This window comes from Phocoena sinus, chromosome 3, assembly GCF_008692025.1.
Source record: "Phocoena sinus isolate mPhoSin1 chromosome 3, mPhoSin1.pri, whole genome shotgun sequence".
Taxonomy (NCBI): Eukaryota; Metazoa; Chordata; class Mammalia; order Artiodactyla; family Phocoenidae; genus Phocoena; species Phocoena sinus.
Window position 1 is genome coordinate 4,868,400 of NC_045765.1, and position 130,452 is coordinate 4,998,851.

Below are 130,452 nucleotides of genomic sequence, written 5' to 3' on the forward strand. Positions count from 1 at the left end.
TGAGGAACCAGAGAGGCTTTTAAATGATTTCTCAGTTTACCAATCTCAACAGCATCCAACAATATTTGAAAATGCAGCTGTACACACACAGGAGACTATCTATAGATCATGCCTGGTGGGCAAATGAATTCATGAACCCCCAGGCACAGTGACTCAAAGTCCTTGACCTTTTGGGAGCCCTGGGTCCTGCTGACCCTGCCTTGCTTTTGGAATTCTCTGCTTCTTTGGCCTCCATGACATCACACCTTCCGAGTCGGCCTCCTCCATCTCCCTACTCTTTTTCAGGCTCCCTTGTGAACTCCTTCTCTGAAAGCCAACAATGAATGCTGAGCAGTGACTCTGGAGTCCCTCTAGCTTTCACACTTGAACCCAAGACTCTGCCGCCAGCTCCTCCCTGGAGACTGTCACCTTGGGAACCATGGGCTGTAGGGGCACAGGGTGAAGGGGCTTCCTGGGTGGACCCCTGCCCCCTAAGACTGGCCTCTGCAAAGGCGCAGCAGGCTGTGTTGCCATGATGGATGCAGGCTGTGGAATCCACAGACAGAGGGGTGAAAATGCGTTGTGGGTGGAAGGCAGGGGCTGGGAGCCCAGCTATTTCAGCTTCCACCAGGGATGAATCTCTGCGCGTGGGTTGTGGGGTGGGGGGGCGCCGAAAATACCAGAAAACAATTCTTTACTAACACGGCCAACAGGACCCCACGCAATCTGGCCGGCACCACCTGTCTTGTCTCATTTCCTTCCGCACCGCCCACTTTTCCTTATCCTCCAGCCCCAACCGTCTACGTCACATCACTCTCTTCTCAGACGCTTCTCGCTCCCTTTGCCTGGTCAACTCCTACCCACTGTTCAGAGAAGCCTTCCCCGATCACCCCGTGATTCGGGGGGAGCCCAGTGCCTCCCCACCGCTGGTCACTCCCCGCCCTCCACTCGGCTGCAACCTTGCTTGTATGAATATCTGTCTGCCCAATCCCAGGAGACCAGGTGCCCTGCAGACAAGTGCGAACAGACGTGAAAGTAACCTGGACACCATGTCCTCGCCCAAGATACTGAGTTCAATGAAGGAGAGACCTCACCCACCAGTAATGAAAGCCAGTGGTGGCGGGCTCTTTGGGCCCTGGCTGTGGTTGGTGAGGCTCCCAGACAGACTAGTTTGAGGGCTGGGCCCCACAGAGACGACCCAGGGTCTCTGAGCCAGCTTTGGGATCCCTGAGGTCCAGTCAAGATTTTTTATTTTGGAGAGGGAGACACTGTTTCTCTGCCTGGACGCTAGGCTGGGAGTCTGTGTGTGTGCAGGTGGTCACTCCCTGTCAGAGGCGCCTGGTCCCGGAGGGGAGGGGTCTAGAGAACCAACAGTTGGACTGAGTTGCCTGCTTGCTGGTGGGTCTGCTGCTGTCCTCTGCTCTCTGGGCCAGTGCGTCTGTCTGTCCACCTGTCCCTGTGTCCTTTCGCCATCAGCGAGCCCCTGTCTTTCTCACTGTATCCCTCACGCCTCTCCCCTCACCCCACTCTCCCTCGACTTTCTCTGCCTGCATTGAGACAGGCTGGGACCTGGGACCCTTTGCTGCAGTGCCTGCACCTGGACACACCTCTCTTTGAGCAACAAAATACAAGGAAGCCATATGGGACTAAAAACCGCGTGCATAAGCAGGTGGGGCAAATTATAAACAACAAGATACAAAAAGACCAAAACCCTTCACAGCACCACCAAGCGGGTGGGCCGACCGCCTGAGCCACCACTCGCGCCCGACCCCTGGACCCACACCATATAAGGAGCCAGCAAGCAAGAGAACTTGTGACTTGTTTTTTGCTCCTTCCTGCTGCAGCAGGGGCCGCCAATAAAGCCTCGCCTGAATTTTCCTCACGCCTCCTATCAATTTCTGTAGACTACGGAAGCCAAGATCCCTGGTTGGTAACACCATCAGCGCCACACCCCAGCCCCTGTGCCCGTCCTCCCCCGTCTCTCTCACCTACCTGGGGTCTGGGCCTGCCCTCACACCACCGCCGTTGGACCACAAAGCGGGATGGCGAGGTGTACCTGCTGGCACGAGGTCTCCTTCGTCAAAGAGGCACCCATCACTGTGGTGGTCTCTGGCACGGCCATCAAGTACGCCAACTACATAGCGCTTGGCTCCAAGCAGAGGAACACTCTGGCACCTGCTAGCCCACATCAGGTACCACGAGGAACGGCAGCGCGCTAACCAGGCCTTCCTCAAGGTGCCCTCCTGCGCCTGCGCACCGCCCCTTCCCCCCTCCTGCGCCTGCGCGCCACTCCTTGGCGCCGCTTCTTCCCTGCTGCGCCTGCGCACTGCTCCTTCCTTCCTGCGCCTGCGCACCATTTCTTCCCTCCCGCACAGGGCCCTCGTTCCGCTCTGCGTCTTTGGCCGGTTTCTTTAAGGCTTCCTGAATTCATGGGTTTGAATCTCAGCTCCACCACTACCCGCGTGTTCTTGCTCAAATCACTTAGCTTCACTCATCAACATGTGTACATTAAATTCGTGTGATTATTTTTGTGGAAAAAAAAAAACCTACTTAGGGGCTTCCCTGGTGGCACAGTGGTTGAGAGTCCGCCTGCCGATTCAGGGGACACGAGTTCGTGCCCCGGTGCGGGAGGATCCCACATGCCGCGGAGTGGCTGGGCCCGTGGGCCATGGCCGCTGAGCCTGTGCGTCTGGAGCCTGTGCTCTGCCGCGGGAGAGGCCGCAGCGGTGACAGGGCTGCATACCGCAAAAAAAAACCAACCAACCAAACAAACAAAAAAACAGGGCTTCCCTGGTGGCGCAGTGGTTGAGGGTCCGCCTGACGATGCAGGGGACACAGGTTCGTGCACCGGTCCGGGAGGATCCCGCGTGCCGCGGAGCGGCTAGGCCCGTGGGCCGTAGCCGCCTAGCCTGCGCGTCCGGAGCCTGTGCTCCGCAGCGGGAGAGGCCACAACAGTAAGAGGCCCGTGTACCGCAAAAAAAAAAACAAAACAAAAAAACCCTACTTAGCATCACTGTGCCTCAGTTTCCCCATCTGTAAAATGGAGTATTATATAGATAGATATAAATAATATTAAAATTTTTAAATTTATATGTGAACAGATCCATTTTATAGTTTAAATTTAAAATGTATTTCTTATACTGGCATTTTCACATAAATATATTAAAATGTATAATAGCACCTAGCACAAAGATTTGCTACAAGGATTCCGTGAGTTTACGCATAGCAAATAGATCCTGGACTTCCCTGGTGGCTCAGTGGTTAAGAATCCGCCTGCCAATGCAGGGGACGCGGGTTCGATCCCTGGTCTGGGAGGATCCCACATGCTGCGGAGTAACTAAGCTCGTGTGCCGCAACTACTGGGCCCACGTGCCGCAACTACTGAAGCCCCCACGCCTAGAGCCCGTGCTCCACAACAAGAGAAGCCACCACAGTGAGAAGCCTGCGCACCGCAACGAAGAGTAGCCCTCGCTCGCCACAACCAGAGAAAGCCCACACGCAGCAACAAAGACCCAATGCAGCCAAAAATTAAAAACAAAAAAGACAAAAGACTCAGGAAGTCTTTCTTAAAATATAAATTAAAAAAAATATATATATATATAAATTAATTAATTTTAAAAAAATAGCTCCTGGCACACTAAGCATTGCATTAGCATTAATTATTCTTCTTACAGTGGCTGTTATTAACTATGTCTCTTCTCCAGCGAGTCTCATCCATGGCCAGGTTGTTCTTGATCACCCTGACTCCCCAAACTCACCACCCAGACTCACTCTCTATCACACACCCTTTTAAAATTTTCTGCCCGGCCCTACTGGCCCCCTGCTACCATGGTTGTATCATTTATTTGTTTAGTTGGTCAATTCCATGAGGGCGAGGGGCTAGACTGCCGTGTTCCACGTGGGCCCCAGGATCTAGGATAGCACTGGCCCCTCAGGTGTGTGTTCAATGAATAAATGCCCATTTTCCAGATTCGGACAGGGCATAAGAGACTTCCAGGGGCTTGTCCAGTCAACATAATAAAGTATCCAGTGAGTACACAGTGATCCAGAGAAAACTGAAACATGAAGGGGGTGGACTAGTCAGGGCTGGGGTTTGAAATTTTAACATATGGTGGCCAAGGAGAACCTCTATGAGAGAGAAATTTCAAGAAAGACTTAAATGAGGTGGGGGAGGGTGCTACATATCTGGTGGAAGGTGCTCTAGGCAGAGGTAATGGGGCTGTGTTAGGGCCCTGGGGCAGGAACGTGGCTGGCAAGTTGGAGGAACAGAGAGGAGACCACTCTGGCTGGAGCAAAGTGAGGGGGTGGGGGGAGTGGGAGAAGGTGAGGGCAGGAAGGGGACACGGCCTCGTGGGCTGTGGGGGCAGGTGAGGGGAGGACCTGGGGCTTTTACCCCAAGGGAGCCCTGGAGGGCTGTGGGCAGCCCAGAACCGAACCTGACTCAGGTGCTCACAGGCGCCCTTTGGTGGCTTCAGGGAAAACAGACCGGGTGGAAACAGAGTTGAGGTTGAGATGAAGATGCTTTGGACCTGGATGGTAGTGGGGGAGGGGATGAGAAGCGGTCAGATTCTGGAGGCAGAGCCTTGACGGATTGGGTATCTGAGAGAATGAAAGGTGCGGAGGATGGCCGAGATTTCTGGCCTTTGCAACTTGCAGGATGGAGCTGCCGTTAACTGAGATTGTGGAAGGCTGGGGTAGGGGATGACATCAGGAATTCTGTTGGGGCCGTGTTGAGTTTGAGATGCCTGTTAGACGGGGACACAAGGAGTGGGCAGTTGTAGCCGAGAGTCTGGAGTGGAGGGGAGAGGCCCCACCTGGATCAGAGGGCCTCACCTGGTTCTGCCAAGATGAATGAATGGTGCGCCATCTTGAATTTTCAAGTCAGTCCAGACAACAGCACAAGTAATCACGTGTGCAGGCATAGCTGAAGCTACGAGGATATTCACCCTGACATTTTATCTAATAAAAGTGGAGGGAAGAAAACAACCCACCTAAGTATCAAGCAATAAGAGGGATCATGGAACGGTGATCGAGCGGCACAGGGCTCCCTGATGGACATGCTGCGGCAGGTGAAGCCCACCATGTTCTACGGCATCCCCTGGGTTTGGGACAGATTGCCGGATGACCTGAAGACCAGCCAGCTGGCCTTGACCCCGTTCCAGAGGAAGACTGACCAGTGTGCCATGGGGCTGGGGCTCAGGGTCAACAAGAGTCGGCTGTCCAGGGAAGGCTGGGGCACAGGTACCCACCGAGGTGCCCGCTCGAGGTGCCGGCAATGGGAGTCCAGGGAGATGGCAGGTGGATCTGCATGTGGCCCTCCTGGCCCGTAGGAGGCAACGGGGGTGGGGACCCAACCCCCCAGGGTCGAGGCGAGAGTGACACGTGACCTGAGAGGGGGAGCCCCCGGCCTGGGGAGCTGGGTTTGGGGGTTGCTGGTGGATGCAGGGGCGGCTTGGGAGCTCCCTGACCCCTCAGCCCCAGACAACAGTGCCCTATCAACGTGCACACGCCGTCGCCCTCTGCCGGCAGCTCAAGAGCCTGTCCAGCGGGCTGTCAGATGTCGTCTATGACAGAGACCCTGTGGTCATGGAGTTCACTGGGCAGGCAGGGCATTGACACTGTGAACGTGGAAGTCACCTCAGTGCCAAGATCCTCAAGTGGACCATCCTCAAGCAGGGTGAGCGGGTCCGGGCAGGGTCGCTGTGCCCAAGGCCCTGGGGTGCTTCTTAAAATGCCATCTCCCCAGCGGGCACCCCCCGCATCTGCGTTTTAAACCGGTGCCTCTGGGGAGTCTGACACACAGGGGAGGCTGCGTCCACGACAGGATGGAAGTTCTCCTGGCATCCTGGGATAGGCCTATTGCACCCCTGTTCTCGGGGCTCCCCAATCGAGGCCTCCCGCCATTCCGATGCCACTTGGCCCTCTGTATCCTTAGAGCAGACTCGGCTGCTGACCCCTCGTCCTGTGGTGATGGGGGCTCCTGTTAGGGGTGGAGGGAAGGTCCCACCTGGAACTTGATGCCTTTACAGGGGTGACCATGAAACTGAGGAGGGCTGTGGTGCCCAAGGAAGCCTAGCTGAAACGGAAAGATTTTACAGGGAATATGACAAAGACTAGGGGCCTGGAGAGCACTGTGGGCTCCTTTCCTCAAGGAAGTGACTGCCAACACCCCCCCATCCCCTGCCCACCCGTCTCTCCTGTTTGATGATAGAGGAGCCGCCTTCTAGAGGGAAGGGAACTGCTCACAGCGAGGGAGCCGGTTTGAACTAAGATGCCCCTCTCTGGGGAAGCGTTTTAAATGTAGGAGAATAATAACCTTGGTTTCACTAGAGCAGTTCTTCTTACCTGGGTGATTCTGCCCCTCCTAGCCCCAGCCCAGGAGACACTTGGCAACATCTGGAAACATCTGTGGTTGTCACAGCTAGGCAGGCAGGTGCTCCTGGCAACTGGTGGATGGGGGGGCCAGGGATGATGCTCAACACCCCACAGTGCCCAGGATGGCCCCTCCCCAGGAAGGACTGCCCGGCCCAGAAACGTCCATAGTGCTGGGGTGGGTGAGGAGTTTCACGCTGAGGGCTCCGAAAGAGACAAAAACGGACGTGATAAAGCTCATGGGTGTCTTTACTTTGAAAAATACAGTTACTCTTTCAGTGAGATGTTGAGGGGTTGCTGCACCCCTTTTGAGAGATGGTACGGGAACACCTCCTAGTGTTCACGGTCACCCTGAGGTCCATCTGCGGAAGGGATCGACCAGCTCCCGTTTATACAGCGAGGGGGCCTGGCTGGCTTCAGGGGTTCACACACTGGACTTGTGGCTCAAAGGGTACATACTAAATGCCACCCTGCACCCGACCCATAGAAAAGAGGTAAGAATTAACTGGTAGGCGTGATTGTGCCACACAGCAGGGCCTCTGGCTCAGATAGGGGAATGGGGGGAGGAGGGGGGGCACAGCTGAAAGCAAGGCTCAGAGGGAGGATGATGAGGCCGTCACAGCCCAGGACACACTCAAGGGAACCCTCCTTCAATAGTCGTGTTTACAAACTCCCCTGGTGGTGCAGTGGTTGGGAGTCCTCCTGCCAATGCAGGGCACACGGGTTCGAGCCCTGGTCCGGGAAGATTCCCACATGCTGCGGAGCAACTAAGTCCGTGCGCCACAAGTACTGAGCCTGCATTCTAGAGCCCACAAGCCACAACTACTGAGCCCGTGCACCACAACTACTGAAACCCATGCGCCTAGAGCCCGTGCTCCGCAACAAGAGAAGCCACCGCAATGAGAAGCCCGCGCACCACAAGAGTAGCCCCCGCTCGCCGCAACTAGAGAAAAGCCCGTGCACAGCAACGAAGACCCAACGCAGCCCAAAATAAATAAATAAAAATTTTAAAAACCAAAAAAAAAAGAGTCGTGTTTACAAACAAGGAACATGAAGTGTCCAGAGAGGCCAACATCAGGAGACAAGAGGCTGACACAGAAGAACTGACACCCAGGGAAACAGAGCTATTTCCTTGGAGGGGGACTAGGAAATCACATCCAAGAGATAAGCTAGGGGAGCTGGTTAGAGCAGTTTGCAGTCTGACGGGTAAAGGACTTGGGGGCCGTCACTTCTGTGCTCACAACAAGAATGCTGAAAAACTGAGAACTGATGACACTTCTTGGGTCCGTCAGTGAGTTGAGGTCACAGAGCAAACCCCTACCCTAAAAACAGGAGAGGGGTGGATACACAGACACTCCGCTTACCTGGGGCAGAAACCACTGCCGGAGCCAGTGTCCGGTGGGGTGTGGAGCTGACTCACTGCTGGAGAGTGAGCGTGGATGAGCTTGAGGGGTAAGAACGCCTGGAGACCCAGGCTTGGGGCGGGGGGACACACATTTCAAGAGCCCCCCAGGTTCTCACAGTGAAGATCTGAGAGAACAAGTAAAAATAAAATCAACTCTGGTGCTTCCTGCAGAAGAAGGGGGAAAGTAACTGTTTTGAAACACATCTCAGAGCACTCTGTTCTCCTTAACAAAGGCCTGCCCTCAAGGGAAACTATCTTAGCAGGGCCTGACCAAAGTGGGTTTTACCAGCGTTTAATTGACCTGGGGGAAGGGAAACACCCATCTCCAGGCCTCTCTAGGCTTCCTCTTCACCTAAGGATACCAAAGGAAACAAAAGAAAAAGCTGAGAAGCACTTGTGAAGGTCACGGTCCAAGGGCACAAGCTCCCTAAAAGGTGGAGGCCACAGAAGGCTTCCCCTGTCACACATTTTACCACCACACCAATAGGCCTCCTGTATAATAGGGTTTTACAGATAAAAAGGACTGCAAGGCTCAGACCCTGTTTTAAATACCAAGAGTCACTAGGGAAACCCAGGGTTTCAGGATAGACAAAAACAAGAACACCTCCAGCTTCAGCAAACAGTGAATGCAGCCTAACTCCTGGCCAGAGGAACATAAACCCTCACCCCAAAGGCCTGTTCAGCTCAGTTCCTTTTCTCCAGTATACTGGGTCTAGCTTTCAACAAAAAAAATTACAGAACATTCTAAAAGGCAAAAAACACAGTCTGGAGAGACAGGGCAAGGGTCAGAACCACACTCCAAGGCAGCGGAGATTTTGAATTTATCAGATTGTGAACCTAAAACAACTACGATTAATATGACTGACGCGCTACAGCTAAGGCCCTACTGGACATCATGCAAGAACAGATGAGTCATGTGAACAGGGAGATGGAAACTCTAAGAGAAAATCAAAAGGAAAGGCTAGAAATCAAGAACTTCCCTGGTGGCTTCCCTGGTGGCACAGTGGTTAAGAATCCACCTGCCAATGCAGGGGACATGGGTTTGAGCCCTGGTCCGGGAAGACCCCCCACATGCCGCAGAGTAGTTAAGTCCGTGCACAACTACTGAGCCTGCACTCTAGAGCCCCCTAGCCACAACTACTGAGCTCGTGCGCTACAACTACTGACGCCCACGTACCTAGAGCCCGAGCTCCACAACAAGAGAAGCCACCGCAATGAGAAGCCCACGCACTGCAACGAAGAGTAGCCCCCGCTCACCGCAACTAGAGAAAGCCATGCGCAGCCACGAAGACCCAGTGCAGCCCCCCAAAATAAATAATTACTTTTTTAAAAAACCAGAAAATTAAAAAAAAAAAAAAGAAATCAAGAACTATAATAGCAACGAAGAATGCCTTTGAGGGTCTCATTAGTAGACTGAACCAGCTGAGGAAATAATCAGGGACCTTAAAGATATGTTAATAGAAACTTCCCAAACTGGAAAGCGAAGAGGAAGAAAAAAAAAGGAAAAGAGAAGGAAAGAAAGGAAAGAAGGGAGGGAGGGAGAGAGGAAGGGAGGGAGGAAAAGGATATCCAAGAGCTGTAGCACAATTGCAAAACGTGTAACATATGCATAATGGGAGTTGGTTAGAGATCTGAAAGGTGAATAATCCTGGAGGTTCAAATCTATGTCATAGGAGGTCCAGAGAGGGAGAAGAGAAAAAGGGAGGAGCAACATCTGAAGACACAATGGTTGAGAGTTCTCTAGGAGTCCACCAGATGCTACCCAGGATATGTTTTTTTTTTTTTTAATTAGAATTAAAAACAATATTAATGTGAAACTTCAGAAAACGATAAAGAAAAACATTTTACAACATAAGCTAATTAGGTTATATGGAAAACAAACATGCAAGAATATCTGGGAAATTTCTTTAAAAGTATTGAGGGCTTCCCTGGTGGCACAGTGGTTGAGAGTCCGCCTGCCGATGTAGGGGACACGGGTTTGTGCCCTGGTCCGGGAAGATCCCACATGCCGCGGAGCGGCTGGGCCCACGAGCCACGGCTGCTGAGCCTGCGTGTCCGGAGCCTGTGCTCCGTGACGGGAGAGGCCGGCGTACCGCAAAAAAAAAAGAATATTGATGAAGGGGAACTAGACCTACCAGATATTATATAAATTACAAAGCAGCAGTAACTAAAAGCTCAGTGATGGGGCATAAATAGATATGCAGAAGAGAGAAGTCAGGGACAGACAGAAATATATGCAGGAGATGAGTAACGCATCAGTGGGGCCCTAGCTCACGGCAAACTGGAAGGTGAGAAAGAAAAAAGGAGAGAGGGAATAAATCATGAGAGAACTTTAAAAAAAATAGAAAAATCATCCTAGACAAGAAGTAACAACCTCTAAAGCCACTGAAAGGAAAGACTCCAGCGCGGTGGGGAATGCCATAAACAAAACCTGCAGGCAAACTGGGGGGAACAGGGCTTCCCTGGGGGCGCAGTGGTTGAGAGACTGCCTGCCAATGCAGGGGACGCGGGTTCAAGCCCTGGTCTGGGAAGATCCCACATGCCGCGGAGCAACTAGACTGGTGAGCCACAACTACTGAGCCTGCGCGTCTGGGGCTTGTGCTCCGCAACGAGAGAGGCCGCGACAGTGAGGCCCGCGCACCGCACCGTGAAGAAGAGTAGCCCTCGCTTGCCACAACTAGAGAAAGTCCTCGCACAGAAAGGAGGACTCAACACAGCCAAAAAAAAAAAATCAGAAAAAAAAAAAAACTGGGGGGAACAGAATACATTGCAAAGTCCTACATTTCATATTCCATAAGGAGCTCCTAAAAATACACACAGACACACAAGCACACAGACATAAATACCAAGAAACTTGGTAGAAAATAGGCAAGTCCACTGCCAAAGCTGTTAATCATAGATGCTATCACACACCTGCACGTGTATAGTTATGTGTGGTCACGGAATTAAACGAGGGAAAATGGTCTAAATGCCCAGCAGCAGGACTAGTTATGTAAACTACTGTGCGTTTACACAACATGCTAATTTGGAATGAACTCTAAGATATATTAAAAGGATGCATGTATGCTACCACTTGTAAAGGAACTATGTCTTCTTCATGCACAGATGGCTCTCAAGAGCTGTATAAGAAAGTGGAGAAGGAAAAGAAGTAGGAATGAGATTCATTGCTTACTGCACATGTGCCCTTGAAAACTTTGAACTTGTGCTTGCATCACCCAAATATACATTTAGAATTTGAAAAAAAAAAAAAAGATTTGAAAAAAATTCAAGGCAAAACATTGAAAAGGGCAGAGATGTCACATCGATAGAAGAAACAAATCACTAAGATATACGAAACTGTTTCCAACTAAAAGACAAAATCTTAAAGACACCAGAGATGAAAGTCACACGATACCCACAGGGGCAACAATGAGACTGAATGGCTGACTTCTCCACAGAAACAATGGAAGCCAAAAGACGATGGAGCAGCACGTGGAAAGTGGGGACAGACCATACCCGCCAATCTACAATTCTATACCTAATGCAAATATCCTTACAGAATAAAGATGAAATGAAGATGTTTATAGATGAGCAAAAGCTGAGGGAATTCATTGTTGCACTAAATGCAATGCTAGTGAGATTTTTTCAGGCTTAAGGAAAATGGTTCCAGATATTAACACAGAAAGAAAGAAGGGGACCCCAAGGGGTCAGTATATGGATAAATACAAAGAAAGATTGACTGTAAGCAACAAAATGAACACATACCTGGTCTTGAGTCTCAGGGAACGCGCCTACTAGCTGTATTGTTGTAGGTGGGCCAACGCTTGCAGGCTGTTTCTTCATCTGTCCGTGGGGATTCTGACAGCAGTCCCCACCCTCATCGAGAGTTTGTGTAATCTGTGAGATAACTCTCAGCCCAGCGCCTGGCTCGTAGCAAGCCCTATTGTATTTTTACACGTAAGTCGTCCTTTACTGTGTTATGGGGGTCTGGGAGCGGTGGGAACCACTCTAGACCCTCTTTCACTCTGTGTCCCTAATTTAGGAGCTCAGATGAGAAACTGTCCCCAAAGGCCTGCAGAATCTCTGGTAGGAAAGACAGGGCAGGGAGGCCATAGCCTTGATGCTGGAAATGGAAATTCTGGCTACTGACTAGAAGAAAGAAGAAATGCTCCCGAGTACCCTGGTGTGGCCGGCTGTCTCCCCAAGTGGCTGCCAACCGACAGAAGTGATTTTAATTAGCTGCTGTGGGCAGAGGGTATTGGCCTGCAATGCCGACCACTCAGGAATGGAACTTCTGCTCCGTTGGTGGGACTGGAGCCCACAGAGTGGACAGGGCTGCTCAGATAGGGCCTGGGAGAGCCATCTCCTTGGGGTTCACTCAGCTTTGCCACACCAAGTCCAGAGCAAAACCCACCACAGACAAACTGGCAGACAAGCACCCTGGCCCCTGGCAAAAGATGTCTCACATTTTCTGTCTGGCTATCATCCATCTACCCACCTATCCATCCATCCATCTACCTGCCCATCCACCCTTCCATCCACCCTCCCCCCACCATCATCCACTCACTCATCCACCCACCCATTCGTCCACATTGTGAAGTTAGGCTTGCTTTTCAACCCAAAACTTGCTGCCTGCGTGCAAGGAAAGAACACACCATCAGAAGCAGGACCAGACACTTAGTCCTCCGCCATCTCGCGCCTCTTGGGTTTCTGGTGGTGCCGACTCTCTTCCTCCGGGATGCCAGCCTCGCTCACATTCCCTGTCCCCACTCCTCATGCCCAACAGGCTCGGTTCCAGCCCTCTCTCCTCTTCCTGGTCATCGATCTGGAAGCACTGGGACGGGGAGAGGAGACGAGGAACCCCGTGGTGCTTTGTGGCTCCACCCACCAACTCCACAGTGGGGAGGAAGCAAGCAGATGCATGAAGCTCTACACAGAACTCTGCTTTCCCATCTGACTTTATTTCACTTTTTTTTCTATAAAACTCCTCCATAATTTCACAATTTAACAAAAAGTTTAAAATCCAGGACAGAAACAATCCTGTAACTTATTACAAACACAATTCTCCTTTATTCCTCTTATCCAGGAGTTGGTCTCGGGCCGATGAGTGTCCTAGTTCCTAGTTAGACACATTCTTTGTAAAAACCCTTGTGGGTAAGAAAGGTATTCGATACCTTTTGCTTTCAGGCGTCGGTTTACATTTTCTTCAGGAGAGAGCAAAACACCGGGGTTTGCACTGGGGTCAGGGGGCTTAACACTAAACACACGGCAATCACAAAGTGCCGGCCCCTTCCTATGGAAGCGTCCCCAGAGCCCTGGTGGGCCCAGCTGCCGGGCAGCTGGGGGTGGGGTGGGGGGAGCAGCTGGGAATGCCATGGTCGGGGCCCTGGCTGCCTGGCACGTCCATCAGGTGGTCACAGGGCCAGCACTGGGGCCTTCTGGCCAGAGGAGGTAACAGAAATGGGTTGGTGCTTCCAAAGGCCCTGGCAACAGCAGGCAGGGCCAGATGCTGCCGCTGCTACTGCAAAGGGCAGGCCCGAGAGCCCGGCCTTCCTCTAGCTGCCTCAGGGGCAGAGCCTGGCTCCTGAGCTGAGGGCCGCCCGAGTCACAGAGCCAGGAGGGGATCCTCCGGAAGGAGAAAGACTGGGGCCCTTGGGCTGAGGCTCCCACCCGCGACCCCCAGCGGCCTCTGTGCAGAGGGCCAGGCAGCTGCTGCTCTCGGGCCAGTCCTTTCTGTCCAATGTCTTAGAGTTTCCAGAGAAGAGAGGTGCCCCACTTCGGAGTATTGTTGGCCTGCCTGGAGAAGGGGACGGTGGCAGCACGGAGCCCGCCACACAGGCCTGCCCTCTTCCTAATACCTCAAGGCAGTGGGGTTGGGAGAGAATCAGAGCAGATGGCGAGGAGTCACGGCAGTCTCCTCTGAAAGTTCTCGGGCCTTCCCCGAGTCCTGGGATCTCACCAGGAAGGCTGGCATTCGGGGAAGCCTTGGAGGAGGGGCTCCCGAGGGAGTGTTTGGGGTCTGCCTGACAGACAGACAGAATCGGAGCAGTGACAATGGTCAGGGGACCACAGGGAAGGGGAGCGTGGCACGCCCCACGTGGGAATTCACAAACTGGGGGGAGGAGGGACCGTCCGACAGTGGGTGGGAGAGAAGTGAGCCTGGCTCCAGCCCTGGCCTCCTCTCCTGAAGCCAGTGGGGACCAGAGGAGCCTTGAGTCGAGGTCCCCAGCCCTCAGGAGCCCACCACAAGGTGGGCTGACTCCGTGAGGGCGTTCTGGCCGGGAGGGAGGAGCTGGCTTGGCCCTTGGAGAGTTTCAGGCGTGCGAGGAGTTGGGTCTCCAGCCCTGGACCGGCGTGAATCGCAGGGGTGGAAGGGCCTGTCGCCGGCCGGGGCCCAGGCACGAGGGGCTGGTTCTGAGTCCTGACGCTCCTCAAAAAACTCCACAAACTATCCCGTCTTATTTGGCAAAAGCTCATTTTTTCCAAAGTTCGAAGACTCGGTCAACAGAAGGAAGAGGATCCTATGGAAGGAGGAAGAGGACGAGCCCCAGGACACCGACCCAGTCTCAGCCCGCGGCTGGCTGGGGGCCGGGAGGGCGGCTCCTGGAGACGGCGGCCCGCAGTGTTCACCGCCCCGGGAGCGGCAGGAGGCGTCCTCCCTGCACCTGGAGAGGGTGAGCTGGCGCTCCAGCCCGGCCTTCAGCCCGACACCAAGGGCAGCGGCGACATCGCAACCTACAAGTCCCGCCTTACACCCCCCACCCCCACGTGCACTGCTGCCCTAGAAATGCACACCCGGGAACCGCTCGGTACCTACAGTGCAGACATATATATATAATAGAGAGAGAACTATACAGCACGGAGTCCCAGCACAGTGAGAGCCGACACAGGACCGTGTCTGGCTGACGCGGAGGACGAGCCGGGCCCGTCCTGGTGCGGCAGGAGCCCTCTGAGGTCCTGGGGCGCGGCGGGGTGTTCCGAACCGTTGCGGGAGGCCGGAGGCAGTGCCCCAGCCTCTCAGAGGGGCCCGGGCAGTGAAGCTGTGCCACACGCCCCACCGAGGAGCGAGGCCCCTACTGCAGGGCACGTCTCTTCCCCCTCGGGAGTACACAAGCCACTTTCCAAGGGGGGCCCAGGTGACGGCCCCAGGGTGTCGGGGAGCAGCAGCGCCGGCCTGGGCCCCTCGGCCCCGGGGCTCCTGACGAGGAAAGTGCAGCTGGCCGTGTGGGCCGAGGACAGGGCGGTCACTAAGGCAGTGCTGCGGGCGGGCAAGTTGAGAGAGGAGGGAAAGCGGGGCCCAGACGTGGCCTCCCAGGACCCCGGGGACGCGGCCCGGCACCCGGCCCAGGGTCATGTGGCCACCGCCTCCAGGTAGCTCTGCAGCTTGCGCACGGTGGTCTCATCCAGGGAGAAGAGGTCGAAGTCGAAGGTGGTGTTGGTGACGTTGAAGTGGCCGGTCTCCTCGATCAGGTTCACGATCTGGAGGGTGGTGGCAGGTGGCTTCAGTGTACGGGGCGCTAGGCTGGCGTGGACCCCGCCCCCCACCAGGCCCTCGAGGAGAATGGAGAGTGATTCCCTGGGGCTGCCTAACGGGGTCAGGAGCCCACGGGCCTCAGGGGCACCCCACCCGGGACTCCTCTGAGATGCTTTGCCTTCCGGGGGCCGCGGGGTGGGTGGCCGCATCCAGTACCTGCTGCAGCACGTTGCGCTCCCGCAGCGCCATCAGCCTCCGGTGCAGCTCCACCAACTCGTCAGTGTAGGCCTGGGGGACAGAGAGGCGCTCAGCGCGCGGCCCAGCGGAGCCCTGCGACCACACCCACGTCAGCTCCAGGCTGGCGCTCCCCGCCCAGCGCTGTCGTAGGCCCTCCCCACTCCCCCAGCCCCCACCTTGTCACAGCCCCCCCCCACCCCGCCCCAGCCCCGCCTTGTCGTAGGCTCCTCCCCACTCCAGCCCCGCCTGGTCACAGGCCCCGCCCCACTCCAGCCCCCACCTTGTCATAGCCCCCCCACCCCGCCCCAGCCCCGCCTTGTCATAGGCTCCTCCCCACTCCAGCCCCGCCTTATCACAGGCCCCTCCCCATCCCAGCCCCCACCTTATCGTAGGCCCCTCCCCACTCCAGCCCCCGCCTTGTCACAGGCCCCTCCCCACTGCAGCCCCCACCCTTGTCGTAGGCCCCCCCACCCCCCAGCCCCCACCTTGTCGTAGGCACCCCTCTTGAGGATCTTCTCGGGCTTGCTGCAGGGCTCCGGGCTCCGGCGGCCTGACGTCTGCAGGGTGACCCCAGGTCTGTGTGAGCGCCAGCCCACACCCCCCTCCCCAGCCCCCAGGGCCACCGCCTTCCCAGGCCCCAGGCCTGCTTGTCCTCCCTCCTCTGGCCCTGGACCCAACTCTAAGGGCAGCCCCTCCTGGGCAGCTGACGATCTCTGGGGCCTGGGGGTGAAATGACCTTCCTCTGCGCCCACCACCCTGAGCCTCAGACGCTTGGAGAAACCCCAGGCCCAACCCTCAGCCGGCCTCTAGGACGTTACCTTGCTGTTGGGTGGGGGCGGCTTCTTGGGTGGAGGGGGCTCCCGACTGGGTAGGCAGGAGTCGGCACTGTTGTCGCTCTCGCTGTCACTGAAGCTCAACCTGAACGCAGACACGACACCCTGTCAGGCCACCCTGTGCTCAGGGGAGGGGGCCCCACCCTGCAAACAATGCTCTGGGGCTCTGGGACGGACTCGGCCCCTCCCTGGGGCCAGGCCAGCGCCCGGCGCTCCCCCTACAGCTCAGGAGACCCCCTCAGCCAGCTCTAGGCGGTCACTGCCGGCTTAAAAGGAAAGGAAAGAAAGACTGCATCTGAGCTGCCTTCAAAGAGCAAAGAACCCAGAGACGAGCACGCTGGCTCTGAGAGGCTCTGGGATCCCGGCGGGGCTCGCTGCTCACTGCAGGCTCAGAATGCCGGCGCGGTGCGGCACCCTGCAGGACAGTCCCTGCCAGCGGCAGCCTGAGCCCAACGCCCCGGGAGGGAGGGACACAGGTGCCAGCGTGGTGACATCAGACGCCCGCCCCTTGCTGGGCTGGGCCCAGACCCCGAGTCCGCTGAGCCCACCCCACAGTCCTGGGGCCAAGGCTGGCACTTGCGCTGGGCTGGAGGCTGAGAACGCACAGCCATCCCTGAGGTGGGCTCGCTCCCAAGGCCTGGGGGTGTCCAAAGGAGGGGCCTCGGCTTACCCACTCTGGGGGAAGGCCACACGTCATCTTCCCTGGGCCAGTGCACCTGGGGAAGGGGGAAGGGACCCCTGGCCCGAGCCCGAGAGCAGAGGAACCAGCCCCCACTGCCCCATATGCCTGGGACCAAGGCTGGTCCTCGGGCTGCTGGGCACCGCCTCGCCCCCCTTCTTGGGTGGTGATGGACTCCTCTCCCTGAGCGTCCTGCCCCTCCCTGCCAGGCAGCCACATCCTCCAGCGAGGGGAGGAAGGATGCCCCCTGAGGCCCCCAGGCCCACCTCAATGCCTAGGCAGGGCACCGCCCGGTGGGCTCAGAGGCTCCCTTTGCCTCACCCCGGGGAGCCCCCGTCCTGGCCCACCTACTGGAGGCCCCACGATTACAGCAGGGCCAGGCAGAGCTGCCCCGGTGCGCCCACGCCCACTCCTCCCCTCTGGCCCAGGCACCTGGAGTCCCTTCCTGCGTTCGTCTTGCCAGCAGCCTCCTCGCCTGACGAAGAGTCGTCCTCGTCAGATTCCTCAGACTGCAGGTCCTCCACCATGGAGCGCAGGGGTCCTGGTGAGGGCCGCGAGGAAGGGATGGAGGGAGGGAGGGGGAGAGAAGGGGGTTCAGGGCTCCACGTGCACCCCAGAGTCCCCTCCACCCCCAGGGCCACATGGAGCTCCTTGACGCCACGACCTCCAAAACACACCCAGGCAAACCCACCTCGGAGGTTCCTCTGGCCAGGTGGGGCCTGCCGCCTATCTCCAAGCACTGCGCCTGTGGCCACCCCCTCCTTAAGAGACTCCTGGCTCCCCCCACCCCTACCTTCCTGGCCCTCCTCACAGGCCTCTGGCCCCTGGCCCAAGACAGGACCGCAGGGCCCCTCCATTGCAAAGGGAAGGAGCAGCCCTCCTCTGCTCCGGCTGCTGGGATCAGAGCTCTGCCTGCAGGCAGGATGAACCAGTCCTGGCTGAGAAGGGCGAGGCGGCCCGCAGCATGGGCCACAGAACACCAGCCCCCCAGCCTGCGCCCCTCCTCAGGCCTGCCCAGCCCCGTGGCAGGCCCCTCCACTGCTCCCGGCCCACCGTCCTCCCCTTTCTCCAGAGACACTCGGTTCCAGTCCCCTACAGACGGCATCTTGGTTTATATTCCTGTTACCAAGGCAACAGAGGGACACAAAGCCCTCAATTACCTTGGTCATGTGATCCCGTGCACGGCAGGTTTCCCCCTCCCTTCCCCGTAGATAAGAACCGTTGGAGAGACTGTGGGCTTGGAGCACCCCATCCCCCAGCCCCCTCAGGACTGCGTGTCTTTATGTCAGGCCCCCGGACTATGCTCGCCTCCCCCAGCTCTCCCCCACCCTCCAAAAGGGACTGCAGGCCGTGGAGGAAATTCTCAATCCGACCCACCAGAAGAGGTGCTTCCAGTGCGAGGGTGGGCAGGGGTCGAGGGGCCAGGGCGCCCTATCCACTCTGGGGCAGGAAATGGGTCTGGTGCCGCCTCCCAACAAGTACCCCAGGCGGCCTGCAGGGAAAAGGCAGCACTGCAGGCTGCGGGGGCCTGGGCCGAGTGCTGGCCAGGCATGCGGCAGGAGCGGGGTGCTTGGCTGGGTGGCTGAGGCAGAGGAAGGGACCCTGCGCTGGCCAAGTGAGCCTCCATCTGGGAGGAACTGGAGAGGAGGCTTCCGGCAAGGGCAGAGCCCAAGTCACAACAGGGCCCTCCGCTGCAGACCCACAAAGCACAGCTCAAAGCCCTGTCGCACAGATGGGGCAAAGCTGAGGGCCCAGGCGACGGACAGCTGGCGGTCGGGTCATCTGTGCCAGTTTTGCTTTTAGCACCGGACCCCTGAGCGTCCACACACCTGTGGACACGGATCTCTGGGGCCCGGTCCAGGCAAACAGCGTATCCTGAAGTGAAACCCTGGGCAAGCTCAGCCCAGGCCCCAGCCTCCCTACCCTCCCTCGCGCCCTGCCCTCGGGCTTTTCTGGCCCTCAGGGTGTGCTGAAACTCGGGCACGAGCAAGCCCGCATTGGGAGATTCCCTGTGAACCCCTGGGCTCCATACCAGACCCGAGATTCCCTGTGAACCCCTGGGCTCCATACCAGACCCGAGATTCCCTGTGAACCCCTGGGCTCCATACCAGACCCGAGATTCCCTGTGAACCTGGGCTCCATACCAGACCCAGTGCCCCACTGGCCTCCGGAAAGGTCGGGGGCTGCTCCCAGAGCAGTGAGCCTTTCCACCAGAAACCAGCCCCACGCGTCCCCACCCCGGCTCTCTCCTTTCCCAGCACGCACCTTGACTGTGGTTCTGAGATGGCTCAAAATCCGAATCTGAACTGGAGTCGGAGCTGGAGCTGGAGTTGGATGGGCTCGACTGGGCGGACTTCACCCCACGGCAGGGCAGGCGGGGGGCAGCAGGGAGAGAGGACAACAGTCATCTTTCAGTCCAAAGAAAAGGAGCCCTCCGGTGGCAGGGACAGCCAGGCAGGACGCCCCAGATACGCACTCCAAAGGCCGCCAAGGCGCCAGGCCCCGGCACCCGAGACCCTGACCCCATCCCACCACCTCCCCCAGCCCCAGGATGCCGCCAGTGTGCCGCCAGTGTGCATTCAAAATGCAACCAATGACCTTTCTTTTCCCACTGAGGGACGGTAAATCTCCAGCCACGCCTGGTGCTCCCACCTGCCCGCGCAGGAGGACGGGGCCGAGGCCAGCTCTCGCCGCAGGGGGATTGGAGGCGGGCGGGGGGCAGGCGACTGTGGCTGCTCTCACTCGTGGGCCCTACCCTCCTCCGGCGAGAGCACAGCTGGCTGGTGTGCGCTGCGGCCAACAGCTGGAAGGTCCGAACAGGAAAGGTGGGTGCGTCCTCATCCTGCCCCTCATTTCCTCAGTCTGTCCCGAGGCTGAGTAGCGACAACAAGCTGTCTCCCTGTCACTGGGTGCCCCTGAGGTGATGATGAGTGAGTGTGTGGGCAAGTGACAAGCACTTGAGGACACAGTGGACTCACAGCTGGCCCCACTGCACCCAGAGCCGGTCACATCCCCCTTCTCCTCTTCCTTTAGCCCCGACTTGGCCACCAGGGGGCAGTAAAAGCCCAAACTAGGAGCCCAGGCCCTAGGATACTAAGGCGTAAGTAGCATGGGGCAGCACCTCCCACTTGAGAGGCCTGCGTGGGGAAGGGGTTGAGCCAGAACTGGGTGGCGTCTGCTCTGGGCCCTCAGGAGAAACCAACAGGCTGGCACAGGTATGCGCAGCAGAGTGATAAGCCCAGCGCCGGGGGCTGGGCCAGGCTGGGCTCCAGTGGGCACTCCATGGCTCAGAAAGCCTGCCAGCCCAGGGCGCCCAGACGCCGTCCAGCCTCCTGTCCTCGGGGACTGTCTGGGGGAGCTGAGCAGCCTGAGCACCTGGAAGGGGCCAGGAGACAGGCGGAGACACCCAGCAGTGTCTCCTCAATCCTGGCACGTGCCACAGGAGAGGAGACCCCAGGAGAGGAGCCCCTCCCCCTGGCCCGTGGGCTGAGGGCAGCCCCAGCTCCCGGAAGGAGACCCGGGAAGGCTCAGGTCTCTCCTCAGCAGACTCAGAGAAGGATCCCACTGCCTGGGCACAGAATGCTTCCTAGCTGAAGAGCTGAGGGCTCCCTACTCTGGGGTCCGCCACCGCCCAGCCCGACCCACTCCGGGCCCTCCCAGCACGCCCCTGCCAACGTCCCCGACTTGCTACCTTCACACGGGCCAGTGGTGTGCCCCGAGAAACCCTCCCCGGGAAACCAGCCTAGACTGGCATCACCCACTGTCCACTGGGTGGGTACCAGTCAGACCAGTGTGTGACCCTCCCCACCCCCAAAAACGGGCCTGGAGCCACACGGTTCCCCCGGCATGCATATCCCTGAGTTCTTATTCTGGCTTGGAGGTCCTGGCTTCTGACCTTGGCTTTCTCACCAACTGGCCAAGGCAGCCTGTGGTTTTAAGACTCAGTTTCCCCATCTGTAAAAGAGCTGCCCTGAAGGCTTCTGCTAAGCACACGGAGGTCGATGCCAATTGCACTTCCGACCTCTGGGGCAGGGAATTCGGACAGAGCTCCGGGGCAGGGAAGACCTGGCTGGGAGGCCACCAGCACGCAGGCTCGGGCCAACAGGCTCAGGAAGGTCCAGGGCAGGGCAGCACCTGCTCTGTCTTGACGGCCCAGGCCAGGCGGGCTTCTCAGCCACACTCGTCCCCTTTCCTTCCACATGAATCCAAGAGGCGGGGTGTGGAGGGGAGGGTGGAATCTGGAAGTGGTGTCAGCCCCAAGAGCCTAATGGTTCCTGGGGGTCAGAAAAGCCCTCAAGGGGCTGCCGACGTGTCCTGGGGCTCAGGCCACACGGGGCGTCCGGAAGGAGGGTGGAGGGCCTGCTGTGCTCCCAGTGCTCCAGGGCCTGTGACTGAAAGGGACTGAGTGTCAGGAACCCCACAGCCAAGGAGACCCCAGAGGAGCAGCCAGAGGAGAGCCAGAGGAGCTGGGGGGCTTGGCCCAGGACTCAGACGAGGAGCTGCCTGGCCCCTCTGAGGGCCGACGGGGAGGAGGAGACTTGGGCTCCACGCAGCGGTCAGAGCTTTCCGGCAGTGGCGCCCACTCGGCCTCCAGCGTGGGACGGCCGGAGACAGGCAAGGGCAGCTGGGGAGGCCCGGGTCTGGAAGGCCGTCTCGCCCCCTTCGCCATGGCCACCTGTGCCTCGCCAGGTCCCAGGGTCAGGACATGTGAGTCACTGTCCAGCAGCCCTAGAGATCCCCCGGGCATGCTGACGGCCCAGACTCGCCGTTCAGAAGTCTCTCAGCGTGCTGGATGCGCCTCTTCAGCCAGGAGAAAGCCCTGGGCTTCCTTGAGCAATTCTAGCCTCAGGGCCGCGGTGGCCAAGGCCACAGACACTGGACACCCAGCCAGCCCCACCCCACCGCACGGAGCAGGCGGAGGTAGCTGCCCACAGTGGCACGGGTGCTCACAACAATCACAGCAGGACGTCAGGATGGACACCCGCGGCCAGGGCGCCAACATTCAGCCAGGGAGGCAGGGCTCAGGGAGGCCTCCACCTCTTCCCTACACAGGGGCACCAGCCTTGGGCACAGGAAGGTCTCTCTGGAAGCACCTGAGGCGGACAGGAGGGAAGCGCACCAGACCAGAGCTCCGGGTCTGAGCAGACGGGAGAGAAAGATGCTAGATGGGGTGCTATGAAGCACCCAAAGAACCTCTGGCAACCGAGAGGTGGCTGGGAGGGCCCTGGACTCCCAGGAGTCTCCAAGTAAGAGAGACGTTCCGGGGTCCTGCCATCCTCAGGTTCATTGGCAGACAGTCTCCCGGGCGCAAGAAGCGCTGGGCATGTGACATCACCAGCCCTGTGTGTGTCCCTAATTGTGGGGATGCACTGTTACCCATGAGCCAAACTGTCACCCCCAGCCACCTCCAACGAGGTGCCCCTGGAAGCCGCACGCTCACGACATCGGTGCTACTGACACAAACCACCTCTGGCTTCACCTCTGGGAACCATCTGCAAAGTCCCAGTGGCTCTCTGAGCAGCAATGCTGGAGACAAAGCTTCTGCCTTTGAGAGTGAATAAGAGTCTGGGAACTACAAAAGGCCACTGAGGGCTTCCCTGGTGGCGCAGTGGTTAAGAAGCCGCCTGCCAAATGCAGGGGACACGGGTTCGAGCCCTGGTCCGGGAAGATCCCACACGCCGCGGAGCAGCTAAGCCCGTGGGCCACAACTACTGAGTCTGTGCTCTAGAGGCTTCGAGCCACAGCTACTGAAGCCCGCGTGCCTGGAGCCCGTGCTCCAGAACAAGAGAAGCCGCCGCAATGAGAAGCCCGCGCACAGCAACGAAGACCCAATGCAGCCGTAAATAATTAATTTTTTAAAAAAGGCCACTGAGGGCTGGGGCTGGTGATACAGGTGAGGGGGTCAATCGCTCACTCATCCATCCGTCCATCCAACTATGTATCCATCCATCCATCCCTCCAAGTCCCTGTTCGCTGAGTACCAGAGGCCAAACAGCATGCGGAAATGACGTGGCCCTCCAAGGCCCAGAGAGGTCTGGCTACCCAGAGTCAACAATCTGGCCCCTAGCTCCTCTGTGACTCAAGCCGTCTCTGATGGTGACATTCAGAGCTGCATGGAAATGCTGCTGCAGGAAAAACCCAGAACCTCTGGCTCCCGGACCCAGAGAGTGGGATGAAAACACACAGGGACACCACATCACGAGTGGAGGGAGGGGGTGCCCTGGCTGACCGAGCCTGCGGCAGCCGGGTAAAGACTCCATGGTGAGACACAATCGCCCACCCTGACCCCAAAGCGGCCAGTGAGACTCCGGCCCACACAGGGGGCAACCCGAGAAGAGCTGTGAACGCAGATACCAGTATAACGCTGAACTGGGACCCTTCATCCCAAGCACCGTCCACACAGATCTCTCGCGAGGCGGTTTCGTCACCCCCAACGTAAGGGGAAACTGAGATCTGGCAAGGCACAGAGGCTGCCCAAAGCTACATGGAGCAAGTGGGCGCCCAGCCTCCTTGTAACCTCTGGGCGGCTCAGAGCCCGCAGAGAGAGGACGAGGGTGGGGTGTGGGAAGGGGAGAAGGGCGGGGGAAGGAGCCACCTCACCTCAGTCTTGAAGGAGGCCTCGTCCTCCGAGTTGGACTCCTCCGCCTCCGGAGGCTTTTTGATCTCCCTGGGCTCGTTCTCAGGCTTGACCTTCTCCGCTTTGGCACCGCCCTTGTCCTTGGCCGGTTTTTTGTCCGAGAAAGAGGAAGATGAGGTGCGGGGTGAGGTGCTCGGGGCGCTCCTGGACCCCTTGGAGCTGCTCTTCTTCTGCTTTTTGGCGCTGGGCTTGGGTGAGTCGGCGGCGGCCGGCCGCTTGCTGGAAGACTTGGGCGGGGGCGGCGGCGGGGGCCCGCCTTTGGGGGACATGCTCTCCAGTTTGGTCTCCTTAAGGGCCATCTTGGGCTCCTTGAATGCGGCCTTGGGCGGCGGGGCCTTGTCCTCCTTGGGCGGCCGGCCCTCGCCCAGCTTCCGCGCGGCGTCCTTGGTGCTCCTGGCCTGCTCGCGCTCCAGCTCCTTGCAGGCGCCCCTGCTCTCTGAGTCCTTGCGTGGCCGCTCCCGGTGCTCCTTGGTCGTCTTGTGGGCCTTGCAGGCCTTGCCGCTCTCCCTGCTGGCGTCCTGCAATGCCGGGCAGGAGGGGGACACGGTCAAATGGCATCTCGGGGCCGCCCTGCTCCGCCTCCCACGACCCCTACAAAGTATAATCCACCTGATTCAGACTCAGCTAGAGAAAATCTTCCATAAAGCGAAAAAGTAAGGCAGCAGGTGAGAGTTTTAAATGGAGCTGTCCCTTTAAACTACTAGGAAGTGTCAGCAGGTCCCAGGCGGCTGCAGGCTAAGACTCCCCTGAGGGATTCAAGAAGAGTACACGGTGAGTCAGATACAGACAGGCAAGCCACACGGACCCACTCCCGCTCCAGCGCCTTGCAGCTTCCCGCGGGGCTGCTGCGGCGCGGGGGCTGGGGGCGCCAGCAGGCGGGGCCTCTCCTCTGTCCCCACCAGAGCCAGGTGCTTCCCCAGGTCGCCCCCACCCTGCCTGGAAGGCCCGGCTCCGGCCCGGCCTGGCCTGGCCCCAACGCGCACCAGCACCGCAGCTCTTTGATCGCCCTTTAATCTCCACATTCAGCATTAACTGAGTGCCTGCCAGGTTCCCAGGCACTGCGCATGACTAACGGCTCCTAGACGTATCCCGAAACCCAAGCCGCCTGGGCAGCTTTTCTAAACCATGTGCAATGCCTCAACCTCCGCCTCGGAAACCGAGGGTTGAGGGTGGAGCCTGGACTTTGGCGTTGATGAGCCAGGTCAGGGGGGCTCCCACCGGCAACAGAGGCAGTGAGCGGCCCTGCACCGGGCCACCGGGAAGGCGGGCTGGTGGCCTCCAAGCCTGCACGCCTGCGCTCCCTCTAAGCAGGAGCAAGACCACCTACCTCACCAGGCGACAGTGCAGGGCGGGCAGGGCGGGCAGGGCGGACAGGGCGGACAGCGAGTGCACAGTCACCCCGCCCCCAGGCAGGAGCCCCGTCTGACACCTTGGCGGGCCTGCTCCTCGCCAACACCGCGTACACCGCATCACCACCTCGCCGCACAGCCAGGGCTGCGGGACAGGTGCCCGCTGCCGTCCGCTGCCAGGATTCTGCCCCCAACTCTGTGGGACAGGTGCACGGCTGGGCACCACCAGCAGCTAGACCACAGGGGCCCACCTGGGCGGGGCCCCCAAAGCAGCCTCCCTCTACCAGCTCACCCCAAGTGCTGAAGGGACGGGCGAGCCAGGTGAACACCCAGCAGCTGGGCTTCTGCTTCCTGCGCTCACAGTCTCCAAGGGTCCAGCGACAGAAGCCTCCCAGCAAAGAGCCACAGGGAAAGACGGCACAGCCTAGAACCACCTCTGACCTACTGGAGTCCCCGTTTTCTTGCGGATCCACTACCCACACCAGTGCCAAAGGTTCAGGGCCAGCCCCACCTGGCCATGGGCTCCTGCCACCTCCCTGGAGAGAAGTCGGCCCTGTGCCCTGGCCCCGGCCATCACGTCACCACGGCAGCGGGAAGGGGTGCTCACACCACGAGCACCCCTTTAGAAGCCTGTGCAAAGGGGCACCCCTGGGGGGCTGCTGTGTGGAATGGGGCCGGTCTCTGGGGGCTCCACTCTCCAGCAAGCTGTTCCCCCAAGGAGGGAGGCAAGAAGCAGAGACCTCCCACACCATCCTGGCCTCTTCCTGCAGCGTCCATGAGCCCGCCTGGGCCGCACAGTCCCAGCCCCGAGAGGTGGAGCGGAGCACCCCTGATGGGCACGACTGCCGACGGCCCCCTGCCCGGGTCGGCAGAGCCTCCCCGCTGTCCAGGGCCTGCCCAACTAGCAGGGGCCTCGGAGCGGCGGCTCTTCACCTGGAGCTCTGTACGGGCACCCAAGAGCACAGGCCCTCTGAAGTCACACACTAAGTCTGTAGCATAATGTAGACATTCCTGGGGCAAAGCTCCACTGCAGTCATGTTCTCAAAGCTGTCGAGGACCCAAAATGATTAAGAACCAAGTGTTAGAGAAAAGCCCACCAGGCCGACTGGCTGACATCAGACAAGGAGAGGCAGGGCGCCCTGAAGCTATAGGCGCACAAGTCCAGGGGGCGGCGGGACCAAAGGGAACAGCCACCTGCACAGTGAGCCTTCAGGGGGTCCCGGTCCTCTCCTAGGAGGCTCCACTTCCTGCCTGCCAAGCTACCCTCCAGGGGTCTGTGGGAAGAAACAGAACCACAGGGACCAATCCACCTGGGGCTGCAACAGCCAGACTCTCCAGCGGCCCCCAGGCCCTACAAGGACCACGCCCCTCCCTCCTGGCCCTTCTGCCTGGAGCATGCGGTCCAGCCAGTCAGCCTCTGCAGGTCCAGGCAGTGGAGAATCCGTCTGGGGGAAAGAGCCAGTGCTTCCTCAGCTGGAAGAAGAGGCAGGACTGTGACAATGGGCAGAGGGGGTCTGTCAGAGAGCCATCAGCAGAAACCTTCGCAGGGACCCCCTATGTCACAGCGTTCAGGGGCTGCAGAAAGATGCTGGACCGGGAGGGGTGAAGACGAAGGACCCTACCTGCAGGCCTCCCAAGCCTCGCAGATACACCCACTGGCTTGGGGGGGGGGCGGTCCCAGGGGTTTCAAAGACCTCAGCAAGAGATGCCACCAGTAACCCCAGCAGACGTGGCTCTGTCGGCCACTGGAGTGTCCTCACCACCTGGGAGGGGGCACTTCTTAGGTGACTTGCAAGCAACAGGTACAGAAGAGATGGCAGTTCCCACTCTTCCTATTTTGCACCGACTTCCGAAAAACCGTGGGTGGCTCGGAGAAGCTGCCAAGATGGCTAGCAAGAATTTTTCTTCAAGTCCTGTGAGGTTCAGGGAGAGACCCAGGAGTCCTGTGAGGGGAAGACCCTGGAGCCACACTCCGTACTTGAAGACTCTGGCCTCACGCGTCCAGAGGGCTTAAGTCAGACAGATCTGAGGATTTCAGAGACCTAGTGGCCTTGTGGAAAGTGCCAGAAAGACCTTGCCTGGCTGACGTGGCCCTCCTCCAAGGCTGCTGATGAGCATAAGGCTGTAAGACGGCCCAAGAGTTCAACCTGTCCACCTCGGCCAGGCCCCCGACACCCGACAGGGAGTGAAGCAAGAAGACTGCCAGGATGAGAAAGGATACACTTGCGGGGTTGGTGGCGGACGACCAGCAGCTGCCCTGAGAGCCAGGCAGAGCTTGGCCTCGGGGACACAGCTGTGTAGGTGGCTGCAGCGTGGGACGCGTGCCCACAAGCTTCCAGGTCCACTGCAGGACCAGCCCGAGGGCTCTGGAGGCCACTCCGGGACAGCTGAGAGAGAGAGGTGTCGGGAGGGCAGAGTGCCACCTGCCTGGCTGGCCGAGAGAAGACGAGGAAACGTTTCTTCTTGAGGCGAAACAGCTGGCTCCGCCACATGGTTCCACCCGGCCCTTCCCCCAGGCGAGCTCTCTCTGCCCAGAGCTGCTGCCAAAGAAGGAAGTAGAGCCTGGAGCAGCCGCGGGAGGGAGTGCCAGCCCCTACGGATGGGGAGTGCCAGTTACGCCCAGGAGGCAGCGGTGGACATGCTCTGTCCACGGCCCCCAGCCACGCCAGCCTCTTGGGGTTCTGTCCGAGTGGCCCTAGGCCCTCAGATTCGGTGGACGGGAGAACGGGGCAGGCTCTCTGGCCTCAAGAGGAACGGGGGAAGAACCTGCGATCATCTGGCTGTCTGAGCGGTGCAGGAGGGCAAGCCTCCTGACGAAGGGGCAGAGCAGCCGGGCGGAGCACAGAGATGTGCTCCAAGAGAGGATGCCAAGGGAGCGAGTCCAGGGACGGAAGGTCCAGCTCTGCGGAGGGGCGCCCTGAGCCCAGGCCCCGCCACTGGGCCCCAGCGCTCCCACATGACTGGGCCTTCCGCCTCACTAACCTTGGAGCCGTGGGACGGTTTGGTCTTCTTGGGGTCAGAGAAGGCAGAGAGTGGAATTGTGGGTAACATGGGGTAGTCGGGGCTGGGCCTGGACACCGTTTCTGCTCCTTCGGGCATTACCATCACCTAGTGATAAAGAAGAGACAGATGTTATCAACGAGCAAGGAGGCAGGCTGGAAATTCGATCGGCAAGAGGAAGCCGGCCTGCGGAGCTTCCCTCCGGGAGGGGCCGAGTGCCAAGCGCTGGAGCCAAGCGGGGCCGGGCAGAGAGCGAAGAGAAGCCGGGTCCCAGGATGGCTGGGCGCGGTGGGCCGGGCCGGCCGAGAAGACGCGGAGCTGTGGCCAAAGCTGCCCCACACGCGGCGGTGTAGACAGACCAGAAGCGCGGTTGGCATGGGCGGGAAGCCGGCCGGACACCCAGAGCAGGCAGCTGCGGCGGAGGGAGCAACCTCTGCAGGATGTGTGTGCCCGATGTCCTCCTCCACCGTGAGGTGGGCGGGGTGGACAGACAGGGAGAGTGCGGCCAGGCCAGAGGAGAGCTGCGTGGGGTGGGCGCGGGGGGGAGGGCCCAAAGGAGGGAGGGTCCAGGGTCCTGCTAGGAGGTGCACAGGGAAACACCTGCCCGGCTCCAGCCAGGCTCCCGAGGCCCCGGCTGAAGGGGGAGAAGGTGGCGGGCAAGTCCTCGAAATACTGACACCGCAAATTGACCCTAGTAGCAGTCAGCGCTCAGAGGGAGCCTTCCAGACGCTGATGAGACAGAACAAAAGAATAAAGCGCACACACACAAAAGAAGAAAGCATTTAGCTTGGTAGGACAGGCCCCATGAATAACCCTGAGAGCCTGGGATTCCCCGAGGAACCAGCGTTTCATCTGGGGGGGCCAAGGTCACGCCTGGCTGCGGGGACGACGGGTTGAAAGGAGGGCGGTAGAGCCCCTCGCTCCCCAAGCCCTGCAGCGGAGCCCGAGGCGGTGCTGCTCACGGGAGCCTGTCCGACCACCACGCTCTGAACCAGACACCCAGAAGCCGCCTGCCCCACCAGGCCCGGGATCACGCTGTTGGCGACCCGCACACTCCAGGCCACAGGGAAGCAACGGAGAGCGCAGCCCAGGAGAACGGCGGGGCCACAGGATGCCTTAGTGCGTCCACCCACAGACCTTTTCCTTCTACTTTCGCTGCAACTTCTCTCCCTTCAAATGAAGGTCCCCAACCAACCCTATCCCAGGACAACGTGTGGAGGCCTCCCGTGTCGCTGCCTGTCTGTGACAGCCCTTTGGGGCACATGGCTCCACGGGAACCCGTCTCACCCCTGGCCTCTGAAGGAGCCTCTACCTCTGCGCAGCTCAACTGCCGACGGGGCAAAGGATGAGACACAAGCTGAGGGGCCGGGCAACCGCCTGGCACAGCGGGAAGCAGCTCAGGTCACCGCTGATGGTGTCTGAGCCTCACGCGAGGAGCGACAGGGCTCAGGCAACCCCGGGAGAAGGGGCCCGCACAGAAAGCAGTCCTCGTGGGCTCACCGACGGCCCGCTCCTCCTGCGCTGGCCTCCTGCGCTTCCAGCGCCGACATCAACGTCGATGCAGGCAGGCTCCGGGCCCATCCGCCACGGGATGGCAAAGGCGGCGCCACTGGGACCCAGAGCCCCAGAATGGCAAACAGGGACCAGGACTCAGGGCTCGGGAGCCACCGTCCCATAAAGGTCTCGGGCAGCTCCTGGGACCAGAAAGCACTGCCCTGCCATCAGCCTGGGGCGTGAAGCCCGCAGCCCCAAAGGGCGAGAAAGTTCCTGACCAGCCAACCGGCTCTCCAGGCAGCCCCAAAGGGCCAGAACAGCAGCCAGCAGAGACCACAGGGTGGCAGCTCGCGGGCCTCCCTTCCTCCCTCCCAAATTGCAGGCTGTGCCTGCCCTCCCCACCTCCCTCCCCCGCCCCTGCGCACCTCCTCCTCCCTGCCCTCCAGTTTTACGTGTTTAGATGATGCTCACTGAACCTACATCTCCTCAGAGCAAAGAAAACATCTTTTTTTAAAATTTCAAAACGTTTTAGTTTTTAAAAAATAAAATAAATGACTATAAATGATAAAACCAGTTTTCCCATGTGACTCTAAAGGTTAAAAAAAAAAAACTTTACGTGGGGAGCCAAAGTCTCGGTGCCTGGGTCCTGGGACTCTGAGAGGCCCGTGGACACTCTGTGTGTCTGTCTCCCAAAGAGAGGTGACCGTGAAAGCTTTGGGGGAACACCTGGGAACACCTCGGGAAATACTTTGGAAAATATCTGGCAGCGAAAATAAGGTAGAGAAGCAGAGCTGGGGGAGGACCGCTGAACCCAGCAAACTCAGGGCCAACATCTGTGTAAGCTGACTCTGCACCTCCCGGCTCTGTGACTGGACTCCGTCAGCCATCATGTGCTAGATTAGAATCGCACACTAATCTTTTACTAGGAATACAGCATAACTTAATCACGTATTCTGCGATGAATACGTGATTGCTTTCATATTTTTAAAAAAGTTTATAGAAAGACCCAACTGAATTAAGTGAACAGGAAAGGACTGCTCCCCAGAGCCAAAGAAACCCAAGCCAAACGCCCTGCACGCACTGGGGAGGTGCGCCTGCCTCGACGACACACACGTGCGCACACACAGGCTCTCGCGCCCCCAGCCCGACTCCTCCATCCCAGGCTCGGGATGTCCGTGTGCTCAGCCCACCGCCCTCGGCGCAGTCCAGTCCTCCTCCACGACCGAGCACCCGACCCAGCTCTCCAAAGGCCTTGCCACGTGCAGGGGGATCACTGGCCACACAACTTGCTACGGAGACCTAAGTTCTGAGAGCCTGTGTCACCAGGACAAAACCGCCAGGAGCGCGCATCAGCAGGGAGCCTCTACAGAGCCGGGGCTGCTCCCCCCACCCCCCATGACACGCCCCCGCGAGGCCTTGCTGATCTGGTTAAAACTGGCTCCGGCTCCAAGCTGACAGATTGGCCTCGCGCCCATTCCTGCCCCCTCCCCCCACCCCGCCCCACCTCCATGGAGGACGATGCTAATTACCCACAGCCAACAAGAAGCTACAGGGTAACTAGAGACTAGTTAGTCCCTCGCAGCAGACAGCACCCTAGCGCAGACTCGGGACGCCTGGGTCCCATCCAAAGCTGCTGGGCGCCACCCGTGCAACCTGCCCCTCTGGGTCCTGGGTGCCCAACCACACGCTGGAGAGCCCCGGGGGGCCCCCAGCACCAGGGCCACCCAGCACTGGGGGCCATGTTGGGGCATGTGGAGCGGCACACTCACCCCGCCGGCCATCAGCAGCTTGTACCGGAACTCCACGGTGGGGTTGTTGAAGGTGAGCTTCTCACAGCGCAGGTGGTTGACGGGTGGGTTGCCCTCCAGGTTCAGGAACAGGTCGTAGGTGAAGCAAACCTTCCTTGGCTCCTCCTTAAACAGAGAAAACAAGGAAGTCCACTCAGGGGGCTGGGCAGGAGGCTGCAGGGCAGCCACGGACCAGGCGGAGGCACTCCTTGCCGCCGGGCCTGCCCCCCTCTCCCTTTGGACCCTCATCTGCTTCTCTGTGTGTGTGTGCCTCCCCATCGCTCCGCTCATGCAAAAGAAATCAACTTACTGTTTGCGAAGCGGCAAAGCAGGCACCACAACAGAAATAAAGACCATCAGGATGATATTCTCAGCGGGTTAATGAAGCAGTCCTGCCGATGGTATGCGCAGCCCCGCACACCCCTCAGTGCTCGGCCCACGGACGGGGAAGACGACGCTCCAAGACACACAGCTGCTCAGCGACAATGCTGAGACCGGACCCCAGGCTCTAGGACCAGGATCCTGCAGCCTCAACCCCCGGCCCCTTTCCTGGAAGGGAAATTTCTCCAAAGACATACAGGCGGCCAATAAGCCCACGAAAAGATGCTCAACACCATTAACCACTAGGGAAATACAAATCAAAACCACAAAATACTGCCTCACACCCACTAGGATGGCAATTATTTTAAAAAAGGAAAATAACAAGCCTTGGCAAGGATGTGGAGAAACCAGAATCCTGGTGCTCTGCTAGCAGGAAGGTAAAATGGTGGTCCCTCTGGAAAAGTGTATGAAAGTTCCTCAAAATGTTGAATACAGAGTAACTGCATGACCCACATATCTCCCCTAGATGTATACCCAAAAGAAATGAAAATACACATTCACATAAAAACTTGTACACCTGGGCTTCCCTGGTGGCGCAGTGGTTGAGAGTCCGCCTGCCGATGCAGGGGACACGGGTTCGTGCCCTGGTCCGGGAAGATCCCACGTGCCGCGGAGCGGCTGGGTCCGTGAGCCACGGCTGCTCGGCCTGCGCGTCCGGAGCCTGTGCTCCACAACGGGAGGGGCCGCAACAGTGAGAGGCCCGCGTACCGCAAAAAAAAAACAAAACCAAAAAACCCAAAAAACTTGTACGCCTATATCCACAGCAGCATCACTCACAATAGTCAAAAAGCAGAAACAAACCCAAGTGTCCATCAACAGGTGAATGGATAAACACATTGTGGTCCATCCATATAACAGAATGGTATCCAGCCACTAAAAGGAATGAAGCACTGACACATGTTACCACGTGGATGAACCTCAAAAACACGATGCTCAGTGAGAGAAGCCAGACACAAAAGGCCATGCAGTGTGTGATTCCACTTACACGAAGCGTCCAGAACAGGCATATCCAGAGACAGAGTGGCTTCATGGTTGCCAGGGGCTGGGGGAGGGGAATGTGGAAACTAACTGCAAATAGGGATGAAGTTTCCTTCTGGAATGATGAGACCGTCCTGGGAACTAGAAAGCTGTGATGACTGCACGACACTGTGAACACGCTAAAACCACCAAATTCATGTGCTTTAAAAAGGGTGAATTTCCTGGTATGTGAATTACACCCCAATTTTTTAAAGTGCTATCCGTGGGAGAGAGAAAACTAGGAGTACAGGGAGCCAGTGGCGGTCTCTCAGCAGTGCACAGGAGGTGAGGAAGGAGGGCAGGTCCGGCAGGGCTCAGGAAGGAGGGGCAGGGCAGCTGAGCCCTCTCGCTGGCACTTCCCGGGCTGGCTTCTCTTTGCCCCTTCCTCCTGCGGTGGTGCACCAGGGCCCCGGCCGCCCCGCCATCCCTGGGCAGATGGTGCGTGGTGAGCTGGTGATGCAGCGAGCGGCAGCCTGGCTGGCCACACGCCCGCTTCTGAACAAAGGGGACAGGAGTGAGGTCCTGCAGTTGCACTTGGACGACTCTGTCCCCCCATCCAGGCCACAAAGGTAGAAGGTGCATCTGTCACGCGATGGAGCCGCAGACCCTACCCTCCAGGAGCTGTCAGGCCTTCTCAAGCCAACCTGACGCCACCGACATCGACCCGGCCCCTCCCCTGGCCCCTGGCCCCAGGAAGAATAGGTTTCTACCCCGCCCATCTGCACGAGACTTGGAAATCAGTCCCCTTGTCCAAGGTGGACAGTGACCTAGTTTGAGGCGATGAGATAAGGGAGGTCAGCCTAGGGAGGGCTTTCCTTTCCAAATCAAAAAAGTGCAAGAAAGTCTCAGCATTTCTCTTCTTCCTGACTTAACTGTGAGACGGCACACGGTACACCTGCAGGCCAGCGTCAGCCATGGCACAAGCGTGGAGGGAAGCCGAGAGCACCCCAGGCAGGCAGCCCTAGTGCCACAGAGCTGCTGCCTCCCACTTCTTGTTAAGGAAGAGAAAGCAGCCCCTGGTAACCACTGTTACACCCCTACATGCAGCCAGTGCCCCTCCTCTGTGTCCACCCATATGGAGGCATTTGTCACACTGGGTGTGTGTCCCCACCAAGCTGGGAACCCCTGGAGGCAGCAGCTGTGGGGACTCCTGTCCTGCACCCCCTTCCCTGGGTGCTGGCCGCCCTGGGGAGGCGCTCCATATTCGCCAAAAGAATGAAATGTGACCACTGCTGGAGAGGGGCCTGACCCAACAGTGGGGGTGGGGAGGGGGCCAGGAAGGGCCCATGGAGGCTGTGACAGGCTTGGAGAACAGCTAGAGGGTGCAGAGAAGCGCCACAGGCCACAGTGTCCTCTCTGGGACCCCGAGAGCCCACGTGGCTGCAGCTGGAGGGGAGGGTGGACAGCAGTGGCAGCAGGGGACCCAGAGAGAAGGGCCTTGGCCGCCACTGAGAGGGTGAGCCTCATCCTGGGGGCAGAGGGCTCTATGGGGGTTGAGGCTGGGGAAGAGAGAGCACAGATTCATGTGCTGGGGAATAAACAGCCTCTGGCCAGCAGAATGTCTGTCGAGACTGGGAGCAGGGCCTGAAACTGGCAAACAAAGGAGGCGGGTGGAAGCAAGCATTTGTCCCGCTTTCCCACTAGGTAAACACACAGACGATAAGAGGGGTAAATGGCACAAACGTATCCCGGCTACTACATGAAGAAGGAACAAGATTACCACCCATCTGTGACTCCTGACAGGTCGGTCACCCAGGCGCTGTCTGTTAACCCTGCCAACGTCACCAGCACGGACCCCCTTCCCGGGAAGACCTCACCTCCAGATTCAAGTGCACATTGTCAGGGAAGACACAGATCAGGAGACTGCGCTAAATGCAGACACCACGGGGACGAAAGCAGCAACAAGGCAGACGGTACCAAACTCTACGGGACAAATGACACAGCTTCTCCAACAAATAAAGTGCAAAGAAACCAAAAAAGAAAAAGAAAAAGAAAAAGAAGGTAGAAGAATCTATAGATTCAAAGAGACTTAGGAGACATCCCCCTGAATCACAATGTGCGGGTCCGGCCAAGATCCTGATTCAGACAGGAAAGACCTTTAGGCTGGGGATTAAAAAATTGATAATTTGCAGGCGTGACACTGGTACTGTTACACTACTAGAAAGCAGCCCTGGGACTTCCTTGGTGGCGCAGTGGTTAAGAATCCACCTGCCAATGCAGGGGATATGGGTTCAAGCCCTGGTCCAGGAAGATCCCACATGCCACTGAGCAGCTAAGCCCGTGTGCTGCAACTACTGAGCCTGCGCTCTAGAGCCCGCAAGCCACAACTACTGAGCCCGCGAGCCACAACTACTGAAGCCCGTCCGCCTAGAGCCCGCACTCTGCAACAAGAGAAGCCACCGCAATGAAGAGCAGCCCCCGCTCACGGCAACTAGAGAAAGCCCATGCGCAGCAACGAAGACCCAACGTAGCCAAAAGTAAATTAATTGATTTTTTTAAAAAAAGAAAGAAAAAAATATGAAGCAGGCCTTATCTTTTAGAGCCACAGTCTGAAGCGCTGACACGTGAAATAATGATGCCTGGGATCTGCTCCAAGATGACGCAGGCAGGAGGCAGCAGGCCACAGACAGCTCCCAGGGGCCCATCCCATCAGCCCGTCCACTCCTGCAGGTGCTTCCAACTTTCCCCAGTCGCCTTCCGAGTGGATATAGGGCAGTGAGGCTACAGGCTAGGAGGAGGAACTCAGCTGAGGGCACCTGTGTGTCAGCAAGGGGAGGTCAGCAGACAGCTGGCTGTCCCCCTTGCAGGGCACAGGGTCAGGCTGGGCCTGGGGCTTGTCTCTCCCTGCACAAGGCCTGCCCTCCTGAGCCTCGGCTTCCTTACCTGTAAAGGTGGGAGGATGAGCTACAGCCACAGGGCTCAGCTCTGTGCCATCAAGAAACGGAAACCACTGTTTTCACCAGGAAGAAGCAGAGGCTTGACGAGGGCACGTGGAGATGCAGCCCATACATGGGACCCCCGCTGCCAAACTTGGGTGCCCGAGGCTCAGAACCAGGACTTCCTCTTGCCTCTGCCCTCTCTGGGTGACACCCCCTCGCCCGCCCCCCCCCCCAACCAGCCGCAGCCTGGTGGTGCAGCTGCAAGGCTGGTCCAGCCACTCCCCCAGTCCCTGGCCCCTCAGCCAGCCCCTCCTCGTCTCCTCTGGACCACTCGCTGCCCCTACCACCCAGCTGCTTCTGCTGCGGCCTCCTCTCAACCCATGGAGTTTGAACCGGCTCCTGGCTCATCCCCAACCCACTCCTTTAAAGCCCGCCAATGGCTTCCCTCCGAGGGCCTCCTCTGACCGTCATCCCCAATCACAGCCCTTGTCACGGTCCACAGGATGCATGTCTGTTTTCTGTCCACCACGCTTCTGGACAAAGGGACCCCTTCTGTTCCTATGGGGCAGCGCTGAGCAAGCACCCATGTCTGCTGAATGGGCCCACGTACTCGTCTGTCCTACAGAAACTTCACGGGTGCCCGCCATGTGCCCACAGCACAACCAGGGCTGAGGAGGGTCTCCAGTGTCCTGAAGCCCTCAGGGCAGCAGCGATGCTGACATGACGCCCACTGCTCTGTAATGTAACTCCGTGGAGTGTCCCTGAGGCCAGGCACTCTTCCAAGCACAGGTGCTCTTACTGTCCCCATTTCACAGATGAATAAACTGAACCAGAGGCAGAGCACACGCCCGGTGCCAAGAGGCCGGTCAGCAGGGAGCCAGGATGCCCTCCAGGCAGTCAGTATCCTCTGGAACCCCTGGCTCTTGGAGCATTTCTCACACCCACACAAACCAAACAGGGCAACGCGCTGGCCCGAGACAGCGCCCAGGAGGAGCTCTCTGGGATGCCCAGGTGAGCGGTGAGGAGCAGAACCAGGGAGTGGCATGTGGGCTGGGCAGGGGCCTCCCCCAGCACCCAGCATGTGCCCCAGCGCACACTGATGATCAGAGCTCCCTCGGGACAAGACCTGGGGCCTGACAGGCTTAGGAACTTCCAAGAGGGTGGCGGACCACGTCCTGCCCAGCCCCCAGGAAACCAGCCTCCTGAGAAAGCCAAGAGGCAGGCAGCACCACGGCACCCCAAGAGCCAGCAGCACACTAGGTGAGGGGTGGCCAAGTTCAAGGTGTGCAGGGTAGCAATCCCAAGAGTAACTAACGTCCTTAGTCATTCCAGCGGGAGCCCTGGACCCTCGGGATACCGAGGCCGGCCTCAGGGGTTCTCAGGCCAGGCCCTGGGCCACTGGCCACAGGCCAGCATCCCTCTCTAGCCTCAGCAAACTAAGATGCGGAGGAACTGGCCAAACTGGTGTCAGCGCCCAAAGCCGGCAGCACACACATCTGTCCACTGCATAGGGAGTGCGGGCCACGCGGCCCGTCCAGACCAGCAGCCCCCAGCCCTGGGCCAGCTGACTGAAGCTCTGCATTGGGCCCCGTCCACCACCTCAGAACCCACCCCCAGGGCCATCTCCAGGGCCCCCCTCTGCTGCAGCTGGCAGGGCTGGCCCAGAGGACCTCCAGGTCAAATGGAAGGTTCCCGCAGCCTCACTAGCCGAGGAGGACCCCTGGTTCCTGAGGACCCTGGGGCTGTTTCCTCTACCCTCCCTGGTCCCTCGGGCCTGTTCGACGTTCCCTGTGAGAGGCCCCGGGGTTCGCATATGCTGAGCTTAAAGGACAACCAGGTAAACCTGAATCTGACCGTGGCTCTAGACCTAACTGGCAGTTTACAGGGCTGTAGTCAGCAATACCCCTATGGGACCACAATACAGCATCTGAAAGTGCTTTGCAAGGGAGAGAAAGGGAGAGAGATGGAGAGAAAAAGATTTAAAGACGCTTAAGAGACACAGCAATTAGTAGCAATGTACTGACTTTATTTGAATCCTGATGTGAACAAATTATTTAAAATATATATACGTGAGACAGGGAAACTCTGATATTATTGGATATTTGACAATATTAAAGAATTACTGATTTATTAATTTCTAGATTTGATAATACTGTTTTAGGTTTGTTTGTTTTGTTTTGTTTTTAAAGAGTCTTATCTTTTTTTTTTTTTGCAGTATGCGGGCCTCTCACTGTTGTGGCCTCTCCCGTTGCGGAGCACAGGCTCTGGACGTGCAGGCTCAGCGGCCATGGCTCACGGGCCCAGCCGCTCTGCGGCATGTGGGATCTTCCCAGACCGGGGCACGAACCCGTGTACCCTGCATCGGCAGGCAGACTCTCAACCACTGCGCCACCAGGGAAGCCCAAGAGTCTTATCTTTTATAGACACGGGCTGAAACATTTACAGAGTAGAAAAAAATAGGATGCCTAGCACCTGATTCAAGACATGCTGGGTTATATAGCAGAAACTAACACACAATGATGCTCCAATAAAGATGTTAAAAAGAAAGAAAAAAGAAAAAAAAAAGACATGCTAGGAGCAGAGATGAGAACAGCACCGCCTGCAGGTGAGTAAGTGCTGAAGCTGGGTGGTGGGCACTATGTGGTGGTTTGCTCTGCTGCCCTCTCTACTTCTGCATCTGTTTCTTGGTTTTCTATATTTAAAAGTTTAAATATACACGCCTAGCACCCCCAGCCTTCCCCACAGCTCCGCATTCGAGCATCTTACTGACTACCTACGTGGGCTGCCTGTATCCTGGTACTGGGGACAAGGGTGCAGGCAGGCCCGCGGCCACCCTCCCACTGTCCCCAAGATCCTCCGTGGCCGCAGGTTTACGTCTCCCCCATCCCCCCGCCCCTGCTGCCGCCCTGCCGCCAGCAGCCCCGCCAGCCCTCCCTGGGGTCAGGCGCCAGGTGGCAGGTTTTACTCAGCGCCTTATTTCATCCTGCAAAAGCTCTGAGAGTTAGTCACTGCTCTCACCGCCCCTCGGGCAAGGAAACTGAGGTTTTGCGGCATTTAATCAACTGCCAACACCACACGGAACCAATAAAGGCCGGACACCAGGTTGGCACACCACAGCCTCGGGTGTGTGCAGACCCCGCGCTTCTGTGCACTCAGCTCCTCCGGCCTGGCCCGCGGGTCCCCAGCCCAGGCCGACCAGAACCGGGCTTCCAGGCGGCAGGAGAGAATCACAGAACGCCCGGGAGAGACAGCGAGGGAAGCAACGCCTGAAATCCCACTGCCAGGATCGAGCCTACCCACCTAGTAAACAAGTGTTCAGGGAGGGCCACTGAGGCAGCCCGCAGGAGTGACGGTGGCCCTTAGCCGGGGAGGGCAGGTCCATGATGGCTGGTCTAAGCTGAGGGGCTCGCTAAGCAGACAGTGCGAAGAACTCAGCAGAGCTGTGGGTACCAGCACAGCAGGGTCCACAGATATTCAGTTTGAAATTGCATCTCTCTCTCTCTCTCTCTCTCTCCCTCCCCCTCCCCCCGACTCACTCAAACACATACACACAGAAGATGATGTTGTTTCTGGAAGGTGACTTACAGTGGTGACAGTGGCCACTTCAAGGAAACAGGCTGGAGAGGAGACCCGGATTCCTCGCAGCCTCCACATATCACCTTTGCAGTTAGAAGTACGAGAAAAACTTTTTAAAAGCATTAAGGAAAGCAGTGCAATGTGGGCTGAAAACCGTGGGCTTTGGGGTCTTGAGACCTCCCGGGTGTCACACCGCTGCCTTGCTGTGTGGCACTGGACCCGCCACTCCACCTCTCTGAGCCTCGGTGAGAGAAGGAAATCAACCCCCAGGGTTCTGGGTGCACAAGGGAAGGCAGGAGGAGCGGCTGTGACTAGCTGGCAGCACACCATGGGCAGCAGCTGTCGGGCGGCCCAGGAGGCCAGGAGGCCGCCCCGCGGGTGACCTCGGTGCCTGCCAGGGCTGGCTGCACGGGGCACGGTCACTGCAGTGCTGCGGGAGACAGCCAGAGAGGCAAACCACCGAGATGCCAGTCAGGATGGCCCAGCTGGAGGTCAGGGGTGCCAGGGACATTCTCTTTCCTTGAAAATGTACCTCTGACATCTGAACATAATGGTGCATGCCCACTGAGGGAGGCTCAGACAGAACACAGTGACCCAGGGGGCAGACTCCGGAGCCCGCTGGCTCCTGCACTTGCTGGGGACATCGAGCAGGTGACATCATGCAGGTGACACCACCAGTTCCTGCTCCAGCTTCCTCACCTGTGAAATGAAGTAACAGACCCCAGAAACGCTGGTCATCATTCCACAAGGACGTGGACAAGCTCCAAGCCCCGCTGCCCGTGGAGGAAAGCAAGAGCAAACCCACAAATCCAGGACAGGGGGAAAGCCCACTGCTCTAGAGCAAAGCCTCACTCACACACGGAATGTAAAACCCACGGGGGAACGGCTGGAGACACACACACCACCACTCACCCCTGAAGAGCAAGGACGCTGGGGGACGGAGACATGGAAAGGGAAGAGTTTCGCTTTTTTTTTTGCTCTGCATGCTTCAGTGTTGTCTGAATTTTGGGTAACCTATATTCTGAATATATCAGTGTATTGATAATCAATTAGAAATTAAAACAAGATAGCAGAAAGGCAAAGACTACAATTTAAAGAGCTTTGTATGGAAACAAATACTTTTATGCTTAAAGTTAGCTTCTATTATCTGGAGCCCTAACAATGGTTAAGCCCCAAGCGAACACCAAAAAGGGTGAGAAAGGAGCCAGCAATACGAACTCACACGTAAAATGGCAATCTGACAAGGAAACCTGGAGCAAAACAGACAAAAAAGAAGAAAGGGTGAGGCGTCCTGGGACGAGCCCACGAGTGCTTGGAGCCCAAGGGGACCCAGGCTTCGCTGGTCTCCTCCCTGGACCTCACTGCCCCCCATCTAGGACCGCCCCCATCCCCAGTGCTGTCAAGACAAAGCGACACAAGAGCCAGGTATGCAAAAACGCAGATCAGTTCTCAACCTGGGACTGAGGCTGCCTGAGCCGAAGCTCCATCCAAGAGAGCACCCGGGCTGATGTGGAAAAGCCCCATCCCACTGCCTGCACCCCCCTCACTTTGGGGGGTGACAGTGCAAACGGCTCGGTTACACAAGTGGGTCAGGCCGCACCTCTTCTCTCACTCATTCGCTCTTTCAAGGCATGCCTCTCCGGGGCTCCACACCCACCCTCTAGGAAATGCAGATGCTTCTGGGGTCCCACACGGAGGAGCAGAGGGATGCTACAGAGAAAGATGAACCGAGGCACAGCTGGCCGGCATCCACGCGGCCTGTCACAACTTGGCAGCCCCTGACCTCTTCCCTGGTCTCCTCTCACCTTGTCCCCTCTGTCCTGGCTCCTCGGGGATCCACCAGTGGGGCCGACCCCTCTGTTGCTTCGACCAGCAACTGTCCCCGGTGCAGAGCAGCCGAGGGCTGCCCGCCCCCTGAACCCAGCAAGGCCCCAGAGAGCCTGGGAGCCGAGGGGTGTGCGGGGCTGGTGGTCCCACCGGGGGCGAGGGCCTAATCACTCAAGACCCACTCTCGCCCGCCGTCTCAACCCACACTGAGGGCAAGTGGGGAAAGCCCAACCAGCCACCACCAGCAAGCCAGGCACCCAGAGCCGCTTCTGCCCAGGGGGGCTGAGGACGTGGGGGCCAAAGCACCACCCACAACATGTCGCTGGTTCTGCCACGCTGCCCACGCTGTCGTCCCCCCAGCACAAGTCAGCGGGAACGTCAAAGACGAGGCCTCTGAGGGCTTCCGGCTCAGAAGCCGGCCTCGCTGTTTCAACTTACTTTAAAACAAACAAACAAAAAATCCTTTCTGAATAAACCACGCAAAATTCCTAATAAAACGTACCAAGACGCCCTTTCTGTGACTTCAGCTAACGGCATCTGAGAAAAGTCACGTTAAGTCAGTGATGGTGAGCGCTCAGTGTCCAACAAGAGCTTGCTGGGGGCGGGGTAGAGGGCAGGGAGGATGTCCAATATTAGCAGAAGCCACCAGAGTAAACTTCTTCACGTTCTCCATTTCTGAAAATCGGGTTGTGTCCTGAAGTCAGCAGGCACCCATGATGTGTTCTCTTTCTCCTCCCGAAGTGTGTCATTAAGCGGACGGTACATCTCACAATGAAGGGGGGCAGAGACCAGAGGAAACGGGACCAAGGTCAGCTTCGGGGAAGTTTTCACAGCCCAAATGGCCCAGCTGAGGGCTCCACACCCATGTGTGCCCAGGCCAGCGTTCACTCCCTAACAGATGTCCACAGGTCACAAGCGAGGGCTGCCGGCCCGACGTGGGATACGACAGAGCAGGTGTCTCCGAACTCAGATGACCTCTCATCCCCACCCTGCCACTGACCCTCTTCTCTCCTCTTGGTCTCACCAATCGCTCCAAGCCAGAAACTCAGGACTAAGGGGCAACCAGCTTTAATTTGAAAAAGAAAAAAATGAGATCAGCTCGTCCACACCTGCTCCCACCCGAGACCAAGCCCCCAAGCCCCCCTTCACGTGGATACTTCAGGGCCCCTGAGCCCTAGACACCGACCCTACTTCCCCAGGACACGGACAAGTACTTCCCGCTTGTCAGCCACTGAGTTATTCCCAGGAAGGCCTGGGCCAGGTCTGCCCAGTCATGTGACCGTGCTGCCACCAGACAACCTGGGACAGGCCCGGGAGAGGCGCCTCACCACGGAGTCTGAGGCCAAGGCCGAAAGATCTCGCGAGCAAAGAGGCAGATGGACCCAGAGGGGTCAGAGGGATCGACCCCTCGCTGAGGGTCTAGAGCACACCCACCTGCCGCGCACGGGCCTGAGGGGTCTTTTACACAGCAAGCGTGACCGCATCACACACAACCGGGCTGATCTCTCCAATGCTCCCCAATGCTCTCGCCCCTCCCACCCCGGCCTGCCTTTGAACCCGCGTGGCCCCAACCCTCACCAGGAAGAGTGTCTTCCCATCTGCTGTGTCCCGCGGACTCCCACCCACCCGAAGGCTCTGAGTAAGCCTGGCTTCCTAAGGGAAACCTTTCTCGGCACCTCCCCCCCGCCCCCTTCTAAGTGGGTCCCTGCGACGCACTGGCAGCACTGAGGACTGATGCTGACCTCGCTGCCCTCATCCCTGCTTGTCCAGCACCTCTTGCGCTGTCGGTCTGGGCGCTCCACCAGACGTGGGACCGGATCCACTTTGGTCCTCATTGTGTCCTAGACTCGGTAAATATCTGCTGCTTGAATAAATCAATGAAACTGCAGCAAAAACAAAACAAAAACACCCCCAAAACAGGAGAAAAGCAATTCCCCCTCCTCACTGTAAATAAATAAACTTTTCTAAAAACCCTCAACTGCAAAGAATAAATGACAATGGCATCGCCTTCTAGATACCATCCTCCTACAGGCAATTTCCTTCTGCCTCTTTAAACAGCTGTTTCCGAACACGCTGCCAGTGGGTGGGCTGCAAAACTCATGGGTTTTTAGATTCCCTTCGCCAGACCCAAAAAGCACAAGCCATTAAAGAAAAAACAATGATAAACTGGGCTATCAAAACGTAAAACTTTTGCTGGGCCAAAGATACTGTTAAAGAGAATGAAAAGACAAACCATAGGCTTGGAGAAAATATTTATAAATCATGTACCGCATGAAGAACTTGTATCCAGAGTATATAAAGAACTATTCAAACTCAACAATAAGAAAAAAACTAACCCAATTAAAAAAAAAAAAAAAGACAAAAATTCTGAACACTCACTTCACTTCTCCAAAGAAAATATATGAGTTGCAAATAAATACATGACAAGATGCTTAAGTGTCATCAGCCATCAGGGAAATGCAAATCAGAATCTAATGAGACACTACTTCACGCCCACCAGGATGGCTGTAATCAGAGAGACAGCAAGTGTGGGCCGGGATGTGGGGACATTGGAATCTCGGACGTTGTCGGTGGGAAGGTAAAATGGGGCAGCTGCTATGCCACACAGTCTGGCAGCCACTCAGAAAGTTAAACACAGCATTACCGAAAGACCCAGCGATGCCATTCTTAGGTATATGCCCAAGAGAAATGAAAACATATAGGCTCAGAAAAACTTGTTCACAAAACAGCTAATAGGTGGAAACACCCCAAACGCCCATCAGCCGATGAATGGATACACAAAAGGTGATCCACTCTGAATGGAATATACTCAGCCATAAGAAGGAATGAAGCACTGACACATGCTACAACATGGATGAACCTTGAAAACATTACACTAAATAAAAGAAGCCAGTCACAAAAGGCCACAGAGTGTGTGATTTTATTTATGTGAAACATCCAGAACAGGCAAATCCACAGAGACAGAGTGGATTAGTGGTTGCCAGGGGCTGGGGGAGGCGGGAATGGGGAGTGACTGCTAATGGGGACGGGGTTTCTTTTGGGGTGATGGAAATGTTCTGGAATTAGTGGTGATGGTTGCACTGTATGTTTTTAGCTCTGAATATGCTAAAAACCAATGAAATGTACACGTCAAATGGATGAATTATATTGTATATAAATTATATCTCAATAAAGCTACTGAAGAGAGCTACCACTGTCTGCCCATTAGAAAGGCAAAATGGGGGACTTCCCTGGCGGTCCAGTGGTTAGGACTTTGCCTTCTAATGCAGGGGGTGTGGGTTTGATCCTGGTCAGGGAGCTAAGATCCCACACGCCTCCCGGCCAAAAAACCAAAACATAAAAAAGAAGCAATATCATAACAAATTCAATGAAGACTTAAAAAAAAAAAAAAAGGCAACAGAGTTTATCAAGTGCTGGCAAGAACACAGGGCAGCAAGACCCTCCTCCACTGCTGGTGAGGGTGCCAAGTGGTAGCCACTTCAGATGGCAGTGGGCAGTTTCTCATAAAGTCCAACCTACCGGTACAGTGTCACCCGGCAACCCCCCTCCTGGGTATTTACCCAAGGGGACTGAAAACTTACATCCACACAAAAACCTGTCTGCAAACGTTTAGGGCAACTTTCTTCATAATCACCAAAAACTGGAAACAACCCAGATGTCCTTCAACCAGCAAATGGATAAACAAATGCGGCATTATCCACACAACAACGAGGAATGAACTATTCATGCATGTGACGACACGGATGAATCTTAAGTGCATCTCACCAAGTGAAAGAAACCAGACACAAAGGGCTACATATTGTAGGAGTCTATTTATGTGACATTCTGGAAAAGGCAAAACTCTAAGGATGGAAAACAGATGAGTGTTTTTGAGGGACTGAGGGTGGGGGGAGGAGCTGACTTCAAAGGGACAGCGGGAGGGGGTCTGGGGAGGAGCGAAGGGTTCTGTGTGGTGACACTGTGGTGGATGCATGACTCTATCATGTCAAAACCCAGAATGAACTTCACTGAAGACAAACTAAAATGGTGATAATAATAATAACCAGATGAGTGGGGAAAGGGAACCCCAGACAGAGCGCAGACAATGACTAATGAATCTAACTGTATACACACGAATGACACAACCACACCAGCAACGATGGAGGAAAGGAGCTGCAACAAAGAACTTTTCACTGGATCCTGGAAGGCTGAAGACAAAAACTGCATGCAGACACCGTTACTTTACTTCTCACAGGAATATGGCTTAGAGATTCTGAAACTACTTTCCAGATACACTAAGGTTAAACAAATGAGCAAGTATATTGCAGGTAAGGAGAGCCAGGTGTCTCCCTGCAGAGAAAGAAGTTAAAATCAGCAAGGGTGGGGGTGAGGGGTGTTCGAGTGAACTTGGTGGCGCTGGACTGGAGGTGGAGGCAGAGGCACGAACTGATGCTTACTTTTGTGTTTACATATACAGACAGCATCGGGATGAGCACAGGCGGGCGGTTAGTGTACATGCATACACTTCTCAGATCTGCCCTCTGAGGGGCCTAAAAGCAGTGACGCCCCAGGAGCAACGAACACGCTTTGCTCCCAGATCTTGGTTTTTAAACATCCTTCTCTAATAAAAGGGACCAAGGCTCCTTGGATAAAAGGGCTGATTCTAGGGCTGGTGCAGGGGAAAAAACCAAGATAAGCTTGGAGCACCTTGTGGTGCCAGAAAGCGAGGAAGCACCCCAAAAAGCACAGGAACATGATGCAAAGGCCCAGGGGCCAACCTGAGGGAGTCCCCACCCACCAGAGTGAGAACAATTTGAACCACCAAACAAATGACGATAGGCCTGGATTATAACCCCCCCCAAACCCCACAAAGATTCATGAATCCATACTGATATAAATAAAGGGCTGAATAAATAAATAAACGCAGAAGGGACAACTACCTTACAGAACAATTCCAGCTAATAAATGTAGAAGGAATGAGTGAAATGGAAATCACCAGAGATGGATGCCAAAACTAGTGGATGAAGCTTGAAAAAGAAACAAGTGATCTGCATAGTTTCAAAGCATCTCCCCCAAATAGATATTAGTTACTGTGGTGTATTTAACTCTGCCCACCAGGATGTGGAGCTTAATTTTTCTGCCCTTGAGTGAGGGCTGGCCATAAGCGACTGGCTTCTAACAGTATGGAAAGGGACAGATAGTAATTTCACAGGAGAGACTGGCAGATGCCCCTTAACCAGATCAAGGTAACAACCCGAGTAATAAGTCAAGTTAGTATCAGGTCCACCCTACTATGAGGTAATGATGGGGGTGGGGCACGGTGGGGTTGGGTAGGGTGGGCTCCTCACCTCTGTGGTCTTCTTACCAAAACCTACAACCCCAGCCTAATCATGAAAAAAAAAAACCAAGTTGGGGAGCATTCTTCAAAACGCCTAGCTAGTATAATTCAAAAACATCAAGGTCATGAAAGATAAGACTAAGAAATTGTCACAGATGGAAGGAGGCAAAAAAGGAGACACAACCACTAAATGCAAGGTAGGGTCCTGGATGGATTCCAGAACAGAAATGGGGAAATCCAAATGAAGCCTAGTAACAGGAAGTACTGCACTAACGTTAATGTCTTTGTTTTGATCACTCACGGTGGTCATGTAAGATGTTAACACGAGGGGCAGCTGGATGTGGGGTATAGAGGAACTGTCTGTATGATCTTTGCAACTCTTCTGTGTTTCTAAAGTTATTTCAGAATTAAAAGTTAAAAAAAAATTCGTGACGATGAGCCAGTCCTTTCTGGTTGGGTTACTCAAGACACCTTTATGCACACTTGGAGCAACTTGGGTTTGCAAAGCGACCTCTTTTGACTGTGACCGTTATGGAACCTAAAGACATATCAAGTCCTTCCAATAAAATCTTGTGTCCAAACTGAGATGTGCAGTAAGTGTAAGGCCAAATTTCAAAGACTTAGTATTTTTTAAAAGGAATATAAAACAGCTTGCTAATATTAAAATACTGACTACACATGTTGAAATGCTAATATTTTGGATATATTGGGTTAAATAAGTTACAGTACTAAAATTAATTTCACCTGTTTCTTGTAACCTTTTTTAACGTGGCCACTAAAAAGTTTCGAGTTACATACGTGGCTTACATATTTCTACTGGACAGCCAGGGCACAAGATATAATTCACTTGTTGGAACAAGAAGGGCTTCAAGGACCTCAGGACACTTCTGGGACAACGAACAGATATCAAGGGAGCATTTCAGCAAGACCCTGTTCATTCAGTTGGTCCTAGGATACTTTACTCATCCTGGACACGCTGTCTTGTCCAGGCATACTCTCTCAGGCCACAACCAACACCCCAGATCATTTTCCAAAGGAACAACTTAGCCACAGCTCGTAGGGTTTTCTGGGTCACATGTGATCAGAGGGTGACCATCTGGATCCCCCTGGACGAGCTCAAGCTCCCAACCCAGAGAAGTTCACATCACACATTCATTCTGCCCAGCAAATTCTGTCAGCATCTAAAAACGAGCACCAATCCAGGATTCCCAAAGAACTCTTACAACTCAACAACCAAAAAAACTACCCAACTCAAAACTGGGCAAAGGGCACGAACAGACATGTCTTCAAAGACGATATACAAATGGCCAAAAAGCACATGAAAAGATGCTCGGCATCGTTAGGCACTAGGGAAATGCAAATCAAAACCACAATGAGATGCACTTCACACCCACTAGAGATTGTGTGAGGGTTATAGGAGCTATTTGTAAAATGCCTAACACAGCCCCTGGCCTATTATCATTCAATACTTTTCTCCCAAGTATAAAATTATCTGAGGTGTAACAATATTATAAGTAATATTGCTCAATAGTTATTATATCTCCATAACTGTAGAAGAAGCAGCATATGACCAAATTCAACACTCGTATGTGATAAAAACGCTCAACAAACTAGAAATAGAAGCCACAGATGAAAAGCCCACAGCAAACATCACACTCAACAGTGAAAGACTGAAAGCTTTCCTCTAAGATCAGGAACAAGGCAAGGATGCCCGCTTTCACCACTTTTATACAACACCTAGGAAGTAACAGCCAGAGCATTAGGCAAGAAAAAGAAAAAAAAAAGGAAGAAAAGAATAGAGGCATACAAATTGGAAAGGAGGAAGTAAAATTACCTCTTATTGAAGATGACATAATCTTACACATAGAAAATCCTAGATTACACACACAGACACAAAACTGTTAGAACTAATAAATTAGCAAAGTTACAAGATACAAAATCAACACACACAAAAAAATCAGCTGCAGTTCTATACACTAACAACGAACAATGTGAAAAGGAAATTAAGAAAACAATTCCACCTACAACAGCATCAAAAAGAATAAAATACCTAGAGATTAACCAAGGAAGTAAAGATTTGTACAATGAAACTATAAAACATTGCCGAAAGATATTAGACATAAATGAAAAAATATTCCATGCTCATGAATTCAGAAGACTTCATATTGTTAAAATGTCAAACTCCCTAAAGTAATCTAGGGATTCAATGCAATCCCGATCAAAATACCACTAACAGGGCTTCCCTGGTGGCGCAGTGGTTGAGAGTCCGCCTGCCGATGCAGGGGACACGGGTTTGTGCCCCGGTCCAGGAAGATCCCACATGCCGCGGAGTGGCTGGGCCCGTAAGCCATGGCCGCTGAGCCTGCGCGTCCAGAGCCTGTGCTCCGCAACAGGAGAGGCCCGCGTACCGCAAAAAAAAAAAAAAAAAAAAAAATACCATTGATATTTTTTTTTTGCAGAAGTATAAAAATTTACCCTAAAATTCATATGGAACTTCAAGGGACCTCAAATAGCCAAAAAAAAATCTTTAAAAATAAGAATAAACTTGGAAAACTCACACTTCCTGACTTCAAAATTTACTACAAAATAGGGAGCCCAGAAATAAACCCACACATTTATGGTCAATTAATCTATGACAAAGGAGGCAAGCATATACAATGGAGAGAAGACAGTCTCTTCAATTAAGTGATGCTGGGAAAACTGGAGAGCTACATGTGAAAGAATGAAATTAGAACATTCTGTAACACCACATACAAAAATAAACTCAAAATGGATTAAAGACCTAAATGTAAGACTGTAAACCATAAAACTCCTAGAGGAAAACAGGCTGAACACTCTTTAACATAAATTGTAGCAATATTTTTTTGATGTCTCCCGAAGCAAAGGAAATAATAGCAAAACTAAACAAATGGGACCTAATTAAACTTAAAAGCTATTGCACAACGAAGGAAGCCACTGACAAAGACAATCTACTGAATGGGAGAAGATGTTCGCAAATGATATGACTGATAAGGGGTTAATAGCCAAAATACATAAATAGCTCATACCACTCAACATCAGAAAAACAAACAACTCAATTAAAAAATGGGCAGAAGACCTGAGTGGACATTTTTCCAAAGGGTACATGCAGACGGCCAACAGGCACAGGAAAAGGTGCTCAACAACATTAATCATCAGAGAAACGCAAATTAAAACCACAATGAGGGCTTCCCTGGTGGCGCAGTGGTTGAGAATCCGCCTGCTAATGCAGGGGACACGGGTTCGAGCCCTGGTCCGGGAAGATCCCACATGCCGTGGAGCAACTAGGCCCGTGAGCCACAACTACTGAGCCTGCGCGTCTGGAGCCTGTGCTCCACAACAAGAGAGGCTGCGATAGTGAGAGGCCCGCGCACCGCGATGAAGACTGGCCCCCGCTTGCCACAACTAGAGAAAGCCCTCGCACAGAAATGAAGACGCACCACAGCAAAATTAATTCATTAATAAACTCCTACCCACAACATCTTAAAAAAAAAAAAACCACAATGAGATAGCACCTCACCCATCAGAATGGCTATCATCAAAAAGAACACAAATAGGGCTTCCCTGGTGGCGCAGTGGTTGAGAGTCCGCCTGCCGATGCAGGGGACATGGGTTCGTGCCCCGGTCCAGGAAGATCCCACATGCCGTGGAGCGGCTGGGCCCGTGAGCCATGGCCGCTGAGCCTGCGCGTCCAGAGCCTGTGCTCCGCAACGGGAGAGGCCACAACAGTGAGAGGCCCGCATACCGCAAAAAAAAAAAAAAAGAACACAAATAACAAATGTTGGCAACAATGTGAAGAAAAGGGAACACTTGTGCACTGTTGGTGGGAATGTAACTTGGTACAGCTGCTGTGGAAAACAGAATGGAGGTTTCCTAAAAAACTAAAAATAGAACTTCCATATGACCCAGCAATTCCACTCCTGGGTACTGAAAAAAATAAAAATAAAAACACTAATTTGAAAAGATACGGCAGCAGTATTTACAACTGCCAAGATACGGAAGCAACCTAAGTGTCCATCAACAGACGAATGGATAAAGAGGATGTGGTATACACACACACACACACACACACACACACACACACACACACACACACCATGGAATACTACTCAACCATAAAAAAGAATAAAATTTTGCCATTTGCAACAACATGGATGGACTTGGAGGGTATTATGCTAAATGAAATAAGACAAACACTGTATGATACTACTCATATGTGGAATCTGAAAAATAAAACAAACTAGTGAATATAACAAAAAGGAAACAGACTCACAGATATAGAGAACAAACTAGTGGTTACCAGTAAGGAGAGTGAAGAGGGGAGGGGCAAGATAGGGGTGGGGGTTAAGAGGTACAAAACAAGCTATGAAGATACATTATACAACACAGGAAAAACAGCCAATACTTTTATAATAACTATAAATGGAGTGTAACCTTTAAAAATTGTGAATCATTATGTTGTACACTTGTAACTTATTTAATATTGTACATCAACTATACTTCAATTAAAAAAAATTTTTTTTAAACACTACAAAGCTATGGTAATTGAAATAGTGTGGTACTGGGCATAAAGACAGATATACGGACCAATGAAATAGACTAGAAAGCCCAGAAATAAACCCTCATATATGTGGTCAAATGATTTTCAACAGGGCATCAAGACCATTCAACGGGAAAATAACAGTCTTCTCAACAAATGGTGTTAGGAAAACTGGATATCCACGTCCAAAAGAATGAAGTTCAACCCTTACCTAACACTGTATCTGAAAATTCATTCAATATGGACCAAACACCTAAATGTAAGAGCCAAAGCTATAAAATTCTTAAAAGAAAACATAGGGCAAAAGCTTCACAATACTGGATTTGATAATGATTTCTTGGATATGACACCAAAGGTACAGGCAAGAAAAGGAGAAATAGACAAACTGGACTTCATGAAAATTAAAAACGTTTATTCATCAAAGTACATGACCAACAGAGTGAAAAGGCAACCTACAGAAAGGAAGAAAATACTTACAAATCATATATGTGATAATGGATTATTACCCAAAATATATAGAGAACTCATAAAACTCAACAACAAAACAAAACCAAACAACCAATTCAAAAATAGGCAAAGGACTCAAATAGATATCTTTCCAAAGAAGATATACAAATGCCCAATAAGCCCACGAAAAGATGCTCAACATCACTAATCATTAGAAGCAGCAAATCAAAACCACAATGAAGGAATCCCTGGGCGGTCCAGTTGTTAGGACGTGCTGCATTCATGGCCGAGGGCCTGGGTTCAGTCCCTGGTCGGGGAACTAAGATCCCACGAGCCGTGCAGTGTGGCCAACAACAACAACCACCACAAGGAGATACCACCTCACACATTACTACTGATGCTATCAAAAAAAAAAAAAAAAAGAGAGAGAGAAAGCAACAAGTGTTGACAAGGATGTGGAGAAACTGGAACCCTTCTGCACTGTTGGTGAGAATGTAAAATGGTACAGCTGCTGTGGAAAACAGCATGGTGGTTCCTCAAAATATTAAAATAGATTTACTATATCTATAATCCAGCAATTCTACTTCTGGGTATGTATCCAAAAGAACTGAAAGCCCACAACACTGTAAATCAACTATACTTCAATAAAAAAAGTAAAAGAATTGAAAGCATGGTCTCAAAGAGATATCTGTATACTCATGTTCACAGCAGCATTATTCCCAGTAGCTAAACCACAGAAGCAACCCAAGTGTCCAAGATAGATGAATGGATAAGCAAAATGTGGTATATCCATACAATGGAATATCGTTCAGCCTTAAAAAGGAATGAAACAATGACACACACTACAATGTGGATGAACCCTGAAAACGTTGTGAATACAAAGGACAAATATTGTATGATTTCACTCACGTGAAGTACCCATAATAGGCAAATTCACAGAGACAGAAAGTAGAATAGAGGACTGAGGGTAGGAGAGGTTATTATTTAATTGGCACAGTTTCATTTGGAATGATCAAAAAGTTCTGGAAACAGCAGTGATGGCTGCACAGCACTCTGCATATTCTTTTTTTTTTTTTTTTTTTTACTTTTTTGGTGAATTTTTTATTGTGATAAAATATATGTAACATAATACTTAACATTTTAACCATTTTCAAGTGTACAATTCAGTGGCATTAAGTATATTCACGATGTTGTGCACCCACTGTCACTATCCATTTCCAGAAATTTCTCATCGTCCAAAACGAAAACTCTGTACTCATTAAACATAACTCCCCCAGTCCCTGGTAACCACTATCCTACTTTCTGTCTCTGTGAATTTGCCTGTTCTAGATACTTTATACAAGTGGAAGAACATAATATTTGGCCTTTTGTGTCTGGCTTATTTCACATCGTGTGTATTCTTAATGCCACTGAATTATACATCTAAAAATGGCTGAAATGATAAATATTATGTTACAGACACAGATACACCACGAGCCACACATGACAAAATCAAGCTGAGCTACATCACAATCAAGCACTTCTGCTCTTTGCAGGACACTAAGAGACTGAGAGACTGAAAAGACAAGCCATAGATGAAGAAAATATCTGCAAAAGGAAGGTTTGATAAAGGACTGATATCCGCAATATCACTATTATACAATCAATATATTATACACTCTATCACAGTTATACACTCAATAGTAACAAAATAGACATCCCAATTTTTAAAAATGGTCAGACACTTTGAACAGACACCTCATCAAAGAAGTTAAAGGCAAATAAGCTATGAAAATACGCTCAATGCCATAAATCATTAGGGAAAAGTCCAGAACCAGATGGTTTCACTGGTAAACGCTACCAAACATTCTAAGAATTAACAATTCTACTCAAACTTTTCCAAAAATAGAAGAGGAAGGAACACTGCCTAAGACATTCTATGAAGTCAGAATTATTACCCTGATACCACAGCCAGACAAAAATACCACAAGAAAACTACTGATCAATATTCCTTGTGAATATAAAATTCTCAAAAAAATACTAGCAAACCGAATCCAACAGCACATTAAAAAAGATTATACACGTAACCAAGTGGAAACTTATCCCAGGAATGCAGGAATGGTTCAATCATTGTAATATACCACATTAATAAAATAAAGGAAAAAAACCCACATGATTATCTCAACAGAGGCAGAAAATGTTTGAAAAAATGTTATGCCCTTTCATGAAAACACTCAGTAAACCAGGAATAAAAGGGGACTTCCTTAACCTGATAGAGGGCATTTATGAAAAAAACCACTGCTAACATCATACTCAGTGGTAAAAGACTGAACATTTTCCCTCAAAGATCAGGAACAAACTAAGAAAGACCACTTTCATCATTACTGTTCAACACTGTATTGAAGTCCTAGCCAGATCACTGAGGCAAGAAAAAGAAAAAAGGATCCAAACTGAGAAGAAAAAAGTAAAACTATCTCCATTTGCAGGTATCTTTTATGTAGAAAATCCCAAAGAAGTCACAAAAAATTACTAAAGATAATAAACAGATTCAGTAAAGTTGCAGGATACAAGATCAACACACACAAAAATCAGTTATGTTTCTATATACCAGCAATGAACATTCCAAAAGGAAATTAAGGAAACAATTCCATTTACAATAGCATGCAACAGAGTAAAATATCTAGGAATAAATTTAACCAAGAAAGTAAAATACTTGTACACTGCAAAGTACAAAATGTTTCTGAAAGAAATTAAAGAAGACCTAATCAAACGGAAAGACATCCGTGTTCTTGGATTGGAAGACTTCAATATTGTTACGATGGTAATGTCTCCAAAGTATTTACAGATTCAATGCAATCTGTATCAAAATTTCAGTGGCCTTTTTTGCAAAAATGGAAAAGCCAAGTGTCAAATTCATATGTAATCCCAAGAGGCCCACAAAAACCAAAACCATATTAAAAAAAACAAGCAAAAACCCCCAAAGTTGGAGGACCCACATATCCTGATTTCAAAACTTTCTACAAAACTACAGTAATCAAAACAGTATGGTACTAGTATAAGGACAGACATAAAGACCAATGGAATAGAGAGTCCAGAAATAAAACCAACCATACATGGCCAATTGATATTCAACAAGGATGCTAAAGCCATTCCACAGGGGAAAACAATCTCTTCAACAAATGGTGCGGGGACAACGGAACGATCACATGCAGAAGAATGAAGTTAGACCCTACCTCATCCCACACACAAAAATTAACTCAAAATGGGTCAACTATCTAAATGTAAGAACTAAAACTATAAAACTAGTACAGGGAAACATAGGGGTAAATCTTCATGACCTCAGATTTGGCAATGGAGTCTGAGATTTGACACCAAAAGTGTAACAGAAGAAGAAAAGTAGATAACTTGAGCTTCATAAAAATTAAAAACTTCTGTGTATCAAAGAACATTATCAGAATGTGATAAAAACCCAAAGAATGGCAGAAAACATTGGCAGATCACACATGCGGTAAGAGTTTAATACCCAGAATATATTAAAAACTCTTACAACAATTAAAAAAATAAATATTAAAAAAAATGGGCGAAAGATGTATACAGCCATTTCTCCAAAGATACATATATGGCCAACAGCAGGTGAGATGTTCAACACCACTGTCATTAAGGAAATGCAAATCAAAACCTCAACGTGATACCACTTCACACCCACTTCGATGGCTACCACAAAACAAAAACAGAAAATAACAAGCACTGTTGAGGATGGGGAGAAATAGGAACTCTCCTACATTGCTGGTGGGAATATGTAGAGAAGAGTTTGCCAGGTCCTCAAAAGAGTAAAACACAGGATTACCACATGACCCAGCAATTCCACTTCTAGGCATACGCTCCACAGAACTGGAGACTGGAACGCAAACATGTACGCGTCCACGCACGTCCACAGCAGCATGAGTCACAGCCGCGAGCAGGCGGAAACAGCCCAGACGTCTACAAACAGATGAGTGGATAAACAAACTGTGGCAGAGTGGATCTTCAATATTCGTGCGTTCCCCGTTTCTGTATTTAGCTACTCACTAAAATTACCTATAAACCCAAAATCAGTCCTCATGGCTTTCATGTCCACTTGCAGACAGGCACCGCGTGGTGAGAAAGCAGCTGGCTGCAGGCTCATCCCCGGCTGCTGTGAAACAAGCTGCACTCGGCCTTCCTGTGCAGTTCTCACACTGAACGAGTGGCCTTTTCACCACGTATGTAGTGCCATTTTTACCACATTTTTGTGCTTCTGCCATCTGAAATGGCCCCACGCACAGTGCTGAAGTGCTGTCTAGGGTTCCCAAGCCCAGGACGGCTGTGATGTGCCTTACAGAGAAAATATGTCTGCTGGACAAGCTTGGTTCAGGCATGAATGATGGTGCTTGGGCTGTGAGTTCAATGTTAATGAATCAACAGTGTACAGTAAATAAGGAGGTTTCAAACAGAAGCACTCAGGAAACAAGGTTATGCATCCACCAGTTGACAAAACTGTGACCAGAGGCTCGCAGGAACTTAACCCTTTAGGCCCCCTGTAGCAACCGTTCAGTTTTCACTAACTCAATGTTCCTGGTGACCTTACGGAGAGCATAGCTATTTTGAGTAACGAGAATCGATTGTATATACGTGTGTATCTCCATACCGTGGAATATTTCATTCAGCCATAAAAAGGAATGAAGTACTGGCACATGCTACAACTTGAATGAACCTTGAAAACACTATGCTAAGTGAAAGAAGCCACTCACAAAAAGACACATGTTGTCTGATTCGTTTTGTATGAAATACCCAGAATAGGCAAATCCATAGCCGGAAAGCAGATTAGAGGCTCCCAGAGGATGAGGGTCGGGGGGACGCATTAAATGCCACTGAACTGTGCACTGTAAAACGCTTAACTGCACGTTACGTGAATTTCACCTCAATAAAAATTTTATTTTACAATTGTGGCATCATAGAAAGATATTTGGCATTTGTCCTCAGTTCCCGGTCTTGGAATTTCCTGAGTGACGGGGTGACAGGAGCGTCTTTTGTTCTAACGAGGCGGCTCTTGCTGGGTCCCTAGATGGTTTCAGGATGGGACTGGTCCCCAGAAAGACCAAGTCTTGATTAGAAGCTCATCCCCCCTCCCAGCCTCTCCAAGCTCCGGGGAGGGGGAGGGCTGGAGATTGAGTCAGTCAGCAGTGGCCAATGACTGACTCATGCCTGCACAACGAAGCCTCCATAAAACCCCTAAACATGGGGTTTGGAGACCTCAGGGAGGGCAGGTGAGCGTGGAGGTGCCAGGAGGGCGGTGCATGGAAGGAGAGGCCCCAGAAGCCCACTCCTGCCCACACCGGGCCCTCTGCCTCTCTCCCACCTGGCTGTTCCTGAATTACATCCCATACACTAAACCGGAAACAGGGAGTAAAATGCTGATCGGACTTTTGTGAGCTGTTCCAGCAAATTCCAGAACCTGAGGGGGTTGTGGGGACCCCCGATGGATAGCTGATCCATCAGAAGTACAGGAGGCGCAGCGCAGACCTGTGGCTGTCATCTGAACTGGGGACAGCCCTGTGGGGCTGACCCCTGACCTGCAGGTCTGCGCTAATTCAAGTGGCTAGTGTCAGAAGCGAACTGAACTGCTGGGCACTCCAGTGGTGCCTGGAGAATCAGAGCCGGAGGAGAGGTGCTGGGAAGGACACCGTGCATTTGGAGTCAGAAGCATGTGAGTTAAAACCGCTCAACAGATGTCCTCGGTGGCGCAGTGGCTAAAGACTCCGCGCTCCCAATGCAGGGGGCCCGGTTTCCACCCCTGGTCAGGGAATTAGGTCCCACGTGCCGCAACTAAGAGCCCATGTGCGGCAACTAAAGATCCCACATGCCACAACTAAGACCCAGTGCAGCCACATAAATAAATATTTTAAAAGTATTAAAAAAAAGAAGACACAGAAATTACTTTTATTAAGTCAGACAGACCCACCCCCCACACTGCTTCTTTTTTTCGCTTGGGGGAAAGGAGGGCTTTATCTGTAAAAGAACATCCTGCCAACAGGTCAAACGGAACGTGGCCTCAGATAAGTTTTAGCGCCAAACACCACGTAACACAGAATTTCTCCAGCTAGTGCCACTGAGGCTAGAACGCCTCACGCTCACACGAGAAAACATCCCGCGTCTGAGAAAGTGTCCTTTCTGCTCTGGGTGCAGATCCCCCCACTGTCCGGAGAGGCCACATGTCATCCTGGGGCCTGAAGGCCTCAGAGGCCGCCTACTCCACTCACCCTGCTCACCCAGGCGGACCCAGCAGTGACATCAACAACACACGTGGATGAAGCCCTTACTCTGTGCTGGGTACCTACCGGGCCACACGCTAGCTTCCATCACTCCGAATCTTCCCAACAGCCTGAGCAGCAGACACAATTAGGAACCCATCTCGCGGACAGAGAAACTGGGGCCAAGAGAAGTGGGCTGTCCACAGTTGCCCCACCTCTTCTTAGCAGGACAAAGACTAGCTCACCTTACTGACAGCTGGACAGTAAGGCAGGGCTGAAAGCCAACGGCAGCCCTTGCCTATGGCAGGGGGGAAAAGTCACCAGCAGACGCTCTCACGATGTCCCTGGTTCACATGCATCCCATGCCTACAGAAGCTGCTTTTGCCATGAACCGGCACTCACTTTTCCACACACGTCCCTCAACAGGGACCCACATTTAGACAACAGCTGTACCATACGATACATAAAACAATACTGTCCCTGTCACCCAGAAGCAAGTAAACAACAGAATTCATGAGGAGCTGTCATCCCGGGTCACGCCTGTCTCGGGTATTGAAGCAATGGGTGCGCATGTGTGAACACACGCTCTGCTGGTCCAAACCCCAGCTCCGCCAATCATGGTGCAGCCCTGCCCACACAACTGGGCATCCAGGCGCCCCTTCATCCAGACTGGAGAGATCACCATCCTCTGGGGCCGGTCCGGGTACTAAGTAATAAGCACCGCTCAGCAGAGCACCTGGCACAGCACACGCACCCCACAGGACCTGTGACAGGACCTGCACCCCTTCCCGCGATGGGCCTTGCAGTGCAGGGCTGCCCGCTACAGCCCTGAGGGCAACGCCCCCACCAGGAACAGAGGATTCTAGTAACAGGACGCAAGGCACAGGAGAGCACCCAGCACTTATCCTGAGAAAGGGCTCACGGGGCCATGCCGGACCCAGCACCCAACCCTGCAGATACCAAGGCACCCGCAGCTCAGCGCTCCCTCCCAATGGACTCACTCTGTCTCCCCAACCACCCAGAGGGGCTACAATCAGCATCCCGTTTGCACAGCCTCCCCACGGGGGGCCCCAGGACTCACCCCAGCACTGGCACCCCGCCCCACATGGACGCCCCCTTCTCCACGCTCCCGGGGCAGCAGGAGGCCTCCCTGAGCATGGTCCCTAAGCTGCAGGGCGCCAGCCCCCTCAGGGTGCACCCACAGGTGTCCCACCCGTGCGGACAGGCTGGGCTCTCCTCTCAACAGTGGCCAGACACCGGGACTCTCAGGCCTCGACGCCCAGAGAGCCTCGGGATGACCCACAGGCCCCGCCGCCAAATCCCGCTGAGCCGCACCCGCTGAGATGTCCCTTGGTGCTCAGGGGGCCGCGGGTGCCCACCTGAGCTCCACCCCAGAGGCCTCTGACGCCACGGGCTCTCAGAACAAGGGGCTCGTTAAGTGAGTGGTGGCACCCTCGGGCCCCCCAGGGGGATGTCCTTCCTGAAAGATGGCACAGCCGCCCACAGCCAGTCTAGCTGGACTTGTGGAGAAGCAGCAGCCAGCCGGCCACCTTGGAGCCATCGAAGGTCACTGCTGGCCGCTTGGTGGCACCTGTGAGGATCAGCAGAGGCACGCTGCCAGGGAGGCAACTGTTAAATGTTGGTTACTGGGCTTAAAAAAAAAAAAAGCTATGGCCTGAATGTGTCCCCCGCCAATTTCCTATGCTGACTCCCGCCCCCGACATGATGGTGCTGGGAGGGGCTTAAGTCACGAGAATGGAGCCCTCGGGAATGGGATTAACACTTCCAGAAAGAGCCCCTAGGCCCCTCACCGCTTCCACCCTGTGAAGGCACAGCGAGAAGCCTGTGACCCAGAGGACGGAGGACAGCCCTCACCTGACCACGGTGGCACCCGATCCCAGACTTCCAGCCATCAGGACGCTGAGCAAACAATTTCTGTTGTTTATGAGCCGTCCAGTCTGTAGTATTTTGTTACAGCAGCCTGAACGGTCTATGACTATTTCTATTTTTTTCATTGTAAAGGTTTAGAAAATACATATGGAGAGAAATAATACAAAACCCCGCTGTGATCCTGCCACCCAGATTACCTCTGTTAACATCTTTCACGTATATAATTCCTTTTTTCTATAAATGACACACATATAACTTGCTTTCCTCACTCAACAACATTAAAAGCTCTTTCCCCCAAGGTCATCAAAGATTCTGTTCAGAAGATGCATAAGTGCATCCAACCAACAGCCCACTGTCAGACGTCTAATAACTTCCAGTTCTTCACCCCTCCTCCCGCGAGGTGACAACCCCTCTAGCACGTGGCGGCTGAGCCGGGGACCCTGCCACTTTCAGGATGACTTATGGCGACGTGCCCCAGTACTCCCCCACCTGCTGCTGCAACGTGCCCCGCCCCCCAGCCCTGCCACCATGGGAGGGATGCGCGCGACGCTCCGCCCGCGGGCGCCCAACATGCAGTCTCTGCTACACATGCCAACATCCACCCTGTCACCCGGCGCTGCCGGTCCCACTGGCCCTTGTGTGAGCTGTGCATCCTCCTTACCGCTACCCGGGCTCCTACCTTGTTCTTGAAGTACACCTCGATGGGCATGATGAAGCCTGCGTAACCCGACTCCTCCACTTTGTAGGGGGGCTCCTTGCACACTGAAAAGAAAGGGAAAACCGCTGTCAGTGCTAGGAGGCCAGCTCCCCCAGCGTGGGAAACCCCAGGCCCTGTTCCATGTCAAAGGGGTCAAGAGGAAGAGAAGCAGCGGAGCAGGAGAAAGGTGACCCCGTGGCGCCAGGGTGGGAGAGCGCTGGGGAAGGGGCACGAGACCAGCTACGGCAGCGCAGCCAGCACCGGCCACGGGCCACACAGGTTCAACCGACTGAGGGCAGCACAGCAGTGTGGCTCAGCGAGGCGCTGGGCCAGGGGGCCCCTGGTCTCCCAGCAGGGCAGGCACTCTGCTGTGGCCTCCTCCTGCCATCGCCCACTCAAACATGGACACTGAGGCCCCGCTTGGGGCCAGGGACACGGACGCCAGGAGATGGAGATGGAGATGGCCCGGTCCCAGCGGGGGCTCGCCTGGGTTCCACCTCAGCACCTAAGCAAAGCATTCCCAGGTGACGAGTGATGAGAGAGGGAGGGAGGGGGAGAAAGAAACTAAGAAGAACAGTAAAATAGAGGTAAAACAATCTCCCGCAGTCTCACCCTCCAGGATGAACTGTCAATGTTTTGACAGGTATGCTGTCATTATGCAAGTAACGTGACAACACTGTTCTCCTGCATGTAAGAAAAAAAATCAGAACTGTACAGATCAAATCCCCCTTGTCCTCCACCCCTCCCTCTCCTGAGGCAACCAGACCGGGAGATAGGAAAAAATCCTGCCAACGATTAAAACCTTTACACACGTATGTCTGTACTGTAATTCTTAAGGGGGCCAGAAATTGCCGGAAAACAGTGCATTGGAACATAATGAAACATGACTTTTTAGGGCTTCCCTGGTGGCGCAGTGGTTGAGAGTCTGCCTGCCAATGCAGGGGACACGGGTTCGAGCCCTGGTCTGGGAAGATCCCACATGCAGCGTAGCAACTGGGCCCGTGAGCCACAGCTACTGAGCCTGCGTGTCTGGAGCTTGTGCTCCGCAACAAGAGAGGCCGCAACAGTGAGAGGCCCACGCACCGCGATGAAGAGTGGCCCCGCTTGGCGCAACTAGAGAAAGCTCTCGCGCAGAAACAAAGACCTAACACAGCCAAAAATAAATAAATTAATTAATTTTAAAAAAGAAACATGACTTTTTAAAAATTAAAACCTTTTAAGATTTTTCTTAAAAAAAATAATTTAAAATATCATATACCTCAAATATCTCACGTGTCTCATCCATCTGCGCAAACAAAACTGGTGAGGGGGTGGGTTTAGAGTAACTGGGGACCCTCAAGGCCAGGGCTGGCTGGACAGCCTTGCACAGGACCCCGCTCTGCAAACCATAGGGGCGGGGCTCCAGCGAGCTGCGCGGACTGGCGGGTAAGCCAGCCCCAGGGGCTCCCCCTGCCCCTGCGCCAGCCACCTGCCCTCCAAGCCCGGCTCCCGCTCCCCCCACGTCCCCCAGGAGGGCTCAGCCTGCGCTTCAGGCTCCAGTCCCCACAGCCCGGGGCTTGAGGCGTGCTCACCTGGACGGACTTCCCTGCCAGGGGCGAGCGGGGCCGTCCCGACCGGGCCGTAGGACCCACCGCCCCCGCAGCATAGCCTCCCGTGGGGGCAGCAGTAGCCCGGCTGCCTCGGCTGAGCGCCCTGAGCACTGTCACCTGACCTCGGGGCCTGCACAGAGTCATTACTGCTACCAAACGCTGCACTCGCTCATTCATGCATTCACTCCACCACTATCCGCGCCTGACAAGTGTCAGGTGCCCGGCTGACGCCAGAGGCCAAGGGGACACCTCTGGTCCCCAGGAGTAAGCTCTGTCACCTTCAGTCTGACGGTCAGCCCACCTGGAAGTAAGGAGTGCCCCTGCCTGCAGGCTGGGTCAATGGGCGGTGGCCCAGGCAGCCCGGGGACACTGTGGGGTCGACCTCGGCCCCAAATCCCTATTTGAGCCAGCTCCTACTCTGCTGCTCCTCGGAGAGCCTCCTGGCGGTGCTGGCTGGGCATGCCCGAAGCAGCCCGCCCCAAGACACCTCCTCGTTCCCTCTGAAGCCCGCGGCTCCCGGCGTCGTGCAGGTCAGGGCCCCAGCTGTCCACCGCTTCCCCCGAGGACGCCTCAGCCCCTCCTGCCCCTACAGCTCGCCCGCCACCAAGCGCTGTGAAGGCCACCTCCAAACATCTCTGGGCTGCACCCCGCTGCCTGGCGCCCTGAGCCTCCGCTCCAGCCCCTCACCAGCCGGCCTGCCTCAGGCTTGCTCCCAGGCCTCTTCTGAAGGGGTCGCGGGAAGGACCCCTCTGAGTCACAGATCTGTGTCCCCTGACGGCTCCTCACTGCCCTCAGGACCAACTTCCAGCCACTCCGGGGGGCCTGCACGGGGCTCCATGCCCTCCAGGCTCATCTCTCACCAGCCCTGCCACGCTGCCCCTCTCAGATCACAGACCACTTCCTCCAGGACCCCTTCACTGAGCAGCAGCCCCCGTCCCCCATCAAGTTCCAGGCTGCGGTTCCCTCCTCCGGCCCCGAGCGTCCTGTATCACTGGGTCTCAGCACTCCTTGTGCTTACTGTCTCCACCTTCCTCAATCCTACACGAGCTCCAGTTCATGCAGTGTGACACCCCCAGAGCCAGCACCATGGCCAGGCCTTTTGGAAACATTCACTATGTATCTGTCAAATACTGCTGAGCGGGCCACATGTCACACCTCTGTCAGGTCATCTACTGAAGTGAGAGGCCTGTCCAGGGACAGGAAGAAATGTGGGCAGGGAGGCCAGGTCACGGCCCGCCTCTCCCCGAGTCTCTCGATCCTGTCTGAGCAGACTGAGGGGGGGTTTCTCCACCTGCATGAACCCTGCCCACCTAGTGCCCAAGCCCCCCACCGTGAGCGTCCTGCAGTCTGCCTCGTGTGCCCCGGCCTCGCACAGGGCCGGGCCCTGCTTGCTTGCTGAATTAACCTGCATCCAGGAAGGAAAGAGGAAGCAGAGAGGAAGGGCGGCCTGTTCTTGCTGCACAATCCCCCAGCAGAGGAGGGAGGGACCGGGGACCTGCCTGCACCCTCCACCCCAATATCCATCTCCCCCCACCCACTCCCAGTCTGAATCCCCTCAGCCATGAAGGCCCGAGTCAGGGCCCCCTCCCGCAGGGACAGCCCTGGCTTCCCTCGGCCTCTGACCCCCAGGTCACTTACTTCCACTCATGTCACCTCTGACCTTCATCTCTCTACCAGACGACAAACCCCTTCAGGGAAGGGACCCTGCTTTGCATTTCTCAGGCTCTCTAAAGGCCTCTCGGAGGACGGGCACTCCCAGGCTGAAAACCACCTTATCCGTTCAGAAACGGGGCACAGGGGCCAGAGTACAGGCTTCCAGACGTGGGAGACCGAGCAGACGCCACCGGCCTGCCTGCCGTCCCACCTGAGGGCCCATGGCAAGCAAAGTGAGGCCAGGAGGAAACCAAATAATGCCGGGAGAGTAACGGGGAGGGAGGCGATGTGAGCAGTCAAGAACTTTCTGGAAGGCAGAAAGTGGGTGAGAGCATGCCGGGCAAGCAAACAGGAAGAGGAAGCTGCAGCCAGGGACATGGCACAGGCGCTGCAGGGGGGGCCTGAGCCCCGGGAGGCCTGGGCTAGGGCATCCGCAGGTGCAGTGGGGGGCGAGGGTGGGGAGCGGGTGGCTAGGGGTTTTTTCTTGGGGTGATGAAAACGTTCTGGAATGAGAGAGGTGATGGTTGAGCCACTGTATGAACACAATAGACACGAGGATCGTACACATTAAGGGTGAATTTTATCATGTCTGACTCATACCTCAGTAAAGCAGTTATTAAAAAAAAAAAAAAGCCAAACAGAGCGGCTGTGACTGGAACAACAGCCCTGGGTATCCCTCCTGCGACCTTCCCCCACCCCACCCCCTGAGTCAGGCCCTTCTCATTCAGGAAATTGGGGGACCCACGTCCCTAACCAGAAACCGCTGGTAAAGCGAACGCATCCTGCCCTGAACAGAGCACTCGGTAAGAGTTCCCACCTGGAGGAAAGAGGCCAAAGAAACAGGAATACTTTGGGGACCACAAGAGAACTTGGGAAAAGGAAAACAAAAACAAAAACAAAAACCTAGAGTCAATGCCCTCAGATGCAAGACTTGCTCAACAAATGAAAACAAAATACTTTTAAAAAGGAAAATTAGAGAGTAAGAAAGGGCTCTTAGACCTTAGTACAAATATAGTACTTACAATTTTTTAATTCAACAGAAAGACCAGAAAATAAAGTCGATGGAATCTCCCAGAATGTAGAGCAAAAAGACATTTTTTTTAAAGGGTGAAAGGTGCAAAAACAACTCAGCAGATTAAACAAATGTCAACAGCAGCTAATATTCATAAAGCACCTACGGTATGCCAGGCAGTATTCTCAGCACTTTACACATTTAACTCATTTAATCCTCGCAACAACACCGCGAGGCAGCTGCAGTTGTTCCCATTTTACAGATGAAAAGACTTAAACATAGAGAAGTTATGTAATAAGCATCCTAGAATGCGAAAAAAGAAATTAAATAGGTGGAAAGAAATTGTCAAAGAAATAGAAGCTAAAATGAAGGACACCAGGACTTCCATGGTGGCCCAGTGGTTAAGACTCCATGCTCCCAACGCAGGGGGCCAAGTTCAATCCCTGGTCAGGGAACTAGATCCCACATGCCACAGCTAAAAGAGCTCACATGCAGCAACAAAGATCCCTCACACAGCAACGAAGATCCAGCACAGCCAAATAAATAAACAAATATTTTTAAAAATAATAATAATAAATAAAATAAAATGAAGGACACCACATGTCCAACATGATGAACAAACACACAACCAAAAAAGACCCCGGAAACAATGTCATAAAAACCATCTTAAGTCCTTCTAAAGACAAAACAAAAAACTAAAAAACAGGTCATCTGCAACAGAACAAGAACCCAATAGCACCAGACTTCTCAGAAGACAAAGAAGCGACACTTCCAAAGCTCTAAGTGACAGTAATTCTCCAACTAGAACGTTACACCCAACTAGACTACTATTCAAGTGTGGGAACAGAACAAGGGCACTTCAAATACACTAGGAGTCAAGGAGTTTATTCCCCACACACCTTTCTTTGGAAATTGCTTCAGTAATTAATCTCCTGGGAAACTTCTTGAGAAATTATTCTAGTAAAACAGGAAAATAAACCAAAACATAAGGGTATTAGGTAAATCCCCCCAGGAGAAAAGTAAAGGAAAGTCCCAGCGTGATGGCTAAAGAGGAGCCAGTTCTGATTAGAGGAGGAAGAGACCAGAATGAAATATCTGGAAGGGGAAAAAACTCCACTGAATAAATGAAATGCTGGGGAGGATGGAAAAAAGGCAAAGCACCTTTGATGAAAAAGACACAATGCAAGGATGGGAAGAGAATCAAAGGGCCAAATATGAAGCACAGTAAACGGGGCCAAATTTTAACCAAGGATGATAAAAAGAGCCCATCTGACCTTGACATGAGCTTGAGCGTTCTCCTTGGAGTGGCCCAGAGTTCAGAGAGGATCCCGACCAGCCCGACAATGGAGAGAGTCACTACGGTCAGTGCCCTTTGCCAGCTACCAACTTCTAGACTTAATCTCTAATCCTGGAGTGGAGCAACCTTAACGAAGTCAAGTGTAGCTCCCAGAGGGAGGGGTGTAAGGTTCAAGGAAGACGGGGTGCTCCTGCCCTTCTCTTCCTAAATGGAAAGTCAGGAGACCTTGGCCAAAGTTGACAGCGTCGAAGAATGCATTCGTTCTCTCAACGAATACTTAGTAAGCACCTAAGTATTACTTAGGATACAGCAGCAAACTATATGGCCAGACACAAACCCCTCAATTGTAGGGGATGAAAGGGGGAGAAGCTTAGGAGAAAGTCTAACCCTTCACGCTAGTAAGTTAATAAACAAATGTGAAAAATCTAGAGATAAGAAGCAAATTTGCTTTTACTGCTTTAAGGTGTTAAGAAAGGACACGACCCAGAAAGGCCTAGAAATGTTGCCCCTGGGGTGATACCACCACTGATGAGTTGGGAGGTGGGAACATCCCATCTGGCACATCTCTGCTGGGTCTGTTACGGGTGCATATTTTGGTGTAAAAGATACTTTTTAAGCACATAAAGTATAATTTCAGAGGCTGGAGCCCTATAAGAAATTCACTGGCTGCTTCACCTGATCTGTTTTTCACTGACCACTAAGCAAATGGCGAGTGAGCATTTACCATTCGATACACGTGACGCAGGTGCCCTCTGTGTACAGGCCGCACAGACTTTGCAAACATGCACGATTCACCTACTGAAACTCTGCCTGCAAAACGACACTTCAAAAGAGTGCGCTTCACTCAAAACCCATGCTTCAGACATCGGGAGCTCAGAGAATGTGCCGCTTCCTCGTGACCACAAACAGGTGACTGGGCCTCTCAGGACCTCAGTTTCCACATCTAGATATGGGAGGGGATCCTGGGGGGCTCCCTGCATCGCACAGCACAGAGCGAGGGCAGGACAAACGTAGGCCGCTCTGAGTGTTACTTCTAGCGGCTGCTTGGTTAAGGACCGGAGGGGAGGAAGATGAAACCAGCAGCTGAAAGGTGGATAGGAGTCACCATCTGAGGCCCCTCCCTGAGAGAAAGGGAGGGACGGGAGAGGGCGGTGGTGAAGGAACCGCAGGGGCAGCTATCTGGGAAAGCAGGCACCTGGGCCAGGAGGGGGCAGCCCGGCTTCTGCTCTTCGTCCGGGCACAGCGACCACGGGCTCCCCTCGAATGAACAGGCGTGACCAAGCGCCAAGAAAAACGGGCATATCCAGCCCACAGAGCACAGACCCCTGCTTTAAAGCACAGGCAGCTTACCTGGCCCCCTGAGCTTGCTTCCCCATCTGTAAAAGAGGGTTGCGGGGTGAACGAAAAGAGCTTGTGAGCAGGACGTGCCTGATAAGTGGCATGTATTACTACTATTATCATTAGCAGGTGCTTTACAGATACCTGCTGTTGCCAGGAACCAGATGGGCTCTCTCCAAAAGGCTCAGAGACGGAAAAAGGAAAAAGGGAGAGAAGCTGAAGACTCAGGAAAGGAGAAACGAAGGAAAAGGAACAGCGGAAAGCTGATGGAAGAATCCAGAAGAAAAAGAATCTCGACCTACTTCTGAACCAGGAGTTTCTACTCCTGTAACACACGTCACTTCCCCACTGGACAGTAAGACACTTGCCGGTCCAGGCCCAGGCCCCCAGCAGGTCCCAGAATGGGCTCCTGCTTCCACCCGAGGCTCCATGCCGTCACAGCATGACCCCCGGCCCCCTGGCCCGCCTACTGCGGGTAGAGGGGGCAGCAGCCCAGCAACGGCTCTCCCAGCCCTGAAGCCCTTTCCGAGCACAGAGTCCTTTGTTCCTTTATCAACGCATCCATTCGAGAACTATTTTCAAGACCCCTGTGACGGGCTGGGCTTCACATGGGGACCGAATGGTGAAAACAGGAGACAGGGCCTGGCCCCCACAGAGCTCCCAACATCGCCTCCAACTTCGCTCCAAATTCCCCAGGAAGTGGTCTCTGATTGGGCGCCCTGGGTGAGTTCCCGGCTCTCCACCCCGTGAGACAGCCGGGCCGCATGTCACCCTGTACTTCGCAGATGGCCGGGCGCTCTGAGGGGTGAAGCCAGGGAGGAGGCAGCGGCGAAACGCAAGCCTTTTCTGCTTTTGCCCCACATACCACGGGCTCCCTAAAGGGCATCTCTCCTCCAACGTGGGCCCAGTAAGCAGCTTCCTGCTTACTCACCAGGGGGTGTAAGTCGCCCTTCCCACCCTCAACCAAGGGCTACATTCTCTGGAAGCTTCTCAGAGCCTGAGTCTAAGTGATGACACAAGATGTTGTCACCACCTCCGCTGGGTTTTCCCTACAGCCAACTCCGCGGCCGAGGGAGAAGCAGAAGGGATGGTGGAGGCCCTGTGTGGAGGGCGAGCTCTCGCCTCGGGCTGCGGGGTACAGGCCACCTGCTCCCCAGGGAGAGGGCAGGCGGCCAGGGTGGGGACACTCACCACGCTTGGGCTTGGGGAAGCTGTCGTGCAGCCGGAAGACCACCTTCTCCACGAAGTGCTGGATCTCACACTGCTCAGGGCCGCGGACAAACACCATCCAGTCATGCGTGAAGCCCTCCGTGGTGGGCTTCTTGCGTAGCTGGGCACGATGTCCCAGCTCTAACTTGACCTGGACAGTGCACTGCAGGGAGAGAGAGGCAGGCACAGGGTCAACGCAGAGCCCAGGGCAGGGTGCTGCAGGCCGTGCCCTCCCCCGGCCCCCCGCGGCCTACAGAGCTCGTAAGTGAAGGGAGTCCGCGAAGGGGCAGCGCGTCCACAGGAGCAGGAGCCTGCACGTGCTCAGGTGGGCGGGGCCCCGACGGCTGTGCATGCCTTCGCTCCCCAGGAGGCCCACGGGGCCCCCCGGCGCCTCCTCCCCACCCTGCCCCAGGGCCTTGGCACCTGTGGTTCCCACTGCCTCGGATGCGCTCCCCCAGGCCTCCCCACGGCTGGCTCCATCCTGTCACCGAGGTCTCGGCTTGACTGTCACCTCCTCAGAGAAGCCCTCCCTGACCACCCAACCTGAAAGCACCCACCACCACCCCATGGCTCTTTATTGACACAGTCTTCTCAGCAGTCTCCATGATCAGACATCATCTTGCTAGCAGTCTGCCTACTCTCCTCTTGCACTGGCTCACTGCAAATGGCTCCCTGCCCGGAGTAGCAACCCTCACCAAGATCTCCTGGAAAACAGCGGCGTGACCCGTGGTGCCACTGCAGTCGCCCCTCAGTACCCATGCGGGATCGCTTCCAGGACCCGAGGATACCAAAATCCACGGATGCTCAAGTCCCTTAGGTAAAAAGGCTTAGCACTTACATGTAACCTACGGATATCCTCCTGCATACTTTAAATCATCTATAATACCTCGTACAACGTAAATGCTAGGTAAATAGTTGTAACTACATGTAAGTACTATGTAAATAGTTGCTGGGGCACAGCAAATTCAAGGGTTGCTTACTGGCACTTTCGGGAATCGTTTTCCCGAATATTTTCGATCCACAACTGATTGAATGGGCGGATGCAGAACCCACGGATCCAGAGGGCAGACTGTACCTCGTTCTACGAATGAGGCGACCAAGGCTCCAAGAGTGAGCTGTTGAGTGGCACACACGAGGCGGCTGAGTTGTAGGGAGATTCAAGCCCAGGTGTGTGTGTGTCACCCAAAGGCCACTCCCTTGGCCAGTGTGCCATCCTGCCATCCTTGATTAAAGCATTTTCATTCTCCATCATCCCACAGAGTGCCTCCTGGAAAACAGAGGCCCCTGGGGTCACCCGAGTCACCTGCACAAACGCTGGCTTTGTTTTCAAAGCAGAACAGCGGTTCACAGTGAGAATGGGGGGCAAGTGTGAAGTCAGCTGGGGACAGGTGCAGGTGGGCCCGCGGACTCGGGCTGCCCTCCTCACACACATGTTGACCACTCGCCTGAGACAGGAAGCAGCTCGTGCCGGCCCCCCGCCACACACACACAGGCTAAGCAGGCAGCCCCAACTCTTCGTAGAACTTGCACCAGCGAGGCCAGCTGAAGCCGCCGACAGGGACGCACTGTACACATCCGCTCTGGCCTGTTAAAACCCTCTCTGGCCTTCACAGAGATACAGCCTGACACCTAGTATCAAAATCAAGAACGTTACAAAGAAAGCAGAGGCCAAGTGGACACTTGCTCCTAAGTATTGAGATAACGAGGGACAAGCGGGCCAGCGGCCTGCATCCCACGCATCCGGAAGGAAACTCCCCTGTCGGGCTCAACAGCCCAGGCCCAGACCAGAAACCTCCCTCTGCACTCTCTTTCTCACCACTGGACCCCCAGGCACCCCTGGGGCCACAGTCCCTCCAGGACCTGCCTCTTCTTTGGGTTCCAAAACCCTGTTCAGACCCACCACCGGCATACTCCCCACTCTTCCACCCCTCGCTGCTCGGTCACTGCCGAGCAGTGGCCCGCCGCTCTCGGTCAGAATCGAGTCCGCAGGCCTCAGCATACCTCCCATCTCGCACCTGTGCTTCCTGAAGTCTGGGGTATTCCTCGTTTACCATGCTTTCACCCAAGATCAGAGAGTATGTCGCAGAGCCGTGCAAGTTTCCCGCGCTGCAGTCCCCTGTACGTGCACACACACATGCTCGTGCACAAAGAAGCTGCTGCTAAGTTCTGGCCAGGCCTTAGAGGCTGAGAACCGAGGAAGCACAGGAAAACGCACACACCCTGCATCCCAACTCAGTCAGACACCAGCCATCCCCAAACATACTGGGAACGTCCACTCCCATCCACCTCTGCTCCTTCCGGCCCACAGCCGGGGGCGCCCTAACTCACTTCTCTCTGATTGGAATGCCACTTGTCCCTTAAGCCCTGGCTCAAGTGCTACTCTCTCCAGAGCCCCTTCTGATAGATCCACACCGGAAACCAACCAGACCCTGGTCTCCACAGCAGTCTGTGTACAACCAACTCCGCTGTGCCACTCCATCCCGACCCTGCTCCTGACTGTTCACTGCTGTCTCCCCCAGGGCCACATCCCACCCGTCCTTTTAACCTCTATCCTGGAATCACGCTGCACGAGGCATCAACACTGGATTAAACCAGAGAGGCTTCCTAGATCAGTGAGCTCTAAGTGGTACGTTCGTTCCAAGAGGGAAGGGCCAAGGTGACAGATAAGGACAGGGTGGCCCTGACGCATGGACTGGCAGGAGGCAGTGGGTACTTAGTGAGACAACTGTAAAAACAGGGCAGGAGCCCCCCACCCCGCCGGCACAGGACAGTCCCCGTGGGGCTGCTTGGGAAAAGAGCAGAGAGCCCCGGGACCGGTCCCCTCGGGGGAGGGGTGGGGATCTGGATGGAGCATTTAGATTCCACACTAGAGAAATGACAGCCAACTGTACGCAGGTGACGGATTGGAGGAAACAGCATCTAAGTGATAAAGCACCCCAGCAACTGTGTACACTGTCTGGGCTGAAGGCAAAAAGGACAGACAGACCAACAACAACAAGCCTGCTGGGAGGCAACCAGAGGGAGTGGCTGGAAAAGGAGCCTGAAACAGGAGAACTGGGAGGACCCAAGGGCGGATGCAGAAGGAGAGACAGGCGACCAGGCAGCTGGGTGGCTGTGATGATGCCCATGGAGCCCGGGTGGGTGGAGCGAGGGTGGGGGGGTGGGGACATTTGGGGGGAAATACCCCCCTGACAGCTGGAGAAAAGGCCTGGACGTCTGGATAAACAAGTCATGCTCGAATCGACCACAAGCTTCTATCCGCAGAACGCTGCTTATGGACAAGGCTCAAGATAAACAACACCCAACAATATTTACATGATCCCAAATAGGCCATAATCGCCCCATACACTTACGGGTGTGTAACAAACTCTGCCTTTCTCTCTGACCTGTTTTCACACTGAGGAGTCGGGAGACAATCCCTGGATTATGGGAAACCAGATTCACATAATCACAATGACAACAGGACACTGTTGAATGGCTTCTGGTATCAATACTTTCGAGTTAACTCCTAGGTGATGAGATGCCCCCTCAGATTCTGCTGTTCACCAATCCGGAGATTAACAACCCTGCTCCAACCCCAGCTGCCTTCCCGGCATTTCTCATCACGTGGGGTTCCTACCCAGGGCACATGAGCAAGCCCGGCAGAGCAGTGATTGTGAAAGAAGGGAAGACCACAGTTCTATCCGAGGGGGAAAATGGAAGCGCCAAAAAGACGCTCCAGAGGCCAAAGTAAACAGGAAGGTTCTGAAGCGCGATGGGTAATCTTTGCAGCCGGCGGGCCGTGCCCAAAGCTCCGCCCAGGCGGCATCTCTGCCTCAGGGGCCAGCGCCAGCTCAGTCCCGACACCCCCAGACCCCAGGTGCCAATGACTGCATACGCCAGTGCACACAGGAGAAGTCTCCCCTGAATGCTGGAATCTTCTAAGAAGTAAAGATGGTGGAATATCACAGATTTGGGGACACTATATTAGAAAAGAAATCATTGATTCGGTAGGACACTCAAGCTACACCGAAGCGGAGGCAAGTAAAGCTGAGCCCTGGCCAACTACTCCAACTCGGCGAGTCACGGTAATTCCACCTCCGACAATTCCACCTCTGCAGGCTCTGCCCCCTCCTTCCTTACTCCACCTGGACTCCTTCCCCGTCCAGCAGAACTGGAGAACTGAAGCAGATCAGTCAGCTGCTTCTCCAGGAAGGTTGCCTGCTGGAGAGGCTCGCTGTTGACTGGATTAATAAGCCCGAGCTGGACTTCCCTGGTGGCGCAGTGGTTAAGAATCCGCCTGCCAATGCAGGGGACACGGGTTCAAGCCCTGGTCCAGGAGGATCCCACATGCCACGGAGCAACTAAGCCCGTGCGCCACAACTACTGAGCCTGGGCTCTAGAGCCCGAGAGCCACAACTACCGAGCCCATGTGCCACAACTATTGAAGCCCATGCACCTATAGCCCGTGCTCCGCAACGAGAGAAGCCACCGCAATGAGAAGCCCACACACCGAAACGAAGAGTAGCCCCCCTGCTCACTGCAACTAGAGAAAGCCCGTGTGCAACAATGAAGACCCAATGCAGCCAAAAAAAAAAAATGAAAAAAGAAAAACTAATAAATTAAAAAAAATAAAATAAAATAAAATTTTAAAAAAAGCCCGCGCTGCCTGGAGTGACGTCCCTCACCTGCCCCGCAGCTGCTGGGAGGCCCCTCGCAAAGCCTCCAGAGGGAGGGCCCGGCCTTGGTCACTGCCACGTCCCAGCATCTTGAGGGCCACTTCGCCACCCACTGCCCCCACAAAAGCCCAGAACAAAGGGGCACTTTCCAGGCTGCTCCAGAAAGGGTTAACTATTCTACCTCTGGGAAATCGTCCCTAAGACCTGAGATGAGATGGAGTGGCACGAGGGCTCCCAGGGCCATCTAGGGACAGTTAAGCTTGGGCTGAGGGCCTCCGCTGGGCACTGCCCTCGCTCCAGGCCAACTGGCGGCGGGCACTTGGAACCCAAGGGCCAGAATCCTAAGTCCTGCGAGCCAGGCAAACGGATCAGCCAGCACAGACCCCTGCAGGTGTGGAAGGGGAGGCCCCACCCAGCAGAGACAGAGCCAGCCTGGTGTCAACAGCCCTGCCGGCCTCACAGCCCTCGCTTCCCAGGATCCTTCCCACATCCCTCGAACCCTGCCCTCAGCCCGGCCCCAGGAGACAGGTCTTCAACAAGTGTATCTGTAAGATTTCCCCGGATCTTCTGGTGGGAATTCTCTTTACCAGATGCCCCCCCCCGTCCCCCCACCCCGGGAATTCCCACTTTACCAAGTGGCCTAATTAGGCCTGGAGTCTGGCTACTGCAGCTAATTCCCTCAGATGCGCAATCCCCTCCCCTCCCAGGAGGAGGAAGCACCCAGGGGTCTTTTCCCTGATCAGCCTGGGACGATTTTGCCAAGTCTGATGACACCCAGCAGGGTCACTGGCAACGTGGTCCACACACCCACAAAGGGGGACAGGGGCTGGGCCCACAGAGCGGCAGCCACACAAGCCCGAAGTAAGCGCTCTTCACAGAACTTTCTCCCTCTAGACCCAGCGGGGGGCTCCCGGGAGCAGCCACTGAATCAGAGCACAAGACAGGGAGAGGACGGCCGTCCCTCTGAGACAATCCTCTCAAGTGGAGACTGCCTGCCCGGAGGCTGGGACCTCTCAGGACAGCCGCAGGAGGCCCTGGCCCTCTGACGGCTGGCCCACGGGGGCTGGTGGCTGCCCCTACACTCTCTTAGGGCTCCATCCGGCCTCAATTCTCTGACCCAGGGCACCAGGTTAATGACAAAGGGACAAGAAGGGGCTCAATGAATGTGCCTCTGGAAACTCTCTAAGGTAAGTGTGCAGACCGTGAGGGCGTGCAGATACACCCACAATCTTTAGGGCTGTCAGGCTGCTGGGAAGCCTCACCCCTACCAGCCCACCAGGGAGGCCTGGGACAGGATATGCATTAAATATGTAGGAAACGCACACAGACATGTAGATGATGCGTCGGCCATCCCCAGAGTTCTCCAGAGAGCAGTCTTGGGAGATTTGGAACACGAACAAGCCCAATAAAGGCATCTGTCACCAGGCCAGGTGGGCCTGGTGACAAAGGCAGTGATTCCTAGTCACTTTTATTTAACCAACAGTTGGCGAAGCTAAGTGCAAATCTTCGCATTACAAACTACGAGGGACCCAAAGGGGAGCAGAACTCTGGTCCCCGCTCTCAAGCACTTTACAACATGCTTCACAACTTTAAAACCTGGCATCGACCTGCTGTGACAGCTTCAGAGCCAGGTGGGGGAGGACCCCATCACCCTCTCATTAGCACTCTGCACAGTCCTGAGGTTCTCTATGCAAGGTCTGGGGGAAGAGCGAGCGCTCCCCAAGCATCCCACCAGGCCTCGACTCCTTGCAGGGCTGTCCTGGGCCTGCGTTTGCACATCCGTGAAATGGGCCTTCCCCGTGAGAAACAAACCTCCCTTCTGCAACAGCAGAGTATGGTCACAGGCAGCTGTTCTCAAATCCAAAGTTTGGAGATGAAGAGTCAGCGTCAGTTCAACCATGTGGCTCAGCGGGTCGGCTGCCCACCTCGCAGCCAGGCCCAATGCTTTTGTGAAGGGAGGACTCCCTGGTCCTTCGGGGAACAGGACTCCCCAGATGCTGATACCACTTCTAGCTCCCTAGGCAACCCCCCGCCCCCTGAGGCTCCCTTCCCAGCCTCCTTTCCATCTTTTCAGCAGCTGCTCAGTCTGTAACCACGCCCATTCCTTCCCCACCACCCTTGGAGATAAATCACATGGCTCCCAGCCATGACCCCTGCGTGAGCAAAGACCTGCCCCCCAAAAATACATCACCACGTCCCCCCTAAAAAAAATACAAATCCCGCAGACGACAGACGTGTAAGTACAGGCTACGGGTCAAGGGATCAAACAGGTGGGGGTGTGGTCAAGGCAAAGGGTACCAGAATGACATTTTCCCGGGAGCCAGAGCCAAATGCAGAATCCCCCTTCTCAGCTGGTGGGCCTGGAAGTTCTAGAGAACACAACAGGAAGGTCAAGAGAACCAAAGTCTCCCAGAGCAAGCGGGCCTGGGCGAGCGGGGGAAGCCCCATTGTTTCCCATCATACTGAGGCATTCACAGGTTTGGGGCATCATGGGGGAGACAGAGAAGGCTGACTCTGCTGGATTCACAGCGTTTCCCCCGCCCCTCCTCTCCTGCCTCTCCAGGGGCTGCTGCCCCCTAAGGAAGGGACAGAGCTCCTGGGCCTCTCCCAAATTTGCATGAGAACACAGCCAGGGATGAAGAGTCAGACGCTTGGGTGGCTCAAGCTTTCCTCTGGGACCGGTTTCACTTGTCAAAACGTGTGCAAGGATCCAGACCAGCGCTGTCGAGTGGAACCTTCTGCCCTGATGGAAAGGTCGCCTCTTCGTGCTACCCAATGAGGTGGCCGGCACCTCAGGAGTGGTGGTTCCCGGGCACTTAAAATGTGGGTGGTGCAACTGAGGAACTGACTTTTTCGTTCCCGTACTTTTAAGTTTAAATAGCCACCAAGTGCTAGCTGCTGCCGCGCTGGGCAGTGGCGAGGTACCTCTCTTTGGCCCAGGGTGCTCGCCTGCTCCCTGCACCCCCAGCAGGACGGCTGTCTCCCTCTGTCACCGACCCAGAACGCCGCCGCTTCTCACCGCTCCGCTCATACAGATGACAGCCACCCAACCAGCCAGGGCGCCACATATCACAAGGGGAATGGACACAGCTGGGCCTGAGATGTTTCCCCGGGGGGCCCGGCGGGTGGGGTGAGGGGCGGGAGCCATGCTCTACGCCCACAGGGTGCCCAGCAAGACTTCCCCAGGGGCCAGCTTCCTTGAAAGTGGACAATGAAGGTTTATTTTGTTGTGTTTCTTAACTCAATACAAATCAGAGGCAACGAGCTCTGCCCCTTCAAGGGAAATGAACTCACACCACTGCAGAAATCCCCCATTCAGCTGTCATGAACTATTCCCTACTTCTCAAGAAAGAGGTACAACACCAAGGCTGAAAGGAAATCGCAGTGAGAGGGTGCCCCCAAGCACAGGCCTCAGTGATCCTGGGCCACCAGGTGGCTGGGATGGGCAGGGGGGGAGGTCTCCCAACCCCCAACCCTGAAACCCCACGGCCACACAGCACCTTACGAGCCAGAGCTGCCTGAGTGGCACCGGCAGCCAGGGATGCCCCAACGTGCCCTAACAGCGGGGATTTCAGCTGCCAGCCCCACTTGCCCCCACACTGCCTCTCCTGGCTTCGAGCCCCTGGAAGGCAGGGGCAGCAGGGGAGGGTGAAGAAATAAATGATCCTATGACGGAGGTCGCAATGGTCCAGGGCTTGGGGAGGGGTAAGGGGCTTGGGTACTGAAGAGGAGAACAGCCTTGGGTTCGCCAGGACTGGCTCAGGGTTTCCAGATAGAAGGGAAAGGGGCCGTGGGGAGAGTTTAGGGAGGCTGGGGAACACCCTAGGTTTGCAGCAAGGCTCTCGGTGGCGGCTCCAAGATGCTGGGGAAGGCAGGGAAAATGGGGTGTGCTAGGGGGAGAGGGTAGTGGGTCAAAGTCACGGCATCAGACTAGGGGATGCTGGGAGGAAGTGGGCGACCCTGAACGTAAGGAGAGAGACACACGGGTTCAGGAGAGACTGCAGGTCTCTGCAGGGAGGACGACTATGGTTACAGGAACCAGAGAGAGGAGACCTGGACTGGGGGACAACGTGGGGAAGCGTAAATCAGAGTCACAGGGGCAAAGAGGGCCCGAACTGAGGGGAGTGAGGCATCTGGTGTCTGAAGGGCGTAGAGGCTCCACGTCCGAGCAGAAATGGTCCCTGGACCTGGTCAAAGAGGGTTTGAAGGTGAAGAGACAGACCCTTGGGGCCCTGTGGTCCAAGGGAGAGTGATCAGGGCCTGAAAGCAGAGGGGGCTGAGCAGCAGAGTGGGTCCAAGGCATCTGAAGAGGAAAGCCCAGGTCCAAAACAGGGGACCACTCAATGCAGGCCTGGGTCCTGGTGGGAAAAGACCCGGGACCCTATCAGGGTTTGAGGAGGAACAGATGCTCAGGCTGAGGCAAGGGCAGGACCAGAGGGGAGAGAGGTCAGCGTGGGCCTGGGTTCGAGGAAGGAGGAGGCTGCAGACCAAGGCCCCAGGAGTTGTGGGGAACTCAAACCCCAGCAAAGGTTTAATGCCGGGAGTTTGAGAGGATTCAGGGCCAAGGGGCCAGAGGAGGCAGGAGACACCGACTGGCCCTGGATTCAGACAGGAAAGGGGGTACAGGCCGGATCAGAGCAATCTAAGGGGCCCCCGGGGGGGGGGGCTGCGGGGACTCAGGACTGTGCCGGGATCCCGAGAGATGTCCCAGGGGGCGCTGGGTCGGACTGGGGTCACAAGGGGCGTCCCAGGGGGATGTGGGCCAGGCCGGGGTCCCGAGGAGCGTCCCAGAGCGTTCTGGGCTGAAGTGGAGATCACGGGGGATGTCTCACGGGGATCTGGGCCAGACCGGGGTTCCGAGGGGCTTCCCAGGGGACTCTGAGCAGCGGGGGACCAGGGTTCCCAGGGGGGTCCGCGGCGCTCTGACCCGGCGGGGGTGGCGGATGGGGGATGGGCGCCCCCGCCCCACATAAAGGCCTGGGGAGCTGCGGGCGCGCACAAAGCTGGGCGGGCGGGCGCCGAGCGGGGGCGGGGAGGCCGGGACCGAGGAGGGTCGGGCCCGGCCGGGCGGGCGGGTAAGGGAGGGAGGGAGGGAAGGAGGGAGGGGGCCGGGCGGGCGGCGCGGGCCGCGCTGCAGCGGCGCGGCCGCTCCTCACCTGATTATCCATGGCTGGCTCCCCGCCCCGCCCCCGGGCCCCGCGTCGCTCGCCGCCGCCGCCGCCGCTCAGCGCCGCCGCGCCGCCCTCATTGTCTGTCAGGCGCCGCCGCCGCCTCTCCCGGCCGCCCGCCCGCCCGCCAGCCCCGCGGAACCGGAAACCACCGCCAACCCGGGTCGCGCACCGACTGCGGGCCCCCGCCGCCGACTCGGGCCCGCTGCCCGGACTGACAGCTGCCCAGGCCAGTCGACGACGCGGACGGCAACTTGTGGGGCGGGACTTCCGGCCTGGCGGGGGCCTGCCGGGCTGCGGTCGGAGGGACGAAGACCGCAGCCAATGGGAGGCCCGGACTGGAGGGGCGGGAGGAGGGAGGGAGGGAGGCGCGAGGCGAGCCCCGCAGAGGGGAGCGCGAGGTGTGCGCCGCACGTGGAGGGGGGCGGGGGCGGAGGCGGGACGGGAGCGCCGCGCCTGCGCACTGTGGCCCCAGGGGGCACTGCCCAGTGACCGGAGCTTCCCGGGTCTGAGCCTCCCCCGGGCCCCTACCTCCCCGGTAGGGAGGAATCCCCAGGGACACTTTTGTTTCCTGGCCACGTGTTGCTGCTGTGTGATGGAATGAGACCTGGGCTCTGGAACTGAAGATTAATTTTCCAATCCTGGAACTGTATCATGGTCAACTCCCTTCTTACCCTGAATCTCAGTTTGCATCTGTAGAATGGGGACCATCACGGTGTGATGCTAGTACGTGGTAATCTGAATGATGCAAATCTAAAATCTGCTGCATTGACATAACCGAGAAGTTCTCATTTTATCCACGAGATTTATCATGCTAATCCCTCCAAAAACCGTTTTTTAATTTACCCATGATAATATACCGCGACTTGTAAACTGTTTATATCAAATGTAAACATATGGCCCCATCTTTTTCAGGATCCTGTAAGCCACTTGTCTCTTGGACCTTAGGACTTCTACCTACGATGTGCAGTTATTTTAAATCCCTTCTTATAAATAGAAATCAGGGTTTTTTGTTTGTTTGGCTATTTTCCCCCCTCCACTTCTCATTTAAGTGTCAGGCAAGTATTCATTAGGTGGTGTGGCCTGTGCTTTGCGCTGAAGAACAGCGCCGGAAAAATCAGTTATTTTGGGATAGAAGTAAGTCCAAACAAAAACTCTGAAGAGGGCCAGATCACTGTCATAATACATAGTAACACCGTGCTTTTTAATCTAGGGCAGGGCGAGCTGGTTCGTGGTGGGAGAGGGGAGGGTGGAGGTCATGCTGAGAAAATATGCAACAACTTATTTTTTTTTTAGATAGTCTTCATAATTATACCTAATCATCATCTATTTTGTTTATTTATTTATTGTTTTTGTTTTGTTTTGTTTTTCTGTGGCCGCGCCGTGGCATGTGGGATCTTAGTTCTCCAAGCCCATGCTGCCGGCAGTGGAAGCACGGAGTCTTAACCACTGCTCCGCCAGGGAAGTCCCAGCAGCAACTTTAATGTGGGTACAACTTTAACTTTTTTTTTTTTTTTTAATCCTGTAACTGGATGTAAGTGGATCAGTGGTTCTAAGCGGTCCTTGAACCAGGAGGTTCAGCATCTCTGGGAACTTTGTTACAAATGCAATTTCTGGTTTCTCTTGATTTATGGAATCAGAAACTGGGTGTGTGGCCAGCTGGGGGTGGGGTAGTGCAGAAATTTGTCTCTGAAGGAAGCAGGCAGTGAAGAACCTTTAAGCTACAGTTGTTGCAAAGAAAAGCTTCAGGAACTCAGCCTCCTCCCTCTTACTCATCTGGAAACTATCCTTAGATTAGATTCTGAATTGTTGGGGGTTTTCAAAACTACCTCCCTGGAGCTCTGACTAGATCAGGTATAACTTTTTGAGCATTAGAAAGGATAATGGGGAAACACCCCAAGTGCCCATCAATGAATGAACAGACAAACAAAATGTGGTCTGTCCATACAATGGAATATTATTCAGCCTCAAAAAGTAAGGAAATTCTGACATGTGCTACAACATGGATGAGCCTTAAGGACACTGCGCACATTGAAATAAGCCAGACACAAAAGGACAAATATTGTCTGATTCCACTCACATGAGGTCCCTAGAGGAGTCAAATTCATAGAGACAGAAACTAGATGGTGGGGGCCAGGGGCTGGGGGAGGGGGATGGGGAGTCAGTGTTTCATGGGGACAGAGTTTCAGTTTGCGAAGATGAGAAAGTTCTGGAGACGGATGGTGGGGATGGTTGCCCAATAATAAGAATGTACTTAATACCACAAAACTGTGCACTTAAAAACGGTTACAATGGCAAATGTTATGTTGTATATGTTTTTACCACGATAAAAAAAGGACCATTTAACTCTGTGAACATACAAATATACATGAGTCCATAGTGGTATTAAAACAACAAAGCACATTTGTCACCTTCGAAGGTGACAATTGTATGAACTCCTCACTTACCAAGCCTTTACAGCATGAAACCAGCTCCAGCTGATGAGGGAAGAAAGCCCTTTTTGCAGAAAAATGCCAACAAATAATGCTAAAAGGATGACAGAAAAATCACTGTTTTGAAGCCCCTAATGAACTAATCATCACAGACAAGAGTCGTCAATGGATGCTAAAACGATTAACTGAAAGGTTCACGGGAGACTGGATAGTATCAGGTCCTCCAATGATCTCCTCATAGATTGCCTGCTAGATGCAAAGAGGGAAAAAATAACTTTCCAATGGAAGCATCATACCGTTGCCACCTTTGTTCAGTGACTTTTAGCAGCAGGGCAGTGGGACAAGCAGATGACAAGTTCCTACTAGGTGCAATGGTAAATACACAGCACCAAAAAAGTGTTCATCCCCCAAACGTTTAACTTGAATCACACCTCTAGTTCCAGTTTACAGAAGAAACACAAAGGATAGAGGCACATGGCAGATGACGCCATGAGAAGCAATCAGACAAGTCCAGAAGGCATGACTCTCAGCAGCCTGGCTTTCTGGAGTCAACAGGATGGGAGGAAAGAAATGAGGACCGCCCAGAGTTCAAAGAGATGGTGTCACACCAAATGCAATGTTGGGTACTTCATTGGATCTTGGCTTTGAACAAACCAGCTGTGTCAACTGGGGACATTTGAACTTGAATTATATTGCATTATGTTTAAACTTGTATTTTGTTAGGTGTGATCATGGAATTATGGTTGTGTAGGAAAATGGCCTTAATTTTTAAAGCTGCATAGGGGTGAAATGCCCCCAGGCTAATCGCCTTTAAAATACATTAATTTAAAAACTAGACAGTGCAAATATGGCAAATGTTAAGAATTGTTCAATCTAAATGATGGGCATATGGGATTTCATTAAACTGGTCTCTATACTTTTCTGCATGTGGGACATTTCTATAATAAAAAGTAAAAATGTTAAAAATGCATCCTTTGGGCTTCCCTGGTGGCGCAGTTGTTGAGAGTCCGCCTGCCGATGCAGGGGACACAGGTTCATGCCCCGGTTTGGGAAGATCCCACATGCCGCGGAGCGGCTAGGCCCATGAGCTGTGGTCCCTGAGCCTGCACGTCCGGAGCCTGTGCTCCGCAACGGGAGAGGCCACAACAGTGAGAGTCCTGCGTACCACAAAAAAAAAAAAAAAAAAAATGCATCCTTTGCCTAAAATTGAACCACTCTTTTCCTTCCTCTGGAGGTAAACAGCGGGCTGCTCCATTTTGTCATTAGCATGGCCATGTCCTAGCCAACACCTGCTGTACACAAACTCCAGAGGATGAATTTTAAACTCATTTCATCTTGACAATTGTAAGAGGTAGGTGTCGTTGCCCCCATTTCACAGGTGAGGAAACTGAGGCCCAGAGGAGGTGAGTTACCCAAAGTCCCATGCTGAGTATATGGCAGAGCCAGGGACCCACCGAGAGTCCAGAGCTACATATCTGCCGCCCTGTGTCTTACCTTAGTGCCTACTAGCAGCCTCCCCCACAAGAGCATCTGTACACGTTTGCTGAATAAGGATATCAGGGAAGACTTCCTGGTGGTGGTGGTTGGGGGGGGAGGAGATTGAAACTGAGACTTGAATTGCATGGAAGGTGAATTCTGATTTCTTTCGGAGGAATGAAGAATGTTTAGATAGTAAGTCAGAAGGTGGCACTGTGCACAGTATTGCTCTGTTTGTCATTTGCTATATAACAAATCACCCTAAACTGAGTGACTTAGAACAACACTAATCATTTATTGTCGGGACCCAGTTGTTGGACCTTCAGAGATTCTGGTTTCATTAGTCTGGAGTAAGACAGGGCCACCTCCCCCTCCCCCCGTTTTTAAGTTCAGCTGGGGATTCTCATGTGCAGACTGGGTTGAGAATCACTGAGCTGAAGTTAATAACACTTTTTGTTGTTATTGTATCTAGTTTTGTGGTTATTTTTGATCCCTGGCAAATGACTTCTGTAAGTGACACAATGTTTCCTATTGACTTCAGTAAGAGCACAGGGAGTGGATTTAAGGACTTGGCAGAAACAGCTTCTCTGTGCTCCTCACGATGTGAGCTTACTGAGGCCGAAGAATCTCTCCAACACAGCCCACTCACCACACCAGCAGGTTGGTGCCAGCTATTGGTTCTCCATGTGGGCTCCTCCACAGGGTGGCTTGGGCTTCCTCACAGCATGGTGGCTGGGTTCCAAGAGTGAGTGTCCCAAGAAAATCAGGAGATAGCTGCATTGCCTTGGATGAACTAGCTTCAGAAGTCACATGGAGTCACTTCCACCATAGACTAAGCCCACCCACATTCAAGGGCTCCTTCACAGAGGAGCATAAAGGTCACATTGTAAGAAGAACATGTGGAATGGGAGATGTGGTTGCAGCCATTCTGGAAAATATACCGTCTTCCACAGTTATTAACTCCAATATCTGAAGACCAGGTCCTGGGTAATTATAGATGATAATGATAAACTTTATTTAATTTGCTGTTAAATAAAGTAAAGCCCAAAGTCTGTATAAATATCTACAAGGTCACAGATGAGGGGGACAGGGAGGCACAGACCTCCCCTATCTCCCCATTGCTCACTCTGCTCCCTATACCCTGAACACACTGCCTGGTGCATAGTAGCTGCTCAAAAAAAATGTCTGTTGCGTGACATGAAATAATAGTGAATCACATCGTGAGAAGGTTAGTTCCTGATGATTTCTCTTCTAGTTTTTCTAATTCCTTCAAGAAGAAAGTCTTGGCTTGGTGTTCACAACTCTTAAATTCCTCTCTGGCACCCTCTTATCTTCCTAATGGCAAGAGAACAGACCAAGGGTTCAGACCCTGGGACAGGTGACTTACCTGGTACAGGGCCCTGCCTGTTCATTGATGTCTCTCGAGGAGCTTCAAAAAATACCAGTGCCCGAGGCCCACCTTCAGAGATACTGGTTTCATCAGTCTGGAGTATAGACTTTAAATTGGGGTATAGTTGACTTACAATATTATATTAGTTTCAGATGTACAACATAGTGATTCAATATTTTTATAGATTATACTTCATATAAGGTTATGACAAAACATTGGCTATATTCTCTGTGCTATACGTCACATCCTTGTAACTTTTTTTTTATACCTAGTAGTTTGTACCCCTTTATCCCCTTCACCCATTTTGGCCCTCCCACCAGCCCTCTTCCCTCTGGTAACCACTAGTTTGTTATCTGTACCTCCACCCTGCCCCTGACATTTCTTTAAAATCATCTGGGTAAACAACACGGTCCTACTATATGGCACAGGAGACTATATTCAACATCCTGTTATAAACCACCGTGGAAAAGAACTTTTAAAAGAATGTATATATATATATATATATATATATATATATATATAAATGAATCACTTTGCTGTACAGCAGAAATTAACACAACATTGCAAATCAACTATAATTCGATAAAAATTTTTAAAAAATCAGCTGGGGATTCTCATGTGCAGACTGGGTTAAGAATCACTGAGCTGCAGTTAATGGGACTTCCCTGGTGGCGCAGTGGTTAAGAATCCACCTGCCAATGCAGGGGACACAGGTTTGATCCCTGGTCCAGGAAGATCCCACATGCTGTGGAGCAACTAAGGCCATGTGCCACAACTACTGAGCCCACGTGCTGCAACTACTGAAGCCCGCGTGCCTAGAGCCTGTGCTCGGCAACAAGAGAAGCCACCGCAACGAGAAGCCCGGGCACCGCAAGGAAGAGTAGCCCCCGCTGGCCGCAACTAGAGAAAAAGCCCACGTGCAGCAAGGAAGACCCAACTCAGCCAAAAAAAAAAAAAAAAAAAAAAGGATCACTGAGCTGCAGTTAATCACACTTTTTGTTGTTACTGTATCTAGTTTTATGGTTATTTTTGATCTATGACAAATGACTTCTGGAAGTGACCCAATGTTTCCTGTTTAAATACATCAGTGTGAGCAAAGGGAGTAGATCTTAAGAAACAAAAAGCACATAGTAATCTGAGCATTTGGCAGAATGCATGATTGATACATGTTATCAGGCACAAGTCCCACAGCTAGAAAGTAACATTTTGGACCTGGGGAGCCTAGCTTCCAGTCTGTAACTGAACTGCTATATTAGGTTTCTATCGCCCTCTAGTGGTCCAGTTTATTTGCACCCAAAGGGAGGACTTCGTATTGATTCCCCTACCTTTCACCTTGTAGGTGGTTCAGCCCTCGGAGACTTTTTTTGGAACCCTCTTTCTGGCCTTCAGCACGTTTCCTGTACCTTCCCGTTTCCTGCCAGCCACACATGTACACACAGCCACTCATAGCAGTATCGAATAAGACCAAGCTGGAGCAGAGCCTAGTGGGGTGTTGGAGACCTACCCCAGATTAACTTCAACTCAGAGCAGAGCTTGAATGTCACACTGAGACACTTGTCTCTTATCCCATAGGCAGTGGGGAGCCATGCATGGTTTTGGAGCAGACCAAAACTATGTGCAACAAGGCATTTCCCCAGAAAAGGGCACTACACTGGACATTTGCAATTTTCTCCCTCCTAGCATCATTCTCCCTTATTTTTTTTTTTGCGGTACGCGGGCCTCTCACTCTTGTGGCCTCTCCCGTTGCGGAGCACAGGCTCCGGACGCACAGGCTCAGCGGCCATGGCTCACGGGCCCAGCCGCTCCGCGGCATGTGGGATCCTCCCGGACCGGGGCACGAACCCGTGTCCCCTGCATCGGCAGGCGGACTCTCAACCACTGCGCCACCAGGGAAGCCCCCATTCTCCCTTTTTTATTTTCTGGCAACAGTCCCTGATCTGAGGGCTCCCTCCAGTATGAGCCTGTAAGTCACCTTTGTGTGAATTTTTAAATGGCAGCCCTTCTGGGAGGATGCCAACTCATGACAGGCACAAAGCTTAAGAGAGGACTTCGACCCCCACTTGCTCCCTCTTCCCCCCAATCAGACTCACAGTCAGAGTGAGGCTCCCCACCCTCCACAGAGGAAGCACATGCCCAAGTCTGGCCACTCCAAGGGCTGCATCCTTCTCGCTACCGGGATCGGTGGAGGCGGGTGCGAGAGGACACGATCTAACACCAGCCAAGAGTGACTCCGGGAGCTTTCTTAAATTTTAATTGAGGTAAAATTCACAAAACGTAAAACTAACCATGAACCGTATTAAAGCGCATGATTCAGGGGCATCTAGAACCTTCCCAGTGTTGTGTAACCATCACTTCTATCTAGTTTTCCAAGACCTATTCTTCACCCCAAAAGGAAACCCTATACCCGTTAGTAGTCACTCCCCATTCCCTCCTCTCAGCCCCTAGCAACCACTAATCTGCTTTTGCCCTCCCTTATGGATTTGCCTGTTCCAGACATTTCATATAAGTGAAATCATAGAATATGTGCCCTTAGTGTCTGGATTTTCACTGAGTGTAATATTTTCAAGCTTCATCCATATTGTATCATGTGTCAGAGCGTCATTCCTTTTTAAGGAGGAATAATATTCCATTGTATGAATGCACCACTTTTGTTTATCCATCGATGGACATTTAGGTTGTTTCCACCTGTTGGTTCTTATCGATTGTGCTGCTATGAACATTTCTGTATGCATACTTGTTTGAATACCTGTTTTCAATTCTTTGAGGTATATGTCTAGGAGTGGAACTGACGGATCACATGGTGATTCTATGTTTAACTTGTTAAGGAACCAGTAAACTCTTTTCCACCACAGCGGTACCATTTCACATTCCTACCAGCAAATCACAAGGGTTCCCATTTCTCCATGTTTTCATCAGCACTTATCTACGGCCTTTAAAAAATATTATGGCCAACTTAGTGGGTGTGAAGTGATATTTGTGGTTTTGATTTGCATTTCCCTAATGATTAATGATGTTGAGCATCTTTTCATGTGCTCTTGGAGCTTTAGTGTATACTTTTCTACTTGGAAGGCTAGAAGCCTAGTGGCAGCCACCTCCTACCCATGAGGCAGACCAGAGGGATGGAGGGAACCTGGCCCTGGTGACATCATTTGAATCCTAGATCCAGCCACACCAGCAGCAGGCTAACTTCAAAGGTATATATGCTGATTATCCTTTTGTCATTCCAGCCACCTAGAGTTGAACATTTTGTCCTTTGCCACCCAGAGTCCTCCATGATGGAGACTGGGACTTGCCAAGGTCCCATGGTTAGTTAGAATTACACACTGGATGAGTACCTAGACCTCCTTCCTACCTGCCCACTGCCTCCATGCCCCAAGAGGAGGCTGTAAGGAGGAGTCAGCAAGGAGGAGTCAGCAGGGGCCAGGAGTCAGAAGCTGGGGACAAATCATGGCCATGTATTTACGGATAGAGGCAAGAGGATTAGGAAGCAGATGCTTTTCTATCCGCCTGCCCCCAGAAGAGTTTGAATTGAGATTCTTCACTATCAGAGTGTCAGATGCCCTTTAGAGAATATCATGGAGGCACAGCTGCTCTCCCCACCAGAAACACCAGGACACAACATTTTGCAGACAATTCACAAGTCTGTAGAAATTCCCACCATCTCCACCCCCTCCTCCCACCACAATCCATCCTGAGGCCATAGGTGAAGAAATTCTGGTTTCTAGAACAAGAAAGTCAGAAAGACCCAGAAGCAGGAGACCTGAGATCCAAATACAGTCTTTCTTCTGACTCACTGTGGAGCAAGGAATCTGGGGGAAGGACAGTCCTGGCTCAAGTCCAGGCTGTGGGGGCCTGGGCAAGTTGCTTGCCCTCTCTGAGCCACATCTATAAAATGAGACTATTCTTGTCTATCTGGGGGGGAGGGGGTCGAGGGTTATTAGGTTCAATGCTGTGTGTCATGGACATGTAAATACGAGGGGCCCCTCTCCTTCCAATGTCCCCATCTCTCCAGCAGGCCAGATGGTCTTGCTTCTTCTCCTTTTGGAGTGATGCAGTCCAGGGGCTTAGATAACATGCCCAGAAACCCATCTTCTGCAGAGAACGTCAAGTGGTTCATGGAAACGAAATCCATCCCGGCCCCCCAGGTTAAGAACCTCTTACTCTGAACTCTCTCTCATTTACTAAGCTCCAACAGCAGCTTCCTTTCTGTTGTTCCACTTCATTCCCACCCCAAAAGTTTCACACCTGCCATTCCCTCTGCCCAGAATGGTCTTGCCCGGTTCTTGGAATGGCTGGTTTCCTTGTTATTGAGGGCTCAGCTGGAAAGCGCGCTCCCCACTGATCATCCATTTGAAATGGGCGCTCCCCACCCCATGGTCTTGAGAACATCACCATGCTTTATCTTTTCTGCAGCACCCATCAGTGCCTTGGTCATGTGTCTTTTTATTTATCTAATGTTGTCTCCTCATTAGGGGAGGGACTTTGCATGTCTTTGTTGTCATATATCCCCAAGGACTGGTGTCAAACATATAGTAGGAACTCAGTATATATTTGTTGAAGAGATGAATGGCTGACTGAATGAATGAATGAATGAACAGGTGGGAAAACAGATGAATGGAGGGATGACTGAATGATTTGGATGGATAAATGAATAAATAGATGGCTAAATATGGATGGATGGATGAATGGATGGATAAATAATTAAACAAATGGTGAGACAGAAGGATAAATGAAAATAAATGGATGGCTAAATATAGATGGAGGGAGGGATAGTTAACAGCTGGATACATGGATGGGTGGAAGGACAATGAGTAATGGATGATGGAAGGATGAAAAATATATGGATGGATGGATGGGTGGATAAGTGGACGAGTAGATGGATGCGTGGATGGTTCAATGAATGGATGATACATTAATGAATAAGCAGTAGATAAGAAAGATGGAGAACAGATAAAAGGATGGACAAATGAAGGAATAAATTAGTGGATGAGTAAATTAAAGGATAGCTAGATGGATAGTTCAATGGACAGTTCAAAAGATGGATGGATGGATAAATGGATGGATAAATTACAGAATGAGTAGATGGATGGATGTTTGCCAGACTCCATGCTAAGCACTTTATATGTTATCTTGTTTTATCTACACAGAAATCCCAGGAAGGAAGGAATGTTTTACAGACATGGTCCTTGAACCTCAGAGGCAGGAAAAAAATCGCTTACCCCGGATAATACAAGTAGGAGATGGTGGAGCAGAATTCGAACTTACATCTGCCTGACTCCAAGCCCTGGGCTCTTAACCGCCATGGAAATCACCCTCCCCTTCTCCCCTCGCTTTGAGAGCCAGTACCGGCCACTGCAGCTCCCGTACTGATGCCCGTGCCCCAACAGTACCCAAATCACCCAGTCCCGGCCTCCAAGTTGCTCCATGGGAGCCGGTGTGAGCCTGTGTGAGTATCTGTGAGGTCTCTGCACGCATGTGTGAGTGTAGAATGAGGTGACTGGAAAACATGTCCCTTCTCTGGGATGCCCCCCAAGTACCAGTGACATTGCACAGCCAAAGACAGGTCCAAAGAGTCTCATAGCGACCGCCACTCTTTATAAGGTGCCCGGGGACCAAGCCCCAGCCTGAGGTCATTCCCAGTGGCTGCCACAGAATCACAGCACCAGGTCATCCAGCCTGGTCACGTGACAACAGTGAACCAGGAAGAGGAAGTGAAAGAGAACAGGGGCAGGTTGTGGAGGGGAGCTCTGCCAGGCAGCCGCCCAGGGTCATCAGACTACAGCACAGAGAGGTTGTGAAGTCCATCCCCTGCCTCAGGATGGGGCCACGGAGGGCCAGGAGGATGGGGAAATGGAGCTGGAGGGTGGAACTGCGAGTGTCTCTCAGTCTCCCCATTCAGGTTTCTGTCCTCAGGACGCAGGTAGCTGGGTGGTCAAGAAGCTGGCGGACCTCAGCAGCTCTTGTTGTCATCACTGATCTCCACGTAGGGCAGCCCCATGGGCCAAGTGTCCCGAGGCCAGTAGCAGACTTTGAGAGTTTTGTCCGGCATCTCATACGTGGCATCCACCATGGCCATGATGACGATGCCATAGGGGAAGGTGATGCTGATGAGTACATGCCTATGTGACAGGGTGATGACGGGACAAGATGCCCCTGCAGCCAGCTTGACGCCCCCATCCCCACCTCTCCCTACCTCTCATGGATCCTGACCATCCCAAAGGACCTCCTGGACCTGATCTCCTGACTACACCGTCCCCCAACACACACAGACATACATACACACACACATCCCAGTATCTGTGCCTCCCCACCCTGCCCCCAGGCTCCTGCTCCAAGCTCTGGCATCTGAGAGTTTCTGCTTCTAAGGCCCAAGACCACAGGGCAAATGCTTACCAGATGCTGTGCAGGTAGGAGAAATTAATCCACTGCCAGAAACTGCAGAGCCAGCGGTCACTGATCCAGCTAGTAAACGCAAAAGCCCATAAAACCATGGTGACCTCAATTAGATGCCGAAGCTCCTTATTACTGGTCCTAGGGAGGGAAGGAGGGAGATCAGAGCCTGACTCAGCTAGCAGGGCCCAAAGGAGCCGATGGGAAACTCCTCCATCCAAGGAGATGAGGCTGGGAGGAGGGAAGGATCAAGGGGGCAAGCGGGGAGAGGGCCAGATCTGTGCTAACACTTGCTGAGCACTTACAAGACGCCGGGTCCTCACAACAATGCTATTATTCCCATTTTGTAGATGAGAATACTGAGGCACGCGAGATTAAGTATGTCCCAGCCCCACTCCAGGGTTACACAGCTAGTAAGTGGGGTCTGATTCAGGTTTATCAGAATGCAGAACCCGTAACCAACAAGGCTTTCCGTGTTCGTGTCTTGGGGTGTAAGTGTGTGTGCCCCTGTGGGTCGGTGCATGAGAATTTATGTCTATGTGGCTATGAGAATATATGTCTGTGTGTGGGAGGGTGTATTCTCTGAGGCCATGTCTCAGGACAACTCAAGATTAGAATCTGTGTTTCCCAAACAGCAGAGCTAACCCACTGTCCCTTAGGAAACAGTTTATCAGGGATTAATGGGGCAGTAACTCCTTTATGGGTAAAAGCACAAGCCCTGCCCGCTAGCCTAAAATGGGACAGTTTGAACGCCAAAAATAATAATAATAAGAAGAAGAATTGGTGAAATCTAAGGAATTCCCCAGCGGTGCAGTGGTTAGGGCTCTGCGCTTCCACTTCAGGGGGCACAGGTTCGATCCCTGGTCAGGGAACTAAGATTCTGCATGCTGGGCAGTGTGGCCAAAAAAAAAAAGAAAAAAGAAAAAAAACATTAAAATTAGTGAACTCTGAATAAAGTCTGTGATCTAGTTAACAGTATTGTCCCATTGTCAATTTCCTCCTTTTTGAGGCTGGACTGTGGATACATCCGATGCTGCCATTGGGGGAGCAGGGGGGGATCTGGGTAAAGGGTACACAGGACTCTGTACTATTTTTGCAACTTGCTCTGAGCCTGTAATTATTTCAAAATAAAAAGTTAAAAATATAGGATAGTGACTGCAATGGATTGAAACACTTCAGAGATATAAACACCCATGAGTTCATAATAATACTTAAAGAAAAAACCACTTCATTGGTCCTTACTAGAGATGGCTAAGGCACCAACTCATTGCTCTAGAAATTGATTTTTAAAAGGGAAAGAATCAGTGCCCTATCCTGTCTTTCCTGTCCAAACTGTATTTCAAGGTTGATGAGCAAAAGTCCTTCTATCTGGATGGATGAACTCCAGATAATCAATGCAGAAGGAATAACAGAATCTGAAAATCACCCTTTTGCACCCTCTAATGAGATCACGGATGGAGACGGCATGAAACAGCTGCTGGAATCATTAGGGGAAAGGTCAGTAGAAAACTTTACAATGAAGGGTCTGGATGACAACATCCGAATCTACTGACCAATCTTAATGGCACTAAATGTGGGACAACCATTCATCATGGGGTCTTCATTGGCTGGAACAAGCAGCACCCAGTGCCACACATGAAATGAAAAAATTAAATGTAAATCTAGATCTATTAATTTTCAGGAAATACAAAAATAAAGAAAGAAGGAAGAAAGAAAGAAAAAGAAAGAAAGAAAAAGAAAGAAAGAAAAAGAAAGGAAGGAAGGAAGGAAGAAAGAAAGAAACCACAGCAATCAGTCAGCCAAATCCATAATGCAGGATGTTGTACAGGACAAACGATCGATCGAGTTTCTGTTATCAAATCAGAGGCGTGAAGAAAGTGGGGGGGGAGGGAGGGAGGGAGGGAGGGAGTGCTATGGAATAAAGAAGGTCTGAGAGACTGTGTTTGCCTTCTGATTTAAACAAGACCAGGTGTAAGAAGATGTCTTTGGGAAACTGGGGAAAGTTCAGTGAAAAATGGGTATTAGATGCTATTTTAAGGAAGGATCTATTCGTCCCTCTAGATCCTTCCCTGCCTTTCTCCACTCTGCCCTGTGCCTCAGGGGGCAGCAGGGGCAGGGGAGCTAAGCTATGTGGACCTCGAAATAAATATTCCAACAGTATCCTCCATCCACCCTTCGGTTCCCTACTGGGGCTCCCCATTGGCCAACCCAACTGGAAACCATTGGGCAACCCAACTGGAAGCCCAAGGACAAGGGAGCCCCTGGATTTGGTCCACACAACCTCCCTGTGGGATTGGCTCGGGCTGGCTACAACCAACAACTGGAGGCCACAGCTCTTGCCAAGGAGACCCCCCTCTGCTAGCTCTCTCCTTCCAGATTCTTGCAATCACTCCCTCCCATCACTCCCCATCCCAGGTCTCCCGATGATCATAGAATCCCGCCGTTATTAACACAGAGCTTCTAAATGATCCCTAGTGATTTTCCTACAGTCTGCCCTCTCCTTTGTAAGGAAACGTTTTATTCAACTCTCCTCAAATGGCCCCATTTGAGAGTCCCCTCTCTAGCCTGCTAAGACCTAGTATGGGCTAAAGATAATAATTCTTTATCAGGTGAGTGAAACCCTGAACAATGAATGGTTGACATTATACGAAATCTGGGGGGAACACAGAACGCAGGTCGGCAAAATGCTAATGTTTGCTGGGGCTGGTTAGTGGGCACACGGAGATTTGTGATACAATGCTCTCCACTTGTATGTGTGTTTGGGGGTTTTCAGAATAAAAGGGACAAACTCTGCAGTCAGAGACAACCTTAGGTTCAAATCCCGGTCCTGCCCCTATTTGGTGAATGATCTTGGGGAAGGGACATCACCTCTTTAACACAGTGAGGTGTTGTGGGTTTTTTTGGCGGGGGTGGAGGGCGTGGTTCTTGGAAGGGAAAGGGGAGCCCCCTCCCCGGGCACCTGCAGCCACCACCCACTTTTTATATTCCTGGGCCACGATGTAGACGATGTGCAGGGCAATGCAGTTGAGGGCGTACGCGTTGATCATGGGCGTCAGGAAGGACAGGAAGGTACTGACCACGGTGGCGGTGATGACCAGGCAGATGTACTGGGGCCTGGGGAGAGAAGGGCTCAGCCGTCGGGGGTGGTTGGGGGGTGTTCCTGTGGGGTTTAGGCAGAGCAATAGGGTGCTCTTGTCGCAAAGATGGATGAGAAAAGGGAAGCTCAGAAAATGGTCTTAAGACTCCGAGGTGGGCTCAGTAAAAGGTCTCAGGGGTCCCAGGAGGATCACATGAAATTTCCCAGGGAACCCAGGTGGGCACAGGCAGGGTCCAAAGGGGGTCCCGGGGTAGGGGATGGGTAGGATGACGAGGCGGTCTCAGGGAAGCTCAAGGGGGCTTAGTCAGGTCAGAAGAGGGTTCCAGAGCCCAGGTGAGTTCAGGCAAGGGATTCAGGTGAGCCGGGTGGGATTAAGGAAGGAACTACAGGGGTCCCAGTGGCTATTAGGAGAGGGGTCCTGGAAGGCTCAAGTGGGTCACACAGGGTCAGGAGAGAGATTCAGATGGGTCTTGAGGTCAAAAAAAGGGGCCCAGGAGGATCCAATGAAAGATTCCGGGGAACCCAGATGACAGGCTCAGGGAAGAGGTCTGTGGGCCCCAGGTAAGCTTAGGCATGGGGTTCTGGGACCCCACAGTGGGTTCAGACAGGGTCTGGAGAAGGTCCCAGCTATCCAGGTGGGATCAGAGGAAGAATTCCAAATAAAGAGTAGGATAAGGGGAGGACTTCCAGGGGTCGCAAGTGCACTCAGAAGAGGGGTCCCTGGAAGTCCAGTTAGATCAGGCAGGGTCAGGAAAAAAGTCCTGGGGTGTTGAGGGGAAGGATTCTAAACACCCCAAGAGGGCCTGGGCAGGGGACCCAGAGGATAGGTGGGCTCCAGCAAGATCGACAGAGGACCGGCCCTCGCCCCACCTGTTCTCCCCTAGGAAGGCAGGGAAGTAGCAGCGGGGCATCCATATGCCGTAGCCACTGGCCAGCAGCCACAGAATAGCGATCTCATCCAGCATCTGGCCCAGGAAGCTGAGTGTCATGTGAAAGTACATAGAGAACAGACCTGGAGCGAAAGACAAAGGCAGGTGGTCAAGGGAATTTTCCCTTCCCGCCCCCACTACCGTATTGTCCCACCCCACCCCCCCACCTACCTATGACTGTGAAGAGGATGAAGGTGACATAAATGTAGCGGGAACGTTTCTGGACATATGGGTGCATCAGAAACATCATGAGAGGCCCAAAGATGAAGAAGGTGACATTGCTGAACTGGAGAAGGAAGGGGGAAATACGGGGAGGGGGTTGTCAGACAGAGGACGAGGAGGGGGGCTGCCCTTAGTCATTACCCAGTCGGTCCCCTATCACCTTTCAGGCAGTTGATCAACCCAGGGTCTATCCATCTTTCAGCTGAACTTAACAGCCAACCAGTCATCAGTAGATCCATAACTCCATCCATTATTCTATGGGTTCATTCATTCATTCAATGCCTGTGGCAAAGTCTATCTACTAACTTTCCACATTTTCCTCTTGGCAATAGTGTTCCCCAAGTTTGAGCTGGGCGTCCAACTGCTCAGCGAAAGACTACATATCCCAGCCTTCCTTGCAGCTCTCTGTGGCCTTGGGACCTGGTCTAGTCAATGGGATAGGAATGTAAATGAACCTATTGCTTCCAGGTCAGTCCTTAAGAAGCAGCTTAAGGCTTGCACTCTACCTCTTGTGGACTGAAATGCAAACTTGGTGGTCATGAGTTGGCCTTGGCCTTGTAGACAAGGAAAGACAATGCAATACCCTAGTGACTCGCTTCTAAAAACAGCAGGAAGCAGAAGTGGTGGGGCATGACCTCTGAGGTTGCGTCAAAAAAAGTACAGTGGCTTCCACCTGATAGTCGCTATCTCAGAGCACGAGACATTGGAGCTCTAGCCACCATGCAAGAAGACGGGGTACCCTTAAAGCTGCCATGCTGGAGAGACCATGTGGAGAGACCACAGAGGGATCGAGAGAGATGCTGGAGGAGCCCCAGCTATTCCAGTCCCCAGAAGTTTGACTCTTCCCAGTCCAGCTACCACACACAGAAGTGAATGAACCTGATTCCAGTCCCCTTCCCCCCTTCAAGTCACACCAACAGTTGCCACGTGGAACATAGATGAGCTGTCCCTGCCAAACCCTATCCAGATTACTGATTCATGAGCAAAAATAAATAAATAAATAAGTGGTCATTGTTTCAAGCCACTAAACTTTAGGGTGATTTGTTATGCAACATTAGCTAGCTGAGACAAAGAGGAAATATTACTGTGGGCTGGGGTAGGAGAGGAGAAAGGTGCATGGAGGCCAGCTGGTACCGCACAGCTATGCCTTGTCCAGAACCCCATGATTGCACAGCTATGTTGTCTGTGGATTAGTGATTTGCGTCCTTATAATTAGACATTCGCAATGTTCTGGGGCCCAGGCAAGGTTTATTATTCCCAGAATCTGTTCTCATCCTCAAAACAACCCTGCCAGTTAGGTCGTGTATCACCACGCCACAGAAGAAGATACTGATTGTCAGAGTGGTCAAATGGTCCAGCCCAGGTCACCCAGCCAGTAACTGGAGAATCCAGGATTTGAAGCGAGATCCCACGTGAGTTTCTTGAGACAAGAATCAGAGTGCTGTTTATCACAGAGGCGGAAACTGCTTCACAGACCTCAATCGATGTTTGATAATAACACATGATTCAGATAACTCACAATGACCGCTAAGAATATGGTAGTTATGGCAGACAGCGGGAATTGAGCGCTCAACAACCATCCTCCCTTCTTCCTCCTTAACCAGACTGATTTGGTTCAGTATTAGGAAGACCTTTCCTTCTTGGGAGGCAAAGGGGAATAACAATGGGCACGAGCTAATCTGATTCTCTCCTTCTTCTACATAACAAGGCCACCAAGCTAAAGACTACACTTCCCAGATTCCCTTGCAGCTCCACACAGCCGTGTGACTGAGTTCTGGCCAGTAAGACATGGGCACAAGACATAAGTACAGCTTCTAGGTTGTCTTCCTAAAGGGAAGGGGTGTGCCTTCCCCTTAATCCCTTTCTACTGGGATGCAGATGTGGTGGGATAGCTTCTTGAGCCACACAGATGACAGCAATGGCCTAGAGATGGGAAAACAACCATATAGAAGGAGCCTGGATCTCTGGTACCCCAAAGCTCTCACACCAGCCCTGGGGAGCTTATGATTGGATGTTATGTAAGAGAGAAACAAATTTCTATCTTCATTAAACCATTATTATTTTGGGTCTCTGCTACAGCAGCTGGACTTATGTCTTAACTTATAGATACTCCCTTTCTTCCTTGTTCAATAAACCAGAATTTTGTTCAGGTATCAGGAAGGCATGGCTTTTAGGGAGGCAGGATTTAGCCCCAGGGCATAGATCATCCCTATTGCTAAGGATTGGTTAAGGAATGAAACATGGTGGAAGATCTGATGAGGGGCTTCTGGGAAAGTTCTCTTTACTGAAATCAGACTGAGTGAACAGGCCTTTGGAGATTGTTCTGATGTTTCAGCTGTGGCAGCCATTTTGCAACCATGAGGAAACAAGGTTGACAGGAAAAACAAATACTTGAGGACAGTGGTCTCAAACATTTTGGTTTCAAGGACTTCTTATATTCTGAAATATTACTGAGGACCCTGAAGAGCTTTTGCCTGTGTGAGTTACATCTATCAAGATTTACCTTATTAGAAATTAAAACCCCAAAACTTTCAAGACACGTGACTACACAAGCCCACATTCGTGTGGCCATCAGATAGATGATGTCATCACACGTCATGCAGCCTCTGGAAGGTTCCATTGTACCCTCGTGAGAGAATCAGAGTGGGAAAAGGCAAATAATACCTTAATATTATTATGAAAATAATTTTGACCTTGAGGAAACCCTGAAAGGGTCTCAAGGACACCAAGCAGGGTGGCTCTTGGACAATATTTTGAGGACCACTTCTCCAGGGATAGCAGAGAAGAAAGATGGGAAGAACCAAGTAGCCTGATGATGTTGGGCTCTGAGTTAATCTATTCTGGAACCATCTACCCCCAACTTCCATTAAAAAAAAAAAAAAGATACTGTCCTTTCTATTTAAGCTGTTTTAGTTGGGTGTTTTATTTGAAACCAAAGCATTCCAATGAACGACCTTTGGGATCCAAGTGGTGTGGGATTGGATACATGTTCCCTTGCTCATTAACTGTGGAGCCTTGAGAAGGTAACTTCAATCCCTTAACCTGCCATCTCTGCATTTCTGACATATGCATAACACCACCTGCCTTTTCATGCTGTTGACCCAAAGGTCCCCAAACCTCACTGGACTCATAAATACAATTAAGGTCACAAGAACATTTGCACCAGAATTTCAACGGCTCAAAGTCCCCAACTGCTGATGCAGGACTTCGATGCCCCTCAAAGTCTCCCCCAGGTATGTTGGGGTCACAGTGAGTATCTCACATGGGCTCAGAAACAGGTGTTCTCATGGCCTCAATCCACCTGCCAATTTGAGGTCAACCAGCTTGCTCACTCAATGACACCCTTCCCTCCCCCAAAAAATCTTCCCCTTGTAAAGGTCTCCTAAATTGTCTGCATTCCATCTTAGAAAGTGAAGAAACAGCACCCTCTTAACTAGGATGCTCTGTTATTTTTTAGAACCCCAGTATTAACGATGCTGACTCAAAAATACAGGGCACAGTGGTGGGTGTGGGGAAAATCATTCACCTGATACAATGTCAGCATCTACTAGCCTAGGTCCTGGGCACCTGTACAGGTTCCCAAGACAGGAGGCCTCCTGATTCCAGGAAAGTCCACAGCTCTCCTGGGGCAATGGGAGAACCAGCTCAAAGGTCATAGTTTGAGAACCCAGCCTTGGCAAACTGGTTCCCCAGCCCATGGTCCCACCTATGTCCTTGTTTTCCATGCCAAGTTCTCTGGTGTTTGTCAATGGACAGAGTCAAACACATCTCCAGGAGGATCACCCAGTTCACAGTGGCTACCCCAGAACACAGAACACCCCCGACCTGCCCTGTCTGTATCACGAGACCCTACCCCACCGGAATAGACACCTATCCCAAAGCAGGATATCAGACTTTTCTTTGGGGAATTTGAAACTTGGAGCAGACACAAAGCCTGGGAGTCACCATAATTGTGTTGCACCGTTGGCAACTGTCTAAAGAGGCCCTGGGATATTGTCATGATGTTTAAAATATGGCAACCATCTTGCCACCCACGAGAAGACAAGGGTGAGGGAAAAAAAGCAAATACTCGAGGGTAGTGTTTGCCCTTCTTCTGAATCCTGCACACCTACCCTGGGTCGCAGCCTTCCCAAAACAACTCATCTTTCCATTTTCTAAGGTATCCCACAATCTTTCCAATGCCTTCTTTCTCCCCCTCCGCCCCCCTTTGGTTTGTTTCTTTGTTTTAGTTTTTGCTTAAGCTACCATTCTATTGCCTGAATCCAACAAACCCATCAGCACTGGTAATATTAGCTAGGGTTCTTTGGTAGCAAGCAACAGAAAATGATTCTGGTGAACTTACACTATAAATATAAATGTGTGTGTGTGTGTGTGTGTGTGTGTGTGTGTGTGTTTACTTATTTAATTAACCAAATCATTCATTCATTCGTTCGTTCATTCATTCATTCATTCATTTATTATAGGGAGCTCATTAATCAAAGGAATTGCAGAGGACAAGGAAAACCAGAAACCGGAACAGCTTTGACCCTCTAATGGACAATCTCTTCAGGGGGCAATTTGGGGTATGAATGAAAACAACTGTGTCCAGTCCTTCTGTCCAAGCCCAAGCTTCAAATTCTGGAGAGTGTAGCCTGGGCCACATCCCATCCTTGGCCAGAGGAGGGGGACCACCTTGATTGACCATCCCACCGAGGCCATAACCAGGTGGTTGATGAAGGGAAAATGGGGCCATGGATACTGAATGGGCAAAACCCCAAACAAATCTGATGTTCCCTCTGTCTTCAACCAAACGGCAGCCCTTGGGCAAATCAGGCATGCCCTGAAGATGCTGAGCCATCCAGCCTCCCAAACTGTTAAGCCTCCACTTAAAACACGTCCGTGACTCTCATCTATAAAATCCAGATTCTTAAGCTTGGCTTATAAACTCCCTCCATAACTCACCTTTCTCCACCTTCAACTTTATAATCTGGGTGGAAGGAATAACTTAGTTCTGAATGAGCCATACTTTAACCTCCAGGAGTTCACACATACTGTTCCCACTACCTGGAACACTCTCATTCCCCCTTACCCCTCTTCGCCAGGCCAATTACTCCGCCTTTAACCTGGGCATCACTTTCTCCCTAAAGCCTTCCTAATCCCCCAAGGCAGGGTCAGGTGGCCTTCCTTTGTGGCCCTGTGCCATCCCACTTTCCTGACACTTGTCTGGCTGGAACCATCTGGCTCTCCCGCTAAACCTGGCTTTGAGAATGGGGACTGTGGCTTCCCCCTTCCCCATTATAACCTCAGGAACCAGAATATAGTAGGTGCTCAATAAATCCTGTTGGCTGGATCTCAAAATAATTCAGGTGGATCACCTGTCACACACATGAAAACACTTGGCAGAGGGTCTTGCATCTAGAAACTTCTGAATAGAAGGTGCTACAACTGTCACTTTCCAATCTATTGACAGCCTGATCTTACGGATTGTTCTTAATCCTAGCACACCCCCTCAAGGTCCAACTTTCTAGTTCTTGTTTGGCAATGGGGAGCTTGAGTCTCAGAGAGGTGGAGTGATTTCTCTGAGGTTGCACAGCTCTGGGGGACTCCGAAGTTTGCTTTGACCCCCTGCTTTGAAAGATTGGGTGGTGAAGATGAAGAGGGGGCTCCCCTGCTTCCTGGCTGTGTGATCTGGTGTCTGTGGGTCCCCCTTTCCTGCACCAGTGAAGTAGGAGAGGATCATCAATGCTACCATGAAGGTTGTTGCGGGGAGGGGGATGCATGAGGCCAGGCATTGAAAAGCTACTTCGCCAGGGACATGGTTTGGGCTCAAGAAATAGCAAAGGCTGCTGCTGCTCTTGTTACTGTTCAAGGAGATAATAATAACAGGCTTGTGGTTGGTATCAATGCTCCATGCTAAGTGGCCTGCAGGATGAAGACGGGTGTTCTCAATAACGTCCCTGAGTGTGCAGAATGAGGACAGAGCAACGGGCAACGCCTATAACTAATGGGCTCCGAATGCCGCCGCGGTTTGTGATAGAATCAGAGACCACCCTGACGCCAGCGTCTCCCTCTCTGCCCTCCGGGGCTGGGCCCCCGCGTTTCCCAACCACCGGCCCTACCCAGACTCAGAGAGGCAGGCAAGGTACCCGCCCGAGATCGTGGCCAGTCCTGAGCTCTGGACACAGGTGAGCTGGATTCCTTGGGTCCCAGTCCCAGCAGGTGCCTTCACTTTCATTCATTCATTCATTCATTCATTTGCTCAACAATCATTCCTTCAGTACCTACTACGTACTCAAGGACCTTACCAGTGCCTGAAAACAAAGTCACTGCCTTTACGGTGTATCCAGTCAGAGTTTGGGGGATGCTCTATGCTTCAGTTTCCTCCTCTATAAAACGGAGGCCCTATCTCCGAGCGCCACGGTGAGGATTCGAGAACTGAGTGCCACGGGACCAGGGGGGTCGGCAGTTTTGTTCACTGCTACAAACCCCAGGTGTCTAGGACAGTGCCTGGCACACAGTAGGTGCTCAGTGAATTTTTGTAGCGAATAATGCATGCAAAGAATACGTGTCAATAATGCACATATGTGTCTGATGCATGTGCTGTGTACCATGGGGTGACTATTATTCTAGAATGCTTTGATGTTTTGATCACCCGTACCCAGCAGGACGTCTGGTAAGTGGATGTGGCTGGATCCTTAGGACCGGAAGGAGGAAAAGGGGGAGAGATGGAGGGAAGGTGGGGAGAAGGAGGAAGGAAGGAAGGAAGGAAGGAAGGAAGGAAGGAAGGAAGGAAGGAAGGAAGGAAGGGGATTGACCTGAGTAGACGCCTCACCTCAGTCTTTTTCACTGCTTACTGCTTTATCATCTCTGCCCTCCCCACCGGACTGTGACTTCCAAGAAGACAGGAAACACCTGTTTTTTCCCCGGCTGTGTCCCCAAAGTCTATCATGCTGGGCACCCAGTAGGCTGGCATGCACTCAAGAAAAATATGTTGACTCAGTCAAATCAAGAAACACGGCCGAGGACCCCCGTATGCAACCATCATTGCTAATTCCAGAACATTTTCATCACCCCAAAAGGAAACCCTGTACCCATTAGCAATCACTCTCCCTTCCCTTCCCCCAGCCCTTGGAAACCATGAATCCACTCTCGGTCTCTGTGGATTTGCCTGTTCTGGATGTTTCGTATCAACAGAATGGCATACTGTGTGGTCTTTCGGGTCTGGTTTCTCTCACTGAGATTCATGTTTTCAAAGTTCATCCATGTTGTAGCATGTGTCAGTGCTTGACTCCTTTTTAGGGCTGAATCACATTCCATTGTGTGGATGGAGCACACTGTGTTTATCCATTCATCCACTGATGGACATTAGGGATGTCCAGTAGCTGTATCATCCTCTCCATGGTCCTATGAGTCAAAAATTACTAGCACCTCACAGAAATCCCCTTTTTGCATAGGTACTCAGTAAATATTTGCTGAATAAAAGGAATGAATGGGGACTTCCCTGGTGGCGCAGTGGTTAAGAATCTGCCTGCCAATGCAGGGGACACGGGTTCGAGCCCTAGTCTGGGAAGATCCCACACGTCGCAAAGCAGCTAAGCCCGTGCGCCACAACTACTGAGCCTGCGCTCTAGAGCACGCAAGCCACAACTACTGAAGCCCGCGCGCCTAGAGCCCGCGCTCCGCAACAAGAGAAGTCACTGCAATGAGAAGCCCGTGCACTGCAACGAAGAGTAGCCCCCGCTCGCCACAACTAGAGAAAGCCTGAGCGCAGCAATGAAGACCCAATGCAGCCAAAAGTTAATTAATTTTTTTTTTAAAAAGGAATGAATGAATGAGTTTTTCTTCCCTAGCGTGTACCACCCCCTGGCATCCTATACTCTTGACTCCTGTTTATTGCCTGTCTCCTCCATCCCCCAGGACACCAGCCCCACGAGAGCAGGCATTTTTGTCTGCTTTGATCACCACTGCGTCCCCAGAGCTGAAACAGTGACTGGCTGCACCAATTCCCAATGAATGAAGAGTGAAATAAAGGGGTCATTTCAATCTGACCCCTGTGTCAGCCCCGGGAGGCCATCAGGTTGCAGATCAGCGATGCCTGTTTTTCCGAAGGAGAAGAGAGGCCCAGAGGGACCTATCGAGTCTGGGTCTGGGATGTATCATGAACATGGTCACCAGTTTCAATGCGCGCAATTATTCAATTAATCGCATCTCTCCTCCCTGAGGGCAGGAACCATGCCCTCCTCGGTTCTGCGGGACCTGGCATACAAGAGGTGCCCTGTAATTAGTTGCTGTGAGTTTTGAGGAGGAGAAAGGCAGAAGAGGCAGGTGTGGTTTAGAGCTCATGGGACCTGCTGGTCACAGCCAGGCGCTCAGAGAGGGGCGGGCCTCCCGCCTGGGTCACACAGCATCCAGGGAAGACAGAGACTGGAGTTACCAGCACACTGCAGAGGCCAACAGCGCCAAGGCTATCGGAAAAGAAGGTGGGGATGCTGTCGGAGGTGTGCACTGCAGCCTACACCCTCCCCGCTCTCATCTCCCTGTCTCTTTGATACCCACCCACCCCCAGACTCCCCCTACTCATCCCCACTCCTATGCCTTTCCTATGCAGTTCCCCACGCCAGGCATACCATCCCTTTGTTCTGAATCTGAGCATCTGAGAGGGAGTTTTCTAGAGAGGATGAGATGCGGAGCTTCTGAAGCTTTGGCAGGATCCCAGGGAAGGACTTCAGCAGCACAGCTGCCTCTGGGAGCCTGGGGCGGGGGGGCCTTGAAACATCTCCCCACACCACTTGAAACTCTCCTAAGTTGTCAGCAGCCCAGAAGGAGGCCACACCTGGAGGCCACCAGGCCAAAGCAAACAGGTGCCAACTAGAGCGGCCCACACCTTGACTTCTCCCCCTGCCTCACCTGCCCCAGCCCCTCCCACACCCCCGACCTCTGTTCCTGTTGGATCGCCCTTCCTGGCTCTCGGTTAGACTGTGACACGCAGCCAGGTGTTCCAGCTGCCCCCAGATCATCAACTCCCCCATGCTCCGAAGTCAGCCATGGCTCCCGCGTGCCCTCACGATGCAGCACGCGCTCTTTTGCCCTGCTTTCCTGATTTAGCCCCTGGAAACCTCATTAGCACTTTTTCTCTCCTTCGTTTCCTCCCCCTCAGGCAGGCAGCCTGGGTGTTGGCTTGAAGCTAACAGTTCTTTTCTCTCACCTCAAGACCTTTGCATATGCTGTTTCCTTTGCCCCATATACCTTAGAGAACATTTACTCATTCCTTAAGCATCAAGGTTCCCTCCCCATTCAACAAACAGAGGCGTCACGCTCCACCCCATGGTTCCTCACCATCCCACATCTGCCCCCTGTTTTTCTCCCTTTGCCACGAGCTAACTGTGGGGGTGTCCATTTCTAATTCTGAACCACCAGCCCAACAACCCGGGGGCACTGAGCCTCTCTGGGACCCCAGCATCACCCAGCACAGGTTGGTTTACAGCACTTTTGTTGAATGAATGAGTCCGTCAGTGAATACAGGATAAATTTCAAACACTCCAACTCAGCATTGAAAACTTCATCTTTATCTCTCCCCGTATTTTAGCCACAGAGACATACTTTCCCAAACTGGTTTACTTCCAGGACTTAGCACACCCTTTTCTTCTCTTCTGCTCTCTTTCCCAGACTCCTGCCCTACTTGGCGAGGTCCTATTCATCCTTCAAAAGCCAACGCCTAGGTGCCCTCCTCTAAGAAGCCAAGTCCTCCAGTGCGTCCTTCGTCTGTACCCTGACCGTGTGCTGGGCTGGGCTCTACTTCCTCCAACCCCAGGCTCAGAGCTCCTTGCACGTAGATCAACGAGAAAGCAAAAGATTCTTCAGAGAACACTCTTTTCCAATTATGAGCTGTGATTCCTAAGTGGATCATGACAAAATCCATGTGAACAGATTTAAAATTTTTTTCTGCTATATATGTGGTCTTTCATTGACATACCTAGACCAAAAGCATGCTTTTAAAAGCCTGCCTAGAGCTTCCCTGGTGGCGCAGTGGTTAAGAATCCGCCTGCCAATGCAGGGGACACGGGTTTGAGCCCTGGTCCGGGAAGATCCCACATGCCGCGGAGCAACTAAGCCCGTGCACCGCAACTACTGAGCCCGTACTGAGCCTAGAGCCCGTGCTCTGCAACAAGATAAGCCCCCACAATGAGAAGCCCAAGCACTGCAATGAAGAGGAGTCCCCGCTTGCTACAACTAGAGAAAGCCCGCGCACAGCAACAAAGACCCAATACAGCCAAAAATAAATAAATAAAATAAAATTAAAAAATTAAAACTAAAAATTTAAAAGCTGCCTAGTAGTTTGACATCTATTCAAGCCCTACAAAGATTAGTGAAAATGTTATAGCTTTTGTGTGGTCCATGTGCTAAGGATGATGTTTCCAATTTTAAAAGGGACTTCCCGGGCTTCCCTGGTGGCGCAGTGGTTGAGAGTCCGCCTGCCGATGCAGGGGACACGGGTTCGTGCCCCGGGTCCGGGAAGATCCCACATGCCGCGGAGCGGCTGGGCCCGTGAGCCATGGCTGCTGAGCCTGTGCTCCGCAACGGGAGAGGCGACAGCAGTGAGAGGCCCGCATACCGCAAAAAAATAAAATAAAGTAAAGAAATAAAAGGGACTTCCCTGGTGGTCCAGTGGTTAGGATTCGGCGCTTTCACTGCCAGGGCCCGGGTTCGATCCCTGGTGGGGAAACTAAGATCCCACAATCCCTGAGGCGCAGGAAAAAAAAAAAAAAAAAAAAAAAAAAAAGGTTGAAGGAGGATGTCACGGAGGGGAATTTTGCATGAGAGCGCACGGATGCAGAAGCAGCCCGCATCTGAGCCAGCCCTCTCTCCGTGCCTTCTGCGGGGTGGGCTGGACAGGGAACTTTCTGGACTACGGAACGCAGAGGGGAGGAGTCCAGAACCCCACACCCTCTTCTCAGCCTCCAGGCACCAGCACATTCAACCCTCTCCCATTTTATAGGGAAGGCCACCGAGGACCAGAAAGGGTCGGTATCTCTGGCTCAGGAGAAGCAAAAGCTGAGGCGACCTCAGGGACCCCTTGAATCTCAAACTCTTGCCTCCCAGCTCTGGGAAGTGGTGAGGTCAAAGGTAACAGAGTCAGAGCAACCTGACACTGAGCTCCCCTCCCCGCAAAAAACACCTCTCCGGATATGCCAAGTTCAAATCCCACCTCTAAGTACCACAGTTACCCTGGGCATATCCTTCAATCTCCCTGAATGCCTGTTTCTTAATCTGGAAAATGGGATTAACTAACTCTATATACTATACATGCTGCCTAATTCCCAATGTCATGGTGAAGATTAAATGAGGTTTTTTCAGGCAAAATGTTTTGGGCAATGCCTGGCACGCAGTAAGTGCTCGGTAAAGGCCATTATTTGCGTGAATTCATGTTCACCATTTATTGAGCACGTACTATGTGCAGGGCACAGAGCAAAGGGCATTGTCTCATTATCTACCAATCTGGGAGCTCCAGGAAGGCAAGCCCACTGCCTTATTCACCACGGTGTCCCCAGCACCCCGCACAGGATAACTGTACGTGTCTCTGGTCGCTTGCATCTTTCAAGCTTCGGTTAAATGCCATTGCCGTTGAGGCATCCAAGAGTTTTGAGCCCTTCCAGTGTGGTCCTGACAGCAGGGGCTGGGTGAAGGATGACCAGCCATCCTATTTTGCCTGGAACTGCAGGGTCTCCTGGGACCCGGGACTTATGGTGCTAAAACCAGGACAGTCCCAGCATACTGGGATGAGTTGGTCACCCTGGGCTGGGGATACAGCTGAGAACAAGGCAGACACAGCCATCTCCTCCAGGAAGCCCTCCCTGATCCACCCCTCCACCAATGGCTCAGGAGCTGCCTCTAGGCTTCCCAGAAGCTGCCTGTGCGCCTCCCATTACAGCACCATCATCCTGGGTTGTGGACACCTGGAGTCGCACCTGTATCCTCTGCTCTGGGAGGGCAGAGGCAGCTCTTTTCCAGGTTACGGCTGCATTTCCAAAACCTACCACAGAGCCTCACGCCTAATAAAGACAGTCTAATGAATGAAAGCCAGAAGGCAGGCCTTGCCTAACAGATGAGCAAACTGAGGCTGAGAGAGGCGGCTGCTCGGGTAGGATTTCCCAGAGGGGAGGTGGAGCAGCTGGGGTTTGAACCCCTGTTTGCTGAGACTCTGTCCCACCAGAGGCTCCCGCCCGGCCCTCACCGTGTTGTAGAACTCGGCCACCAGCTCCCAGTGCTGGAAGTTGCTCTCACACCAGTCCACCTCCGAGCTCTGGTAGGCGAAGATGCTGGGCATCCCGACGCAGTGCCTGCCATCCGCTGGCTGCGTCTGGCAGAGAGGAGCACGGGAGCCTAGAGAGGGCCGGGCCCAGCCAAGGCGGGGAAGACACGGTGGGGTGCCCCACAGCAGGCAGAGAGGAAAAACCTGCTGGACGGCTCCCTGGTGGCACCAGGACAGCCTGTCCGGTGTGGTGGCGGCCAGCCGCTGCCCTGGGCATAAGCAGAGGGGTTGGCACTGTCCAGGCAGGGCAGGGGTGAGTGGGGAGGGGGCCTCCCTTCCCTGCCCCCCTAGGAGTGGGAGTCAGGGGGACTGTTTTTTGGAACAGTAATTTAAAATAATGGTGATGGGGACCTCCCTGGTGGTCCAGTGGTTAAGACTCCACTCTCCCAATGCAGGGGGCCCGGGTTCCATCCCTGGTCAGGGAACTAGATCCCACATACCTGCTGCAACTAAGACCTGGAGCAGTCAAATAAATAAATAAATATTTTTAAAAAAGAAAGTAATGGTGGTGATGATCCCACTGGGATGAGTACTTTGCCACCCCCACTTTGTAGATGGGCACACTGAGGCAGAGAGCAAAGTCATTTGCACAGAGCATGCAAGGTGGTGACAACAAGATGTGAAAACAGGCAGGCTCCAGACTCCTAGCTTCTTTTTTTTTTTAATTTATTTTTTCTTTTCTTTTTCTTTTTCTTTTTTTTTGACCGCACTGTGCGGTTTGCAGGATCTCAGTTCCCCGACCAGGGATTGAACCCGGGCCACCGTAGTGAAAACGCCAAGTCTTAACCACTGGACTGCCAGGGAATTCCCCAGACTCCAAGCTTCTAACCATTAGGTTTTACTACCTCGACATCGCCAAAGCTCCACGCTGCTGCTTCCCAGATTAGGGCCAACAGCTGGACACCTGCCCCAACAGACTCCGCTCAGCTCCCTTGGAATCCTTGGTGATAGAAACTCCTTTGGGGGCTTCAGTCTTCCTGTCTGTGCTATGGAAGGCTAGGCCGGATTGAAGCCATTTCTCTTGGGTGGACAAGACCTCATACACCTAGAGTGTCCCAGCTTCTACCAAAGCATCCCTGAGGGGAGGAATCTGTGGAGTTCTGGGCCTGGGGTCCCCAGTCCTGGCTTCCCAGGGCTGTGGAAAGCTCCGGTTTGAGAGTCAGACAGGCCTGAGTTTGAATTCTGAGTTCCTCCTGTTCCTAAGCTGTGTGGCCTTGGGCAAGTGAATGCCTCTCTGAGCCTCAGCTTTCTCACCTGTAAGATGGGAATAATAATAGTACCTCCCTCTTAGGCCTACTGTGAAGATTTAATGAGCTGATACAGCATCTCCCTAGGAAGAAAACTTTTGGTGATGGTGGCCCTGCATTGAGAATCACTGAACTGTGTGGCGAGAAATCTACTTACTCCCTTTTCAGTTCTCAATAGTTCCAGGAGAGGGGCTCAGTTGGTGCTAATACATGTTTATGCCTCAACGTTTAATCCCTTTGTTTGTTAAAAAGCCCTTCAGCAGGCAACAGTATCCAGCTAGACTGTCTTGATATTATTTACACGGTATTTATTTATTTCACTTTTTAAAATAAATTTATTTCTTTCTTTTTGGCTGTGTTGGGTCTTCATTGCTGAGCGCGGGCTTTAAGAATTAAAAATGGTTAACGTGGTACATTTCATGTTATGTATGTTTTACCACAGTTTTTTAAAGTAATTAATTTAGCTTTTTAAAGGGGGTGTTATTTGACAAAATATCTTACGTAAATAAGAGTTTCGGTGGGGGGGTGGATATAGGAAAACCCCGAGGGTCCTCTGTAAATTCGAAACTTGGGAACTATTGAGGTTGTGTAGGCTGAGGTCTCAGCCCAGAGTTGGCACTGAATGAAAAGAGGCTATTAAACCATCGTCATGATATCATCTACAGCAGCGGTCCCCGACCTTTTTGGCACCAGGAACCAGTTTCGTGCAAGACAATTTTTCCATGGAAGGGGACGGGGGGATGGTTCAGTCTTTAATGCGAGCGATGGGGAGCACGGCCTGGGGGTTGGGGATCCCTGATCTACAAGGTGTAAAATGCTTCCACGTTCACACTCTTCCAGGTACGCACGCAGAGAGCCGCCTTCGAGATCCTCTGGAGGGTTGAGAAAGACGTCACGTTTAGAGGTGACAGAAGTTTCCAGAGCCTGAATTAAAAGCTCGACCTGGCTCTCTACTCCCCTAGATCAACAAAAATCCCACCTGTAGCCATAGCCCTGGCCCCAAACTCCTTCCCCAGGTGGACCAGGAGAGCAAACACACACCACTGGGACATCCCCGGTGGCACAGTGGCTAAGACTCCGGGCTCCCAATGCAGGGGGCCCGGGTTCAATCCCTGGTCAGGGAACTAGATCTCACATGACGCAAGGCAGCTAAAGATCCCATGTGCTGCAACTAAGACCTGGAACGGCCAAATAAAAAAATAAATATTAAAACACACACACCCACACCCACACACACACCGCCACCGCTGCCACCCCAGCCTCTCCCAGCCCAGCTGGAAGCAGACAGCCTCCTGTGTCCCTCCCTAGTCAAATCTGGGCGAGGACACAGCCATCAGGATCTGGCTCTCCTGGATCTTGCTTAAGGGTTTAGCAGCCGGAAGCAAGGTGGTAACAGGTGCCCACGCCCACTGCAGCCTGGAGTTTGGGAAATCACCCTGTACTGCACACGCGCACAGGGGCAACAGGACGGTGAGACAGGTGTGTGGGTGCTGAGGGGGTGGTGCTTGCCCTCTACCAGCGAGCAGGTATGAAGGGCCAGAGCTTGGGTGGAGGGGTGATGCGTCTCCATGGCCGCTGCAACAAATTAGCACAAACAGTGGCTTGAGACTACACGCATTTACTATCGTACGGTTCTGGAGATCAGGAGTTCAGAAGGCGTCCTATGGGGCAAACACCCAGGTGTGGGCAGGGCTGGCTCCTTCTGGAGGCTCCAGGGAAGAATCCACATCCTGGCTTTCTCTGGCTTCTAGGGGCTGCCTGCATTCCTTGGCTCAGGGCCCCTTCCTCCATCTTCAAAGTGCATCATCCAGGACTTCCCTGGTGGCGCAGTGGTTAAGAACCCACCTGCCAATGCAGGGGACACGGGTTCGAGCCCTGGTCCGGGAAGATGCCACATCCCCGGAGTAACTAAGCTTGTGCACCACAACTACTGAGCCTGCGTTCTAGAGCCCGCGAGCCACAACTACTGAGCCCGCGTGCCACAACTACCGAAGCCTGTGCGCCTAGAGCCCGTGCTCCACAACAAGAGAAGCCACCACAATGAGAAGCCCATGTGCAGCAACAAAGACCCATCGCAGACAAAAAAAAAAAAAAAAAAGGAAAAAGAAAAGAAAACCAAAATGCGTCATCCCTTCTTTTGATGCCATAATCTTACCCCTTTTCTCTGATCTGGAGCTTCTTATAAAGACCCTTGTGATGGGGACGTCCCTGATGGTCCAGTGGCTAAGACTCCGTGCTCCCAATGCAGGGGGGCTGGCTTCGATCCCTGGTTAGGGAACTAGATCCTGCATGCCGCAATTAAAACCTGGTGCACCAGATAAATAAATAAATATATATTAAAATTTTAAAAAGACCCTTGTGATGACACTGGGTCCACGAGGACAATGCGAGACAATCTCCTCCTCTCAAGATCCTCAATTCAATGACACCTTTGCCATGGAAGGTGACATATTCCCAAGTTTTGGTAACAAGGATGTGGACATTTGGAGGGAACCAATCATCTACTCACAGAAGAGGGTGAGCGGGCTGGGGGCTGGGGCTGAACTAAATTGAGGTTGAGATAGACACGAGGATGGAATTGGGGATAAGAATGGATACAGGGTTGGGAACTGGCCTGGGGATCAGGTTGGGGTGGAGGGTGGAGGCTGAGTTGGGATTGGAGATGAGGTTAAAGACAGCATTGGAAATGGAAGGCGTTGCGGATGAAAATGGGGACGGGGACATGGACAGCGTTGGGGGTGAGTTGGAGAACAACATTGGGATGGGTTCGGGGATGAGGATGGACTTGACAGCACGGTGGGGGATGGGAATGGGGACCTCACCTCATCGGAATTGAAGCAGTGGATGGGACTCTGTCCATGACGGACACGGGCATCTCACCCCAGATCAGTTCCCATGGGGCTTGAAAGGGTGGGAGGTAGATGCCAGTGGGGTGGTGAGGAGGTTGACAAAGAGCTGCCAAGAGAAAATGAAACTCGCTGATAATCTTACAGTCCAGAGATAACTGCTGTTAATACTGGGTTAGGGTTAGGGTTTTCGGCTTAAACAATCATTCGTATTATTATTATTTTTACAAAGATTTGGGTGCCGTTGTATGTCGTTCCTAATTTTTTCACTTAAAATGCCATTAACAGCCTTCCATATCTTGAAGCCTTCTTCACTATAATTCTTTTAAGTTTTATTCCTACTTTTAACTATGGGAAAATACACAGAACATAACGCTTGCCATCTTAACCATTTTTAAGTGCACAGCTCAGTGGCATTAAGTACTTTCACATTGTTGGACAACCATCCCCACCCTCCATCTCCAGGACTCTATATCTTGTAAAAATGAAACTCTGTCCCCCTCCCCCAGCCCCTGGCCCCCACCATCTACTTCCTGTCTGCATGAATTGTATTCCTTTAGGACCTCCTATAAGTGGAATCATTTAGTACTTGTCTTGTTTTTTGGTGTCTGGCTTATTTCACCGAGCATCGTGCTGCCATTAGAATTCACGTTAGCTGTTCCTCTTTACTTTCCAAGATGTGGCTACTAGAAAATTTTTAGTTGCACTTGTAGGTCACATAAGATTTCTACCGGACAGTGCTGGGCTAATGTTTATGAGCAGTTCTAACCACTGTGCTAAGCGTTATCTCATTTCATTGTCTCAGATACCCCAGGAGCTCCACGGGTGGAACTAAACCTGGGTCTCCAGAGTAACTGTTCTGGGACTTCCCTGGTGGCACAGTGGTTAAGACTCCGAGCTCCCGACGCAGGGGGCCCAGGTTCGATCCCTGGCCAGGGAACTAGATCCCACATGCATGCCACAAACTAAGAGTTCGCATGCCACAACCAAGGAGCCCACGAGCCACAAGGAAGACCCAGCGCAACCAAATTTAAAAAAAAAAAAAGGAAAAACAAAAAAAAGTAACTGTTCTTAGGGAATTCCCTGGTGGTCCAGTGATTAGGACTTGGTGTTTCCACTGCCAGGATCCAGGTTTGATCCCTGGTCAGGGAACTAAGATCCAGCAAGCTGCATGGCGTGGAGAAAAAACGAAACAAAACAAAGTAACTGTTCTTAATCACCAAGGTCGCTGCCCCTCAAATGGGTGATGTGCCTTCCCACTTCACAGATGAGAGAACGGAGGCTCTCAAAGGTTCAAGTGACCTGCCCCAGAGTCACACACAAGGAGAAGACAATGTCCCCAAAGTGTGGGACATGCACCCCTTTATGGCCTTAAAGAACATTGGATCCCATTATGAGAAAGTTAGTATTTTTTGGGGGGGGCCTCACCATGTGGCATGCAGGATCTTAGTTCCCTGACAAGGGATCAAACCCACGCCCCCTGAAATGTAAGCATGCAGCCTTAACCACCGGACCACCAGGAAAGTCCCAAGACAGTATCTTTTGATGTCTCTTTCTGGCTGATTCAGCCAATGAGAAAAGCTCGGTTGAATGCTAGTGTGTCTTCAGGGCCTCTCTAACAGTTCTTGGTCTCCCCTTGTGGGCTAGAAATTTAATATCACCTTTTGGCTTCTCCATATTGATTTTTTAAAACAGCGTGATTGACAGCCACTGTGGAGAACAGTATGGAGGTTCCTGAAAAACTTAAAATAGAACCACCATATGATCCTGCAATCCACTCCTGGGCATATATCTGGAGGGAACTTCAATTCGAAAAGATGCATGCACCCCAATGTTCACTGCAGCACTATTTACAATAGCCAGGGTATGGAATCAACCTAAATGTCCACCAACAGAGGAATGGATAAAGAAGATGTGGTATATAGATATACAATGGAATATTACTCAGCCATAAAAAAGAATGAGGGACTTCCCTGGTGGTCCAGTGGTAAAGAATCTACCTTCCAATGCAGGGGACATGGATTCAATCCCTGGTCGGGGAACTAAGATCCCATGTGCCACGTGGCAACTAAGCCCACATGCCACAACCACTGAGCTTGCGTGTCTCAACTAGAGAGCCCTAGTGCCGCAAACCATAGAGCCCGTGCACTCTGGAGCCCACGCACCACAACTAGTGAAGAGAAAACCTGCACACCACAACTAGAGAGAAGCCCGAATGCCACAACAAAGAGCCCGTGTGCCACAACGAAAAGATCCCTTGTGCCTCAATGAGGATCCCGTGTGCTTGCAACTAAGACCAGACACAACCAAAATAAATAAATAAAATAATTTTTTAAAGTATGAAATAATGCCATTTACAGCAACAGGGATGGACCTAGAGATTATCACAAGTGAAGTAAGCCAGACAAAGACAAATACTATATGATATTGCTTATATGTGGAATCTAGAAAACATACTTACGGTTACCAAAGGGGAAAGGGGAGAGGGATAAACTAGGAGCTTAGGATTAACAGATACACACTACTATATATAAAATACTTAAACAACAAGACCTACTGTATAGCACAGGGAGCTACACTCAATATTTTATAATAACCTGTAAGGGAAAAGAATATACATATATATACATATATCTGAATCACTGTGCTGTACATCTGAAACTAACACATTTTATTATTTTTTTCTTTTTAAAAATAAATTTAGTTATTTTCGGCTGCGTTGGGTCTTCGCTGCTGCGCGCGGACTTTCTCTAGTTGCAGCGAGAGGGGGCTACTCTTCGTTGCGGTGCGTGGGCTTCTCATTGTGGTGGCTTCCCTTGTTGCAGAGCACAGGCTCTAGGCGCTCGGGCTTCAGTAGTTGTGGCACATGGGCTTAGCAGCTGTGGCTCACGGGCTCTAGAGCGCAGGCTCAGTAGTTGTGGAGCACTGGCTTAGTTGCTCCACGGCACCTGGGATCTTCCTGGACCAGGACTCGAACCTGTGTCCCCTGCATTGGCAGGCGGATTCTTAATCACTGCACCACCAGGGGAGTCCCAAGCATTTATTTTTGTTTTGTTTTGTGGTTCTTCATTTAATAATTAGGTTTTTAAAATATATATATATGGCACATACAAAGCTTGACCAAGAGCTCACAATCATGAAAATTGAAATCAGTGCAATTTAAAGTTCTAAGATATATTTTAACAGTACAGTTTTTTAAAAAAGAAAAGCAACTTACTATTAAAAATTTTAAAATACAAGAAAATATGAGGACCCTAACTACGCAGATATATCCTCAGTATTATTAGCATTTTGGCCTTTAATTTCCCTTTCTTGAGATGTGTGTGTGTGTGTGTGTGTGTGTGTGTGTGCATATACACTAGTATAAGCTTTCAGAGTTGCTTTCTACTTGCTTACTTTTCTAGCTTTCCATTTAGGGGAGCAATGTAAAATTGCCTCCTGAAATAAATGTATGTAATTACCTTTTTGAAAAGTGAGTTCATTTAAAGATGATGTTTAAATAAATCATGGTTACAGGTGCAGAGGGGCAAAAATTTAAAGTCTGAAAATGCCCAAGGCCATGAAGGACATGACTGGGCAATTGGTGAACTTTGAATACGGACTGTTGATTAGATAATACTATTATATCTGTAGAAATTTTCTGAATTTGATAAATGAATCGGTATGTAAGAGAGTGGCCTATGTCTTAGGAGATACATGCTTAAATATTTAGGGGTGAAGGGACGTGATGCTCACAAGCTGCTTTGAAACAGTTCTTCAAAAATAGAGAGGGGGGAGGGGAAAATGGCAAAATGTTAGTGATTGGTAAATTTGGGTGAGTTACTCCGCAGATCATTGAACTCTTCCTGCAACTTTTCTGTTGCAACAGAAATGTTTCAAGGTAGAAAGTTTTTTTTTTTTTTAAGTTGGCAAATTAAGGGAATTCCTTGGTGGTTCAGTGGTTAGGACTCCATGTTCTCACTGCCCAGGGCCTGGGTTCAATCCCTGGTCGGGGAACTAAGATCACGCAAACTGTGTGGCGTGGCCAGAAAAGAAAAAAAGAATCAAAAATAAAGTTGGCAAATTAAAAGCATTGGTGAGAATGAGAAGCAAGGAAACCGCTCATCCCTCACTGAGAGAAACGTGAGGTGGGCAACCATTTTGGAAAACAATTTCACGTGATCTAATATATTACTGGGCAGGGTCAGTCAATTGCTGGAATAAGAAAATACAGCAGATCTCGGTATCTTAAGAGTGAAAGTTTATTTCTTACATAAGCTAAGTCCACTGAATGTGTGCTTCTACCCTGGAAGGCAGTCTGTCAAGTAGTCCAGGCTCCTTCCGTCTGTGATGCCTCCATTCCCACCATGTGGCTTCCACCCGCCCGGCATGAAGCTTTCAGGGCAGCCCCAGCAGGAAAGGACAGCATGAGGAAGACACACTGCATCCTTAACCATCTCAGTCCAGAAAGACACACCTCACTTTGGCGTACTTTCTATTGGTCAAAACAAGTCATATGACCTCAACTAGCTGCAAGGGAGGCTGGGAAATGTAGTCTCTGGCACAGCAGCTGCTCCCCAGGAACAACCTTGCCCCGTGGAAAGGGAGCTTGACTCTTTGTGACAGGTCCAGTAAAGCTGAAAATGAACGGATCCTGCGATTGGGAACTCCCTTCCCAGATTTACGTCCCCCTGAGAAACTCTGACACGTGGATCCAGATTTCATGTACAAGATTATTCAGAGCAGCCCTGCTAGCCATAGCAAGACCCTGGAATATTCCTGAACTGTAGACTAGATGAATAAATGGTGGGGTAGTCATTCAATGGATGACACATAAAATAATGAACAGCAGAGACATGCATTAATGAGAATGACTCCCAACAAGATCGTGCTGGGCCAAAACAAAAACAAAAGAAAGAAATTAAACCATGTCATAAAACAGTATATCTGTTTATAGAATGATTAAAAGAGAATAAGGCTACATTCAACAAATAGTATTTAGGGCAGGGCTGCTACCCAGCAGGCACACCTCTGTATGAATGTACCAGTTGATAAAATATGGCAAAACTGGTTGGTAGGTAGCTGCTGCTCCCAGCCTCCCTCACTCCAGCACGTTCCTGAGCACCCTGGCTATGCCCCTGTGACCCTACGGACTTCTTCACGACCCAGCAGCTAAAAGGTTTAAGACCTGGCCAATATATTTATTCATTTATTTATTTTAATTTTTTTAATTTTTTTTTTTTTTTTTTTTTTTTTTTTTGCTGTACGCGGGCCTCTCACTGTTGTGGCCTCTCCCGTTGCGGAGCACAGGCTCCGGACGCGCAGGCTCAGCGGCCATGGCTCACGGGCCCAGCCGCTCCGCGGCATGTGGGATCCTCCCGGACTAGAGCACAAACCCGTGTCCCCTGCATCGGCAGGCGGGCTCTCAACCACTGCGCCACCAGGGAAGCCCTGGCCAATATTTTTAATATTGCCTTAGGTTTAGGGGTACATGCATATGCGATAAAATGCTTTAAAAAAAAAAAAAAAAAAGCAAAGGAATGGCGAACACCAAATCCAGAGAAGTGGTCACCTCAGAGCGGGGAAGGGGGGGTTGCACCTTGTAAGAGTCGCATTGGGTTTTCACTGGGGTCAGTGTGTGTTGTGAACTGTCTCTGCTTCACCCACACCCTGAAGTGGCCTCAAAGTTTCAAAAACTCCATCACAATAGCCTTCTAACGTGGATTAACTCCATTATTCGTTTGGAAAAGGGTTGCCAGAAAAAATGCAGGATGCCCAATTAAATTTGAATTTCAGATAAACAGTGAATAATTTTTAGTATGAGTGTGTCCTCTATATTGCGTGGGATGGACTTACACTAAAACATGATTTCTTTTGTATCTGAAATTCACATCGAAATGGGCATTCTGCATTTTTCTTTGCTCAATCTGACAACTGACTTGCAAGTATCTCCTTAACCAAACCTCTGTCCTGTTCCTACCTGGAATGAGAAAGTTCTGTGAAATGTATCTTTCAGTGCCTTCTCTTCCAAATTCCATTAACCCCCAATGGTTATTCTGAGATTAACCTTTTTTGCACACCTTCTGTTCTTCATCTGCAGGGGAATGGTGACAAAACTGAGGAGACATATTGCCAGCTGGGATTTCTGCCAGATTTTAAGGTTCAAAAGATTCAGACTTGTAAATCTAGCCCCAAAGGCCAACGTTTCTCTTCAACATCAAAGCTGAGATCACTGTGGTCCACGGGGAGAGACTCTGCCTGTCCCTTCCCAGCCCCCTCTCAAAGGCTGGGTTATGGGTTACATTGTGCCCCTCCCCCCCAGAATGTAAGTTGGTTCAGCCACTATGGAGAACAGTATGGAGGTTCCTCAGAAAACTAAAAATAGAGCTACCATATGATCCAGCGATCCCACTCCTGGGCATATATCCAGACAGAGCTCTAATTCAAAAAGATCCATGCACCCCAGTGTTCACGGCAGCGCTATTCACAACAGCCAAGATGTGGAAGCAACCTAAGTGTCCATAGAGAAGTGGATAGAGGAGTGGATAGAGAAGATGTGAAATATATATCTATATATAGATATACAGATATATATCTCACAGAAATTATCACATGTCTATAAGCTAATGGCAATAATGGAGAAGAGAGGGGATGTCTGCTGTTATGAGAGAAAGCAGAGACTTGTTAGAGCGGTGGCCTCGAGTGGAATGGAATCCAGGGTGTAGGTGGAAAGTTGACCTTGGCTGGAAGCAGGGACAGCTCCGTCACAATAACAAAGAAGAAGGCAACGCTGACAGCCCAGATGAAGGGACATGGGTAGGTGTTCCGGGATGCCGTGGAAGTTCTCTTCTGTGGCTTTGTTTTCGCGGAAGGTAGGAGGTGAGGTCCAGAGCTGAGAGTCAGGAGGAAGGGGGAGGCTTGAGGGGAGACGGAAGGTAGGACATTAACCTATGAGAGAGTTGGCGAGTGAAGGGACTTGGGGATGTGGTAGGAGTACTGAGCAGCGGATTAGAGGTCTAGAGTCTCAAGGGAGACCAGTCGGCACAGCTGTGTGCGAGACTGCCCAGGTACAGGTGAGGAGTGGATGGAGTGTTGGCTTTAACTAAGTCCAGCCAGGTCAATGGGATGAAGGAAGAGATAGAGGAGGGAGTTGAGGGTATACGTCAAGGAGGGATTGTAATGACAGACCATGGCTCTACACTGGGTGAGGGCACAGGGGAAGGGGGCAATGATCCATGGATGACAGGTTCTAGCAGAGCTAAAGGATTGTTTGAACAGGAACACCAAAAGGAGTGAGATGGAAAGGAAAGAAGTGTGGGTCAATGAGTGGAGTGTTTGAGAATACGGAAAGGGATGCAATTTCTGTACACGTCAAGGTCTAAAATAAGACCATGAGAGCTGGAGGCTGAGGTAGAGGGGAGGGCGAGGTCATTGGGAGAGAAGAGTTAAAGGATTTGAAAGTCACACACCTGGAAGGATCATCAAGCTCCATGGTTCTCCATCAAGGGCGAGTCTGCCCTCCGGGGGACACTTGATCACATCTATAGACATTTTTGGTTGTCACGCTTAGGGGTGGTGGGTTTTCTACTGGCGTTGGGTGGGTAGGGGTCAGGGGCGTTGTTCAACACCCCACAATGCACAGGGCAGACCCCACAAGCAAGAACGACGTGGCTCCAAATGTCAACAGTGCCAATGTTGGGAAACCCTGGCCCACGTGGATCCTGAAATCACTAAGAATTACGCCCGGGGGAGTTTTCAAGAAAAGAACCAGGAGGGAAAATAGTAAAGGAGGGGGTGACCTGAGGGTTGACAGACAAAGCAGCAAGGACAGGTAGTAGAGAGAATTGTTTGACAGCCTGAGACTCGAAGCTGCAGAGTTTGAGGGGAGAGTTAGGAGCAATGATGGGGCAAAGACACCCACTTCATCACAAGAGGCACAAAAGTGCAAAGAGCTGGAGAGAAAATAGCCACGACTTAAGAGCTTCCGGTCCTTGGGAAAGAGCCAGGCACTGTTAGGGAGAGAAGGTAAAGAGAGTGATCTCTGAAGATGTTGAGAATACAGGGAATTTTGCTTATGAAGGACCATGACTTCTGGCACAACGGAAGCATCTCAAGATTTGAGGAGGACCATTTAAGAAATGAAAAGGCACGCCATTAACTGGAAGAAGGTATTTGGAATACATATATCTGACAGAGGGCTTATTGCCAGAACACATAAAGAACGCTTACAACTCAATAAGAAGAAGACAAGGGAATTCCCTGGGGGTCCAGTGGTTAGGACTCCACGCTTCCACTGCAGGGGGCACGGGTTTGATCCCTGGTCAGGGAACTAAGATCCCACAAGCCACCTGGCGCGGCCGAAAAAAAAAAAAAAGACAAACAAAACGGCAAAGGGTTTGGAACAGATACTTTGCAAAAGAAGACACAGAGGTGGCCACAAGGCACATGCAAAGATGCTCAGAAGCATTAGTCATTGGGGAAATGAACAGGAAAACCACCATGAGATATCACTACACCACCTGCTGGAAGAACTAAGATTTTAAAACAGTAACTCGTCCATACAAAACGATATTGAGGACGTGGAGCAACCGGAACTCTCAGACGTTGCTGCTAGGCATGGAAAATGGTGCAGCAGTTTCTTCCCAAGTTAAATACACTTTCCATATGATCTAGCCATTCCACATTTGGTATTTACCCATGAGAAGCAAACATGTATGCTCATACAAAATCTTTTTTTTTTTTTTTTTTGGTAAAGTTCAGTTCTCATTTCTTTTTCTTTTTTGGCCACGCCATGGCTTGTGGGATCTTAGTTCCCCGACCAGGGATTGAACCTGGGCCCTTGGCAGTGAGAGCGAAGAGTCCTAACCACTGGACTGCCAGGGAATTCCCTCTTTTCTTTTTTTCCCCCACACAGTCTTATACACTAATGTTCAGAACAGCTTTATTTGTAATAGCCCCAAACTGTAAACAACCCAGATGTCCAGAACAGATCAACTCTGGTACATCCATACAATGGAGTATTATTCAGCCACGAAGAGGAATGAATGAATCAATGAATATACACAAAGGCACGAGTGAATCTCAAAAACATCATGCTGAATGAAAGAAGCCGGTCACAAAAGACTACATACTATATGGTTCCACTTATATGAAATTCTAGTAAAGAGAAATCTAATCTAGAGTGACAGGAAACTGCATCAATGGTTGTTTGGGGATGAGGATGGGATGGGGGTTGACTGCAAAGGGACCCAGGGGATTCTTTTGGGGGTGATGGAAATATTCTCTGTATTGATTGGGGTAATGGTGACACCATGGATTTGTCAAAACCCATCAAACTGTACACTTAAAACAGATACGTTTTATTAAATGGATATTATACTTCAATAGAGTTGACTTTAAACCAACTTGGACAGGGAAGGGAGAACGTAAAAAATAGGGATGTACAGAGTTCTGGTCTTTGGGTGATGGAGTCGTGGCCTCATTGAGAAACTGGCAGAAATGGGTCAGGGATCCGATGGGCTTAGCTGACGGTTCTACTGGCATTTTGAGGCAGTCATCTGTGAATATCTAGGGCAGCTTACCAGGAGCATATGGAGAAATGGGGCTCCTCTCCCCCCACTTAAAAACAGTGTTTTGCTTTCACTGTATTTTTAATTCAATTTCTGGTATGTCATTCCATTTTTCCATGTATGGCAGTCATTTAAATTTTCTATTTTAAAATAAATGTATTTAAATGTTTTAAATGAGGGGATTTAGAATAAAATTATTCACGATTGTATAGCTGGCACACATTTGAATGACTTAAGTTTAGAAACCCTCATGGTTTCCCACCATTTTTTATTGTGTTCCTGTCATGAATACCGAATTTTAAAGGCTTGGTCTACCAGATGGACTGCATTTTTGAGCCTGTGTGTGTGTGTGCGTGTGTGTGTGTGTGTGCACGCATGTGTGTGTGTATAGGGGGTAAAGTAACAGAGAGAGATTTTTATGATGTACCTAATCACTTGACCAGAAGAGGATTCTCCCCATTTGTCGGGTGAGGAGAATGCAGTTATGAAACGTTCAGATCCTCACCCAAGGCCCCAGGAAATAAGTAGTGGGGTAGAGATTGAACCCAGGACTCTCTCCCCTTACTCCACCACCCCTTAACTATTTTTTATTAATTAATTAATTAATTTTATTTTTGGCTGCGTTGGGTCTTCGCTGCTGTGCGCAGGCTTTCTCTAGTTGCGGCGCGCGGGGGTTACTCTTCGTTGCGGTGCGTGGACTTCTCATTGCGGTGGCTTCTCTTGTTGCGGAGCACAGGCTCTAGGCACGCGGGCTCAGTAGTTGTGGCTTGCTGGCTCTAGAGCACAGGCTCAGTAGTTGTGGTGAAAGGGCTTAGTTGCTCCCCGGCATGTGGGATCTTCCCAGACCAGGACTCGAACCCGAGTCCCCTCCATTGGCAGGAGGATTCTTAACCACTGCGCCACCAGGGAAGTCCTTCACCTCGGTTTTTAAGAAAGCACAACATGCTCATGATATGACCCACAAATGCATAAAAAGAAGAAAATAAAAATTACCTGAACCCCTGCACTCACAGACTCTTAGCATCTAGTCTAGGGGTGTGTGGTCCCACCCACATACATTTGCAACAATGAGATTGTGGTGTCAGCATTGTCTTATTACCTGCTTGTTTCCCCCCTTACAAATTACATCAAGGGAATCAAATGGTGCTATCTTGGGATGTCCAGGATGTATTGACTGAGAAGGGACATGGAGGAACTTTCTAGATCTTGGATGGGGTGATGGTTACTCGGGTACACACCCATCTAAAAAAAAATTCACTGGGCTGTACAGTTAAGATGTTTGCACTTTACTGAGTGTATGTTTCACTCCAATAATTTAAAAAAATACACCATGGGACTCTTTCCATGTCAATAAAAATGCACAACATCATTTTCATTGCCGACACCCCATTTAAATGCCCCTCCCCCTCACAATGGCTTCCCAAAGCAGCTGATGCTTTTAAAACTGATGGCTGGGAATTCCCTGGCGGTCCAGTGGTTAGGACTCTTCGCTCTCACTGCCGAGGGCCCAGGTTCGATCCCTGGTTGGGGAACTAAGATCCCGAAAGCCAGCCAAAAAAACAAAACAACAAAACAAAACAAAAAAAGAAGCTGGGGTTTCCCTGGTGGCGCAGTGGCTGAGAGTCCGCCTGCCGATGCAGGGGACACGGGTTCGTGCCCCGGTCCGGGAAGATCCCACATGCCGCGGAGCAGCTGGGCCCGTGAGCCATGGCCGCTGAGCCTGCGCATCCGGAGCCTGTGCTCCACAACGGGAGAGGCCACAACAGTGAGAGGCCCGCGTACCGCAAAAAAAAAAAAAAAAAAAAAAGGAGCTGATGGTTGATCTCAACAGCTTGTGCACCTGCCAGATTCGTTCTTCTGCTTGATCCATTCTCTTCCTTGGACCTGTGACTGCCCCCACCCCCAGTCCTGGTTCCCTCTTCTCACTCCAACCTGTTCCTGAGGCAGGGTGGAGAAGAGGAGATCTCACCTTCTCCCATGCTCCCTGAGTGCCAGAATTACAGAACCGTCGGCTTCCTGGAAATCTCCACTTGGATATCCACAGGCTGCCCTAACTCACCAGATCCTAACCCAGTGGTTCTCAACCGGGGATACCGGGCAATGCCTAGAGACCTTTATGGTCGACATGATTGGGGGGATGCTACTGACACCTAGTGGAAGGAGGCCAGGTGCATGGGATGACCAGCCCCGACAGCAAAGAACTATTCAACCCCAAATGTCAGTAGTGCCAAGGTTGACAGACCCTGCCCTAAACTAACTCACCATCTTCCCCCAAACCTACATCCCCATCTCAGTAAAATGCACCTCCATGCACCCAATGGCCCCAGCCAGAAAGATCTGAAGCTTCCCTCCCCTCCTCCACCATAGTCAACCCACTCCTGAATTAATTATGTAATAGTAGCTGCTACAACGAACAAATCCCAAAATGTTTAATGACTCCGATATGGTGGAAGTTTGTTCCTCGGTCATCTAAAATACAAAATGTATGTTCCTGATTGGCAGATGGCTCCCTCCCCAGGCTCCTTCTGCAGTTCTGCCATCTTTATCAGGCCACTGCATTCAGCTGCAAGAGCTGGTGGAAGGGGAAGCGAGGGGAGAAGTCGTACCTGCTTCTAAAGCTCCTTGGCTTGGAAGGGTCATACATCATCTCCTTGCAAGGCCCACTGGTGAACTCATCACATGACTCTTCAGATGCAAGGAATGCTGAGAAATGCAGTCCCAGGATGGAAAGGTGTGGCAACCACCCTTTGAGATGATCTCCAATGATGCCCACCTCTTGGTATTCACCCCTGGCATAGTCCCCGGCCTCACACTGAGTTGTGGCTAGCCTGTGTGGCCACTAGAATACTGTGGAAGTAACAATGTCTGACTCCCAAAGCTAGGTTGTTAAGATATTACAGCTTCCACTGTGCTCTTTTGGATCGATTGCTCTAGGGGGAAGCTGGCCACCATGTTGTGAGGACACTCAATGAACCAAGAGGTCTACACGGGGAAGAACTGAAGCCTCCTGACAGTAGCTAGCCATCCAACTTGTCTGGCATCCAACTTGCTAGCCATGTGAGTGAGCCATCTTGGAAGTAAATCCTTCAACTAGTTGACACTTTATTTATTTAGTTAGTTTTGGCCGTGCCTCGAGGCATGCGGGGTCTTAGTTCCCTGACCAGGGATTGAACCTGGACCACCGCGGTGATAGTGCCAAGTCTTAACCACTGGACCACCAAGGAATTCCCAAGTTGAGCCTTTAGATATGACTACAGCCCTGGCTGATAGTTCAACCCCAACTTTAGGAAAGATCCCAAGTCAGAACACCTAGCTAAGCTGCCTGTAGGTTCCTGACTGACAGAAATTATGAGATAATGTTTATTTTTAATGATAATGTTTAATGTATTGTTATTATTTTAAGTCACTAAATTATGGGGTAATATGTTACACAGCAATAGGTAACTGCTAAAGGAGAAGTATGACTTTTGGAGAATAATTGATCCCACAATCTGCAAGCCCTGTCTGTTCCTCCTAAACGTTTCACAAATCCATCCCCCTTCCCCTATAGATTGTACCTCCACCATATTTCTTTTTTGAACGGCTACACCTGCCCTGTCACTGATCTCCCTTTGTAGAAGATGTCTGTCATGTCTTTTTATTTTTTGTGGGTTTTTTTTTCTTTTTTGGCTTTCCAACATCCAATTATTTCTTTTGGGAGCGGGGACTTCATTCCTTGTAGCAGTGTCCACCGTGGTGGCTGTGACCTCCTAGCCAAATTGCCCCTAATGCTCAGCCTCTGGAAACTTCTGCCTATTTTTTTCCAAGGTGGAGATTCCAGACTGACACAGATGCTGGGAAACCTCTGGTGTCTACAAGATTCCTCCGGGTTTTTTTGGTCCGACACTTTGCACGTATGATATCTTTTAATAAAAAAAAAACCAACCCAAGCAGAGAAGGTAAGAGAAAGGGGGGCTCAAAAGTGAGGGGTGCAAGCTAGAGAAGCACATGAACACCCACAGAGGCCTTTGTAGCAACTAGGTCATAATAATAACAACAGCTCGCCCTTAACAATTTAAAAGGGTTTTCACCTATAATTCTCACAGCACCTCTGGGAAGGGCCTTATTATCCCAGTTTTGCTGTGAGAACTCTCCAAATACAGGTCCATTTCCACAGAGTCAGCCATGCTTCTCTGGTCCTGCTTTAAATATCTCCTATTTTCCCACCTCTTTAAATTTACACGGCTCCAAGTGTTACTGCCTTGATATCTGTGTAGTTTAGGACAGAAAAAAAGATGCCTCTGCTTCAGAGCATTAACTTGCAATGTTTCAGTAGATAGGTCTTTGGTAGGATTGAAAGGGCCCTTGGAAGGATTTCCCCCTTTCCCTTGTAATCGACATTAGATTATGATGGTGTTTCTCGTCATCATTTGCTATCCTGCGTGTTGTATTACCCGGTGATGCTATCTGTACTCCTCAGGTCCACTTCCTTAGCGGTTAGCTCCCCTTGTCAGCTGCCTTCTTTCTGGGGCACATTTGCCTCTTCTCCAGACAAGATTCCCTTTTTGCTTAAGACAATTTCTGTTGCTTTCAACCTACAACCCTGGCTGGTACATCTGCCTCCGCCATTGCCTCACATAACCCACTGTCCACCCATTAGCCATTCCTTCACTGACTTAATAAATGTCTACTGAGTGCCTACTATGTGCCGAACACTGTTCTAGAAGCTGAAGTATAGCTGCGAAAAAAGTGGAGAAAAACCCTTGTGAAATGGAGCAGGACCTTCCCCCCACCCCATGTCCTCAGCCTGCCTTTTGTCTGTAGAAAAACTTTAGCCAAAGAATAAGCCTAATAAGAGAAGTGAGAAAAATGTAGAAGCAAAGGAAAACAGTTCAACAAGACCAAATAATAATAGTTTAGTCATTAAAGTCAAATAACAGTTCAGTCCTTCCTAAAGGAGGAACCTTTAGTTCCTTCTCAAGGGCTATAGATACTATCCTGAGCCATGTCCTTTGAGCTGTTTTGCAGATACTGAAACCACCAGGTGAAAGAAGTTAACTACATGATGACCAGACTGTAGCCATGACATAAGCTGCCAGGATTCTGAGAACTGGCCTCAAGGAAATGGGAACAAACCCACCGTGGAACTGAAGACGAACTGTGCTTAAAACAATCCAGATGACACGGATCAGACCACCGCAGGACCAATTTCAAGATGACTGTGCTGTTTCTGCATGTAGCCCTCTCCTGCCTATACCCCCCGAAACTCCCCTCTAAAAGCTCTTGCCCATTGATTGTCAGTGGGGAGTTGGCCTTTGGACACGAGTCTGCCCTCTCCCCTGGGATGCCAGCCTCCAAAACTTTCCTTTCCACCAACCTTGGCTTTCGAGTGCTGAGCAGCCGGACCCCACTTTCGGTCACACTTGCTCTGGTGAGCTTATGTTTTTATCAGGAGAGACAGACAGTAAACAAAATGAGCAGTCAATGTATCAAATGGGAGCGCTTCTCAAAGTTCAGTGTGCCTGTGGATGGACTGGGGATCTTGTTCCAACGCAAGCTCTGAGTCAGTAGGTCTGGGTGGAGCCTAACAGTCTGTGTGTGTGTTTTTTGTGTGTGTGTGTGTGGTACGCGGGCCTCTCACTGTTGTGGCCTCTCCCGTTGCGGAGCACAGGCTCCGGACGCGCAGGCTCAGCGGCCATGGCTTACAGGCCCAGCCGCTCCACGGCATGCGGGATCCTCCCGGACCAGGGCACGAACCCGTGTCCCCTGCATCGGCAGGCGGACTCCCAACCACTGCGCCACCAGGGAAGCCCCAGTCTGTGTTATTAACAAGAGCCCAGGTGATACTGATGCTGCTGGTCGTTGAAGCACACTTTGAGTAGGGAAGGATGAGACTCACAAGTTCTGTAAAGAAAAGTAAAGCAGGGAAAGGGGGTGCAGTGTGCTGGGAGATGATGGTGGGGCTTGTGGTCACAAATCAGGTGTCAGAAGGGGACAGTGAGTATGGACTCGATGGAGGTGACGGGGGTGCCATGGGGATGTCTGAGGGAAGGGCATTCCAGCCAGCAGGAACAGCCAGTGCAAAGGCCCTGAGGCTGATGTGTGCCTGACTGGTTAGTGGACTAGCAAGGAGGCCAGTGTGGCCATGGTGGAGTGAGCGAGGGGGACAGAGGTAAGAGGGGAGTCACGGGGCAGGAGGGGGCATCTATGATCGTGTAGAGAGTTGCAGACTATTCTTAGGACTACAAGTTGAGCCACAGGAGGGTTCTTAGGATGACATGTGCTCATTTAAGTTTTAAAAGGACTCCTCTGGTCCCTGGGGGGAGAACAGTTTGCAAGGGAACAGGAATGGAAGCTGAGAAAAATGGGAGGAGGAGGTGACTGCAATTGTCCAGGTAGGAGATGATGGTAGCTTGGATCAGGGAAGCAGCATGGACTGGTGAGAGGGGGCTGGGTTCTGGGTAAACTTGGGACATTGAACCAACTGGATTAGCCAACAGATCTGGGGAGAGAAATCAAGGATGACTCTAGGTTTTTTAGTATGAGTGTAAGGCTGCAGGAACAATGCACAGGGGCGAGGAATAAGATTAGTAACCCATCTCAAACATTTTGAGGGGCCTGATTAGACCTCCCCGGTAGATGCAGGGAGGAAGGTCTGGGAGAGAGAGAGTTGTCTGGGCAGGAGAGAGAAACACAGGACGCATCTGGTACACAGGTATTCAGAGCCAGGAGACTAGATGAGATTACAGAGCAGATGGATGGAGACAAAGAAGATCAAGCCCAGGGGCTCTCTTCAAAAGGCAAATCTGATAAGGGAAAAGAATCTGAAAAAGTATATATATATATATATATATACACACACACACACACACACACACACACAGACACACATATATACATAGAAAATATGTATAACTGAATCACTGTGCTGTACACCTGAAACTAACACAACATTGTAAATCAACTATACTTAATTTTTTTTAATATTTTTTAAAAAAAAGACAAATCTAGGAGTTCCCTGGCAGTCCAGTGGTTACAATTCAGTGTTTTCACTGTCGGAGCCCGGGTTCGATCCCTGGTCGAGGAGCTAAGATCCCACAAGCCGCGCAACATGGCCAAGGAAATAAGACAAATCTGATGATTGGTAAGATTAAAAACAAATCACCACAAGAAGATACCCACGAACAAAGGACTGATTCAATAAATTAAAGGTCTTCTTCATACAGATGGCTAACAAACACATGAAAGGATGTGCTCAACATCACTAATCATTAGAGAAATGTCAATCAGAACTGCAGTGAGGTATCATCTCACACTGATCAGAATGGCCATCATCAAAAAATCTACAAACAATAAATGCTGGAGAGGGCGTGGAGAAAAGGGAACCGTCATGCACTGTTGGTAGGAATGTAAATTGATACAGCCACTATGGAGAACAATATGGAGGTTCCTTAAAAAACTAAAAATAGAACTATCATATACCCCAGCAATCCCACTACTGGGCATATATCCAGAGAAAACCATAATTCAAAAAGACACACGCCCCCCAATGTTCATAGCAGCACTATTTACAATAGCCAGGACATGGAAGCAACCTAAATGTCCATCAGCAGAGGAATGGATAAAGAAGATGTGGTACATATATACAATGGAATATTACTCAGCCATAAAAAGGAACGAAATTGGGTCATTTGTAGAGACGTGGATGGACCTAGAGACTGCCATACAGAGTGAAGGCAGACAGAGAAAAACAAATACCGTATATTAACGCATATATGTGGAATCTAGAAAAATGGTATAGATGATCTGATTTGCAAAGCAGAAATAGAGACACAGACATAGAGAACAAATGTATGGATACCAAGGGTGGAAGGGGGAGGGTGGGAGGAATTGGGAGATTGGAATTGACACATATACACTGTTGATACTATGTAAAAAATAGATAACTAATGAGAACATACTGTATAGTACAGGGATCTCTACTTATGCTCTGTGGTGACCTAACTGGGAAGGAAATCCAAAAAAGAGGGGATATATATATATATGTATGTATAGCTGATTCATTTTACCGTGCAGTAGAAACTAACACAACATTGTAAAGCAACTATACTCCAATAAAAATTAATTTTTAAAAATAAATAAATAAATTAATTAAGGGTCTTCTATAGAATGGAATGCTATGCAACCCCAAAAAAGTGGAGGGGTGAGGGGCAGCCTTCTTTCAAGATTGGCTGGCATGCATCCTTGCCTGTTTTTTCCTCCCTTGCTCCATCCAGCTTCTTGGAATGGGAATTCAGTGCTAGCTGAAGCTGTACTTTGGACCTTGAAGACAGGAGTGGCCCAGCCCAGGGATGGCTGAGGTGTGAGCTGGAAGGAGGAGGTCTCTGGAGACCTCGTGGTCCACAACCCCCCTACCCACCCTGTATGCCAACCTCCAGACTGTCAGGGAGACTGAATGGTTGTCTGGGTACAGAATGGTTGTAAGCGTGTGGTTGTCTAGCCTCACGATCATGCGGCTGGCTGGAAGCTGTGGTTCCCTACTGTTGCTCAGCATCAAGAGACAGTATCGGGGGAACTCCCTGGTGGTCCAGTGGTTAGCTCCCGGCGCTTTCACTGTGGTGGCCCAGGTTCAATCCCTGGTCGGGGAACTAAGATCCCACAAGCCATGTGGGGCTTGGCCCAAAAAAAAAAAAAAGAGAGAAAGAGAGAGAGAGAGAGAGAGAGAGAGAGAGATAGTATCGGACCTACCTCTAGCCTGGGAAAAGATCAAAATTCAAAATTCGAAATGCTGAATGCATGTCACTTTCGTACCATTGTAAAGTCAAAAGCTTGTAAGTTGAACTATCGTAAATCAGGGACCATCTGTATTCAACAAATTACTTGAGATATTCAACACTTTATTATGAAATGGTCTGTGTTAGATGATTTTGCCCAACTACAGGCTAATACAGGTGCTCTGAGCACATTTAAGGTAGGCTGGGCTAAGCTACGATGTTTGTAATGCATTTGGCAGGGGGGTGGGCTGCGCGGCATGTGGGATCTCAGTTCCCTGACCAGGGACTGAACCCGGGCCCCCTGCATTGGGAGTGCAGAGTCTTATCCACTGTGCCACCAGGGAAGTCCCCACCCACTTTAATTTAAATCAGTGATTTTCAACTGGAAGCAATTTTGCCCCAGGGGCGGGGTGGGGGGGAGCAGTGACTTGGCAATGTCGGAGACGGTTTTGGTTGTTATGATGGGGACGGTGTTACTGGCATCTAATGGGTGGAGGCCAGGGATGCTGCCCCACATCTTATGGTGCCCAGGACGCCCCCCCTCCAACAAAGAACCATGCAACCCAGAATGGCAATAGTCCCGAGGTTGAGAAACCCCAGTTTAAAAGACATGTAATAGTAGAGGATAAAATAGAATATATCAGGAGGCGTTGCCCAAAGTACGGATAAGTATCATTTCATAAGCCTTCTCCAAGGAGGTGGCTTTTGAGTGGAGACTTTTGGGAACAAACAAGATTCAGGCAGAGGACATGAGCAGAGGTCAGGTGGCTGGACGGCAGAAAGCTGGCCAGTGTGGTCCCTGGAGCCAAGCGGGGAAGGGAGGGTGGAAGGAAATGAGGGCAGAGGTCAGCAGGGGTGATGGGGAACCAAGGGGAGGGTTTTAGGTAAGGGAGGGATATGGTTTAATTAGCTTCTGGGGAGTTCTCTGGTGCTCTAGTGGTTAGGACTCCGCGCTTTCACTGCTGAGGGCCTGGGTTCAATCCCTGGTCAGGGAGCTGAGCTCCTGCAAGCTGTGTGGCGAGGATCACTCAGGCTGCTGAATGAAACGACAGCAAGGCCGGGGCAGCGGTGAAGCTGCGACACTCACGAAGGCCTTATTGAGGGTAGTAACGAGGACGGGGATGGCGGATACGAAATGTATAATAGTTGAACTGTGCCTAGATAGAGCAGGTGAAACCACGGCAGTGAGGGCGGGGGTGTGGAGCAGTGTCAGGGCAGGGTGACTGTTGGGGCTGCAGCAACTGACGGCACAGCCCTTCTCCCTGGAGGCACGGCGGGAGCTCAGGCCTCAGGGGAACTGGCTGGGCAGGGCCCCCACCTCCCTCACAGCAGAAACTGGGACAGCCCATGCTGCCCACCCACCTCTTCAGTCACCGCTGAGGAAACACCACTCCCAGCACCAGGGGTGCCTCCAAGGCCTCCTCCAAACTCTTCCACTTCCATATCCTTCCCTCTATCCTGCCCCTGATTCCATAAGGCAGGGAGTGTCTTTGTCCTGCTCTATCCCCCCATCAGGATGGGATCCCCTGTGGGCACGGAGGGCACAAAACTACCCTTATCTAGGGCACCCAGCATCAAGTTTGGAGTCCAGCAATCAGGAATGGTCTGCCTGTGAACTCCTACATATGCATCAAAACCCACCTCAAATGGACTCTCATTTGGGAGGACTTCTTGGATGCCCATGGCTGCTGATCTAACACAGTAATACACATCAGTAGCTAATACAAATCGAACACTTGCTACATTCCAGGTCCCATTCTGAGGACCTTACGCTCAACGACCCTAGGATGTAGGTTATTATCATTATGTCCACTTCATAGAGAGGAAACTAAGGCTCAGGGACACAC

At 52.0% G+C, this 130,452-nt stretch overlaps 2 protein-coding genes across 4 annotated transcripts; both read right to left on the bottom strand.

The window, feature by feature from the left end:
* Window positions 1-12,675: 12,675 nt before the first annotated feature.
* Window positions 12,676-78,028, bottom strand: MLLT1 (MLLT1 super elongation complex subunit). 3 transcript variants are annotated; one of them, XM_032626881.1, is made up of 12 exons: window positions 77,975-78,028; window positions 68,143-68,323; window positions 60,045-60,127; window positions 31,208-31,351; window positions 27,927-28,052; window positions 23,559-24,113; window positions 19,224-19,311; window positions 17,391-17,499; window positions 16,265-16,364; window positions 15,932-16,003; window positions 15,426-15,497; window positions 12,676-15,214 (listed from the first exon to the last, which is right to left on the bottom strand). In XM_032626881.1, the coding sequence occupies exons 1-12, from the start codon at window positions 77,984-77,986 to the stop codon at window positions 15,086-15,088; spliced, it is 1,671 nt and encodes a 556-aa protein (XP_032482772.1). In that variant the 5' UTR covers window positions 77,987-78,028; the 3' UTR covers window positions 12,676-15,085. The 3 variants fall into 3 exon arrangements, with proteins under 3 accessions (XP_032482772.1, XP_032482773.1, XP_032482774.1); XM_032626882.1 differs by lacking the exon at window positions 27,927-28,052; XM_032626883.1 differs by lacking the exons at window positions 68,143-68,323; window positions 77,975-78,028 and adding an exon at window positions 63,290-63,585.
* Window positions 78,029-89,234: 11,206 nt separating this feature from the next.
* On the bottom strand, window positions 89,235-106,226 carry ACER1 (alkaline ceramidase 1). Its single transcript, XM_032629187.1, has 6 exons — window positions 106,134-106,226; window positions 93,872-93,986; window positions 93,642-93,783; window positions 92,651-92,788; window positions 89,678-89,815; window positions 89,235-89,403 (listed from the first exon to the last, which is right to left on the bottom strand). Exons 1-6 carry the CDS (start codon window positions 106,224-106,226, stop codon window positions 89,235-89,237), a joined length of 795 nt encoding a protein of 264 aa, XP_032485078.1.
* Between the last annotated feature and the right edge of the window lie 24,226 nt (window positions 106,227-130,452).

Excerpts from the sequence above, each read along its gene's own strand:
- MLLT1 (XM_032626881.1), bottom strand. Across the intron at positions 60,128-68,142 it reads CTTCCCCAAGCCCAAGCGTG|TGTGCAAGGAGCCCCCCTAC; the intron begins GTGAGTGTCCCC and ends CTTTCTTTTCAG. Across the intron at positions 15,215-15,425 it reads AGCGCAACGTGCTGCAGCAG|ATCGTGAACCTGATCGAGGA; the intron begins GTACTGGATGCG and ends ACCACCCTCCAG.
- ACER1 (XM_032629187.1), bottom strand. The coding sequence starts at position 106,226 with ATGCCCAGCATCTTCGCCTACCAGAGCTCGGAGGTGGACTGGTGTGAG. Across the intron at positions 93,987-106,133 it reads TGGCCGAGTTCTACAACACG|TTCAGCAATGTCACCTTCTT; the intron begins GTGAGGGCCGGG and ends TTCCTTCTCCAG. Across the intron at positions 93,784-93,871 it reads CATCCTCTTCACAGTCATAG|GTCTGTTCTCTATGTACTTT; the intron begins GTAGGTGGGGGG and ends CTTTCGCTCCAG.